At 44.1% G+C, this 144,179-nt stretch overlaps 1 protein-coding gene across 4 annotated transcripts; it reads left to right on the top strand.

Moving 5' to 3' along the window:
- Positions 1 to 9,491: 9,491 nt before the first annotated feature.
- Positions 9,492 to 106,008, top strand: Ankrd55 (ankyrin repeat domain 55). 4 transcript variants are annotated; one of them, XM_036207184.1, is made up of 12 exons: positions 9,506 to 9,754; positions 9,975 to 10,140; positions 35,129 to 35,251; positions 40,086 to 40,216; positions 44,379 to 44,488; positions 56,043 to 56,103; positions 67,433 to 67,561; positions 77,942 to 78,126; positions 85,733 to 85,900; positions 92,482 to 93,149; positions 103,294 to 103,386; positions 105,549 to 106,008. In XM_036207184.1, the coding sequence occupies exons 2-12, from the start codon at positions 10,086 to 10,088 to the stop codon at positions 105,668 to 105,670; spliced, it is 1,845 nt and encodes a 614-aa protein (XP_036063077.1). In that variant the 5' UTR covers positions 9,506 to 9,754; positions 9,975 to 10,085; the 3' UTR covers positions 105,671 to 106,008. The 4 variants fall into 4 exon arrangements, with proteins under 4 accessions (XP_036063078.1, XP_036063079.1, XP_036063080.1 ...); XM_036207185.1 differs by lacking the exons at positions 92,482 to 93,149; positions 103,294 to 103,386; positions 105,549 to 106,008 and adding an exon at positions 87,063 to 89,032 and having other exon boundaries at positions 9,492 to 9,754; XM_036207186.1 differs by lacking the exons at positions 92,482 to 93,149; positions 103,294 to 103,386; positions 105,549 to 106,008 and adding an exon at positions 86,883 to 87,130 and having other exon boundaries at positions 9,495 to 9,754.
- The last annotated feature ends 38,171 nt before the right edge of the window (positions 106,009 to 144,179 follow it).

The following is a 144,179-nucleotide window of genomic DNA, read 5'->3' on the forward strand; positions in this document are numbered from 1 at the left end:
AGGCCCACCCCTGCTAGCCATAACCAATTAGAAATGTACTAATGTGATTGCCACTTGGGTAAGCCAATCCTAGGTAGAATGATCTCACTGCTTTCAGAATTCCTTTAGATGTGTATAAAAGAGCCTGCAAGAGTCTCTTGGGATCGCCATTCTTGCCTTTGTGTTACATGCACGGCCCCAGCATGCTGGTACCTTCTCGAGACAGTAAATGCTCTTGCTGATTGCATCATGTCAGAAAGTCTTTTGTGGGCTTCTCCAGGACCCTAACACTGCCAAGAAGGGACAGAGTCAGGGAGTGCCATTGCTGGAACCCTCCCTCCACACAATGCTAACTTAATTCATACCACAAGACTTCATTTGAACTTGATCAATCAATACCAAGCTAAACGTAGAAGAATGTGTGTCCAAGTTAGAACTTCTTACAAACACTTCGGGGGTTGTTCAGCAAATTCACTGTCCACATAGGTCTCCAAATGTGCTGTGGGTTGGTTTTGTTTTGTTTTTTTCTCACATTTGCTTCCTGTGTTCCCCTCAAATCTGTTGGCTTGCTGAGGAAGTGCCTACAATCCAGACATAACTGGATGCAAGTCCCCAAGGCTTCCATGGGAATCTAATGAAACAAATGCACTTCAGAGAATGAAAAAAAATGAAAACCATCTATTTGAGATTTGAAAACCGATACTATGGTAACGGGAAAAGCCCTCCAGCCAGTGTGAGCCTAGTTACATCCAACTATTGTTTCCATATTTCATCCAGGCATGGTAAGCTAGCCAAAAAAAAAAAAAAAAAAAAAAAAAATGTGTGTGTGTGTGGGGCAGTCATACATGGAAGAGTTAGTTACCAGCTTGTGTCCTGCTGGAAGGTAGTGGGATCTTTTAGGATGTGAGGCCTGTTGGTTAGAAGTCACATCACTGGGATTCAGCTTTTTCCTTTCTCTTTGTTTCCTGGTCCCCATGAGATGAGCAGTATTCTCTCACACTTTTTCCTGCCTCACCCTAGGCCCCCAAACCAAGGAACCAACTGACCATGTGTAGTGCCCTGGAACGCCCAAGTTGGGTACCTGCGGCCCTGCTTGCCAACCTTGACCTTGATGTCCTCCCTATGCTGATTCCCTGCCTGTCTCCACCCTCCTGAATGCTCACTGGAGGTTATTTGTCTGTGTATCCTGCATTTGGGCGTTAATAGCTTAGATGTAAGATTGTAAACATCAATATCGAACTTCTGCCCTCCAGGGGTTCTTCCATTGTGCTGTAAGCCTGTATTTAAGGTTTCCTCCCTTCTTCAATAAACGGCATTTGGCATTCTGCTAGCACAAATGACCCGCTGTCTCTTGTCTCTGTTTTTCCATCCACAGCCCCTCGCTCGGACATGGTGATCGGGTAGTGTAGCGCGGGTGCTACCTCAACAACCATGGATTGAAACCTCTGAAACTATGAGACAGAATGGACCTTTCCTCTTCATTGGTGTCTATCTCTGGCATTTTGTCAGCATCAGAGAGCCAAGGAACACAGCCAACATTCACTAGAAATGTAATTAAAATTATGCTTCATAAACCTCAATGATATAAATAAAGATTTAAATTAAAAAAATTTAAATAAAGACATGTTGACCAAAGGATTGACCAAATGTTTCCCAAATTGCCAGGTAGCCATTAGCTTTTGTTTACATAAAATTTAAAAGTTTAGCAAAAAAAAAAAAAAAAAAAAAAAACCAAAAAACCAATATTTGCCTGTTACCATAGAATTTAATGTATTCTTATTTGTTACCCACGCCTTATAAAGTTGTGTGTACTTATTAAAGAAGGAACAAGAGGTATCATGCTGAAATGTCTGCATTAATGGCTTCAAAGTCTTTGCATTCATTCTCAGAATTTATAGATTTAGAAAAGTTTCCAGAAGAGAACTCCATTTGTTCATTTAAGACATAGCTTCATCTATTAGAAGAAATGAATCTTTCTTGGTAGTGTTGTAAATCATTACCCTACCCAATGAGTTCATTTGAGTCTGCTTTTCATAAACAAGGACAGATGGGTAGATAATTGCCATATCTTTCTAAAACCAGTAACAAATGCCTAGCCTTTTTCTTTCGTTTTTAGTTGAATAGATAGTCACAAGGTTTCTTTAAGACCAATGCAAACTCGGCTTTTGTGGTAACACTTCATATACATTGTAACAGCCCCAATGGAATGACTGTTTCACTATTTATACTATTTTGTGACTCATTTGTAGTTAAAGTAATTGGATCAGGAAACAGGCTGTAGTGAGACTTCAGCTCTCAGTTGCCTGGCTCTCTTAGACTTAGGCACTATATAGACTCATCCCACACAGCTCACACATCCTCTGTGTGAGTGCATCGCTTGTGCTCTGGTTTAATCTGGGTAAAACGTGGGACCTCCAAAAACTTGTGTCAGTTCACCTGTGGTGGCCACACAGTTAGAACACAGTTCACACACCCAGCACGTCCAAACCCCTCAATTCTCATCCTCTTGTTCACATCGCGAGATTGCAAGGATGACGTCAGAAAGTCCTTTCTGTGGGTTCTTCCAGTGGCCAGTAGTTAGTGGGTTTTCATGTCACTTTGTCAATGAACAAGACCTCAGCTTAGGTGCAGAAAGTCCTTCAGAGACATTCCGTCACTCACTGAATCTTCCCCGGTTCCCTCTCTGTATGTGCTCCAGAAATATGGAGTAGGATGCAGATGGAAAGGCCTGTGTGGAGTTTACCCCCTAGTGGAGAAGTGCCATTTGGGTTTTTGTTTGCTTTATTTTTAGAGTCTCAAGACAGTGAACACTAGAACAGCCTTGAGCTCCTGATCCTCCTGCGTCCATCTCCCTAGTGATCAGGTTACCTTCAGAGTACCATTTGCTTATCCTCAGAAGCGGGCCCTAAGACCAGGATGCCAGTTAGACACAGTTACAGCAATAAAACATCGGAGCAAACCCTAAATCTGAAACGACAGGTTTATCTCACCATGTATAAAATCAACTTGAACAAGGGCAGAGGAGATTGGGCACATTCAGGGTGGTATGGCCTTAGACTCAAGCAAGGTCAAACTGGTGTAAAAAGCCATAGACAGGACAGTGGTAGCTATTTTAAAGTTAGTTTGCCAACTATAAACATGCCCTATAAATTATAAGCATCTGAGTAAAGTGATCATGTGTTCATTTTTAAAAACCTGATCATTTCAATCATTTCTACTTTTAACAAACTTGCTTTGAAACTTGGATTGACATTGTGAGATAAGTTACAGATTATAGTGTTTATTTCTTCAGGTCTTTAAAGTGTGATGTTTGTACATTCACCTTTTGAAGTGCCAGGTCCTGTGAGCTTGTGAATACGAGGTGTGTGCCCCTCGCCACCGTCAAGACAACCATTGACGACCATTTCTAGCAGCACAAACCCTCATGCCCATTGTGCTCATCCCACTTTCTAGAAAGCACTCATGAGGTCTCTGTCTGCATGTTTTGTTTTGTTGCCAAGAGTGCTTTATAGAGGGGATCTCAGTATGTGGTCCTTTCTGTCTGGTCTCTTTGACTCAGCATCATGCACTAACATCCACCCATTACCAAAGATGCTCTGCTCAATGAAATAAACCAGACTGGGAAAGACAAACAACATGTCTCCTCCTCTCATCTACAGGATGTATGTGCACTATGTGTGTGTAAATGTATGTGTGTGTGCATATGTGTGTATACGTGTGTGCACATGTGCGTATATGTGTATGCATGTGTGTGAATGTGTTTGTATATCTGTGTGTATCTATGTGTTTGTGCACTATGTGTGTGAGTGTGTATGTATGCATATGTGCATGTGTGTGTCCTTGCATGTGTATGTCGTATATGTGTGTGCACATGTGTATGTATGTGTATGTGCAGGTGTGAACATGTGTGTTTTACGTGTATGTGCATGTGTGAATGTGTGTGCGTATGTGTGTGTGTGTGTGACAGGAAAGGAGAAGGACACTATCTTTGGAAAGTGGAAAGGCATCAAGGGAGGGAAAGAAGACAAGAGAGAAACAGATGTGACTATGATCAAAGTCCACAATTACATGAATTAAAGTATCACTGCAAAATACATGTTATGATGAAGGTATGATTAAAAAACAGTACAAAGCAAAATAAACTAACTCTTTGTCCTTTAGAACCTGGGTTGTTCCCTACCATGAAGCTCTGAGTTGCTTGGTTGTCCACTGGCTCTATTCCTCTCTGAGGCTTACCTCCTAACACTTCCCCACCTCTCACAGAGCAATTGGTTTTAACTATGACACTGTCGAATCATAGTTGTTACTGTGGCTGAGGAACTGAGTTTTTAAATTTAATTTTAACTTAAACAGCCATATGTGGCTAGAGGATACTGTATATTGTAGCATGAATCTTAAAGGTACTTACTAATAAAAACAAACCAGGGTCCAGATATTGGGGTGAATGCTGGAAGATCAGAGAGACAGAACAGGCCACAGCTACCTCACCTTGCCAATTCCTCAGCTGATCCTGTTTCCTCAGACTGGATGCCTCTCAGCTGAACTGTGCTGCTCCAAAGCCTAAAAGCTTAAGCAGCCAAATGCTTCTAGTTTCCGGTCTTCACACCTTATATATCTTTCTGCTTTCTGCCATCACTCCCTGGGATTAAAGGCGTGTGTCACCATGCCTGGCTGTTTTCAATGTGGCCTTGAACTCACAGAGATCCAGACAGATTTCTTCCTCTGGAATGCTAGGATTAAAGGTGTGAGTGCCACCATTTTCTAGCCTCTGTATCTAGTGGCAGTTCTGTTCTTTGACCCCAGATAAGTTTATTAGGGTGCAAAATATTTTGGGGAACACAATACCATCACAGTACATGAACACACACTATAGTAACACCCAAACACACTTTGAACAATGGATACACGTTATTCAGTTACATTTTAAGAACATGTTGGTCCCCAATGGTTTGGGGATTTGTAAACCTGGTCCTTCACCCTGGATAGTCTGAGACACTCTGAACGAGACAGATATCAATCACAGTGCGGGCAAAAGCTCTGTCTTCCTGGCAGCGTGTTTTCCATTCTAAATTCATAAAGCAGCGTTCTGAAGAAGGAAGGGACTGGTTCAGAAGTAGAGGACCCTTCGAGGCTGGGTGGTTGTGGTCAGGAAAGCCTGTTGGAAACAGTGACCTCTGAGCTGGGGTAGAGGAGACCGAGTGAGGCACAGAATAACCAGGGATGTTCAGTACAGAAAAGGGTATGGCATTCCGGAAACAGGAAGGAGACCAGCATGCCCAGTTGCTGGGCACTGAGTGGAAGGGTGGTAAGGAACGAACTGGAGACAAAGGGCAGGACTTCATGGCCACACAGACCCTGTGTTAGTTATTTAGCGGCGCTCTTACCCTGCGAGGAAATATCCCGAAACATGACAAACCCACTAACAAGAGTTTTATTAGGATAAGAAAGAAAGGGACAGACGTGAACAGGCCTGTGGAAAACACACGTGGTCAAGAGAGAAAAGAGAGAGTGGGGGACATGGCACCTGCATACACGGACTTATGTGGTTACTCCACGCATGTGTGTAGATCACATGGTTGCACTTCAAGCTTTATGCAACCACGCAAAGCCATGGGGCCCTGGTCACACGAGACGTTTTGACCTGGAAATGGCTATTTTGAACCGGAAATAGCTAGGCGGAAGTGTCTAGGTCCGCCAGGCATGCCCAACTGTGCGGGCATGTTGTGCATTCATATCACCGTGCGTCCTCTTTTCCTCTGCCATGTTATGGGCAAGAGTTGGTGCACCACCACAGGCCATGGGTGGCTGCCATGGTTTGAGTCTGAAGTGTGAGCCACCCGTTTATAGGGTTGAACCCCAGGTGGTAGACTATCACAGGGGGTCATGTGTCCTGGCTGGCTGGAAGGGGTGGGTCATTCAGGAGCGGACATGAAAGCTTATAGCCTGGTCTTGTTTCCGGTCCTGTTCTCTCTGCTCCCTGATCTGCTACAGTGGAATAAGCTACTTTCACACTTCCTCCACCAGGGGCTCTGGGTAGCATGCCTGACTCTCTATCTTTCTCATCATGATGGCCTGAAATGGTGAGCCAAAATAAATCCTTCCTCCCTTAAGTTTCCAACTGCCAGATACTTTGTTACAGTAACAGGAAAAGTAGCCAATGGACTGTGAGTATCTACTTGCCAGGGGAGGGGCTAGCCTGCCAGGAATGCCAGAGAACTTTCAGAGTCACAGAAATATTTTTGTGGGTTGCAGTGGGACATTATGCCCTCACTCAAAATGCATCGTAAAATACAATTTTTTAAAAATACCCAACATTTTTGAAACCTAGAAGGGTGAAAGAATAATAATCACCATGAATTCTCATGGGATATTGGTGGGTGGGGTTCCCATGCTACAGATTATAATGCAGAGCTCCAAAAAGTTGTGCAGTCTGCCCAGGCCACACCTATGTAACAGACTCAAGATATGTCCCTCCCAATCTACCTGCCTGCCTTTCTTCAGAATGAGCCCACAGCAGCTGCCTTACAACATGAAAATGTCTATACCTAATACTTTGGTTTGTGTAACGATAAATACTCACATAGAAATGTATTAATTTGGGGAGATTTTATTTTGAGAGTCCTTCTCTGTGTTGATTTCTTGAAGCTGCTATAAGAAAATTATCACAAGCATAGTGGCTTCCAACAACAACAAAAACTTATTATTTCATAGTCTAGAAACCAAACGTTTGAGGTCAAGGTGCTGGCAGAGCCTGACTCCTTTCGTAGGTTCAGGAGACAGTGAGTTCCTAACATCTTCCTCCTCTTCCCTCAGAGTGTCCCTTTGAACAATACAAACCACTAAAGTTGGTTTCAAATTGAGCCCCTTGACTTCATTATAGCTGCTAAGGCTCCTTCTCAACAAGGTCATGTTCATGGGTTCAGTAGAACATGAGTATCTTTTCATGCACTACTCTACAGACCACTGAGCCCACCAGCCACACCATACAATGGTCTGGATCTTCCAGGCCATGGGCTGGAGAGTCAGCAGGAGGATGTCAGCTGCTGATCTTCTCCCGGGATCACCACCCTGCATGACCTAGCTCATCTGTCAATGTGTTTCAGCAACGTTGCTGCAGCGTCCTAGTGGTTCAAGGCAGGAGGCACATTCAATCCTTGTGGCTCCAGCATGGCCAAGAGCAGAAATTGCTCCCACAGGTGGAACTCATTGGAACACTGCACCTTTCCTGTCTTGCTCACATGTGTGTGATCAGTGTCTGTAGAAATGGCTGAAGCTCAGTGCTCTTGCTGTAGTGGTGAATGAATGCATGCCCAAGTCAATGCAAAGGAGAGTCATCTAAACCCTTCATTGTTCTCTTCCTAGGGGTTGAGTTGTGGCAATGCCTGCCAGTTCAGTAGACTTAAGCTGCCCCTCCTTGAGTATCTGCTACTATAATTAGCAGTTTTCCTTCATGTACTGATTTGTCAACTTGATGGGATCTAGAGCCTAGACACCTAGGATGCAGCAGCTGGCCATATCTATAAGGGAGTTTCTACATTGGGTTAATTAAGGTCCGAAGACCCACCAATTGTGAGTGGCACCATCCGATGGTCTGGGATAACAGGCTGAAAAAAGAATCATTCTCTGCTCCCTACAGATGCAATGTGGCATATTGCCTCAAACCCTGGCCAACGTGACTTCCCTGCCATGGTGGACTGTACTCTCAAACTATGAGCCAGATAAGCACTCCCTCCTTAAGTTGCTTTTTTTTCAAGAATTTTGTCACAGTAACAAGAAAAATAATAAACAGGATCGCCAAGGTTGTGCCACATCATTAATATAAGAGATTGGTGTTGGGAAACTTAAGAGATAGGAAATATATTTGAGTGCTGGGTTATTAAGTGTATGTATGGATGTATTTTTAATTTTTAATTGTATTTCTCTCTCTCTCTCTCTCTCTCTGTGTGTGTGTGTGTGTGTGTGTGTGTGTTTGTGGGGGGTTACATGTATGTGTGGGTGAACATGTTTGCACATAGATGTGGGAGTCAGAGTTGAAATGGGGTGTCTTCCTTGCTTGCTCGTCCCTTTATGCATTGAGGCATAGTCTCTCACTTAAAATCAGAGCTCTCTGATAGTCTAGCCACTCAGCTTGCTCCCAAAATCCTGACTCTGCCTTCCCAGCACTGAGATTACAGCCAGACTGCCACATCCACCCACCATTTATATAGATGCTAGGGATCCGAACTCTAAAATGCTAGAGCAAGAACTTGACCCACTAAGCTCTCTCTCCAGCCTCTGCTGGTATTTTTAAATAAAATGATGCAGAATATTTTGAAGGGAGGAATCCATGTCGGAAAGGAGAGTGATTAATAACATTGTTGAGTACTTAATAGCACTACTGAGTAATAGTACTATGAAGTGAATAATCGTGCTAGTGACTGAGTGCTGGTTTTATTAAGTGACTGTGATATCATTCATAGATGGCATTGTCACTGGGACGTGTGAGGCCCTTCAAGTTTTTTTTTTTTTTTTATGGAAAATAAATAATAGGTACCTAGAAAATATGAGGCAAAAGATAAGAAAGGGGTCTGCCTACAGAAGAACACAGATAATAGGTTAGATCATTCTGTGTCAAAACAATTGTAAGGGCTAAGAATGCAGTTCAGTGGTAGAGAGAGCACTTATTTAGTATATGATTTAGTATATGAAGCCTGGGTTCAGTCCCCCGTACCACATACACACACACACACACACACACACACACACACACACACACACACACACTGATTAATATAGCCATCCTCAGAGAAAAATGATTTATTTCCTGCATTTATTTCCAAATTCAAATATTTGTTAGTTAAAAAGAAAAAAAAAAAGGCTTGTCATTATCAGTGACACATAAAACGCCAGGTGATATCACAATCCCATCACTGCAGAGGGGTTGGGGGTTGGGGGACAGGAGAATCCTGGGGCTTGCTGCCTGCTAGCCTAGTCAAGTGGACAAGGCACGGGTTTTAGGGAGAGTATCTGGAAAAACAAAGGTGGCCCAAAAGTGAGATCCCTGAGATTATCCTCTGGTCTATACACACACATATGCGCGCATGAACATGTACCCACACCCATGTGTTTACACACAGATACAAAGCCCAAAACACAAGTGAAATGTACTCATTTTATAAGAACACAAACAAATGAGCTGTAGAGATGCTTTCACTTAGCAGTAAAGAGTGCCATCGAATGCAAAAGAGAGCAAGACTTCCCCACCTCGGGATTTTGAGCCTAGCGGATAAATTTGCCATTTTCTCAGCTGCTTCTCAAAGGTGTCCATTTGGTGACCCTTCCGGTTTCGTGCACAGTGCAGTAACACCCACCCTTGTGACTGCAGACTGTTTTTAGTTGGCGGCACAGAATCCTGAGCCTTGACCTACAACCTTTCAAACTCCCCTCCCCTCCCACAAGTCTCCCCTGTCAGGAGGAGACCACCGCAGGGAGCCTGGAGAAAAGCAGCGCCAGCGCATAATTGCTCAGCAAGGCACGTGGCCTGCAGCCTCCCGCTACAATATTTACGTCCTATTCCATTGAGAGGGCCCCTCTCTGCTCACGTGACCCAAATGCAGTTCTCACTGCGCCAAGAACAAACAGCCCGAACGGAACGCAGTCTGCGCCGGCGGCTCCGCACATGCTCCGTCTGGCCCCGAGAATCCTCACTCACTCATTGAGGTTTCCATTGGTTTAAAACAACCTTCCAGCCTCGGAGGCTCGGAGACCTGCAGCGCCTTCCTGGCCCAGATCCAAGGTAGGCACCCCAACGAGGACGGTTTTATTCTAGGATTTGGACTGTTCTATCTGTTTGGGGGGGGAGGGGTGTGTAATACTCACACATGGGTGTAGATGATGAATGGGAGAGTAACTCTTCCTCCCCGCGGTTTTTAGAAGAAGAGTCTTTTTACCTCTTTACAACGTCGGCCTTGAAGGCAACCTGCAGATCTAATAATGCACACTTAATTCTCCAACAGGAGCCTCGGCCAGCCATGCTGAAGCTGACTGACGTGTTGGCTGCAGCGGATGAGACGGTGTTTTCTCCTCTCCAGAGCCCTGGATGTTTTTTGCCATTCTTATGGTAAACGATGAGACAGGCTACCATGGATTTCAGCACCTCACCTGTGTTTGATCAGCAGAAAGGTAGAATGATGCTTTACTACGTCTTTCGGTGCTGAGTACCACAGACGGGATTTCCAGTTGTAAGGAAAGATGTGAGCGTGTGTGTGTGTGTGTGTGTGTGTGTGTGTGTGTGTGTGTGTGTGTGTGTGTGTGTACCTGTTAAGAATGTTTTCCTCTAGCTTGATAAGCTTTTAGGAAGAGAAAAAACAAACCTATAGGCTTTCTGATTGCTGACGTATTCCTAGCCCCATTTTAAAGCTTGGGTTTAAGGCATACCAGCTAATTTAGATAGTGTCATCTTTATGCCATGTCTTAAAGCATATTAGAGAAAGTGATATCCGAATACATCCCATGCCTCTTTCAGCCTGTAAATCTCATATTTTGTCACTACCACCTTCCCAAGCGACTGTGGATTCCTCTCCAGGACAGACAGGACCCACAGATGATGCCGACACAATAGCTCATTGAAGGCTGTGCAGTGACTTAATGCTATGTTATTTAATTGCGATGACAGAGTATTTTTTCTTACCCTTCATTTGCATAAAGGAGGTCATCTTCCACAGGAGAAGTAGGCTGTGAAATTAATTCATCCTAACCATCCTCGCAGCCATTTAGCCTGTGTGTGTGATTTTGCATATGCTGTGTGTCTCCACGGATCTGTTGGTCATCTGTGTGATTACACAGTTCTTCTGTGCATACTGGTGGGGGTGGGGGGTGGCTTCCACTTTTTAAATCTAACAGACATTTCTACAACCTTGTTATGAAATAGCTGGCGTCTAACCCCCTCTTTACACTGAGATTTTTTCAGCACCTCAAGATCCTTTGATGGTGTCTTGCTTTCAACTTCAGCATGAAATGGAGGCTTGGGGAAGCCTCATTAGGAAAATCCATTTCTTCTTTCTTTTTTTCCAAATGCCGCTGCTTCAGGCCAGTGTTGCCTCCCTGGATCTACATCGGGCTTCATGAGCGAATGATGTTTGCTCAGTGGGGTTCTCAAATAATAGCTTAGATTTCAGAGGCAGTTGATAGATAGAGTCTTCTCCAAGTGGAGAGAGAGAGAGAGAGAGAGAGAGAGAGAGAGAGAGAGAGATCGAGCCTTGATAACATTTTGATTCACTTTGAGTCTGGAGACAGGCACTGTAGGGCAGAGCTTAGTCTAGTTCCCCTGACCACCCTCTTTTCCTCCCTGTACATTTTGTTCTATTGATGTCGATCAGTAGATGAGGACTCTGCTTAGAACCAAACTGTTCGTGCTGGCCAGAGAACAGTGCTGCTGAGCCATGGAACCACAGAGAAACACAATGGGCTTATTTGGGGGACTATTTTGAGGGAGCAGGGACTGATTACAGAACAAGTCCTTCAAAATGAAGCCATCTGTTCCAGCGTGGTGCTTTCTGTCTGGAGTGAGCTCAGGGCGTACCTAAGTGCTGATTTAGAGTTTTCTTCTTGCAGCATCATTTATGGGGGCAGTTCACAGCAGCTCCTCTACCTGATTCACCCCATAATATTAACCCTTTCCTTGCTATCTCTGCCCATCTCACTCCTTTCTCTCTGAAATTAGTACTCAGTAGAAACAGAGGCTCCTACAGTTGCAGCTCTGAATGGCAATTCAGTTTAGCTTTGAACCTTAGCCTGTTACCTAACCTCTCTTGGCTTTCATTTCCTTAGCGGGACAATGATGGGGATGATGTTTACATAGCAGGATCATTACAAACATCCAAAATGATACTTACGGAGCGGTGGCCAGATTGCTGAGGTGCCGCGTTTCCAAATCATGACTGCTGCTGCTGCTGCTCTTGCTGGGTTTAGTGCCACCTGACCTCCTCTTGGCCTCCAGTTTAAATGTTCCCATCCTCAGTCAGGATGCTCAGTCGCTGCTGGGTGACCAGGTTGCACTCCATTTACCGTTCAGACCTGCAGAGGGTCACTCAGAGTTAAGTTCTGAGAGACAATGAACAGAAGCAATGCCCGTTGGTTCTGCTACTCTACTAACCCCTCCTCTACCTTAAAAGCATGGGAGAGCCTAATAGGCTTTCAGACCTGCATAGATCTCAATATCATGTCATTTAGCAAATGGTGCTAAAAGGACTAGAAAGCTGAGTGTGATCACGTCAGTTTGATATCTGATATTAAAGTGGGAGCTTGCTTCATTCACCCTGTGCATCGGCCTGGTGTTGCAGTATCTCCAGGAGTGGTGCGCCTCTTCAGGGGATCTTAAAGAGTAAATAAATAAAAACAGGCTGAGTGTGGAACTTTAGGGAAGGATTTTACTATGGACCCTAACAAACAGAGAACAGAGACAAGCAGCACCAGATTTACGGGCATATGTGGACAAAGACATTTCTTCTGGTAGAAGCTTACGTATGTTCTGGAAACTTTCTCTAGGGACATGTGGACAAATGTCTACCTCCTCCTTATAGACCACCATGGGCTGGGAGAACCAATGCATTTCTTGGATTTGTTTACAGAGCAAAGATGAGTTACAGGATCATGAGTGACCCCCCCCACCAAGCTACCACACCACCAAAAAATATCTCACGCCAACATGGATGAGTTGCATAGATGGAGTCCTCCTTTACTGAACCATCCATAGCCTGTATGTTCTAATACCTCCCAGGACCCCAAGACCACATAGGGTAGAATTACGTACAAATGTCTGGACGTGTAGGAGGGAGTGGACAGCATCTAAGGCAAGACTCCAATGATCCCCCCAATCCCTCCTTCCTGTGAAAGAGTGTTCACAGTCAACAGACTGCATCTTGAGGGTCTCCTGCAAGTAACCACGGCTGCTCTGATGAAAATGGCAGCTATTATGCTCAGGGGATAATGTTCTACGGTGGATATCACACAGCCCACTGGCTCTTGAACTTGACTGGACAAGAAATAGGCTGAAGGTTGGGGAGGCATTGAAAATGGTGGTGCCTGCCTCCCACCTGTGGAGTTTTCAATCAGATGGGTATGGATATGGCTTGGTCCCCACCCCCGGGGTGTTCCAATATGAAGCAAAGATTGCAAACTGCTCAGTTCATCCCCCTAACATTTCGGGGGGTGGGGAGGATGATAAGTGAGGCAAGAGCAGCTCGAGGTAGCTCTTGCAATAATCACAATAATCTTCCTGTTACTAACAGAGAGGACCCAGACCCGGGTGCTCTCTATGCAGACTACAGAGCCCTTGTAAGCTTCCAATGCATGGAGCTCTCTGGCCTGGCATCTGCTGGAGGGAAGCACAGACCAGAACTCAGCTCATGGCTGTGAGGAGAATGGGGGAGCCGCATGCAGGGCTCTAAGGAGGTAAATCTCTACGACTACATTTTTTTTCTATAAAGTCTTGTCTCAAGTGTCTATGCCCTCCTGAGCCGACAGCTCTCTTTGCCTTCAGTCTCCTCTCTCGTGTGCTGTAGATGGTTTTGCAGATCTGCGAGGTCTCTGTGCGAGGTCTCTGTGGGCTTCGGGACCAGGTTGTCTGACTGGGCCCAGATTCTGGCTTGCTTTGGGAACTTCAGAGGGAGAAAGGCTGAGTCTGCCAGGCTCCCTGCTCCTGTGTCTTGTGCTTTTTGCTCTCACCATAGCAACAGCTCTGGTCCCACCTGTTCCTCCTGGCTGGCTTCCCTCTCAAAGCCCACATGCAAGAAAGAAGTGTAGTAAAATGACTTACTACAGAACCACAGAGGTTCCTGCCCCACTCGACATGCTCCCAAACTGAGGGGAATCTGCATTTCCACCTCTGCCACAACTTGTAGAAAGAAAAGCTTTGCTGTGCCTGATGGGATCCCGGGCCTCAGAGAGAAAACAGGAGACACAGCACAGCCACTCTCCATGGCCTCCTTTGTCCTGGTTAGTCAGCCCCGGTGTCGGCCACAGTGAGGAGGCCAGGTCCTATTGCAGTTCTGTGGGGAAACGGATCTGATGAGGCTGAGTGGGTTGTGTGCAGTCATCTCGGGACTGCAGGCTCCTCACAGCCTGGGTCTCTTGTAGAAGCATTGTGGTCAGGATGAGAGGGAAGGCCTGGTCTACTGCTCAGGGTAGTACAGTTAACAAGTATCCTTAAGCTACTGCAATGAAGCACCGTCCATGGGGCACTTATGACAATGGAATCTTCTCTCCCACAGTTCTGGAAGACCCGTGTGAAATCAAAAGGTCAGCAGGAGCATATACTCCTTCTAGAACTTTCAAGGCAGCATCATTCTTGCCTCGTCCACTTTCAGGCTGTCATTACTTCCACCTTTGCCTCTTCTCTGTCAGACTGTGTGTACGCATCTCCTCTGTGTATGTAGTCCATGGTGCAAGGTCTCAAACTCCTGCTCTAGACAGTGCAGGGGAAATGCCTCATAATCTGTGACTTAACCCCAGTGTTTCATATCTAAGGTGCGTGTGTGTGTGTGTGTGTGTGTGTGTGTGTGTGTGTGGTGTGTCTATGCACGTGCACGCGTGCATGCACCACATAGAGCAATAATCAGAGGTTCCAGGAGTTAGGACATGAACACATCTCTAGAGCTACATCAAATGAGACCTCTCGGAAAGCAGATGTGCTGGGTAGTGTTTTGTCAGCCTGACTCAAGCTGGGGTCGTCAGGTAAGAGGGAACCTCAGCTAAGAAAATGACACTCTGTCATATAGGCTTATAGCAAGTCTGTGGAGGCATTTTCTTAATTGTTGATGTGGGAAGGCCCAGCCCTCTGTGGGCAGAGCCATGCCTTAGGCAGGTGGTCCTGGGTTGTGTAAGAAAGCAGGTGGAGAGCCATAGAGAGCAAGCCACTAAGTGGCCTTTCTCCATGGTCTCTGCTTCAGTTCCTACCTCGAGGTTGCTTTGAGCTCCTGCTCTGAATTCCTTTCAGGATGGACTCCAAGCTACAAAGATGACATAAACCCTTCCTACCTCAAGTTGCTCTTGGTTATGGTGTTCAGCCCAATGCTAGAAAACCAAACTAAGACCTAAGGCAAAGTCATAACATAACATGGTTTTGGGTAAAAATCCATTCTTATTTATGGTATTTGGAAAGTTGGTGTGTAAGAGAGAACATCTCTTTGGTGCCTACTTTGAACAGGCATTGTGTGTGGATAACACAGTGGGAGAGCTGATGTCTACTGAGCACTTAGCCTCCTGTGCTAAGAACTACACCTAGGCCAAGTCATAGAATTCTACTCTCTGCTTCTTTCTTTTATTCCCCTTTATCAGCAGAATTCAGAAGCTTGTGACCTAACCCAACACGACCACAGAGTAGAACAGCAAAGCTGGGATTCTAGCTAAGTCTGTTTCTCTTCAAATCCCTGCCCTTTTTTTGCCACAGAATGTTGTTTTATTAGGCAGCCATAAAACCTAACAGGAAAGTTAAGGCATCAACAACAACAAAAAATTACATGATGAACCACTTTGTTTTACAATCAAGCTGTTAATCCCGTGGTATTTTAGATCAACACACAAATGTGCTGACTTTAGCACTCAACTTCTCATGTAAAATGGTAAGGGCAAACAAAGAAGCTTGTATTTTGCTGAAAAAGCAAAAGTTAAAACTGCAGGGCCACAGTCAGAAGCCTCCAGAGGAGGAATAAGCAAATTTGAAAGGCTCTGAGGGCGAGAGAAGGGAGGGCAGGCGGAGGAGGCAGTGAAGAGGAGTACTCATTTGGGTACGGTTGGTGGTTTCAGGCTGAAAGACTGAATTGGAGGTTGGTGTTCTGATCCATGACGGTTCAGGTGAAAGGGAGTGAGTACATTGCAAATCGCTACCCACAGGATTAGAATCGGAGTCTCTGCTGCCTCTGAGTTGATGCTCAGCCTTGTCCCTCTCTGGCTTAAGAAAGAAGAACAGAGGGAAAGAGGGATGGAAGAAGAATCACTTTGCCCAAGTGTACTAGGAATCTTAAAAGTCTTATTAATAAAAACAAACCTGAGGCCAGTTATTGGGGTGAATGCTGGAAGATCAGAGACACAGAACAAGCCACAGCTACCTCACCTCGCCAGTTCCTCAGTTGGTCTTATTTCCTCAGACTGGAAGCTTCTGAGTCCTCATCCACATGAATCTCAGCTAAACTGTGCTGCTCCAAAGCCTGAATGCTTAACCAGCCAAATGTTGCTAGTTTCTGGTCTTCACGCCTTATATAATCTTTCTCTTTCTGCCCCCACTCCCTGGGATTAAAGGCTCGCTTTCTGGGATTAAAGATGTGTGTCACCATGCCTGGCTGTTTCCAATGTGGAACTTGAACTTGAACTCACAGAGATCCGGCTGGCTCTGCCTCCCAAGTGCTGGGATTAAAGGCGTGCACTACCACCACCCAGCTTCTGCTATGGCTTGCTCTGACCCATTTTCTAGCCACCATTTTTGGCTCTATATCTAGTGGCTGTCTGTTCTCTGACCCCAGACAAATTTATTAGGGTGCACAATATTTTGGGGAACACAATACCACCATACCCAAGTTCTGGGCCACTCAAGACCAAGGCTGCTTCTGCTTCCTTCTCTGTTCTGCCCACTTCTTCCTATCAGCCAGCTCTGGAGACAGGTTATGAGAGACTGTCCATCCCGGAGACGGCCAAGGCTTGTATCCGTTAGGATGCCAGGAGATCCCAGCTCCAGCAACCTGAGCATCCCCTTCCTTCACCCTTCCCAGCACCTTTAATGGGGGTGAACAGAAGGGAGCGTGTGGCAGATATTTGCCCAACAACTACCGGTCACCCCTTAACAAGGCATGACTGAGTGCTGGACACAAGGAGAGTGAAGATAGAGGTTGCATTCTTCACCCCAGGACAGATCTGTTGCTAGGGGTTGGAGTCTGGGAATGGTATCCAGGGACTGAAGAACCCCAGCTTGGGGAGCCACGTCTCTGGTATCGACTCTGTTGTTTCTCATGACATTCCCAGATCCATTTCAGATGCCTAAGCCTCAACGCAGGCAGAACTGAACTGGATTGCCACACTGTGAGTTCTCCATCTTCTCTTCATCAATTCCACTGTGTTGCAGCACAGAGCGTCTCTGTAGGTCCCTTCTTGCCTATGGAGTTCCCCTCTGTGGGGACACCGTTTTGCCACCTAAAAGAAAAGAAAACCACTACACTTCTAGCTGTTATTTTGGTGAAACCAACATCTTACCCACCCACAAAATAAGGGCCAAGGTGAGAAGGCAAAGATCTGAGGCAGGGAGGCTAGAGTTTCTGTGAAAAGGGGCATGTGGCTGGGCTAGCCGCCATCTCACAGAAAGACTGCTTCCAGCGGTTGTCACATGCTGAGTGTGCTCGGAATTCTCTGAAAGCCTGTGGAGCATTTAGTGCTGTGTCTGCTGATTCTATTGAGTCATGAACGATCTGTGTTTCAGATGTTCTGATTTGCCTTTTAAAGTCATGAGAGTTTCACCCCACGATTAACTCTAACAGAGGGGTGTGTGTGTGTGTGTGTGTGTGTGTGTGTGCGCGCGCGCGCTATTAAGTATCCTTCATTTGTTTTTGTTTGTGAAAATTGAGGCTAGCACTTGGTCATTAGAAAAGACTGTTCTGTGCCATTGGTTATATTGCGGAAGGAGAAGTCATTCTGCACAGGAAGCATTTCCATTTCTAATGTGCCCTCAGGACATAAAATATATACACATAGCAGGCAAGGGCTCCAATCAGTTTTTAGCTTTTTATTTGAAAATAATCTCTTGTGTAGAGGTGATATATGCACGCTTGGGGATGTACACTGGGAGGTCAGAAAAAGATATAGGTGTCCTGCTCTATCTCTGCTGCCGAATTCCCTTGAAAAGAAACCCAAAGCAATACAAGAGTAATCACAGGCCAACAATGTAGTTATTACCTTATCTAGTGAAGAAATTTGTTCTTCATAGCCTTACCCCAGCCTGTTCCCAGCTCCTCAGTAGCAAGATGGTTGGTTCTACAGCACTCATGGGTATCAGCTTCCAGAGAGAACCAATCCAGCCAAGGCTGTTAACCTCTATTAACATTTACAGTAAGAGCTAGAGCTCCATTTCCTGTCTCAGGCATTGTGGCAAAAATCTTCATTCCGACCATCTCGTTTAATCCTTGCCACAGACCCTGAGATAGACTCTGTGTTTGCTCTACCCAGGGTTGTATGACTGCCTGAGCCAACAAGACAAGGACCGAGCAGCCTTGCTAACTCAGGCTACATGTCCCGGCCCCTTCTCTATGCTACCAGTCCACCCCACCAATCTTTTGCTGATAGGTAGCACTAGGAGGCTAAGAAAGTTGGAGATCTTAGCAGAGCTCGCTTCTTCCTCCTCTCATTTGCTGCCCCTGGGCTGGGCTCTGCAGAGAGATGGTCCAAGAAACCTCAGCTCATAGCGGCAGCCCAGGCTCTTCCAGGATGGGGTGAAACATTCTCCGTGGAGGCTGGTCTGTGGAGCAAAGAACGGGGAGAGGAGGAGGGGCTCAAAGAGTGAGAAAGCACTGGAAGGGGAACATCGGAAGCCTGTGGTGGCTGGAAGATTTGCTTCTGCACCCCCTCAGCTTCCTAGCCCCCTTCAGCTTCCGAGCCCCCCTTCAGCTTCCGAGCCCCCCTTCAGCTTCCCAGCCCCCCTTCAGATTCTGAGCCCCCCCTCTCAAATTGTTCTGTGTAGCAACAAGTTAACATTTCTCCAGAAGACAGTTCAGAGACCCGGGGTGCTATAAACAAAAGCACATGACACAGCCCCCTGACAAAGAAGAATCTTTTCAACCTGGCCCTTCCCTGGTTTGTAGCTGGAGTTTTCTCCATTCCCTCCCAGTCTCCAGCCGCTCAGACCCAAATCAACACACAGAGACTTATATTACTTATAAACTGTATGGCCGTGGCAGGCTTCTTGCTATCTGGTTCTTATATCTTAAATTAATCCGTTTCTATTAATCTGTAAGTTGCCACGTGGCTTGTGGCTTACCGGTACTTTACATCTCACTTCTCATGGTGGCGGCGGCTGGCAGCATTTCCTGACTCAGCCTTCCACTTCCCAGAATTCTCTTCTCGGCTTATCCTGCCTATTCTATACTTCCTGCCTGGCTACTGGCCAGTCGGCATTTTATTTATCAATCAATCAGAGCATCACATTCACAGCATACAGAACGACATCCCCAGCACTGGTGGGATGCGGTCCTGTCAGTTTTGTCACTGAGACCACACCTTGAATCAGAACTCACAGCTGTTTTTTAAGATCTTGGTTTTCAAATCGGTGAGAGGGGCATCTAAATCCACCTGAGATTGTGCTCTTAGTCTTTGCTTATGTAATGTTATGTGAAAACATTGTCCCAGGCTTTGGACATAAGCAGGCCGATGGGTAGGGACCATTGAACATAGCGAGGAACTGAGACAGATGCAAAGGGATCTACTTTCTGATGGTCCTAGAACAATTTAAAGATGGATCCTAAAACTGCTGTTACAACACTTGGGTACCATCCAAATTTCTCAGCTTTATATTGCCTTAGTAATTACTGTAGTTTTGAGGCAGACCCTTATTATTCTAATAATTATAGTTTTATAATATTTGGGTATTTCATAGAAGAAATCTCCTTCAATATTGATTTGTTTTAGTTAAATGAGATATCCTTGCCCACTCTTTTGTTTCTTCTTTGTGTTTGTTTATGTGTGGGGTATGGTAGCACAGTCATGCACTCTCTGTAAGTAATAATGACACTTTTGGAGTTGGAAGTTAACTTAATGAGCATATAACCCCACACTCTCCCTCTTTAATGTGAGGACTGAAACACGGAAGGATGGTCACTGAAGCCACACCGACTACTCCGATTATAAGGGCGCCTCATACAGTTTAATGTCTGGGCCCCCAGCTCTTCTCACCTTGTAAGTCAAGATGCTGCTGCTAAAAAGGTGTGATATAAAGGTCGAATTGGTTAATACAATCAGCGTACCTGGAGCTGTGTCTGGCCCATGGTAATTGCTTAGTAAGTGCTACTGTGGGCTGTGGGGACTTAGCAAGATAGTTACAACAATCCCCTTAAGATTTTTTATCAAGATTTAATGAAGTAGCTCATGCAAAGCCCTTGGAGCACCGCAGCCCATAACGATGACTTGGAAAGATGACTATTACAAATGACTCATCTGAGGTCTTTGGACAAGCCATCTCCCCAAGTTCAAGCTGTCTTCTCCTCTGTCACAGATTCATGACAGCGCACCTGTTTTCAATTGGTTGGTGCTGAAAACCATAGCAGAAGAAAACAAACCTCCTCAGGCCACTGGTAGATCTCAGAATGTTGCTACTGGTCTTACCTCATTACCCTTTGTCTACAGTGGGAGGATACATATCCACAAACCAAAGTGTCTTTATGTCCTGTCTTTTAATAGCAACGAATTCGTTTATTACTGGATTTATCCAGTAGAATGTAATTTTCAATTTTGTGTTTACAAATTCAAATGGTCCATTAATGCTTCTCTCTCTCTCTCTCTCTCTCTCTCTCTCTCTCTCTCTGTGTGTGTGTGTGTGTGTGTGTGTGTGTGTGTGTGTGTGTATTCACCAGTTTAGAGTAAGCTTAGAAAATACAATTTTTTTTAAAGAGTATCACTCTCTTTCTGCATGAATTGTTCATTTCTTGATCATTTTGGCATCCATCTTCACATTTTAAGAAAATCCTCTCTCACACACACTGTTGTGTTCCTGACACAAGCTTCACCACCTTCCCTGGCTGTGTGATCAATATCACTGCTGTGCTTCCAACTTTGGGCTGACTGTGAGATGTATTTTTGCTACAGTGAGTCTAAACTCTAACGCGATGATGCTTCTGGGCCAGTCACACAGCTTGTACAAAGGTGCAGAATGGGAATAGGCTGATGTAAGACAGAATGGAATGTGGGCATGTGGAGAGTCTATCCTGAATCACAGTAAGGTCAAAGTTCAGTGGATTGCATGGGGTCTTTGCATGCTGGTAAGAGGGCGATTAGAGACCACAGTGCCAGGGCAGTTACAGGTCAGAGGGTAGAATCTGGGCCTACCAGCCTTCAGTTGAGTTTCACCCATGCAATGTTGACTACGTCACCTACTCACTCTGAATCTGGGTTCCTTCACCCACAAAATGAAAGTAATTGCAGTCCCCACTTCCTAAAGTGAGCATTAAATGATTAGATGTATAGAGTGCTTATCACAGTGCCTGGCCTAGACCAAGCATTATGTGAGGGTTTTTCATAATTGCAGATATTACTAAGACAGTGACAGGGTCCTCAAAAGATGCTGTGAGCCCCGCAGTAGCAGTGGGGCAGTGGGTGCCCTGCTGTGATTGGGAGGTGGTCTGCGGGAATACTTGTGAGGTAGTTTTCACTGACATTGGCTTTGCATTCTGATGTCTTCAAAAGTGCTCCCAAAAGTTAGAATCTCAAAACTGTACAAGAAACAGCAACAACAAAAGGCTAAGAACCTTTACCGTGAAACACCCGTGAGAGCCTGAAATGTGGGTGGGGCGGGCACCGACTGCATCGCCAAACTCATGCATGAATCACTGCAGAGAGGATAGTCCTAAGGGGTCCCTGCTTCCCACACCATAGTTCCGCAGCAAGGGCTTATGAGGACCCTCCTTGAAACTGCTGATGATTTAGTATCTGACCAGGTAGTCATTATAAATTAGTGGGGAAAGATGAATTACCCAATAATTGACGAGTTGGCTCAAGTCCATTATGCAAAAATACATTTTAAAACATCATGTTAAGCAGAGTGAAACATTTACAAATAAGTCAGTATAAAGTTCAACAAGGAAGACCTTTGTAATCACAAATGCAATGATAAAAGTTTTTAAATGCAGTATGCATTGATTTTGACGATATAAATGCTGAAAAGCCTGTTCCTAAACCCAAAGGGAAACTTAGCAAAGCCAGACTGAGAACCTGAGTGTCCAATGAATGGCTAACAATGGCTGCAGCATTGCTAAGGGGGAGGGGGAGGGTCCCTACCACACATGAAGCTCTTCCCGCAGACCGATGCCTGGAAGTAGTAAGAGGTCAAGTTCAACAGTAGATAGCTAATTCATAAATGTCCACAAAGATGAAAAACCTCTTAGGAACAATAAAAGAAATGACTGTTAAAAACGATATACTAGACTCCTTTCTCTGTAGTATGAGTTTATGAAGAGTATTATTAATATATGCAGTATCCTTGAGGCTGAGGCGAAAAACAGTATTTAAATGTCTAATAATAAGTAAATTATCAAATTAGCTGTTTTTGAGTTCAGTCATTCACATTTCAGCCATATTTTTACAAGCAATATTTTGAAATATTTTGACGTGGTAACTTGTTTATAATCTGGTATTATATTATCTTGTTTATATGGAAAACAGAAAAACTCCACAAACTATTTTTATTAACACGGTTATACTTTTATAAATAACATATGCTCCAAACTGTTAGCTGTTGTTTATTTCAACATCAAAATAGTTGCAGTGAAGATTGCCCAGTGGGTAAACCCTTGCTGAAAAACCCTGACAGCCTGAGTTTGATCTGAGAAATCCACAATGAAAGGACAGAAACCAATCCCAAAAGCTGTTCTCTGACCGTCACACCCATACCCCCTTACTCACATATGCACATCTTACACACACACACACGCACACGCACACGCACACATGCATGCACACATGCGCACGCGCGCGCACACACACTAATAAAAATAATCTAAACACCTTTTAAAGTATGGCCTCAGTGTTAGTCAAACCCACACAGGAGCTCAGAGAATTTCAGTCAGTTTCTCAAATCCTCTAGAGGTGATATCACGCAAGAGAAATGTGGGATCTATGTTTCCAATCTAGTCAATTGGCCCTGCCCTTGTGGCTGACAGAAGTTCTGGCTTCAACTTCAGACAGGTCACTGTCCTAACCTCTGAGGGTCACACTGATTTCAGGAAGTAGCACTTCCCCAGATTTTCTTTCTCATGTCCCTTGCCTTGTGGCCTCCCATCTGTTAGGACCTATGAACCCCTTGCTTGCTCCTTAGGACAATCCCTTAACTTTTCTGTTCCCATTTAAAATGCCTGACATAGGACTTCAGTCTTGTTTATTTGGAGTTGAAGATGGAGAACCAAAGAGAGTTCAGAGTCTCAGTGGCAGAGGAAGATGGACCTAATAGATGCTTGTGACTACACACTCTGATCCAGCAAGATCCCCGCCTCCAAGCCCACCTCCTGCTAACACCCTCCTTCCTCTCCTGCAACATCATGTAATAGGTAGAAGTAAGGGTTCCTAGGAAGGAGTGGGGATGTAAGAAGAATCTGTAAGACACCAAATTTTTAAAAATTGTATTTATTTATATGCGTATGGACATTTTGTTCGCATGTATGTCTGCACCCCACCTGTGTGTCTGTTTGTCCTTGGAGGCCAGAAGAGGGCATCAGATCCCCAAGACTGGAGTTAGAGACAGTTGTGAGCTGCCCTATGGGTGCTGGGAATCGAACCTGGGTCCTTTGTAAGAGCAGCCAGTGCTCTTAATCACTGATCCGTCTGTCCAGACACCATCACCAACATTTTAATGCTGATTACCTTTGTGTATATAGTTTCTTTTATCGGGAATTTGAAAATTTTTAAATGAAAAAGTAAACTAATGTAAAACGACAGGTCAATAAAATCAAAATGTCCAGGAACAGGACTCAGACATTGGTTGTTTTCTTTGTTTCTTTTTTGTTTTGTTTTTGTTGCAAACCTCCAAGGCAATCCTAATGTGCAGTCCAGGTTGAAGTCTAGGGATGTCTTTAACTTGCTTGGTTTTGTTTTTTTCTTAAAGATTTATTTATTTATTTTATTATGTATACAATATTCTGCCTACATGTATGCCTGCAGGTCAGAAGAAGGCACCAGATTTCAATATAGATGGTTGTGAGCCACCATGTAGTTGCTGGGAATTGAACTCAGGACCTTTGGAAGAGCAGCCAGTGCTCTTAACCTCTGAGCCATATAACTTGCTTGTTTTACCAGTAGAATTCTGGACTCACAATGATACACAATAACTTGCTTAGTTTTCAGAAAGAAATTCAGATTAAGAAAGGGTTTCTGCTGTCCCTTTTTCAGTATCTTGAAATTGTATGCTTAGAGCTCTGATGTGATGGTTTAAGCCAGCTTTGCTTAAGCTACATGCCCACAGTACGTGAGAGTTGAGAGTGGATTCAACTCTTACAGTGCCAAGGACATGCCTTCTAAAACTGCTTAAAGAAGCTGCCATCTTCCACCTTGGCCAACTCTAGCCCAAAGGTTATAAACCATAATCCTTCACTTCTTATGTCTGCTCCTCTTCAGATTGCCAATTTGGAGAGAATATGCTATAAAATCAGCAAATATATAATCAATGTATCAAACACCACTCTCACGCATAGTTTTTAAAATTTAGGAATTTTTTCTTTAATAAATGAAAAGTCCTATAACCCAAACAACTGTGTATTCTAATAAGGTCCTATGGAGGATGATTATACACCAAGTAAGGTTTTATTCATTGGTTTTATGAAGCAAGTAAGTAACCTAATAATTATCCCAATGATGAAAAGCTATTGTATGTCAATCCCTTGTAGACATCTTCAATGGTGAATCTTCATTGTCAACTTGATTTGATTTGTTCATGTAATGATAGGTGACCCAATATTGTCTTTCTACAGATGTTAGGTAGATACATAGAATATCAATCAGAAAAGGAAATGGCGAGGCGAGCCGTCTGCTCAAGGGCATCACCAGGATGTGCTTGATCAGAACCTACTGAGATACCGGCTGAGGTGGGAAAGCACTAGTCCACAACATGACCCTTCTATGTCTCTGGTTCTTCAAAAATCTCTCTTGTGGTTTGTGCCCACCAGATTCATTCTGGGCCTACAGGAAACGATGCCGAACTCTCTTCCCCGGCATTTCAGAGCAGCTGTGTGTTTAACCGATTCTGCTCCTTCCCAGTCGATTCAAATCCTGCTTCTTTTACCACTTCTCACCCCTCCCAGAGCTCCCAAGATATGGTAAAAAGCCAGACTCTATCACCTACAACTTTGAGAAAATGAAAATGATAAAAACAGTCACATAGTTGTTTCAGAAAAACAATAGGAGAATCAACATAATGCTAACCTATTTTTTAGTTTCTGAAGCTAGCCAGGCTAACACCACCCTTTATAAAAATGAATGTAAAATCAATATATGTCTAATTAACAAAGGATTAATGTAATATATTACCATTAAGAGGTCCACAAGAATTCAACAGGTGATAAACCCATCCGCATTTGGAAAAATGAACCCTAAATTGATCAATAAATACAATTATCCCACTTTAAAGGTTCTATAATTTAAAAAAAAAAACACATCTTTTTAAGAATTAGACAAGGCATGCTATGAATTTTTTCTAAGTTGGGAATGGCAGTGTATTCACATAATCTCAACACGAGGTAGACTGAGGCAGGAGAATCACCAGCAGTTCAAAGCCAGTGAGTTCAAGGCAAACCTGGACAATTTATCGAGATCCAGTCTCAAAACAGAAACCACGACGTCCAACCCCTAGGCATGGTGGAGCATGCCTGTAATCCCAGCACTCATTAGAAAGAGGGGAGAGGACTGCTGGACATCTGAAGCCAGTCTTCAGCAGGAGTTCCCGACCAGTCAAGGATGCACAACAAGCAAGGCTCTCTTTTAAAAATTAAGTAATCATTTAATTAGCCAATAAATAAATACCCAAAAATAAGAAAAGAAGTATCTTCTAGAGAGGCATCTTGACTTGTTCCTGTATTGCAGAGCACTTTAAACTGGCTCTGAATTGTATTCAACAGCATCGGCGTTCCCCTGGCCCAGAGCCCAGTCAGGGACCATAAAGATTCTTCCTCACCAGCGGGTGGCAATGTTGTCACATGGAGCCATTATGGTGCTGCGAAAGCCTGGTACCTCCTGAAAGGTGCAAAGGCCTTTCTTCTTTATGAATAGTTAGGTCCTTCTAGGTTGCCCCAAAATGTAATTTCTCTGCTGTTCCGTAGCACCCAGGATAACTGTGGAAAGAGAGAGTAATCTATATCAGGAGACCGTCCTGTGAAACATCCCTTTAAATGATGTTACTGCCCTGTCATAATAGCCCAAGGCTGTCTCAATCACCACTGTCTTCCCACTGGATTATGTCATTTTAAAGGATGGAGACTCTGCCCTTTTGCGACCAGGCTGTTGCTATCTATAGGAGATGCAGAGTCCATGAGTATACATCAGTTCTCCAGAGGAAATCAATCCTATTTGAAAGAATAATCTGAGATCTGCAGATCCCTCCGTAAATGCTCAGAATGAATTCCAACATTCCACCACCCAGGGATCCTCAGAATAGAATAAACTGAAGGCCGTGTGACTCTGAAAACTAAAACGACCTTCACACTGGCCTGGCCCTTCAACAGGTGTTAGTCTAACCTCGAAGCAATGTCAACAAACTGAACTCAGGAACAAGTGCAAGCCATGGCTTTCCTAAGAGCCCCACAGTGACCCAAAGGCACAGCCATCATTGAAACCCTAAAAATAGAATCTGCACCTATGTAAGATCTGGGAAGCTCAGAGCACCCAAAACTTTGCTAAGAGTGAGTGAGCGAGCTGTATACCTGAAGTCCTAGGGTCAGCACTATGCCCTGAGGATCAAATAAACAATTTCTAATAAGACATGCACGCCTTTAATCCCAGCTCTTGAGAGGCAGAGGCAGACAGATCTCTGTGAGTTCAAGGCCAGCCTGCGCTACAGAGTGAGTTCCAGGACAACCAGGGCTGTTACACAGAGAAACCCTGTCTCAAAAAAGAAAAGAAAACAAAACAAAAAGAAAGAAGAAAGGAAAGAAAGAAAGAAATTAAGAGAGAGGGAGGGAGGGAAGGAGGGAGAGAGAGAGGGAGAAAGAAAGAAAGAAAGAAAAAAGGAAGGAAGGAAGGAAGAAAGAAAGAAAGAAAGAAAGAAAGAAAGAAAGAAAGAGAAAGAAAGGGAAAAAGAAAAAGATCAAAACTATCTGCCAATCCTTACATTTTTTTAGGTAAAGATTAATCATTTAAAATAGTTATCTGTTTTATTTTGTTTTACCTACCAGAGTATTTATAAAGGTCAGATTTTCTGTAAGTTCACAATTTACTGGATTCCACAGAAGTTACAGTTTCTGAGCACCCGATGTCTGAGGCATTCATTCTTACTGCCGGCTGGAGACAGTTCACATAGCCGAAAAGTACTGCTTCCGCACACTTTTGTTTTCCTTGAGCATTACAATTTTTACCTTTATTTTCTTTTCACAGTAACTGCTTTGGCATTAGTCACCCCCTGAGTAAACCCAAAGTTCCCTTTGAACAAACCCCAGAAATCAATCATGACCTCAGAAGTAACCTCTTAGATGGCTTTACCCTTTGCCAACCTTTCCTGTCTGTGTATAAATCAAGAAATATTTTCTTTATGTTCTCTATAGCATACATTTAATATTAGAAGGTCAGAATTTTAGAAACACAGTTCTTTGGTTTTCAGAGAATTTTCCAGGGACTGTTTCCTTATGCGTTGTATTGTCAAGGCATTTACTTGGCTATATCCTTCCCTTAAATGTTGAATGACTGAAACATTTACATAGCTATAACCTTACTTTACTTGTTGAATGACTGAAACATTTACATAGCTATAACCTTCCTTACTTGTTGAATGACTGAAATATTTACATAGCTATAACCTTCCCTTACTTGTATTATTGAAGCATTTGCATAGCTATAACCTTCCCTTACTTATTGAATGATTGAAGCTTGCATAGCTCTGACCAAGTACTCAAAGGCACCTTGAAGGAGGAAAGATTCCCTTTGACTCTGTAGCAGAGGGTTGAGTCCTTTGTGCAGGCAAAGCATGGTGAAGCAGGACAATTCCCATCACCACAGTAAGGAAGCATCATGAAGAATCCCAGAGGGGCCTGGAACAAGAGACCCCCCAAGGATCCCCCCAGCATGACATCCTCTAGCTAGACCCTCCTAATGCTCTCAGAACCTCCCAAAATGGTACCACCCACTGATTATCAGTCCCCTAATACAAGAACCTTTCAGGGAGGCACTTCTATTCAAACTATTAACATGATCACCATACGAAGCTGTCTGTCCTTTTAGTAGTAAAATACTAATGTAAAGTAGCAAGCCCCATCTCTCACCAACACTTAAGAGGGAAAAAAGCTTGGTTAACTTTGATGAGCATAAACAAAGTAAATTCACTATAGAGAGTCTGGAAAATATAAAATTAGGTTCAGAACATGTCCAAGACACTCAACTTTTTTATTGTGCTCTTCTGGTCCGTTCTGTATTTCATGTATATACACACCTGAAATGTTTTAGAACATACAGCCAACAGTCAACATTTCTTCACATGGTGCTTCCTAGTCCTTCAAGCCATGTCTCTCTCATTTCCTCTACTGTTGGTCTCTCCCTCTGTGTGAATTCTAGACTCGATCTATATGCAGCTGTGTGTAAGTCTCTCTGTTTAGGCTTCATGCGGAGAGGAAAGAAGCATTAAAAACTTGCTGCCTGGGAAGAACAATAGTCATATGATGAATTCATGGAGCTAAATAGGTAGATGATTAAAGATAGATACATACATACATAGGAAGATACAGAAAGAAAAGACAGGGATGGGTATTGTCTAATTGTGTAGAGTTACTGGAAGATGTTAAGTGGGTTTGTGACCTTTTGTGAAAAAAACAAAAACCAAAAACACTTCGGCCCCCATTTTAGATTCCAAAGGACTATCTATCATTCTTTCCTTCGTACTTGTTATTTCTGCAACATCTTTTCTCATCTCTGCAGAAATTCTTCTTACCAACTGCAAGGTTCAGCCTGGGGTCTCCACTCACCATGGTTTGGACTGGGCATTTCTACACAGCCTCTAGGGAAGTGCCTTCCAGTTCCTAATCACTAGTTTCATAACATAGCCTAAGCTGAACAAACACTGAGGCTCATTTTAATCAGCCTTGTGGGTCTTCCCTTGCCCTGTGTCTGTGCTTCATTCACTCCGATGTCCTTTTAAGCATACTTTCTAAATGGCCTTCTAGCCAAGGCTACCCATCTTCAATAACAAGATGCTTGTTACCTCTGGATGTGGCCTAGAATAGCTCTGTCAAGCTCTAATAGCCCAGATAATTTTTCCTGTCACTGATGCACTGTTTCTTCTAACTGCTTAGAGTCACAGAACAAGTTCATTGTAGAAGTGTTTGCATAAAAGCCCTTTGAACGCAATGCTATTCACAATAGTAACAAAAGAATAAAGTACTTAGGGATAAACTTAACCCAGAAGGCAAAAGATTTGCATACCCCAAACCACAATGAGTTATTGAAGTAAATTAAAGCAGTTGCCAATAAGTGAAAAGATATCCTGTGCTTCCTAAGTTAGAAAATCATATTAAGATGTCACTGCTTTCCAGAGAAGTTTGTAGATTGGGTACAACCTCTGTCAAAACTCAATGACATTTTTACAGAAATGGGAGAGTTCATTCTAAAACTTCACATGGAATCTCAATGAACTCCCAGACATTTCAGACAGTTTTAGAGAAGAAAAACAAAATTAGAGGGAGGCCTTACTTTTCCTGATTTTAGAAGTTATTATAAAGCTGCAATAATGAAGGTAGTCATATGGATCAATGGAATAAAACTGAGAGTTCAGAAATGATCCCATACATCTACAGTCAGCTAATTTTTAAGAAGGGTGCTAAGATCACTCAGTAATGGTCTCCAAAATATAACGCTTGAGAAACTAGATAATCACAGGAGAGAAAGAGCTGAGATTCCCACCTTATAGCATATCAAAGACCCAATCATAATGCCGAGAACCATAAAACTCTTAGAAAAAAGCCCAAAGAAGAAGCATCTCGCAATGGATTTGGCAATGCTTTCCTGGATATGATATCAAATGCACTGCCAACAAAAAAGAAACAGACAAATTGGATTGTGAGGTACTATTAACAGTGCAAACAGGAAAGCCATAGAGTATGAGAAGATGTTAGTGCATCAGATATCTGATACGGGAGTTTCTGTCAATAATAGAGTTCTTCATATATCCCTACAAGCCAACACCACAAAACAACAAGTCTTCCAAAGTGAACAAAGGATTCTGAAAAGCATTCCTCTACAATTCCTCCAAAAATAGAGGGAAACATGAAAAAGATGTTCAACATTGCCCATCATTAGGGAAAAGTAATTCAAAACCACAACTAAAGACCGCTTCCTACTTGAAAGGATGGCTGTTAAGTATTGCACTGTCACACACAGTAAATAAGTGCAAACAGATGTGAGAAATTAGAACCCGTAGCAGATATGGTGATATAAAATGATAAAGCTGCCTTGAAAAAAATAGTGTCTCAGTAGTGGGTCTCTTCTGCTCTGATAAAACACCACAACCAAAAGCAACTTGAAGAAAGTATTTATTTTATAATTCTCAGGTCACAACCCATCACGGAGGGAAGTCAGGGCAGGAACCTGGAGGCAGGAACTGGAAGAGAGACCATAGAGGAGCGTGGCTTACTGCTTGCTCCCATGGCTTGCTTAATCTGCTTTCTTATATAATGAAGGACCACATGCACAGGGGTGACACCACCCACAGTGGGCTGGGTACTTCCTCATCAATCATCAATCAAGAAAATGCCCCATAGATTTGCCTATAAGCCAGTCTTACGGAGGCATTTTCTCAATTAAAAGTCCCTCTTCCCAAATGACTCTAGCTTGGGTCAAGTTGACGTAAAACTAACCAACACAAATGATATGGCGGCGGATTGTTAAAAACTGAACTTAAGCCAAGCCTTTAATCCCAGTTCTCCAGAGGCAGAGGCAGGTGAATCTCTGTGAGTTCCAGGCCAGCCTGGTCTACAGAGTGAGTTCTAGGACTACTCAAAGAAATACTGTCTCGGAAAAAAAAAAAAAAAAAAAAAGAAAGAACATGAAAACAGTATAATCACATGATCTAGCAGTTCTACTTTTGAAGGTATACCCCAAAAAAGGTGAAAGCAGAATATCAAGGCAATTTGTGCACACCTGTTCACTGCAGCGTAACTCACAATAGCCTAGAGAAAGACAAAGAAAAACCACGTGTCCATCGAGAGATAAATACAGTATGGTTGGTTCATATATAGGAAAAAATATCACTCAACATTCAAAAGGTAGGAAAATTGGACACATACGCCTTCATGAATGAGCCTCACAAACATTCTGCTAAGTGAAACAATCTAGTCACAAAGAGACAAATACTATTGATTCGACACATATGAAAAAACACTAAGAGTCAGATTTACAGACACTGAAAGTAGAGTAGTGCTTTCTGGGGCCTAGAAAGGAAAACATGGGGGTTACTGTTTAATGGGTACAGAGTTTTGGAAAAACGAAAAGGGCTTGGAGAGGGTGGTGGTAGTGGTTGTGTGATGCTTTGAATGCCTTGAGGCCATGGAACTGGACAGTTAGAAGTGTTTAAAAATTGTAAATTGTATATTGTGTGTGCAAACTATCTAGACCATGATCTTGACCTCATGGAATTATCTCCAGAACAAACCCACTTACTTTCCTGAACTATTCACGAGGCACAAGTGAAATCCACTGCATTTCATTCTGGCCCCCCTCCTCTATTTCCAGTCTCCTCCAGTCATACTTAACCCACAGGCTAGAGATCTCAGTACGACACTGATCTGTGAAGAACAGAAGGGCCCTGACACCTCTCTCAATGTGGTTATAATCAGTTATCAGCTGAGTTCCTCCTCGTCATTAAACATTAATTCCTGTGGAGCTAATATCCATCTAATACCTCCTGTTCTGTGCTTAGAACTCTCTCACAGACTGAAAAGAAAACTAAAGCGTATAAAACACAAGATAATACAAAATGACAAGCCCAAGAACAAACAAATAAAAGGAATGTATTAGCACACGTAAATGTTCTAGAGATGCTGTTGTCCTGAGGTGTGATGACTCGGGTGTGTAAGTGATGTCGAGAGGCCTCCACTCTTTCCTTCACCCAGCAGTTCTCGGCTGGTTTTTCTTCATTCTTCTTAGACAGGCTTTCTTTCCATTCAGAAGCTGACCACAAGCTTCCCAATCCATAGGTGGGGAAATGGAAAGAGAGCAGGGCTCTCAACCATCCCAGCTAGATTATGTTTGCTTTTCACAAACTGATCGGGTCACAGCCCTCTCAATATGTCACCTTGGCCACGATGATGTAAATTCTTAATAGCTTTGTTCCAGGTCACGTGCTGTGTCTGTAGATCAGGACACAGTCAAAGCACTGAAATAGCTGTTTGGCTGAAATGGGGGGGAGGGGGTGCGTTGGGGACCATCCGAGAGTATTCAGAGTAAAGCTAGCATCAGGGTGAGAGGAGGTAGAGCAATGGGAAAGGCAGCCACCTTCCGATGAGTCCCCGTAGGCATTTTACAGATTCACATATGTCACACATTAGATGTGATATTCAAATCCCTCTGACCAATTATTTTGGGGAATCCTAATTCTAGGAGGCTCTGTGGTTCCACATCGTGATGAAGGTGCTGTCTGTCTCTTATCGCGCTCCATCATGAACGGCGTGTAAACATGTAATCATACAGCACACAGTCTATAAAAACCCACAGTTGAATCTGGTGTGATGCCATTCACCCGTAATCTCAGCACAGGGGAGACAGAGGTAGGAGGATCACCCATACGTTTGAGACCAGTCTGGTCTATGTAATGAGTTGTAGGCCAGCAGGGGCTACACAGTGATACCATATCTCAAAACAAAAACAACCAGCCAGCTCCACGGTTCTGCTGTCACCTTTAGTAGCTCCTTGACTCAGTCAGGCTCCTCCTTCCGAGGTACCATATCAGCATCTTTGAATGTATAGCTGAAAGTAGGTTCATCTTTTAAGTTGGGGCCCTAGTTCTTATGCCCAGAGACACTGGAAATCATCATAACAAAATTCCAGACTTATGTGAGGATTTGTAATGGATTCTAAGCAATAGATGGCTTCTTTTTTTTTTTTTTGAACTGAGGATCGAACCCAGGGCCTTGCGCTTGCTAGGCAAGCACTCTACCACTGAGCTAAATCCCCACCCTGTAGATGGCTTCTTAATAGCTATCATCAACAAGGGCCCCTTTTAAACATGTCTCAGATATCTAATGCTGTCTAAATAAGCTAAATTTTTTAAGTGGAGCAAAAATTATAAAATGTTTACTAAATGCCAGGCTGTTCCTAGGCACACAGGATTAATATTAACACAGTGTCATCCTCTACAACTTTCTAAAGGAAGTGATTGTCAATGTCATCAAGATCACTTCCATTTTACAGATAAGGAAACTAAGCAAGGTGAGGGTGACTGGCCCACATTTGCATGCAGCCGGTTAGCACAAGCATGGCTTGTGCCAATGGCATCTGGCTCCAAAGTCATCAAACTGACCATACACAAGTGGTATTTGTCCCAGACACCCTTCACCTGGCATGCAAATGAGCAGAGGAGCCTGCTTCAAAATACAAAACACAAAACCAAACACGGACCAGTTAGAAAGCAGTCGCTCCCTTTACAAAACAATGCTGTCATAAGCAAGGTTCTCAGTAACAAGCTTGCCCTAGAACTGGTTAACTGGTGAAAAATCATTAATGGTTTCTCAGAAATACTGGGACAGAGAAACTAAACCAAAACTTTAGTCTCATGCCAGCTAAAGGTCAAAGAACTGAAAAGCCAAACTGGAGACTTGAGTCCACATTAGAAGAAAACACAACTTTAAAACTGGTGGATATTTTTTCTCTGAACATCAGTTACACTTGGAGAACTGTAATAGAGGGGCTTGGTACAGCTTCCCTCCAGGGGTCTCCACAGGAGAACTTACTTCCTAGCCTTCTCTGTGCATCCTGGACCAACCTGACCCACAGTCTGTTGCCACCCTCGGCAGTAAAATCTGTTGAATCAATTCTTCACAAAGGTGCAGAGGTAAACAGGTGGCTACCTCATTTAAAGCAGTTTCATACAACCTTAGTTCTTCTCGAAATAGCATCTATGCAAACCCAGGTGGTTGAAAATGAACAGACTTAGCTGAGCTGTTATAACACACGTCTTTAATCCCAACACTTGGGAGGCAGAGGCAGAGAGGCAGGTGGATCTCTGAGTTCCAGGCCAGCCCGGTCTACGGAGCGAGATCCAGGACAGCCAGGGCTACACAGAGAAATCTTGTTATGAAAGTAAGAGAAAGAAAGAAAAGAAAAGGAACAGGCTTTTAGGAAAGGACCAAAATGCAAGATGAGGCAAAAGGTCCAAATACAAATGCACTAGATGGAGACCAGCGAAGAGCAATCACCCAATTTAACAGCGGAAAGACAAGGGTGGTGGACAGGTTAAGTGAGAGCCAGCTCCACATGAGGAAAGCTGGTTGAGGAAAGGGTAACCCCATCATCCCCTTTCCCAGGCTTCCAGTGCCTCCCACATGCAGCAAGAGGGTAAGGGCATCTGGAGATAGAGTCAGCAAAGATCAGGGCAGGTAAAGGTGTGGAGCATCTCTGGAAGATAAAGAAGGAGCATAATGCTTCCCCAAAGACCAGTGAACTGAGCCCCTATGGGCCTGTGGATGTAGCTCAGTTAGTAGAAGGCTTACCTAGCAAGCACGTGCTTTCAATCCCCAACAAGTGCATAAAACCAGGCATGGTAGCCACATCTGCAATGCCAGCACTCAAGAGGTGGGTGTAAGAGGATCAGAAATCCAAGGTCAACCTCAGCTATATAGAAAATTCAAGGCCAACCTGGACAACACGAGACCCTGCCTCTAAACAAGAAACAAAAGAGAGACCACGTAGCATGTTTCAGATCTTGAAGAGTAGACTGGAAGCAAGAGGAGGGCCTTTTTCCCTCTTGGCTCTAATTTTGGGAAATCCGAATGCCTGAAGAGTCAGAACACAAGGGCGTCTAACCTCAAGGCTCCTTGTCAACACACAGTGATGTTGCAAATGGCCCACAGTGGCCCACTTTTCCTCAGAAGTGTCCAGGGAGTATGTGGCCAGGCTGACTCAGCCTCTGCCTGGATGCACTGGGGTGGGAGGGTTAGTGAATCACTTGTGTGGGTGACAATTTGGACTGTGTTATTCTTTGAGTGAATTCACTCCACACACTAACAGAGTGTCTGTTTGATTTGCGAAGGTGACTCATCTGAGGAAGTCGACTTGACCATGGTGTATCAGGCAGCATCTAATGGAGATGTCAACGCACTGACTGCTGTGATTCGAGAGGACCCTTCTATCCTAGAATGCTGTGACAGTGAAGGTGAGCTGTTTGTGCATCTTTAAATCCAGGCTACAATGCTTTATCTTCTCAGAGATGGTCTTTTGAGATGAACAACACTATTGAAATTCTTTTGGACTGGCCATGTAATACTGGAGGTATCTTGTCTGTGGCCCATGTAGTATCCCTTACATTTCTCTATACATAGGTGTTGGACACAGACCTTCAGCATCTTACTTCACTTCTTATTATGGGTGGTTCGTTTCCAGTATTTTTGTCGGAATGGCCAAGTAGTTATATGTGTGTGCACATGCTTGTAGAAGCCAGAAGTCAACCTCAGGTGTAATTCCTAAAGTCCTATCCATTTTATTTTTTAGACAGGGCTTCTCACTGGAATTTTTAACTTACCCAGTAGGCTAACCTGACTGACCAGTGAGCCCCAAGTACCTGCCTGTCTCCATCTTCCCAGGGCTAAGATTACAAGCAGAAAATATCACATCTGATTTTCTTAAGCATGTTTCAGGTACCCTACTCAGATCCTCATGACTGCACAACAATGTCTTTGGAGACTGCATCCTCTCTCTCTGGCCACCTGTAGTTACAACAAGTGTCTAGAAAGAGATAGTTACTTTAGCAGAAATGGATGTCGGGGAAATATAACTATCATAGTCCTTCAGACCAGAAAATTTGGCTCTTGAGAGGACAGCATGGTTGTATTTCCCCCTATATTATTTCTAAATACAGCTACAAACTCTGGATATGATGAAAAATAACTCTGGAAAACAAAAAGAAAATGACAGATTGGCTAAGTCCTGGGATCTGAGGATTGGCATGGTGGAGAGTTCTCTGAATTGTCTTTTTGCCTTGTATATCCCAGGACTGGGGCTGAAGGAGATGTTCAACACAGGATGCCAACAGACATAGACAAAAGAACCCCCCTGAAAATTTGTGTTCTCTAGGCAGAACACCAGGATTAACAATATGAAAGCACTGCTAAGAAGAAACTATATATACTAATGGATAGCCCCACAAAGAGGGAATACCTCCATCACTGGTCCTAACAGGAATAAACCAAGGATATGAATATGCTACAGTGAACATCAGGCATATGTACAATTAATAGCTGTTAATAAACAATTTTAATGTAAGCTACCATAAATTCTTCTAGTAGGAAACAGACAATTTTAATATTACTATAACTATTTAGGAAATTAAACTCATAATTTAAAATTTTCTAAAGAGGCGTACATTCAGCCCTAGATGGTCTTACTAATTTCTACAATTAATTTATTTGTCGGTTATTTGAATTTATTTTATGTGTATGAGTGTTTTTACTGAATGTGCATCATGCGCATGCTTGGTGCCCCAGGTTAGAAGAGGGTGTCAGATCTTCTGAAACTGGAGTTACAGAGAGGATTGTGGGCTACCATTTGGATCCTGAGAGCCAAACTCAGGGTCTTTGGAAGAGCAACAAGTGTTCTTAATCACTTAGCTATCTCTCTAGCCCCTCTACTCATGTTTAAGGAATAATTAGCACTAATTTTATATGATTTATTTTAAAAAGAAAAAAGAAGGAAATACTTCTTAGCTGTTGTATTTATTAACTAGAATTACATTAACATCAGTACCAGATAAAGATAATATTTTAAATCCCTGCATATATCAACTGTCCTCATGAATATAAATGCAAAAGAAGATATATATATATCATAATCAAGTTGGGTTTCTTCTAGAAATATAAGTCTAGGTCAATACTTACAAACCAATAGAGTCTCCCAAACTAGCTTGTTAAAGAAGAAAAATCATATAATCATATTAATTGGTACAGAAGCATTTGATGAAATTCAATACACATCCATAATTTTAAATATTAGAAAACAGAAATGGAGAGGCGCTGTCTCGATGTGGCAGAGAAGGAAGCCAGGCATAGTGGTGTAAGCCTGCAATCCTATGTCTTGGAAGGCTGAAGTACAGGCCTTGAGGGCAACTTAGCAAACTTCCATCTCTGATTTCCTTTCCTAAGATTGTCTTCAAACAGTCTTGAGTAGTGGCTAAGTCTCTTAGCCAGATCCCACAGCTAATAAAAGAACGAGAGCTGGAACCCAAGCGTTCTAGTGCCTAGATAGGTGCTCAGTCCTGAGGCAGAAGCCATAAAGCTCCACATGGGAGGCCGAGGTGGTAAGGCTGTACTTGCTGGCGGGGAGGAGAGGGGAAGAAATCTCATACTATTTGTATCAACTTGGGTAATAAAATTGGCAACATTTAACAAATGTCAAGATGTTTGTACCTGTGACCAAGTAATTCTGCTTCTGGGCATGTTTTATAGGGGAACTTTCATACTGAAGAACAAAGATGAGTAATGAAAATTGATCTACTTGGGACTGGCGTAAGTGAACAGCAGAATGGAAGGCTAGCCTGGGCTTCCTGAGCTGTGTAGTCAGGCCCTTATTAACGATGATGCGGAGGAGGAAAAGGATGATGATGGTCACAAAAATGATGATGCATTTATTCCTTTAGTCATTATCACTAACTTAATGCGCAGCAAGTAGCTTCCAGTGTCACATAAACGTGCATCTGACTAACTGTGAAATCATCTTTCGCGTGTTTGTTTAGTTTGTGTTTGCTCTCTTGGGATTTGCTTATATACTTATATTTCCTTTTCCTTCTTACATTGTTGTGTCTCGCTGGTTGATTTGTTATTTAGTTAACCTATTATTGATCTTTCACTTTGACAAATTAAAATAACTGTTCCTGCTAGGTACGGCAGAACAGACATGTAATCCACACAGTCAGGAGGTTGAGGCAAGCAGATCACTAGTTCAAGGCCAGCCTAGGTTATATGTTAAGATCATGTCTCAAAAAAAAAAAATAGTTAATTAACTAAAAATTAAAAACAAAAAAACTCTGCCAGTGTACACCTAGTCTTTGAATTTTGATTGATAATATGTACTATGGAAATTTTTAATTTATATAATTGAATTTAATAAGATATTTCCTCCACAGTTTCTAGCTTTTCCTTCTTCCACAAGTCCTGAAGATTATAAGAACATGAGTGAATATTTTCTTTTCAGACTGTTACATTTTGCTTGTTACATCTCATCTCTAATCCATCTGGATTGTGTTTATGGGTGGTAGGGAGTCTGGCTGCATTTGAATTTGGCCACTGTATGCAGCCAATTTGTCAATATATATTTATTAAATACCTCTGTCCTCTCCACCAATGTACACTGTCACCTAAATTATACAGTAAGCCCATGCAAGTCTGAGTGTTTCCTAGACTCTCCTTTCTAAACTGTTGAGCTATTTCTTGTTTTACTTATCATAATTTTATAATAAATCTTATTTGTTAATAACATCATTTTCTGTTCTTTGTTCTCTGAAGAAATTTATATAGAAAGTACAATCAAGCCGGGCGGTTGTGGCGCATGCCTGTAATCCCAGCACTCGGGAAGCAGAGCCAGGCAGATCTCTGTGAGTTCGAGGCCAGCCTGGGCTACCAAGTGAGTTCCAGGAAAGGTGCAAAGCTACACAGAGAAACCCTGTCTCAAGAAACCAAAAAAAAAAAAAAAAAAAAAAAAAAGACAGTACAAAATCAGGATCAATCTAAAGTAACCAGACCAGACAGAGCATGTAATTTTATGAAAATAGTATGCAAAAATTAATTTGCTTGGATACCTCAGATTCACAAATTGTTTCATTTTCTTGTTCATTAGTCTTTTCTTTCCCCTCTAATGGTCATAGCCACCACTTGGATGTTTTTCTAATTACACGGTTTCTCTGTGTAGCCCTGGCTGTCCTGGAACTTGCTTTGTAGACCAGGCTGGCATCGAACTCAGTGAACTGCCTGCCTCTGCCTCCCACACTGGCTTGTAACTATTTGATAGGAAGGAAAGGAAGGATGAAGGGAGAAGAGAAGTGGGGAGGGAGGAAGAGATGAGGGAGGGGTAAGGAGGAAAGGAAAAAGGAAGAAGAGAGGAACATCTTGCCACTCACTGTTCTAGGAATCACTTTATTGCTGCTTTGCCCAGAATGAATGTCTGAAAAGGATCTCAGGAAGGAGGGCAGCTGGGTTGCCAGCTGCCATGTTCCGTGAGAATGGCAGTCTGGAGATTCATCCGTTCTCCGAGATCTCTGTGGACCACAGCTGGGTTCATCCCAGGGAGAATCTTAATCTCAACATGGATCTCCAGCTCAACAGAATCTAAGCACATGCCAGTTCTGCGAGGGGCTGGATCTAAGCTTGGTCTCTTGGACGGAGGAATGTGGAATTCCTTGCTTGTTCCAACAGCCCCACAAAGTTAGACAAAATGCGTCCATTCATCTCTATTTTTATTCAGAAAGAAAACACGCTGGAAAACAAAATGCCTTTGGCTGCATTGATATAGAAAGAGAGGAATTCAGTGAGGTGGGTGCTACTGAGAATTTGTGTAGCCCAAGGCTACCACCTAGCTTTACCACCCACTACCTCCCAAAGTGTGTTGAACCTGTTTGCCAGGGTAGACCAAAAGCCATTCCGGATTCTGCACTACTTCAGTTCAGTTGGGATAAACCTACCTGGTAGATCTGGAGTTATTCACATCCCTGAGGCAACAACAGGCAGTTCTGGTCATCTGCCCAAAAGTGTTTTAACCCACCGACTATTACAGACACCTGGGCAGGAGGAGGGGGGGGATAACAGAGAACTGAGGGGAGGGAGGTCAGAAAGAAACTCAACACTTACGCAAACAGAAGCCATCATTGTCATCTCTTCAGGCCCTCAGAATCCAGCAGCTGGATTTATGCTGCAGGGAAGCAAAATAAACGGACAGACAGATGGTCTGCTCGTAAATCTCAGAAGTTAAACATTCATAAAGGCTGTTGAAATGTCTCATTCCAGGATGCACGCCCTTGATGCATGCGGTTTCTGGCCGTCAAGTGGACACGGTGAAACTGCTCTTGAAGATGGGTGCCAACATTAATACCCAGGATGCCTATGGCCGCACCAGTTTATGCCTGGCAACGTACCTGGTATGAAGTTATGTTTGTTAATGGGGCTACAGAGCAAGGGACCTAAAGATGTCATGGGGATTCAACTCACAAAATGGTGCCCATGGGCTGATGCAGTAGGCCATTGAGAGTAAGTAGGACTTTGGACTTTACTCATTATCCTCAAGGCTCTCATGGATCCTTCACAATCCAAGGTAGAGGTGGTGTGACCACCAGGGAAATATTCTTGTCTATTTCAGCATTAGAATTTCACTTGGGACATTTCTGGCTCTTCTGGGTGTTTCTAAGAAGGCTGCCATAAATCACCCTCAGAGGGTGGTACTGATTTGAAGATCCAGTTAACGTCCGTGGGGTGCGATTAGGTGGAGATTAGCTGAGTGGAAGTTCCAGGCTGAAGAATGTGAGAAATGATGGGAACTGGGAAGAGTGGGAGGACCTGGGTGTAGGGGGCATGCCAGGATTGATCATAGGGCAACACCAAGTGAAGGGCAACACCAAGTGAAGGACTCGGTTCAGCGCCGGTGCTCACAGTAGAAACTGTAACGTCACTCCTCATAGTTGGGATTTCAGTTCAGCATTGCCCAACACTGAAGCAAGGCTTGGTTAAGACTCACTGAAAATCCTCTAGTCCTCTCCTCTCAGATGCTCTTTGCGATTCTTCTGGACTCTCCCTGGGCTGGCTTAAGTCTATGTGAAACAAGCCCTACCCACCACATGGGGGACACATTATTGCTTTTCTTCTTTTCCAGCACCATGGCCACTCTTCTCTGCTGCCTCCTCGGTTCACTGCAGCTACCAGTTGGTAGTGGTGGATTCACCCGGAGCAGGTCCCCTAGGGTGCCCCACTGAAATCAAATACTTCCCTTCCCCAAACACACCACCCCTTCCTGCCACAATTCACAGAGCTTGCAATGATGCATTGCTCAATTCCCACAGAGATTTTCTCCAGAAGACACGTTTTATTTTTTTTTTTTCTTTGCATACTCTTTTTCTAGGACTCACAAACAAATCTAGGCATAATATGTTGAAGTGCGGTCCGCAGGCCTCTTGGATCAAGACCATTGGAGGTCTTGTTTGAAAGGCAGGTTCTGAGGTAGATACTCCTTGGATAGCATCAGGGGAGGGGAGGAAGGGAGTCTGCTGGTTAAACTAACCTCCCTGGAAACTTCTGTGCCCACCTAAGTTTGAAGAGCACTGCTCTGCATGGGCTAGCTGAGCGAGGCCCCAAATCTCAGACGGATGTATGACCACCCTCTCAGTCACCTCCCTTGTAGCACCTGCCATCGTAACTGCCCTTGCTACAAACTCTTTCAAGTCTGAGCTGAAGAAAAGTGAACATCTAGATTAAGGAGCAGGGGAAAGGGGTGGAAATGGCTTCTGAAGCTGACTTTCATTAGATTGAACAAAAGCTGACTGTCATTAGTCAACAAATTGTATGACTCTCGAAACTCTACAATTCAAAATTTGAAAGGACAGGAAAGAGTGCGCCTCCAAACATCGATTATGAGGGGCAACTTGGATCATAGAGAGGCGAGACACTTTGCAGGCAGCTCTTCCCAGTCTAAAGGGCTGTATGAGGGAAGTAGTAACATGACACCAGATAGGATGGATGGCCTTCTTAACTGGGCCTGGCCTCTGTGTGAGTCCCCTAGTCTGGAAGCATCCCCTGGATGCTGAGACTCTGGGAAGAGGAGCATTCCGAGGGTCACTGTGAAATCCAGCAATGTCTAGATTTGATCATTAAGAGAAGTTTGGCAATAGAGGCTTCGAACAGAGTCTCGACTCAGGGTACAAATAAGTTTGGAGACATGTGACCTTGGGCAGATCGCTTCACCCTTTTGTGCCTCTGTCCTTTCTTTAAGTAAAGTAGTAGAACAGTAACCTGGGCTTATCACACCTGGAGGAAAAGCTGAGGTCAGCTAGCACCTAGTAGGTATGAGGCTCGTTCGTTGCTTCCAAATGATGTCAAGGGTTTCAAATATCTTCACTGATTTTTAAATTTCTTTTCTGAAGAAGAAGGGGGGAAAAAAGAATGAAGAAAACCACACACACACACACACACACACACACACACACACACACATTGAGTTCCAGGAAGCATTGCAAAATATTTTGGATGTTTCAAAGCTTACCCCACCAAAAGATCTGCTTTTTCCAAAAACCATATGTAAATCTTGGGCAATTCTGAAGTTTGCACAGCATGCCTTGCTTTTGGGTTCCCTGATCAATTTTGTTTTCCTTTTAAGTAGAGAACTCAATGACTTGGACATTAGAAACTAGAAACAGGTTTACTACATTAGTAAACTATGAGTCAATACTGACAAGGTCTTCCTCAAATATTTGTTTCTACTTAAGACAGATAATTGCTGGCCAATTCTATAGAACCCTACTTGATACCCAAGCCCATGAAGTTTTTTAGTTTTGATTTTTATGACAGGGTCTCATGTAGTTCAGGCTAGCCCCAAAGTCACTAAAATAGCAGAGGATGACCCTTACCTCCTGATCCTCTTGCTGATAGCCTCCCAAATTCATGCAAATGTGTTTCTTGTTTGATGGACAAAACTAGACTGTCAACTATTGTGTAGACTTTTCAAAACCACAAGGTTCTGTTCATATTATTATTTTCTTTCTTCAATAAGTTTATTAACTGTTGGTTAAATCGGCGCAGTGGCGCCGTCCATGGCTGGCCGCCGCCCAAGGCAGCCATGCCGACGGAGGAGTGCTGGTTGGCGGAAGAAGCACGAGCCATGGTTACCTTTCTAGAGCTTTATTGGGAGGGAGGAGGAGAGGGAGAGGGAGGGAAAGAGAGAGGGTGGGGGAGAGAGGGAGAGAGAGAAACAGAAACAGAGAGACCGTGCAGAGGGAAGAGAGTGGGAAGAGAAAAAGGGGGACACACAGAGGGCCCGCCCACTTTTTAGGCTAAGCCGTCCCAGGCTGATGATGTATTTAAGGACAGAACCTGTACATTAACTCCTTAGGTGTTGCTGCTTCCAATATTGTCGTCCTAAGGGAGAGAGTCTTCAGTCTTTTCACTGGGACATCTTGAGGCTGGACTATGTACACACACGGAGGAAGGCTAAAAATTGCTTTTGAATAGAAGGTTATCACACCAACGTGCTCACTAAGAGTTTTATCTATTTGTCTGTTTATAAGTATCTGAGTAGCCCAAGAATTGTAGAAAAAAATGTAGGAGATCTTCTGCTTAGCAATGGGAACCAAGCTTGGTTATCAACTAGGTTGGGTCAGCTACAGAAGTGTAAATTAAGAAAGCAGTGTAAACCTGGGCAGGGCTAGCCTCAGGCTACTAATGTCCTTTAACATAAGATAGAAAACATGGTCCAGCTGGACCGACGCTAGCAAGCAAGGTGATAATATCAAATTTCAATGGGTACAATTAGGGTGCAGGGAATTCACACAGCCTCCTAAGAAATATGTAGGTGTGTAAAGCCTTACAATGTGTATCCCTTGGAGAATGTTAGTTTGCCTTCACCTTAGAGATACAGGGTGTCATCATTAGAGCCACAGGGTATCAGCATTAGAGTCACAGCTATTGGCAGGGTGTGTGGATTTTGTATCTAAGTACTTTGATGAGACTGACTCAAGTTAAGCAAGATGTTATCCTTGGGGTGATTAGAAACAGAATATGAGCTAATGAAGAACCAAGACCTCCACTTTAGACATGGGAAACAGGCTGAGCACGCAGGCTGGGGCTCAGAAGTGGGCTAGGAAGGTAGCTTTTAGAAGTGGGTGTTACCATCCAAGTCAGACAGGTGCTATGTATTATTTGGAGCTAAGCCACATGCCAGAGCAGGTGACCACTCCCTGTCACATGCTATCTTTGGGGCAGCCTAACTGTAGCAGTTGAATCCCAGTGGATCTCCTCAGTCTGTGTGGGAGAGGACAACGATCATAGAGAAAACCTGCGACGTTGAAGCTCGGACTTCAGCTCTCTGCTGAGGTGCTGGAGATGGAACCACATGTGGTCTTTAAATGGTTTCAACTTAAACAAGCTTTTAGCCAAGCCAAAGCAGCAAAGAAGTGGCCAAAACAACAATAACACCACCACACACACACACACACACACACACACACACACACGCACGCACGCACACCATAGAAAGCTTCTTAACCTGTGTTACATGAGGCTGTGTTGTATAATGGTGTGATGGCTCTTGCCTTTCAGGGCTGGCTTGAAGGCTGTGTGAGCCTGCTCAGAAACGGTGCCAAGCACAACATCCCGGATAAAAATGGCCGCCTGCCACTGCATGCTGCCACTGCGGAGCCCGACGTGAGGTAAGCAAGGTACAATACGCCAGATGGGAAAGGCCCAGCTTGCATGAGAAAGGCATGGAATCCACCCCCCCCCCCCCACCCCCCCACCCCGTGACTGATAAGATTGAAACTTACCCATTTTCGCAGTTAGGACCTCAACACAATGCTCTCCAATCTTACTCCCCTCTTATTTCAAAGAATTGCTTTCCTCATAGTGTTTTATTTTAGGAGAAAGGCTACATCATTTTAATCATTGGAATCCATAAATTCATCCATTTATTCTAATAGTCAGTTATTAACTGAGTAATGATTATTGGGACTTTATTACGAACCAGGCAGAGTTTTAGTCCCTAACAATGCCACAGTGAACAAGACAGTCTCTGATGCCCCAGAGCTGACACTGTCATGAAGGAATCAAGTGGCTCACTAGCAAACAAAGGAACAAGATACTTTCCAATAATGACAAGTGCTTTGCAGGAAATCATACAAGGTAAAATAGTCGTGACATGTCAGTAGGGTTAATGTCCAAATGGCATACAGCTAGAGTCTAGGAATTGAAGGGTACAGGAGCCCAAGGCAGAAGTCCAGGGCAGTAGCTGGAAAAACAGGGGGGTACACACATGGAGCCCATGTGAAGAGATTAACTCAAAGAAAGTCAATGATTGAAGAGGTCACAATTTGGTAAGACAATTGAGAAACCAAGTGGAAACATTGGCCCAGTCCACTGAGTTCCTCATTCCTCAATGTCGGATTGGCCTCTGTCTCCATCATTTTGAAAGCCCCTGCAGCAAAACTGATGGTAACATTTCCTACTACAAGCCACCAGTGTTGTGGCTTGGCTCTTCATGCTCTGTTGCATACAACAGACCTTTAATAGTAATTGAGCCCTGAGCAGCAGCACGGGGGTGGGGGGTGGGGGTGGGGTGGGGGGGAGTGAGGGTGAGGAGGATATGCTATCTGCCACACCCTCAGCACACCGGGGCAAGAATGGAGACCTGAAGCTCTGTGGGTCTGAAGAGGTGAAAGCTTTCTCCAGGCAGGGGGTAACAGGGTTTCCTCATCTCAGACACTTTTATAGAAAGTAAAGGGCTTGGGAAACCCCAGAACTATCCCTGAGGCTTGCTGACTTGCTATCTTGGACTATATCCAGAAGTAACAGAATTTACCCCAAGCCTGATACAACAAGGAAAGTTAAAAATGAAAGAGCAAACCCAGGGGCTGGGGATTTAGCTCAGTGGTAGAGCGCTTGCCTAGCAAGCGCAAGGCCCTGGGTTCGATCCTCAGCTAAAAAAAAAAAAAAAAAGAAAGAGCAAACCCAGACCATTAACTATCAGTAAACATCCTAGGTAAGGAGACAGTCTGTTTTCAGGAAAGGAAAAGGGAGGGGAGGGGAGGGGAGGGGAGGGAAAGACTGGTTTTTGTTTTTGTTTTTGTTTTTGTTTTTGTTTGACAATTGGCGCAAATATTTAGTTACAAAAGTAAAATGTTTCTGCAAGAGTCATCCTGAGAAAATACGTTTGAAAAGCATGCCTTATAGGAATTATTCTGCCTGGATTACTGAACTTAACTGACTTTTATCTGCTTCTCTTGAGTAATTTTAAAAGCTACTTATTCTGAAAGATAAATGCCTACTTGAGTTATGGTAATTATGGTTATTGCAGTAAATGAAACCCAAAGCTTGAGTGCTTCACGTTCAGTTTTACTTCTCAGACATATCAAAGTCCCAGGGTGATGGCTGGCTCCCCTCCACATGGCGATTCAGAGACCCAGGCATCTCCCTTCTTGTCACTAGCATCCTGAATGATCACAGAATGTCCCTCACTTGGCCTGGTAATGGGCACAGAGATGCCTTGTTCAGTCTTACTAAACCTTAGGCAAACATCACGGTTCACATCTGTTCTCTTTCCACTAATAAGAACTAGTCATTTGCATACACTCGAATAGAACAAACCTCAGGAAACACAGTCCTGGGTGGAGGATCTACCTACCTTTCATGATTCCAAGCCATAAATGGGGAAGCTAGGTTTGGATGACATTTGTAGAGACATCTGAGGTATGAATTAAGTCTTTTCAATCAAAATTACACAGGTCAGCTAGGTTCAACTGCTGTGGATAGCGCTCTATATAAATAAAACCCTGATTGGTCAGTAGCCAGGCAGGAAGCATAGGCGGGACTAAAAGAGAGGAGAATTGGGAGAACAGGAAGGCAGGAGGGAGACACTACCAGCCGCCTCCATGACAAATGAGATGTAAGGTACCGGTAAGCCACAAGCCATGTGGCAAAGTATAGATTAATAGAAATGGGCTAAATATAAGAGTAAGAGCTAGACAATGGTAGGCCTGAGCTAATGGCCAAGCAGTTTAAATAATATAAGCATCTGTGTGTTTATTTTATAAGTGGGTTGTTGGACTAACAGGGCTTGGCAGGGGCTGGAGAGAAGGTCTCCAGCAACATTCAACCTCTGAAATGATTAGTTCAAAATCAATCTAAGCGTATGTCCTCTTCCGTGGACTTTTTTTCTCCTTTGTGTGTGTGTGTGTGTGTGTGTGTGTGTGTGTGTGTGTGTGTGTTGTTGTTGTTATTGTTGTTGTTTTGGGGTTTTGTTTTTTTTTTCAAGATGAGGTTTCTCTGTGTATCTCTGACTGTCCTGGAAATTACTCTCTAGACCAGGCTGGCCTTGAACTCAGAGATTCACCAGTCTCTACCCCACCTGCACCCCAAGTGCTGGGATGAAAGGTGTGAGCCGCCACCACCCACTCTGTGGACTTACTTTATATAGCAATGTCTCTGGACACTCTAGGATCTATCCCCCATAGCTGGAACTTTGAAAGCAAAGAGCTGAGGCTTCCTCTTTTCTGGATGTTATACCTAAGGACCTAGCTGACATCCTCTGGTAAGTTGAACCCAGAAAAGTAAACATTCTTCTGTGTGTCAAAGATAATAGTTTCCTTCTTGTAAATGGGTAGATGATTCTGAATGTTAAAATCCTGCTTTAGTTAAATGCTACTCAATTAATGAAAACCAAAGCTGTGATTAACTATTTTGAAAGCAATATTTTGTGTTAGTGAATCTTCTTCAAAATGGATTGGGTCAAACCCTTAACAACCATAGATAACAAATTAGTTAGTTGAATTATCTGCAGAGTCTCTGGAAAGCAGTTTGTCCTAAGGGCTTCCTTCTGGGAGTAAATTGATTTTTTTTTTTAAATAAAGGTATTTTGTGGTTATTATACAAGAAAATTTATGGCAGAGTTCCATCTGCATTAGGTGTTTGAAGAAGCTAAGGGAGCCATGCTTTGTCACAGCGTTGGGATGAACCGTATTTGAGCATCAACAGACACTTGGCGTTGCTTTCCGAGAAAACAGACTGTCTTAGTTAGGGTTTCTATTGCTGTGAAGAGACACCCTGACCACAGCAACTATTATAAGGAAAACATTTAATTGAGGTGGTGGCTTACAGTTTCGGAGGTTCGGTCCATTATCATCGTGACAGGGAGCATGGCAGCATGCAGGCAGACGTGGTGCTGGCTACATCTTGATCAGAAAGCAACAAGAAGTGGACTGTGACACTGAGTGAAGCTTAAGCAGAAGAGACGTCAAAGTCCCCCCCCACACACACACACACAGTGCCACACTTCCTCCAACAAGGCCACACCTACTTCAACAAGGCCACACTTCCCAATAGTGCCACTCTCTATGAGCCCTTGGGGGTTAATTACATTCAAACTACCACACAGACTTTGTCTGGTTTTGTAGACATCTTCCAACATTGCAACTGCACTGAGAAGCAGAGAGTCTCTTCCATTAGGCACGTGAACCTGGTTTCTTAAATGGACACAACCTTTTAAAAAATTCATTTATTTACTTTGTGTGTGTACGAATGCGTGAGTGTACACCATGGCATACATGTGAAGTCAGAGGGTAACTTACAGAAGTTAGTTCTCTTCTTCACCCTCGTGAGTTCCAGAAATCATACTTAGGTCCTCAGACTTGGAAGGAAGCATGTTTACCCACTGAGCCACCTCACCGGCTCATACATAGGTATAACTTTAGACTGGCTTAGCAAATGTTTAGGTCTGAATTAAACTAATAGCAAATATTGACATGAGGAAGAAGAGGAAGATGATGTTGATGATAAGGAGGATGGTATTTTGTTTGTTTGTTTTTAATTTTAGTTTTTTGAGACAGGGATTCTCTGTGTAGTCCTAGTTGTCCTGGAACTTACTCTGTATAGCAGGCTGGCCTTGAACTCAGAGATCCCCTGCCTCTGCCTCCTGAGTGCAGGGATTAAGGTGTGTGCCACCACTGCCCAGTGGATATCGGTTATTATAAGTAGTGCTCTGAACAAAATTCTTAGTTCTTTGTAGGTCCTGTCCCATTTAACATACCGCTCTTCTATGCAATATATTTTATCCTCACCTCACAGAAGAGAAACTGAGGCAAATGGAAACCAATTGATGCACCCATGAAGAAAACCTGCCTGAGGGGTCTGCTGCCTTCCTGAGAGCCACTGGTGTGGGCTTTGCACAGTTTACTGCCATGATCATATTTTATCAATAAGCCCTTGGCCTATGTCGCCAGGCCTTATGAGAAACAGCCTTACAAAATCTGCTGGCTCGTGATCAGGTCATATTTTATTCATGACAACATCTTTTTAAAATCCTATATAAGAAACCACAGAGAAAAGATTCACTAAGGGAGGGATTGCTCTGCTTCTCCAGAGAAAATAGTTGGAATTGGTATTATAGCAACACTGTAGTTTATTACCCCGTGCCTCGCTTTCTGTGCTTAGAAAATTCAAGACTCAGTTTGAAACCCACCTCTGGCACTCACACAGGACTGTACATCATGTCCTCCATCTTCTGCCCTTGTTTTCTCTGGCTAATTTCTTCACTCACCTTGTAACCAAAACCCACTTAAAACCCTTGTTGGGTTGAATGAGGTCAAGAGTGGCTGGGAGTCGGACCAAACTTGAATCTGGCCTTATCTGACCAACCGCTTTGTCTTGGACAAGTTCCTATGTGAAGGCCCAGATAAGTGTCTTTTCTAGAAAGTAAAGAGAATGCAGTTCTCCCCTTAATAAGAAGATAGGCAGAAATAGAGGGACACATATTAAAGCTACTGAATATGGTGCCTAGGTGTGTTTGTCTACTTAGACAAACGTGAATACCACATGCTGGCATTAAAGAATAGGACCCACCGATTGCCACCCTGCCATTTGCCACTTGGCACACACCAGTCTGCAAAGGGTGTGTACAAGCACACAACTATTTGTGCACACAGCCCTGTGGCAGCATGCAATACCCATTTATTGCAAAGGATGCTGGGATAGGAACACTCATTTCCCTTTGTGTAGACTCAAGGGAACTGATGAATCTCAAGCCATTCAGCTCCCCAGAGACTGTATTTGCAACTTTCGTGAGCACGGGTCCATCTGTGTTTTCTTCATATTAGTAAGCAGAAGGAACAGCCACCTGGAGGCCTTGTGAAAAGATGTTTACGCTGGCTTAGAAATCTGCTGACCCTCAGGTTTCCAAACAGTGAGCTTCTCCCACATGACACTCCCTGGAGGTTATTGAGAGGGAAGCCTCAGACTGAAGTTGCTTTTAAATAATCCAGAGGGATGCTCGCATTTTGCCCTTAGCCTACACAAAGATTCAGGCACTCTGAGCAGATCAGATCCACATCCTCAGCTAAGGCCCAGGGCAGTGGGGATTGGAGCAGACACAGGGATAAGTGATTTGTACACTAGAATGCAAAGGAGCCCAGGCTACCTCCTACAAGTCCCGTGCCTGCCCCGAGCTCTCACTTCTCAGCAGGTCCAGGTTTTCTCCCTTGCAGCGCCCCAAGCTTTTCCTGAGCCCTTGTCCGGGACATTCAGAGGGTGTCAGAGTGAAAAAAAAGGACAGATCACTAGGACAAAGTCCCAAAGAGACAGAGTTATGTTTGTACAGCCCTCTACACACTATTCCTGAAAGGCAAGCGGCAATTTCCTCTGAAAGAAAGAAGTCACTGAGCTCTCTGAAGGACTTCTTCATGGTCTCCATGGTAACAGATGGATTTTTTCCCCCTTTCTTTCTTTCTTTCTTTCTTTCTTTCTTTCTTCCTTCCTTCCTTCCTTCCTTCCTTCCTTCCTTCCTTCCTTTCTTTCTTTCTTTTTTTTTCCCTTTTCCCCTGCCACAGGACCAGCAGTTCTTCATCTTTGCATCTCTCCTGACTACAGCCAGAGGGTTTCCTGGTTCACTACCCTGGGGTTTTATAAGTTACTAATGCTCTAACCTGATGTGAATATTTCCTTACAGTCTTGCATCCAGATAGCATTAGTGAACAGGAAGGGGAGATGGTTAGCTTGGGGGACTGTGGTGAAACTATATTTGTAAAATGTGATTTTATTTGTATATTAATAAAGTTGCCTCGGGGTCAGAGCAAGTCATAGCAGAAGCTGGGCGGTGGTGGTGCACGCCTTTAATCCCAGCACTTGGGAGGCAGAGCTAGGCAGGATCTCTGTGTGTTCAAGGACACAGCCAGCATGGCGACACACACCTTTAATCTCAGTACCCACCATAGAAGACCTGGAGGTCTGTACAGACAGGCAGTGATGAGGAGGTCATGTGGCTGGGTTTACAACCAATGAGAAAGCAGAACAGAAAGTCTATAAAAAGAAAAGACACACAAAAGTAGCTCTCTGGCAGAGAGGAAAGACAGCAGAAGCAGTGAAGGGTAAGGTTTTCAGCTCTTGCTCTGACCTCCTGGCTTTTAACTCTGTAATTGGCTGTGTTTCTTATTTAACAAGACGGTTACATCTACAGGGGACCATCCCCATCACTGAGCTGTGGGGTTGGCAGCCTGCAGAGTCAACAAAACAGAACAGGTTACAAAAGTAAGCTGCTCCTGTGATGTCTCTTGCTGATCCCTGCTGCTACCTGAATCACCCGAGGGTGATCAGGGACAACCCAGAAAAGATAAGACCCGGCAAGGTTTTTAAAAAATGAATCATTATAGAGAAGTTGGGAGTGGGCACGTGAAAGCTATCCTAAATGCCTGGTAAGTGTTGACTCAGCTAAAAATTGTAGCAAATCTGTAGGAATGAGACGGTATGCTCTCCATTACACAGATAAGAAAATAAGGTCCTGAGAGTGTTATAACTCGTCCAAGGTTCCTGGCTAATTGGTAAGAAGCAGGGATTCTAATAGCAAGCTTCTGTACTCCTATTATGCAATCATGGCAGCGCCCCCCCCCACCTCCCCCACCCCACCCCCAGGCCCTCCTGGTGAACGAAGTACCTGCTGGGGATCCTTGTGTGCTGTCCTGAAACCTGGTAGGTAGTGATCTGGAGCTGCTGCCAATTTGAACAGGATCCAGGGGAGAGGGTGGAAGAAATGTTTCTGGCCACCATAGTGTCACACTGGAGCTCTAAGAGAACAAGACTGAGGCCAGCAAGAGGTCCAGAGATGAGCCAGATGGGGACTGAGCCAGATTAACTCCATACCACAGAACAGTGAGGGTCACCAAGCTGCATAGGGGACATCTAGTTTCGAGTTCAGGCTGAATCCCAGAAAGACTGTGGTGGGCCAGCGGGGGCAGGGGAAATGTTCTTCATCTGGATATCTGTGTCCAACATTGAAAACCAATGAGTTTTGAAGCCTTCAAAATCAAACAGTTAGATAGCACAGATTGGTCCATCAGGCAGAGAAGACAGGGGATTCCAAAAGGTAGCAACTGAGGAAAATCCAGTGAAACAAGCAGAAGATGGTGCTCTCCACTCACCCAGCACAATGGCACATGTCTGTTATCCTAAGCTAAGGGAGGATGGAGAATCATAGGTTTGATGCCAGCCTATGCTACCTAAGAGTTCAAAGCCAGACTGGGTTACACCTCAAGATACTAAAACAAAAACAAAATCAAACAAAACAAAAACCTCCTGTTCTTCAAAATATCAGAAAGACGTTACCACCCCTGAACCTAAAAAGGGGCAAGAAATCATTTCCCGAAGCCAGTCTGACTTTGTCCCTCGTCTCTGAGATGTTCCTGAGAGGATGACAGAGTTGCAGTCATCTTAGAGAAGGGTCAGACAGGGGGCAGCGGACCCTGGGAAACCCACTGGAGGATGTGCTGCCCCTCCACCCCTAGACCCAGACAATTAGGAGCTGTACAGAAACAAGTTCCAGACATTTTCTGCCATAACCTAAAGGGTATGATATAACATAACTGGCATACTAAACAAAGTACCAGATATGTCCTGTGGAGTGTTTACTGCTGTTGTAGATTGTATACCATAGCTGTCAGAGGGAATGAGTTTCCTGAAAATAAAAATGGGATGTCCGACTATCAGAGGAAATGGGTCTGCTAGTGATACAGTTACAATAACATAGATTGCTAGAGGAGATGGCAATTCCCGTGCAGCTGCAACTTTCCAATAAGTTCAAACCAAGCGTCTCTCACCTGAAGTGAGCACCAATCCTGAGCTTTGTAACTATATAGAGTTGGAATTCCTCTAGACCCCTGGCCCTAACCACTATAAAAATCCCATCCTGTTATTGCATGGAGTACCTCTCAGTCCACTGCTGTGATGGACAGATGAGGGGCCCAAGTTTAAAGACTCTTTGCTTTTGCATTCAGATCAGTCTCTCGGTGGTCTTTGGGGTGCAACACTCCCACTAACTAAACAACAAAGTCATAGGTGTGGAGTCTTGGTTGATGTCATCCTCAAAGATCAAGCCTGAAAGCCAGGGACTGCAGAGACAAAGAATTTGAGAAACCCATTAGAGAAATGGGTTCATCCCACAGCCTTGGAGGTCCACCCAGGTCATGGCATGGGATCTTTCTCTGTTTACTCTGTTTACCCCTATTGAAATCTTCCCTGGGCCTCGTTTTCCTGGGAACATCTCTCTCTACTGGATCCACAGGAGAAAGAAAACCTGTCTGAGTACATAGAAACCCATTCAGTTGGGGCTAGCTGAGAGAGAAATACCGTCCTTAGCTCAATGGTATTCAACCTGTGGGTCTCAATCCTTTAGAGAATCCAATGACCCTTTTCACAGGAATTGCATATAACCCCAGATATCCTCTATACCAGATATTTACATTACAATTCCTAACAGTAACAACATTACAGTTATGAAGTACCCATGAAATAATTTTATGGCTGGGGGCCAGCACAACCTGAGGAACTGTATTAAAGGGTCACAGCATTAGAAGGTTGAAAGCCACTGCCTTAGTTCATCTCTAAGTGATGCCCCTCCCATTTCTGCACCCACTGGAAACCAAAGGGGCTCTGGAGATTAAACATGGCTGCTGGAGAGAGACACAGGGAAGAAACAGATACCCGTTCAGCTCCACTTCTGCCCATACCGCAACCAGAAAGGAAAATCTACCCAGAGGCGAGACGATTAGAAACAAGAAGTATTACCCTAGTTCAATTATGTATTTGTTTGTTTGTTGTTTTGAGTTTTCGAGACAGGTTTTCTCTGTGTAGCCCTAGCTGTCCTGGAACTTGTTTTGTAAACCAGGCTGGCCTCAAACTCAGAGATCCACCTACCTTTGTCTCCTACAAATCTCTGTGCCAGGAACTCTCAGCCTGCTATAGCCACTGGGTCCTTCTCTCCACTGCTGTAGGAAGGTCACTCAGCAGTGAGGCAAATATTAAGTCCTAAGCAGCAGCTTAGCTCCTCCAGAAGACAGTGGAAAAACTAGATTCAAACCCAGGCTTCAAAAGCCATTTCCCATCTGTAGCAAATGAGGACAATCTCATCCCCATTCATGCTCTTCTTGCGTGGTGTCTATTACAAAGGCAACAGGATTGGTCCCTCACCCCCCTCCTCTCTTGTTGGTGGTAATTTAACACATAGGGTTTAAGATGTCCTCTAAGCGGAAACACAGTGACAACTGGATTGAGAGACTGGGATGATGGCTCCATCACTGAAGGGCTTACCAGGCAAGCACAAAGACCTGAGTGTGGATCCAAGGAAAATCATGGCCATTCAAATCTATAGCCCAGCTTTGGGGGTGAGGAAGATAGAATCAAGAAAAACTAGGGATTGCTGACAGGCTAGCCTGGACCATCAGTGAGCTTGATGCTCAGGGAGAGACCCTGTTTCCACAAGGAGATGGAGAGCAGCTAAGGGAGACACTTGATGTCCACTCCTGTCCTACACACAGACACACACACAAAGGCATGAATGTGTACATACATAGAAACACATGAACACATAGGACACACACAGGGATAGAGAAACTAGATTGGGAAATAGAACTAAACAATTTTATTTTGCAAATGATTCTTATAAAAATCATTTTGAGCCTTTTAGCCTGCGCTGTCCTCAGCCCTCTCGTGGTGGGAGTGACCAGTGACCAGCACTTTCTTGATGGTTTCCAAACATGGCTATTTACCAGATTGGCCAGTAAAGGTACTATCAGCTGTAATGACTAGGTGCCTCCAAGACCCATTGAGTACAATCCAGCTGTTTGTGGTTTAAAATAAAAATCCCCCTGGTGGTTCAGAGCTGGGGCCAAGGCTCCAAAATCTAGGATTAATGATTCTAGAAATAACACTTCATGTTTCAGCCATAGTCTACATGCTTTATGCATATTACCTAACTCAATCTTCACACTGAGCTGTGAGACCAGGACTTATTACCCCCAAAGACAAGAAGCTCAGGCAGAGAGAAGGGAAGTAACTTGCCTCAGAGAACAGAGTTTGGCGGGTCTGACATGCGAACCCAGACATTCCGGCTCCAGAGCCTGGCCCTGGAAACCGTGCAGCTCCCTCCCTCTCCCTCACAGAAGGAATGTTGACCTCAGCCAACCAAGGACAGGCTGGTGAACTTGGACTTGAGAATCACTGACCTGTTTCTTACTGAATCCTGCCATCTCCTGCTCAGGTGTCCCCATTTTACCAGTATGTGAAAGTGTAAATGCAAGCACTGTAAAGGCTTATGCAAAGGGAATAAAAGTCAAACATGCACATTGTAACAGGCTTTTTCTTTGGACCACCAGCTCACAAAAAAATGACATGGAGACATTATTAATTATGAAAGCTCCACCTATAACTATCTCTTATAACTTAAACTAACCCACTTCTATTCACCTATGTGCTGTCACATGGCTCATGCTTCTACCTCTCCTCCTGTCTTCCTCCCTCTCCATCCGGCTCTCTTTCTTCTTCCCAGAGATCTCTTTGTTTGGAAGTCCCACCGATATCTCCTCCTGCCTAGCTATTGGCCATTCACCTCTTTATTAAACCAATCACAGTGACACATCTTCACACAGTGGAAAGGAGTATTCCACAACAGCACATGAAGTACCATGTAGGTGAACAGAGGGTGAGGCTGAAGGGTCACTGTCCTGCCTCCCCTCAGTCCCCAGCAGCACCAAGATGGCAAGAAGCTGGAGAAGACAGACGTGCTTCTCTGTTTTCTATGCTCACATCTTCACATAGGTCTCTCTCTTGGACGGGTGGGAAGAGCCTCCTTTCATCCGGAGGCCTTCAACTGCATTCCAAGCACTGTGCCTTGATGCCCTTTCCAAGCACCCATGGCGGTCAGTGCTATTGAACCACTCTTGTTCTTCCCCACAGGCTCCTCATAGTCCTGCTGCAGCAGTCCAGCCCCAGTGAAATCAACCATCAGGACACGGAGGTGAGTCGGCTGTCCCCAGCCACAGTCTGCATGTGAAGGCAGAAGGTGTCCTTTGTACATCCCGCTCACCAAGCAAGCTTCTCTGCCCCTACCTTCAGGCAGAACTCTATCATTTTGGGTGTGGGCAGCTTCTACCAGGGAGGCGCTTTCTTGCATTAAGTACTTAGGTATTAATCATGTGACTGAAATTTCGTAATTTCCCTCTGGGCATTCCCCTCCTGTCTTCTCGAGTCCCCCAAACATAAATAACAAGCCCTGGCTCCGGATGTCTGCTTTCTGTGTTAGGAGGACATACAGACTAGTCAGGCAGCGTTATTAGTCCCTGTTAATCATAATCGCTGTTCCCTTCACAATGCTACATGAGCCTTGTGCAAGGAAGGCTTCCAAATCATCAGTCCCCGTCCTTGAGCAGAGTTCTAGGTCAGACTCTGTAGCGCTGCTCCAGAGCAGCTTTGGGCTTTGGTATAGTCATGCCAAGTTGTTCAAGGACAAATACTGATTTTTGTCAGCCAATGGATTATTTCTATTACAATCAACCCAAATCTAATTGGAATACCTGGGCTCTTTGTGGGCTTTCTATATAAACATATACTTTGTTAGTTAATCTTCAGTAAGAAAGGCTGGTGATATTGAGAAAGTCTAATCACATAAACACATACACACACACACACACACACACACACACACACACACACACACACACGATGACTACACTGGTTTAATAAATCCAGCTGGTCCCAGACACTGAGATAGGAGTCAACCCCTCACAGCTTCCTCCTGGTCTGCACCTCAGTCCCCCATCTGTCTCGAGCCTTTCACCAAAGGCCTCCCCCTGACCATCATGATGACCACAGCAAAAAGCTCCTGTTTGCAGCTTGGTTTTGAGACTGGATGTCTCCCTGATTTGTGGTCACATGCTGTGTCCACACATCTTGAGTGGCCAAAGCCAGACCTCAGAGGACAGAGCAGTGCACCTTCTGAGACTTCTGCTTTGAAAAGGAGAACCGGGGACAAGATGGGAGATGTGTGCACTGATCACTCTGTGCCCACATGGGAAGCAGAGTGCTTGGCAGGTGGCACTTACGTCAGTCAGCACCCTGGGGTTTGTCTAGACCCTAAGCATGCTACCAACTGCTTCCTCTACCTCAGCTCCACCCACCCCCCAAAGTGGGTCTGATTTAGGTAACTGGTGATTCAGTCAGCCATACCCTAAAGCCAAATTCCACATGCAGACCTGCAACTCTGTTGTTGTTGTTGTTGTTGTGTTGTTTTCCAGACAGGGTCTCTCTGGGTATTTAGATTTGCACCTTCCCTGGAACTCACTCTGTAGCCCAGGCTGGCCTTGAACTCACAGAGATCCTCCTGCCTCTGCCTCCCGAGTGCTGGGATTAAAGGCTCCCACCACCACCCGGCAGACCTGCAACTCTGGTTACTGTAAAGCTGATCTAGTGTCCCCAGCAAAGTCATAGCTCCCCATCACCCTGCTCCTCCCAGGGAGGCCGAGGTCAAAACAGATCTTTCAGAGATCTCTGGTTCTTCCTCATGCAAAGTGACCTCTGTTTAAAAAAAAAAAAATTAAATTAAAAAAACAAAAATCCGAGGGGTGTAGTGGCCCATGCCTTTAATCCCAGTACAACTCAGGAAGCAGAAGGAGGTGGATCTCTGTGAGTTTGAGACCAGACTGATCTGTATATCAAGCTCCAGCAGGACTACATAGAGAGACCCTGTCTCCAAACAACAACAAAAATTCCTCTTGTTATCACACCACTATTTAAAGCCACTGAATTCTAACCTCAGAGAGTGGCAGCCTTGATGATGATGTGTCCTACCCAAGGCCACACTTTCCTCTTCAGCCTGTGTCTCAGCAGGTCTGCATCCATTCGAAGCCACTCTCTAATTAGCTCGCCTGTTGCACAAAGCATGACCCGCAGGTTGTCAGTTGCTCTGTGATTAGGGTGTCCACACAAAATTTGGCTTCCAAATATGCTTGGTTTAGTCACACAAATATCCCTTATAATACCATGCTATCAGCAAGCGGGGAACAGCTGGTTGAGCAGAAAATACAGCTGCAGGATTCAATTGGGGACTTTTCTATAGTGAGGATGCTTCAGGAGCTTTGCGGGCTCCTTCACAGTGGAGTCCTTCAGTTGTGGCAGGCCAGGAGAACAGCCCTGGTGGAGATTTAGAAGGTCCTGGCCAGCGGCTAGTGCTAACAGGTGGGCAGCCATGTGTGAGCCCAGCAACAGTGCCAGAAGTTCAAAGACCACTGAAGCCAGGGCCACACACAGGACAATCTCAGGTCCTCCGGTAGGTAATGAATATCAACACAAGAGGCCAGAGAAACCCTATCTGGGGAACATGGCAGTAAGATCTTAGAGACCACTTTTGTATCATTTCACTGGGTGGTGGCTTTGGGCTATCTGGGCTCACTCACTCACAGCGAGTGTGGGGCTAGTTCACTAACATAACAGTGCCAACTTGGGGTTGCACAGCTGGTCCATTAACACATCAGAGCTTGTTCTGAGGCCACTCTCTTATCAGAGCTGCTTGGTGGCAAGCTTCCAGGCCTATTCTAAGTCACACAAAATGGTTTTGAAGTTACACAAAATGGTTCCACTCATGTTCCTAACACCATGTTTTTCATACTGCGTGCATCTGTATTAAACAGGTGGGTTTATAGATTCAAGCGCTCTGTATTTATAGGGAACTTGTCCAGAGTTCTCTCCAGGATACCAAAAATCTGAAGTTCAAGTGCCTGTAACCCTTGTGCATCTTCTCTCGGGCCTCAAATCTTTTCTAGATTACTTACAATACCTAATGCAAAGTAAACAATATGTTAATAGTTGTTATACTACATTGTTTAATGACAAGAAAAAACTCTGCGCATGATTAAGACAAGTATGATTTTTACATTTTTTAAAAAAATCTTCATTTGGTTGAATACATGGATGTGAAACCCACAGATGGAAGAGTCATGAAAAGAGGAAAGGAAAAGAAATCAATTTCTGAATTCATTCTAAAACTGGAATGTGACCCTCCTAGGTTGAGGAAATGGGTATCATTTTAGAGAATGTCTTAGGTGAGTTCAGTGACATGAAACAATTCTTCTGCGGTCCACTTCTTATGTAATCATATTTTCTTTCTGTTCAGTAACTTCAGTGCCACAAGTAACATTAGAAAGACCCTCACCAATTCCACCCCAGGTAATCATTTCGCCTTCCCAATCTTCCCATACATTCATAGAAAGCACAGGATATCACACAGAAGGTACCACAGTCTATATGTTGTTCTTCAAGTTTACCTTTTCAGTTCTCCGTGTTCATGGATAGAAGTCTGGTTCATTGCTTTTAACGGCTCCGTAGTATTCCACACGATGGAAATGCTTTGGTCCATTTAACAACTCCCCCGTGAATTCAGACTGTCTCTCAGTTTTCTTACCAGCATCACACTAATCTAAAATGCAGTCTTATCCGAGTCTCCTTGAGTCCCTTATACAAGAATTTCTCTAGGAAAATAATTTCTGGGTAATAGCGTGTTTGGTTTTTTTTGTTTGTTTGTTTTTGTTTTTGTTTTGTTTTTCAAGACAGGTTTTCTCTGTAGCTTTGGAGCCTGTCCTGGACTAGCTCTGTAGACCAGGCTGGTCTTGAACTCACAGAGATCCACCTTCCTCTGCCTCCTGAGTGCTGGGATTACAGGCGTGCGCCACCACCGCCCAGCTGCGTGTTTGTTTTTAGTGTGATGCATACTGCCTACTTGTTTCCTGAAACACCCATGTATAGCTCCACCAGTAGCCTAAGCGGCCTTCTTCTCTGTATTGCATAGTAATCTCCTCCTTTAATTGCATCCCTCGCCTGAGACTGCCTTCCATGCCTTTGACACTCTCTCTGCCTCTACTTTCACAATTCACCTCTTTACATTTCTTTTCCATTACAGGGGTGCCCCTCCCTTTCTTCTTGTTTCCTATATTCTGAAGGCCGGTCCTTTGTCTCTGCTGGCTTCAAAACATATTTTCGGGCTGGAGAGATGGCTCAGAGGTTAAGAGCACTGTCTGTTCTTCCAGAGGTCCTGAGTTCAATTCCCAGCAACCCCATAGTGGCTCACAACCATCTCTAATGAGATCTGGCACTGTGTTCAGAAACTTGTGAATACAAGTTATTCAAAATGATTGTTCTTTCCCGGTACTGATTTTGCTTTGGGCACCTTTTTTTTTTTTTTTAAAGAAAGCCTATGTACCCTCTGAAACTTAATGACAGTATGCTAAATTTTCTCTTAGTTTGTCTGTGGTTTCATTTCTGAACTCTTTGTTCTAGTCCAGTGATCGGCTTGCTTTTCCTGTTTCGTTCTCACTGTGCTGCTTGATTGCAGAGTGACTTCTGTAGAAGCTATCCACACTGAAGGGTTTCACATGGTGGGAAAGGCAAGATGGATCTCAGATTGCAGAGTTAATCTAAAAGGAGCTCAGAAAAGTCGTTGGTTTAGAGAGAGGCTTGTCTTTCTCAGAGAGGGAACTATCGAGTTGCTGAGCATGTGGAATCTAGCCTCTCCTGCTCTCCCCCAAGCGTTCACAGGAAGAGCCCCGAATCAGGAGGGGCCATGGGCTGTCGGCATCTGCGTTAGTGGTCTTTAGGATGTCCATCCAAAGAAGCACCATTATGCACGGTAGTTAGGATGCAGTGTGGATCTTATGCACCATTTTATTGTAGTAGACTTTTTAGGAGAAGCCTCATAATCTAAATACCAGTTATAACAATACTCCGAGAAAACAAATTCAACTTGCAAAACCAGATGTGAAGTTTTGGACGTGATTCACAGCTCTAGCTCCACTCTCTGCATTCCTGATGTGTAACCCTAGCCACTGTGCACTCAAAAGCAAAATCAGAAGACGTCGTCCCTGACTCTAGACATCGCACTCAACACCTAAAAGAAGGCAAAACGTTAAAGCACTTCTAAATACCCCCAAAACTTTATACAAAAACCGACCATATTTCAAGGTGGAGTTAGGTCATTACTACTTAAGAGCCCAGAACTCCCTCTGTCTCTGATCCTCGAACTCAGTAAGTTTCTGAGAACAATGTCTCTTCCATCTTTGTACTCCTTGACTCCACCTCAGTAACTTACATATAGTGGATATCAAAAAGTGTGTGTGTGTGTGTGTGTGTGTGTGTGTGTGTGTGTGTGTGTGTGTCTTACTGGAGAGATAGCTGAGTGGTTAGCAGCATGAACTAACTACTCTTGAAGGAGTCCCAAATTTAGTTCCCAGCACCCATGTCAGGGTGACTCACAATCACCTAGAAATCCAGCTCCTGGGGAGTCAATTCCCCTGGCCTTAATGAACACTGGCATGCAGGTTACACACACACACACACACACACACACACACACACACACACACCTTAAAATAATAAATATTTTAAATACTGTACATATATAAAATAATTTATCTTAATTCATATGATATAGACCTTATATATACACACATTACATGTCAATACACATTATATAAAGAAGCCAAAAATTTTAATTCAAGAAAAAGTCACACAATTCATATTTTTTTTTACATTAGTGACTCTTCTCTATCTGTTACCTAACTCAATCAGACAATTCACAAGTCAGACAGTTCTAGGTGACGTGAGTTATTTCCGGCATCTGCTATCAAAAATAAGATTTTCTATCACTTATCTCACTTATCATCTCCCAAAAATGTCCCGCAGACTCAAGAGCAGGGATTCTCACCCATGTTTTACAGCATAAACACCTTTCACTTGTTGGTGAGGCCTGTGGACCTTTACTCAGAAGAATATCTGGTTTCACAAAACAAAATACATAGGATTGCAAAAACAATCAGTTTTGTTATAGTTATGAGGATGTTTTAAAGAGCAAAGTGATAATAGCAATACCCAAATGAGTGCGGTGCCTGCTGATATATCAAAGCTAATGCGGGTCCGCGCTCCCATCATCACTCAGGGCCTGTGGCTCCTCTCAACACTGCACACTCTATGCCACACTTCTCCCTCCCAGGGGCTGGGTCCCCCTCCCTTCCCCCAGCTTCTCTTTCCTGTGTAAACTCAGCCATTTTGGACACCCGGTCTCTTGGCCTTTTGGTCTCCCAGCATGCCCCTGACCTCTTACCCACCCTCTCTCACTCTCTCCTCCATCTCTGCTCTCATGGCCCAGGTCATCTGCTGGCCATGTTCAGTCTGGACTTTTCCAGAGGCCTCTAGCTGACTTCTCCCTCCTGTGTACAATAAACGTTCTCAACCCATATCTAGGAAGAGTCGTCTTTTTTTTTTTTAATTATTATTATGTCAATTTTTAAATGTCAACCAAGGAGAGACTGAGCTTCTTGGCACTTCTAGACCCTTCCAGATGTGGAGCTGCTTTGCCGATCTCTCAGGCCCTGCTGTATTGTTCTGTCCTCTGCATATGTAGACAAGCCAGGCCCTTCATGTGGCCACATCAGCATTGTTCTCTGTGTCCTTCATTGTTAAATAGCAGTGGTAAAATTGCTTCATATGAATCAGGTTTCTGGTTCAGAAAACAAAAACACCCCCCCTCCCCTGAAAAAAAAAAATTAGCAATGGCTGTCACAGAAGGAGATCTGAGATTCTTTTAGAACCTGTCAGCTAAGCAGAAATTGAAATGGCACGTCACAGGCTCAAGGCACAGGACTCATGTGCACAGGAGTATCATTTCACAACAACCATCCTGTGCACCTCCCAGCTACAGAGTCCCGCAGGAACCTCAAGACACATCCCATGTCCCCAACTTAATGTGAATTATTCTCCAGTCTTTGAACAGATGTTTATTTTTCATTTTAAAAAATGGAGTCCTGTTGTCACCAAGGCCATCTGGGTACTTATTGGCGCCATATCTGTGATTCCTAGATTATTCACCTCCTGAATGTTTCCATAGCCTAATTAAATCCTCAGGGAAGCTGAGAAGACAGATGATGGGAAAAGCAGATGAAGGAGGCTTTCTCACACCCAACAGATTCCGTACTTCCCACGTCCAAGAGCTCCTCGATTCCCTGGGATTCACTACTTCTAGAAAGCATGTCTCGAACACATGTCTGTGTGTTTGGTACAGCAGACAGTATCTTCATTTACCTGTGACACATTTCCACTGTAACGCCTACCATCACTTGGTGCATACAGCTTCCAAGCCTGAAGCCTGCCTGTGTATGGTCCCCAGAGACTTCACCACACGCAACCTGACTGTCTGCAGGACCCACAAAGCGGGGAGAAAGGAGGAAGCAGTTGTAGGAGAATGTTCCTCAATGATGAGTTGCACAATACCAGTGGTTACTCGCCTGCCTGAATGGCTATCCCTGAGCTTTTGAAAGCTTTGGTTTTCAGATTACTAATGCTACAAGGATTTATTTTTATTTCTCATTAGTTCATCAGGGGGAGGAAAAAAAGAACAGCAACAGGAAATTTCTCTTGACTGAAAGTTTACAAATTGTTTACGGTGTAATAGTATTCAGGGAAGTTAAGTCAAGTCATTGTTGATAGTCATAAAGAGTCATTTCTTGGCAGGCATGGTGGCACAGGCCTTTGATCCCAACACTCAAGAGTCAGAGGCACTCTGAGTTTGAGGCTAGCCTGATCTACACAGACAGTTTCAGGACAGCCAGGGCTACACAGAGAAACCCTACACAGAAAACAGCAACAAAAAGGAGTCATTTCTAAGTACTAGTAGTTATACTTTTAGGAGGAACCTAGAGACAAATAACAGAGCTAATGACAACCTGTACCTAGTGATAACCACCATTGCATAAAGTCACAAGACTTGAATCAGCTATGATGACACACACAGAAACAGAATTTCCCAGCACCGCTTCCTTCCAAACATAGTCGTTTACCAACAGGACAAAGATCTTTTATTCTCCAGAACCACAGAAATGTGCGTTTGAGTTCCAGCCTTACCATTACTTGTACTTATGGTTACCTTACCATAACTGCACTCGGCCATTGGCCTTAGGCAAGTTGCTTACACCCGTCTGCTTCAACTTCCTCTCATCCAAAGTGATTCCAAAACTCATCCCCTTGGGATCACTGTAAAATTCAATGAGGTAATACATACGGACTTCTTGGTACCAAATACGCGCACGAAGGTAGCATTTGGGCTGGCAGATAGCTAAGCAGGAAGAGACGGTTTGCCAACAAGCCCAGCGACGTGAGTTCTATCCAGGCAAGAGAGAACCCAAAGCTACAAGCTGACCTCTGACCTCCACATGTGCTCCCCCCTCACCCACCACTAAACAAACAAACAAACAAATAAATAAGTGCTTTTAAACTTTGGTAACATTCTTCTTGTGTGGAACATGATAATTAGCCTTACATAACCAGTTTAATTTACAATCATGTTTTCACTATAAATTCTTACATACATAAATCACCAGTTCTATGTAATCACTGCCATCTATTGCATGCTTCCTTGTGTGTGTGTGTGTGTGTGTGTGTTGTGTCCGTTCATGCTTTTGTGTGCGTGTGCATGTGGAAGCCAAAGGACAATGTTAGATATCTTTCTCAGCTGCTGCCGACCTTATTTTTTGAGATAGCTTCTCTCTCTGAACCTGGGGCTCCAAGCCCCTATGATCCCCCCACCTCCATGTCTCCAGCATGGGGTTACCGATGCCTGCTGCCAGGCCTGGCCTTTTAACATGGTGGCTAAGGATTCGAACTCAGGTTCTCATGCTTTGGAGCCAAGCACTTCACAAACTGACCCAATGCCTCAGTTGATAGCACTATGAAGAATGAGATCTTTTGGAACACTCCTCCCAAAATTCTGAAGTGTGGATTGATAAATTGGTAACAGCAATCATTAAACAAGTTCACTTTGTATGGAGAATTCATTTTACATCTTCTCTTTTATGTGCATATAAAACTGGGTCTGGGAAAGTGGTTCAGTCAACAAAAATCCTTCTGCTCAATCACAAGGACCTAAGTTTGAACCATCATAAAAAGCCAGGCACAGTGTGTACCTATAATTCTAGCACTTGGGAAGTAGGGACAAGTGGGTCCCCAGCATTCACCTATCAGTCTGCCTAGCCAATTCAGTGAACTCCAACTTCAGTTATTTCAAAAATTAGATAGAGGACAACCAAGGAAGACCCCGCACATCAACCTCTGGCTTCTACATATACATATACTCTGCCCACATGCACACAGGAGCACGTGCATGAACATATACACATATATACCACACATCAAAAAATTAAAAATTGATAAAAAGCAAGGCCAAATTTTACAAAACCCAGAAATGCAGTCAGGAAGAGTGGGAAGTCATTCATTCGCTTAATAAGCTCTTGGTGTTGAGACTGGCAGAGGAGAGCGCAACTATCATGAAACCAGTGGGTTGAAACAGAGCCTCAAACTAGAAAAGGAGTAATCAATGTGAAATAAAGGAAAAAGAATCTGGTTCCTCTGTGTTTGCATTTCCAACCCTAAGCAAAAAGGAAGAAAATATATAGAAACTCACAAAGTGACGGTATTCCAAGAGAAAATGCAGCGGCTGTACCAAATAGACAAACCCACTGTCTTCAGGCCAGTCTTTTGCCATATGGAATCAATTTGTTAAACAGCCACAGAACAGGTCTAGAGGCTCAGTATAGAGGACACGGGAAACCTGAAACCCCCATGCAGGCCATAAATTACAGATTCAAGCCCAGCAACTGCTTGAGAGGATTTAGCATACTGAGCCCAGTGCTCCACAGACCTCAAACCCTGGACTCAGTTCCGTTCTCCCTGTGATGTGAACACTTCTCTGAGGCCGTTTCTTCTTCTAGGAAATAAAAAGACGATACAGATCAGGGTTAGCTAGCTTCTGTGGTAACTCGAAAATCTTAGTCTCCTGGCACAAGTAAACAGACTTTTGCTCCCATCATGGTCCAATGTTGGTTGGCGAGATGGATTGTTCTCCTTCCTCGGTTAGGGACTCGGGCAGTGGTGGATGAGGAGAAAAAAATGTGTGGAGAAAGGTATGCTTTCTAGACTAGGCCTCGAGGGAGTCCTTTTTGTCCTTTTTCCAATGGTTAGAACCCAGTCGCATGGCTGAACTTGGTGTAGAAAGTTTAGGATGTGGTCTGACTGTGTGTCCTGGGAGAAGAAGTAGCTTGGGAACATGGGAGAGATTTCACCACAGCCCTTATTCCAGAAGGTGGTTTGGAGGATGAAGTGAGATAATAGCTGTAAGAACTCAAATGAAATCCTGGATCAATAAACACTCTGGGGTTTGGAGGTTGAGGCCTGTCTTCTCCTCCCAGCTCATCCTCTGCAGCAGAGTAGACCCCTTACCCACCTTCATGCTCTCTGTAGGAATAAATGCTAAGGAGAAGCTACAAAGCCGCTCCAGCCCTTTGCAGTCTCTGTGGGTATCCCCATCTCAAGTCATTCCAGATGTTTTCATGTGGATGAGAGGAGTGATCAGGAGAGGCCATCTTTCATGGCATGCTCCCAAATCCTACTCTTTCTCTGGGGCTACCATTGCCCAGCACAAAATCACCTGCCCTTAAGGCATTCCTTAACTGTATACCTTCAGTTCTCAGAGAAGCTCAGATTAATCAGCTAGACCTATCTAGCTCCATCCTCCCAGCTGCCAAGAAAGGATTTCCTCTGAGCAGTGTAAGATCATTCTAACACCTACTTGAAACCCTCGACCATGTTTCCATTGATGGGGAATAAAATCCAAATGGTTTATGCAGGGTTAGTATTCTTACCAGCCTTCCAGGATCAGCCTGTCTTCAATTTCATTTCTCCTGTCCATCCATGTTCATCCATCCATCTATCCATCATCCATCCATTCATCCCACAACTGTGCATACAGTTTCTGGGACTCCAGCATTCACACAATGCTCAGGACTTGGTGGGGGCTGTGTTCTCGCATGACTGCTGTCATGGATGCTGTCCTTGAGCAGACCCTCAGCTACGTGGCTTGGTGCTGGCATTCTTTTTCCTTCAATCCTTCTCACAGAAGCCTGTATAAAACAGGCCTTGCTCCCCCAGTAATGCTGTGTGCACACTGGCAATCAGGAAAAGCCCCTGGATCCTCCATGAGCGTTCCTTGTCTTCCTTTAGTCTACCAAGGCCCAACTCCCATAAAGGCAGGGATTTTGTTTCACATGCTCATTTTTGCAATCTCAATACCTATTAACTCGGCAAAAAGTTAATCATCAGCCATCTCTTGAACAAATGGTTTAATAAATGAATGAATGGACAGGCAGCATCAGTCGGTGCATGGGTGATGGCCTGCTGGCATGGAGAAGAGTGTGATCTTGTGTCCCCTTGGGAGCCTGTATTCACTTCTGTCCCCTCTGATCATCATGTTGCAGGGGATGACACCGCTCCATTGGGCAGCTTTCCACAACCGGCCTCAACACACCCAGATGCTGTTGAAGAAAGGGGCAGATCCCACCCTCTTGGACAAGGACTTTAAAACAGCTCTCCACTGGGCAGCCCAGGTGAGAAAGCAGGCTCAAGTGTAAATGATGGGAAGCTGTGTTAACGATTTCCTGAGCAGGTCAACCAACGAAATGGGAACTGCCACACGTGCCAGTTCTGATATTTATTTGAAATGTGTCTGATAGAGCAAGGAGGGTGGTCTCTGCTCCTCTGCCCTCCTCCCATACTCAGAAAGGCACTAGCAAGTCAGACAGACAGATGGACGGACGGAAGGACGGACGCACACACACACACACACACACACACACACACACACACACTTGATGCTCTCTTCGCACCCAATGCTTCCTATTGACTTACAGAAACCCTCGGAGGATTATTGGGCAATTCCCTTCAAAACCATTGGACCAGAGCTCACTGACTTTCCTCTGTCCCAGTCCTCCACAGCCACGCCACTGTAGATGATCCTGACTTTTGTACAGAACAGTGAAAACAAGGACTCGCACTCCTACATCCCTGTCACGGGAGTTGAGCCACATAAGTCCACACAGCCAAAGATAGCAGAGTAGGCCTGTGAATTCTAGGGCACAAGGAGAGTCAAGCAGACTGAGGAAACAGTGGAGTCAGCTAACAGCTCTGAAGTCCGTCCTCTTGCCAAGGACTAACGAAGTAATGGAGTTGCCTGGTCCCTCCTCCAAGGAGAGCAGGTGTGCGCTGCTCTTCAACAGGTTGGCTTTCTATGCCGATGCCCAGGTCCCCACTCTTCCCTGCCATTGGCCAGCCAGGGTAGCCTTTCAGAACCGCTGCCAACCTCGTTGTAAAAGTCATCTCCGCTACCCAGCTGTGGTTTCACTCAGTGTTTTCGTGTGGCAGAGGTAGCACCTGGGACTTTCAGGACTCACAGATGTGCCTGAGGTAAGGGGAAAACAGAGCAACTTGGAAACTGCTCTGTTTGTGTGTCTCTCAACTCGGCTTCAGTTAGAGGGCACCGGAGCGAGCCCTGGGCAAAATCACAAAGTGAACCCCACTTGTTTTTGTCGTCCTCACCTGCTGTGGCATCCTCCTACACACTTTCATTATCTAATCATAGGCCTCCCCCTCCCTGCAGGCTCTGTGTGGGGCACTTGGTGATTGCTTCTGGCTAGTTAGGGACTACAGTAGCAACGACTCCAAAGAATCCAGTTCAGCACCAAAGCAACGCCCTGGATATGTCGGTTCTGAGCTTAGATGAAAATGGTATCTGAATTAAGCTTTTCCTGCATATCCCCCCTCAATACCCTCACACTCTGATTCCTGCTTCTGGGCTGTGTGTCCTCTGGAACCCCCCACATGTATCATGTGTCCCCCCCTTCCTCCATCCCAGCCACAGTTTAGTCCCTAAATTAGCTCTTTCAATGAAATGAATCCCCAGCAGGCCTGGCCCAATGGCAGACTCCTGAACTCCATCCCAGACCCTCTGGACGTGAAATCTCTGTCTCTATCCTGGAGGTGGCAGTTTGGCCAAGCCAGAGCAACAACACACTCTGAATTTGCATGACGACCCTGGATTTGATCTAAGGAGAGACACCCACATCTGTGAAGCTTAACTCCAAATATATTGGGAGAGGGAGGCTATGGATGAAATTGTGCATATGACAGCTATGGGATGTGATGGAACTGGAAGAGACAGTCACTTTGTTATGTTCTCTGACTTTCACAGAGTCTTGATTGACGAACTGAGTATTCCACTCTCTAAAATTTAGAGTCTAAATGACTGTGCTATAAACGATATTGCTCCCAGCCTGCCATACTATGAGATTCATCCAAAGAGCTTTTAAGTGTAGTAGAATATTTTAAGGTGTCTTACCTTTGTTTATGTTACATTTGTTTAACTCTGTGAAGCTGTGTTACTGTGCCTGTCTAAAACACCTGGTGGTCTAATAAAGAACTGGCCAATAGCAAAGCAAGAGAAAGGGTAGGTGGGGCTGGCAGGCAGAGAGAATACATAGAGGGAGAAATCTGGAAAGGGAGATCTAGGAATGAGAGAAGGGAAGGACATCAGGGGCCAGTCACCCAGCTACACAACCAGCAAGCCATGGGGTAAGAGTAAGATTTACAGAAGTAAGAGAACGGGGAAAGCCCAGAAAAGATAGGCTGGATAAGTTAAGGAAAGCTGGCGAGAAACAAGCCAAGCTAAGGCTGGGCATTCATAATTAAGAATAAGCCTCAGTGAGTGAATTAATTTGGGAACTGGGTGGTAGACCCCCCTCCCCAAAACAGTAAAAAACAAAACAAAAACCCAACAACATTTAAGTAATAGAGATGCTTAGGCCTAACTCCTAGATTGTTCTCCTTCAAATGTCCTAAGGTGGAGCCTGGGCATGAATATTTATAAGACGACTTCCTTCTCCCAGAAAAGTAAAACGTGCTGCGCCGATTAAGAGCAGCTGTCGTAGAACTCGTGTTAATGGATACCAATATCTCTTCTACCCTTACCTTCCATTTTTGCCTTTTCACCACATTTGTACACATGAATGAAATGCCCCATATATTTGCCCCAGCATGACTCAATAAACTTTCTGGAACATCTACTCTATATCTCGCTCTGGCACTGAAAGTAAAATGAAGAACATAAAGGTTCCTTTTAACCTCCTACAGTGCTATCCAATATCCTATGGGCAGGTGGTATGCACTTGCTTTCATATTTCTAAGGAAAGAGTCCACAGCTTTCTTCAATTACTCGATGACAGATCAACATGTAAAGAATCCTGGCTCAGGGCTGGAGAGATGGCTCAGAGGATAAGAGCACTGATTGCTCTTCCAGAGGTCCTGAGTTCAATTCCCAGCAACCACATGGTGGCTCACAACCATCTGTAATGAGATCTGGTGCCCTCTTCTGGCCTGCAGTCACACAGGCTGTATACATAATAAATAAACCTTTTAAAAATAAATAAATAAAATAAAAAAAGAATCCTGGCTCTGGAGGGCCTGTGTTCCCTCTCCCTCCCATGTGGTTAGTATTGATAGTCAAATTCCTAGGCTCCGCATTCCGCCCCTTACTCTGCAAACACCAGGAGTAACTGTGGAAATCATCCTGGCTGGTCTGTAGTCACTCCTTGCTGCACAGGTTCAGCACTGCACTCCCTTTCAAGTGTTTCCGCATGAATGAGCCTACTTCCCATTGTCATGTATTCCTTTGCTCAACTTCCTGCTTTTCTCTTGACCTGTATAGTGAGATCACATTTAAAGCTACAGCGCTTAGAAATAATTAAGCCTTTGTATTCGACCCAAACAACCAAAGCAGTAAAGATTTGAAACATCGGGCCCAGAAACTAGCTTCAAAGTCTGCTCCTATTTTATAGGTCCCTTATTAACTAGGGATGCACCACAATGGCCATCACCCTCTTTCCTATTCTCCTGTCTGTCTAGAAGATACCACTGTGTGGCTATAGCTAACAGAAGCTTGTTACTTGCTGTCTGTGATAATCTTACTAAGTGTCACTCCGGACCCACAGGGCCATGCTCTCACCTCCCTGTGATGATACTAGCTTATCAGGCATCTCTGCCTCATATCCCTCTACAGTCAAGCACAGAGTGACACCCCCTTGATCTAATTACCTCTTAAATGGCCCATTGGTCAGTACCCTTACATTGGCAGTGGAAGGCTAGGGGATGGTATCAGTTGGTAAAATGGTTGCTGTGGAAGCCTGAGGACCAGAGTTGGAATCCCCAGCATCACACCGAGTGGAGTGAGATGGAGTAAAACCTCTGAAAATGTGAGCCCAAATAGCCCCTTCCTCCAGGTTGTTTTTCTTATGTATTTGTCACAAGGACAGACTTGACTCACACAACGCATAGGAGTCTATTTCCAGGGTATCTGCTCTTTTCTGGAGATCTGTTTCTTCTCTTCCCTTGTCAGTACCAGACTGCCTTGACAATTGTAGATAACAGTAAGTCTTTAAGTGGGCTATCAGTCCTCCAACTTTACTCTTATTCCTCAGTGTTCTGTTGTCTTTTCTGGGTGTTTTGCTTCTTCGTGTAAACCTCAGAGTCAATTGATCAGTATTTATACATTGAATCTGAAGAACATTTTGTACACCAATCAATGATTCCCCCTTTCCTCCTCCTGCCACCCCCAGCCTCCCCCTCCCAACCCCCCCACTCCCCCCAACAAGAAGGCAAGACCTCCCATGAGGAGGCACATCCAGTAGAGGCAAGTCCAAGACCCTCCCCGTGCCTCAAGGCTGCATAAGTAGTGGGCTCCAAAAAGTCCGCTCATGCACCAGGGATGGAGTCTGTCTGATTCTACCACCAGGGGTCCCCCAAGCAGATCAAGCTACACAACTATCTCACCATACAGAGGGCCTAGTCCAGTCCCATGCAGGCTCCATAGCCATTGATCCAAATTTCATGAGTTCCCACTAGTTTGGTTTGGTCATCTCTGCAGGTTTTCCCATCATGAACCTGATGCACTTGCTCACAGAATCCCTCCTCTCTCCTGACTGGACTCCTGGAGCTTTGCCTGGTGTCTGGATGTGGTTCTCTGCATCTGCTTCTATCAGTCACTGGAGAAAAGCTCTGTGATGACAGTTAGGGTATTCACCAATCTGATCTCTGGGGCAAGCCAGTTCAGTTCAGGTGCCCTCTCTACTATTTCTAATAGTCCAAGCTGGGGTCAACCCTGGGGATTCCTGGGAATTTACCGAGCACCAGGATTCTCCCTATCCCCATGATGTCTCCCTCTATCATGGTATCTCTTTCACTGCTTTCCCATTCCATCCCTGTTCTAGCTCAACTGTCCTGTTCCCTTATGGTCTCATCCTCCATCCCCTATCCTCCCTTACCCACCCCTCATCCCCAGTTTACTCAGGGGATCTCATCTATTTCCCCTTCAGGGCGATCCATGAGTCCCACTTTGGGTCTTCCTTGTTAGGTAGCTTCTCTGGAGTTGTGGGTTGTAGTCTGGTTGTCCTTTGCTTTATATCTAGTGTCCACTTATGAGTGAGTACATACCATGTTTGTCCTTCTAAGTCTGGGTTACCTCACTCAAGATGATATTTTCTAGTTCCATCCATTTGCCTGCAAATTTTATGATGTCATTGTTTTTCCTCTGCTGAGTAATACTCCCTTGTGTATAAGTACCACATTTCCTTAATGGAAAAGAGGTCTTGACAACACTTAGTCTTTCCCAACCATGATCATGGAATAACGTTCTATTTGTTTAGTTTAAGTATTTTGTGCTGAGGGTTCTAACATACATGGCATTTTTTTTTACGTGTATGGGTGTTTTGCCTGCGTGTATACCTGTGCACCATGCTCATGCCTGTTGTGTGTGGAGGCCTGTAGTCCTAGTGCTGGGGAGGCAGAGACAGGAAGACACCTGGTGCTCACTGGCCAACTAACTAATCTTGCTGAGTGAGTGAGCTCCATGTTCAATGACAGGCCCTGTCTCAGAAAACAAGGTAGAGAATGACAGAGAAAGACACTCAACCTCCGGCCCCCCATATGCACACATACGAGTGTGCACCAGTACACATATACAGGCATACACTATCCATTCCGTATCCATCTATCCATCCATTCATCCATCATCACTATCTCTCCCTCTCCCTCCCTCCTTCTCTCTCACACATACAAACACAAACAAATGACATTAGATTGGAAATTAAATTTCAGAATGAGTTTTATCAGAGACAAACCACATCAAAAACAATAGTTTCTAATTTCACATTCTATTTGTTCATTGCCAATATATAGAAAAACAACTTTGTCTTTTGTATAATATGTGTCTTATATTCTGAAAACATGTTACATTTGTTTCTTAGTTTCAGGGCTTTGAGTTCCTGTCTGTCTTTTCAAACATTCTACCTGGACAACCACAATTAGACACAAGAAGTCGTTACAGCTCTTCCTTCCTAGTCATCCCCCTTTTCCTCCATTCTCCTGTCTTATTGCAGTACTGAGGACTCTGGCCCCCAGAGGACTATCTGAGAACAGTCCGATTCTAATAGTTCAGTGGTACTGCATGCATTCCTTCCTCCCTCTGGTTAGCCTGGAGCCCATTCTCCAGTGCTTACTCTGCAGCCTCACTATCTCCATTCCTGTCTTGTTTGTCTGGCTACAGCACAACATAAAAATACTCGAGACTTTAAGGGGACGTGACTAAGGCACAGACACTACCACAGCACAGCGGCCTCTGCTTTTTATACTCACTAGCACATGATGAGTGATGTTGATATCCCCTCATACAAGGTAGGACGAATAACAGACTTTCCGGTAAAAGGAAGGTGCCATAAAACTTATGTTGCATTAGTAACCATCCTTGTTGCTATGACAAGGCAACTTGAGGATAAAAGAGTTAGTTTTGGCTTGACGTTTAAGGGGATGCAGTGCTTGGTAAAAGGAAGAATGTGGGCAGGAGCTGGAGGCAGTTGGTCACATGGCATCCGCAGTCAGGAAGTAGAGAGAGATGAATGCTGGTGCTCAGCTCCCTTTCTCCTTTTTATTCAGTTCTGGGACTCCACCCATGGCATAGTGCTGCTCACATTCAGGGTGAGTCTACCTGTTGGTTAAGCGGCGACGGACGCTATGGCTGGCCGCTGCCCGCGGCGGCCATGGCGACAGAAGAGAGCGCTGGATGCTGGGGTGGTGGAAGAATCACGAGCCAAGGTTACCTTTTTAGAGCTTTATTAGGAGAGGGAGAGAGAGAGAGAGAGAGAGAGAGAACGTGGAAGACAGAGGGAATACGAGGGAGAGGAAGAGACCGGAGGAAGGGCACGCCTACTTTTTAGGCTGGGACACTGTCGCAGGTTGATGACATAATAAGGACATAATCCTTACACTACCACCCTCTTAAACTTCTATGGAAGCATCATCACAGACACACCCGGAGATGTGTTTCCATGCCAATGTGATGGTTTTTAGTCCAGTCAAGTTGATAACGAAGAGTAGACTTTATAGTGCCCCAGACATATGCTGATAATGAACTAACTGGTCACACAGCCTCCCAGTGAACATCTTTCGAAGGACACTGCCTTAGTCACTGTTCTATAGCTGTGATGAAACCCCATGGCCAAGGCAGTTTTTACAAAAGAAAGCATTGAATTGGGGGCTGGCTTACAGTTTCAGAGGGTCACTGTGGAGGGGTGCATGACAGCAGGCAGGTGGACATGGTACTGGAGCAACAGCTAGGAACTTACATCCTAATTCACAGGCATGAGGTAGAGAGACAGAGACAGAGAGAGAGAACACAAGACTGAACCTGGTTTGGGCTTTGGAAACCTCAAAGCCTACTCCAAGTGGCTTACCTCCTCCAGCAAGTCCTCATCTTCTTACCCTTCCAAAACAGTTCCACCAACTGGGGACCAAGCATTCAAATATATGAGCCTATGGAGGCCCTCCTCATTCAAACTGCTATGGGCATCTGAAATAAAAGGAGTCCACAGTCAGGATATTCGAATTTTGGTTTTGTTTTTTACATGTAGCAAATTCAGCTTTGTCTTTGGCAAGCCTTCTTCTGAGTCCAGCCCTTCTCCAGTGCTCTCTGCTCATAAGGGATAAAGAGAAAACAACTAGAACACAACAGTTCTTAGAGCACGTGAAGGCAACATGACGATGGTTACCCACCAAAGCAAATAAATACAAGACAATCCATAACACCGATCTAGCCTCCCAGTGCAGAATCCAAGCGCTCAAGAACAGGCTATGTGTGATCTTGTTGCCCCCTGGTGTGAGAGCATCCCCACTGGATGTGGACTCAATCTCTGTTGCTCTTATGGTCCCATGCAGGCATTTATACTTCTGCTCTCCTACTTCAGGGTCCCTGTGACCTCCCCACTGTCTGAACCTGCCTTTGCCTGACACCATCCAGAGTGCTGGCAGGGAATGCTGTGTGTCAACCAAAAGATCATCGTCCCTGGTCTTGGCTGGTAACTCAGTGCCTCTGGGGTTCCTCAGATTCTCAGGGGGATATGCCATGGCAACCTTCCTAGGAGAGGCGTTTAAATGCCTCCTGAGTAACTCAGTCCCCAGTTGGCAAGGCTCATCATGATTGCTTCTATGATAGGTCCGAACAGCTGTTCTCATTTTGGCTTCCTCCGTGTGACTATGCGGGGTCCTTTTCTCAAAGATCCAAGGATACAAACTCTCCAGATTCAGTCCTGGCTCAGTTAATTCTGAGCTGTGACCTGGAGCAAATTCCTTAGTCCCTCTTACCTCTGTTCTCTGACCTCTCGACCCACCTCCCAGGGCTTGTTGTTTTGAGTGGTTTAGGAAGGAACTAAGCAGTAAGCTTTCGCTTCAGGCACACAGCTATCGCCATTATTTCTGAGGAAAGCTCACAAAGAAAATGAAGCTGCAAGTGCTAATGTTGTATGTGAGATCCAGGAGCAGGCAGAGAAAGGAATCATCTGGAAAAAAAACGCACAACAAGAGGCAGGTTGGGAGAAAAGTGTAAAGTGAGGTGAGATGTCTTGCCTGTCCTCGCTCAGAGGGGTGGCCTATGGTATTCCAGCTTCCGAGACACATGGGACAAGTTGGGCAGATTTCAGAAGGGGCAGACGCAGGCGTCCTAGGCTGCAGCCACTGCTGATTCCTCCTAAAGGTCAGGCGAGGAAGAGAGAGAGGTGAGGTGTGTCCTTTTGTTTTTCCATCTGTCCTTAATGCCCCTCTCCTACAAAGAGGGGAGACTGTTCTGCCCTTTGAATCACCTTGGCAACCTGAAGGCCTTTTCTCTTCCAGGAAATTGTAAACAAAACAAATTCCCCAAGCTGGCACGGCTTCTCTGTTTTCCTTCTCCGGGAGCTGGTACTTTCCAAGAAAAATGTCTCTTGACTGTTTTCAACTGTATTCCAGATCCCTTCAAAATGCATTGAGTAATATATGAATGACTCTAGAAAAAAAATTATAAAAAAGCCCCATATCTATGTGTTCAGGTTAGCAGGCTTCTTGTGACAAGCAGGCACAGCATACAAATAGGGGATGGAGTTATAGCCAAGTCATGTATAATAGAGGCTAGATGGAAAGAGGAAAGGGATGTAAGAAGTCAAGTGAGAGAAAGAGAAAGATCTGCTTTCCAGTTACGTGACCAAGGCCCTTGAGGGAGCCCTTTGCCTGAGACACCCAAGACACAGTGTTCTGTGGTCAGCACCTTGAATTTATCAGTTTGTTTTACAAGTCAAGTCAGATTAGGCAATGGAGCCTGCATACACAAAATTCTACCCCTCAAACTCCTGTGTCAGGAGCCCAACTCTTGCCCAGCCTCTGCCACTGCCCTCTGCTCTGGTGGTGGGGATAACGGGTGGGGGTGGGGCTTTCCCTGGAGGTAGTGGGGTGGGGTGGGGCGCTTTCTCTGTTCTGTGGGAGGGAAAAGCTCAGCAAGTTACAGGATGGATCCTGGGCACCTGGAAGGATCTGGAGGTGTGGTAGAAATCTCCAACCCAAGGAGCAACTCCAAGTCACCATGCCAGACTGAGGAACAAGCTTTTCCTCTGCAGCCTTGTGTAATGACACAAGGCTCCTCCTCCTCATTGTGTTAATGTTGAATTTAAGTGTACAAGCGTCCTTGTCCAGTGACACGAGGAAGTCAAAGGAGCAGATCCAGTGAGCAATTTGTTGTCTAGGTGACCCATCTGTCAGGCCACCTCTGACGTCAGTTGACGTTGGTCATCAAGTCCACCATCAGTCCACCAGGTGTGGAACACACAAGCCCCGACTGAAACAAAACTCCTGGCAGAGAACTGAGATAAATGGAAATTTGTTGAAGAAATTAAACACAAATTATAGGTAGCCTTGTTTGGGATTCGGTTTCTGCACTGGCCCCAACAGAGCAGACCAAAAGTCAAAATGAGTGACCACACTTAAGTTCCATGTCACGAAAGCCAAGCTGTAGTTGTCTGAACTTCTGAGAAGCCAGGAGACACACACACACACACACACACACACACACACACACACACACACACACACACAGAGAGAGAGAGAGAGAGAGAGAGAGGTCATAGCAAAGTTCTCCACATGTGGTTTGCCACCTGATCAGGAAGTTCACTTCTTTTTAACTTTGTATCCTTCCAAGCCTGCCTCACCCATCACAAAACTATAAACTTACTTAAAACATTGTGAGAATTTCTTTTTTTTTTTTTGCAAATTTTTTGGGGGATAATTTATGTCGTTCAAGAATGAAAACTTATGATACCGTAGTCATGCTGGAATGTCAAAGGACTGGACATGCCTACAAGTACTCGGCAAGCTGGTATAAACTAAGGGTCTCTGGGTCCTCATCTTCTAGGGAAATGATCACTCCTTTCTTCTTCTTTGTTTCTGGTTTTTGTTTGTTTGTTTGTTTGTTTGTTTTTGTCTTTAACCATCCTCTATCTTTCAAAGCATCCCCCCCCCTCCCATCTCTCTCTCACCACGCATGCACAGGGTTGTTCTTGATAGGCTTTCTCTGGCTCTTTTTTCAGAGTGGAAATAGAGTTCTGTGCTCCATCATTCTGAGTCACCATCAGGGACCGTCCATTATCAACTGTGACGACGAGAGTGGAAAGACCTGTGTCCATATCGCAGCAGCTTCGGGTTTCGGCGACATTATTACCGATCTGGCAAAAGTCCCTGAGTGTAACCTGCAGGCTCTGGATATGGATGACAGGTATCCATGGCAACTCAGAGAGTGTTGGGAACCACCAGTCATCTTCCCCTAATGTCAATCTTAAAATAAAGACATCGAAGGCGCCATCCTTTCCGCCTATAATCTCACTGCTGGTAACACAGGTGTCTGTGACACGCCTCGGTCTATTTTAGTAAGAGGAGGAAAAATCATTGTTGGGAACAGAAGTCATGACTATGTACTGTCAGATTTTCCACTTTTCACTGAATATCAGCAGTGTTCTCAGAAGGCTTTCTATTGAACTGACTAATGGAGTTTGTATTTCCTTCTTCTCTCCTGAGTTATATCATATGCCCATAATTTCCTATCCAGAGTGTGAGATAAGGGACGAGGGGCCTTGTAATTAAAAAACATGGGCCTTACTAATGAGGCTTTTTTTTTTCAGTCATTGATGATATATTTGCTGGAAAAGGAAACTGGGTCCAGAAAGGGAAAATGATTTGTCTCAGGGGTCATTAGTAATGGAGTAAAGGACTGTACCTGCGTCTTATAAATGTAGCGCTCATCACCTCCGATGACGTGCTTACTAACCTTTGTTTAGTTTAGGCATTGAGTCTCGGGAAATGCAGGAAAAAAAATAACAATTAGCAAAACTGTTGAAAATAAGTGTAAGAATTACAAACTATCTTAGTGTGTGTATTCACCATTTTCTGTTAAAGTGAGAACTGAGGGCATGAAAATCTTAGAAGTCCCATAAGAGTATCCCCTCCCATATCTGAAATTGTTTCAGCGCGCGCGTGCGTGCGTGCGTGCGTGCGTGCGTGTGTGTGTGTGTGTGTGTGTGTGGTGTCTTGCCTTCTACATGGGTCTTGGGAGCTGGAGGTGGCTAACCTGATGATTTTAATTAAAATTGAAAGATGCTTTTTCCTAAGAGCAGGCATTGACCCTGAGAAGGTAAGAAAGGGGATGTTAGTAACACTGGGCGAGAATTCTTGTAAAAGAGCCATAAAGAGAACGGAATCCATTGTAGCATTAAGAGATGAAAGGAAGTTTGTCTAATTCAAAAGGCAGCTTCTACAAAAGCAGCTCCCTCTCCATTTTGCAGGACCAACATTTAACAAAGAAAACCCATTTTCCTGAGCTTCCGGGAAGGAAACAAACCCAGAGAGGAGAATCAGTACAGAACATTAGGCTGGATGAGAAGGGAAGTGTAGTTTCTAGGAGCCCCCTCCCGCAAACACCCCCCCCTCACCTCCAAACCACTGAGTAAGCCATACACGCACCTCTATCTATTCTCACGTTGAACATAAAACTCTGGCTTTTCCGTGAAACTGTGAGTTTCTGTTAATAATTGAACTGTTCAAAAGCATCACAGGCTTAAAGGCATCTCCATCTCTGTGACTTCTGTCCTTTCTTTTCCTTTTTCCAAAGGAAGATTTTGTGGGAAGAGAAGAAAAATAAGATCGTGATGAAGAGGTGTGCAGATGGGGGAGGGGTTTGGAGAACTAGCCTGTCTATTAGTTAGTGTACAGAAAACAGGCAAGGTGATGGACCCTGGAACCCTAGCCCCCAGGAGGCTGAGGAAGGAGATTTACAAGTTAGAGGCTAACATGGGCTACATCATGGGCTATGGAATAAGACTGTCTCAAAAACACCCCATTTTTTTTTAATGGCCAGCAGCAGGATGGCTCAGGAGATAAAGGCACTCGTCACCATGTCAGTAAACTGAGATATATATATATATGAAGGGGAAACTAACTCCCACAAAGTTATCCTCTGGTCTCCATACAAGTGCCATGGTACACAAGAATGCACAGACACATCCACACACAATAAATAAATGTAGGGAAAAAACTAAGTCACGTAATACATGTACGGTATTTTAAATACCATGGTACTCACCTAAGACTAAGGACAAATCACAAATAACACAGAAGCAGCCTCCATGTTTTAAATGTCCCGAATTTCATCAGTCTATGAGATCATAATTCACTCCCATAAACAACCCATTTCTCTCCAGGGAGGACAGTCTATTATTGGATTCTGCATATTTCTGGCAACTCTCCTGAGATGTTTACAGGTTTCACAAATCAACCCTGAGGTTCTGACAGCTGGAGCAGCCCTGCACCCTTCCACCCATCATCCCTCACCACGCAGGGATCCCCTCATCACCCAGTGTTGGTCTTTGCTCAGTCACAGAGGTCCTGACCGTCCACTCCTCATTGCAATGGCTGAGGCCAGCTTGTAGGACATCCCGCAGCCTTGAGATAGGAAAGAAAATGCAGCTCAGTCAACACAGCATCTGTGTCACAAATGTGCCTCAGTGTGTAAGTCAGAGGTTGTCAATGTGCGCCCTTGTCTCTCTGTACCCTTCCCACAATGGCTAGAGGAATTAAAACAGCTGGTCTTAGCAAGTGTGAGGCCAGGTTTATTTCACAAACTTTCAAAGTGAATTGTTGCATGTTGGTAAGCCTCCATCAACTGAATTCACTGGCAATTTCCCTCTAAATGGAGAGAATTATCTGCTGTTGCCTCATCTTGTAAAATATTGTCTAGAGAGCTCTTTTATGAAAATGAAACAAATCTTACCTGTAACATCTGATAGGTCACTGTACATTCATACACACAGTATGAGGTCACTGTACATTCAGATACACAGTGTGATAGGTCACTGCACATTCAGACAGTGTGATAGGTCACTGCACATTCAGACAGTGTGATAAGTCATTGCATATTTAGATACACAGTGTGATAGATGACTGCATATTCAGATACATGTGTGATAGGTCACTGAGCATTCAGACACACAGTGTAATAGTTCACTGCGCATTTAGATACACAGTGTGATAGGGCACTGCACATTCAGATACACAGTGTGATAGATAGGTCACTGCACATTCAGACACACAGTGTGATAGTCACTGCACATTCATATACACAGTGTGATAGGTCACTGCACATTCAGACACACAGTGTGATAGATAGGTCACTGCATATTCAGATACATAGTATGATAGATCACTGCACACTCAGACACACAGTATGATAGGTCACTGCGCATTCAGACACACAGTGTGATAGGTCACTGCGCATTCAGTCACACAGTGTGATAGGTCACTGTATTGATGATAAATTGCCCTCTATGGTGTCATAATGTGGAAATGGGAGTTAACACACAGAGAACACAATCTGAGTATGGGGACCAAGTGGCCACACAATGTACGTAGACACTCTCTACATACTTGGGTCCAAGGCCCTTCTCTGCCCACCTCCAGGTGCTCCCATGCTTGAGGATCATTTGGCTCTCTCCTTCATGCCCTTCTGCCAAGAGCCTAGGTCCTAGAACAAGGCCCAGGAGAGGCCTGCCATCCTGTGCCCTTCCTTGCTGGCCCAGGACTGCTTCCTTTCCTGGCTGAGAAACAGGAAGCTTGGTAATTTTCTGCAAGGGAGACCTCATTCGTAGAAATGACACTACGTTGCCTTCCTAATCCCAGTTCTTAAGGGAGTCGGGGGAGAAACCAGAACCTGATAGTGTGGCAGTTCATCATCCAAAAATATGGCCTATCCAATCTCAACTAAAACTATAGTAGATTCAGGTGTCTGGTCCCTTTACACGGTATTTTCCAGAAGCCTAATGTCCATGGCTACTCATCACCTCTGCCTAAAGGCCACGGCTACTCATCACCTCTGATCTGATTGACATTTCCAAGCAATTACAAGTCTACAATCTCCAAGCCCACATGAGCACAGGACAACATGTAGCTACAGCTAAGGGAGAAGTTATTTATTTACAGTGAATATACTCTGCAGTGTATACAGAGATACGACGCTCTCACTCCACGCCCACCCAAGGGGAACTCTATATACACATTAGCTAAGCTAGAGACTCCAACTTCTGCTTTAGACAAGAAGTTCTGATGCACACTGGAGCACTTAAAGACCTCCTAGAACAGGGTATCAAAATGAACTATCCAAATTCTTGCTTCTCATGGAGCTTTGAAAAAAAAAAAATCACAGTACACTGTTACCTGGAACTGTTTTGTCCATGATATAATAAAGAGCGTGATGTTGTCCAAGTATCTTTCCAGTGATCATTGGATTGCGACCCTGAAGGAGCTTAGGAGTTACAGTGTGTGCTGTAGGTACAACACAGTGAGTGAAATGCTCTCGTTTTTTCTTAAATGTATGTAAAGCGGATCCAAGGGAAAGAGTGGAATATTCACTATGTCAAGTAATAATGCCTTGACACAACCAAGGCTTCTAGACATTATAAGAATTTTTATTTTCTATAATTTAATTGTTTTTTCCAAGTATGGAAATCTAGAATTGAACCTAGGCCCTCAGTATGCTAGGCAAGCATACTACCATGGAGCTATCACACTAGCCCTATGCTTTCTCAATTCTATCATCTATTTAGACTTGTGGAAAATGTAACCTCCATCTCTTTTGACTGATTATAGAATTTTCACAATACCAAACTATTTAAGAACAGAGGTTGGAGATGGCCCTCTTGATGCTGGTCTGTGTCCTCTCAGGTCTGATGAGCCTCTGCTTTCTCTGAGCTGTACTTGGGAGCATGGCGAGCTTAGGCTACAGGTGATCTTGGCTTGTCACGTGACTCAGACATTACAGGCTCCACCCTCCCAGTAGTTCTACCAAAGAAGCTGAGCTCTGGTGCCTATTGTTGTAAAGCCTGGTAGTCCCTTGTGTTCTTTTGTTTGTTTGTTTTTTGAGACAGGGTTTCTCTGTGTAGCTTTGCACTTTTCCTGGAACTCACTTGGTAGATCAGGCTGGCCTTGAACTCACAGAGATCCACCTGGCTCTGCCTCCTGAGTGCTGGGATTAAAGGCATGCACCACTACCACCCAGCATCCCTTGTATTCTTAACAACCTCTTTTAATGGTAGTGGGGTTCAAATCCAGTGCCTGGCACATGCTAGGCAATTCTCTACTTCTCTACTACTGAGTGACATTCTCAGGCCTTTAGCACCCTGTGTCACATCTGCCTTGACAACTGAGGGAGAATTCTCTGTCCAGGGTTGGGGAGGCCAACTCCCTTTCTATCAGCAGTTAAATATGTTGCCTTTGCGTCAGATCTGTTCCCAGTTCTGAGCCTGGCTTTTGGACACAGGAAAACATGATTTATCATATTTACCCTGCCACACCTCTCCTCTAAGATTAAGTATTAAGTCAACCATGCCTTTAAAGAGAGGGCAGAGGAAAGCAGAAAAGAATATGCAGTCACATTAATAAATGGTGTTGAGAAAAGTGTGCCATGTATTAGAAAAACATATACCCAGAGATTAACACTTACTCTATAACCTAGGCTGGCCTCAAATTTGCAAGCCTCCTGCCTCAGCTTCCTGGATGCTGAAATTATAAATGTGAGCACCATGCCAAACCACATTTCTTATTTTTAATCCAAATATTGACTTTCTTCTTAGTCTATATCCACTAAAAATTTCCTTTTGTGTGCGTGCATATGTGCACATCTATACGTTTTAACGTGGATAGATTATATGTCAACATAAAAAAAAATTCCTAACAATGCCATTGACTCCAACATCAACTCATGTTGCCTTGTTAGAGTGGTACACACTCCCATGCTAAGCCCTGGCAGCCACAGATTAGCTCTCTCTTTAGTTTCTTCTTTTCAGAATGTCACAGAGATGTGACTGTGGGTTGCACGTTCCTTAGCTACCATGCTATGATGGGAAGTGTTTCAGACTTCTGAATTGTTGTAACAAGGCATCTTGAAATGAAGCCAAATCTAAGCATGCAGTGTGTTTAAACACGCAGCCTGGGAGTAATTCTATAAAACATTTTGAGTGCCCTTACACTTTGGCCCTGACTTGTCATACAGGGTCAGACATAGAATTTTCCATTTGTAACATTCAACGTGTCAGTGCTCGGAGAACTTCAGGTTCCAGATTTCTAGGAGAGGGAAGGTCACAGTGGGACCCTTTGAGCCTGGCTGGTATCACTTGGCAGAATACACTTGAGGTTCAGCTCTGCTTTTGCACTCTGGTGGCCTGTTGCTTACGTCATTGAGGCATAGTCCACAGTGTGGAGGAACCACGGTTTATCCATTGACCCCAGGGAGGATGGTGGTTTGCTTCCTTTTGGGGAAGTTATGATCAGTTGCTATAAACATTTGAGAGCAGGATTTCATGTTAATGTAAGTTCTCATTTCTCTACCTAGATATCCAGAAGTGGGATTCCTGGGTCACATAGTACAGGATATTTAATCCCGTAAAACATCCACTAAGATTGCAGGCAAACTCCAGGTCCTCTACATTTTTTTGCTAGCATCGACTATTTATTTTCATAATTTTTACAGGTACGTGGCATCCCCTTGCCATTTTAATTTGCATTTCCCCAGTGACGATTTTGTTATTGTTGATCCAGACTGGCCTGGAATTCACGATGTAGCCCAGGCTGGACTCAGACTCACAGAGATCCTTGTCCTTAACCTCCTGGGTACTAGGACTTCAGGTGTGTGCCATCATGCTGGTTGACAGGTAGTTTTGAGCCTGTGGCACCTCATCCTGAGTGTCTCGCCACCCACACATCTTTTTTTTATGAAATGGCTACTTGATCCTTTGCTGTTTTCCAAGTGAGTTTGTCATCTTATTGTTCAGTTATGTATTGTATGTATGTATTATGGTATGTATTCTACTTATAAGCCTTTTGTGGAACATGTGGTTTGTAAACATTTCTTCCTGTGTTCTGGTTCCTCTGTATTTTATTCAGAAAACACTGGTTTTACAATTTAACAAATGGTTAAGTATTGGTGAATATCTGTCTTCTGGTTATGAAAGGACTTTCTGAACATGAAAGAGATAAAATGCAACGTAATTGAATGTGAATGCTTTCCATTTTTTAATAGAAAATCACTAAAAATTTAAAGATTGGATAAAAAAATTATTGAGGTTTGTATAGATGACCTATAAATGGTCAGTGTCTTTAGTCCGCAAAGAGTTCATTCAAATTAGCAAGAAAAACAGTAATATTGTAATAGAAAAATAGACAATAGAAATTGGTATAGTGGCACATGCCTATAATCCCTGCACTTGGGAAGCTGAGGCAGAAAGAGTATATATTGAAGGTTAGTCCTTGTTATACAGTGAGAACCTACCTTAAAAAAAAAAATAGAAAAAAAAAGGCATTAAGAGTGATTTCAATGAAGAAATTCAAATGGCAAATTTAACCTTACTAGTAAGCAAAGAAATGCAAAGGAAAACATCGAAGTATCATTTTGCCAACTAAATTAACAACGATTTAAAAGATGGTGATATACTCATTGTGCAAGAAGGAGTATGGACTCAGCTGTTAGAGGGTAAACTGAGTCAGCGATCCTGGAAAGCAGGTGGCACTGTGTACAAAGAGCCTTAAAAACCACTCATACTTCCTTCCTCTTCTAGGAAATTCTCAGAAAGGGCAGAGATGGGAGAGCAGACAGAATGCACAGAGGTGGCGGGAAGCATCTTACACACCCTAGCCTCCTAAGCCAGGTTCACACACACCATTTCATACTGTGGATAGCAGTGTCCTCATTCAGCCTGACTCTGGGTGGAAGCCAACCAGGGCTAAGCTGCCTGTAAGGTTCTCATTGAGCTCCTTGTGTTTCTCCTGTGGTATTCCCCCAGGACACCCCTGCACTGGGCTGCAGCTGCAGGAAAAGCGGAGTGCGTCCAGTCACTGCTGGACTTGGGCATGGACAGCAACCTGAGGGACATTAACGAGAGCACGCCCCTAGCCTACGCTCTCTACTGCGGCCACACAGCCTGCGTCAGGCTCCTCTCCCAAGGAGGCCGGTGAGTTTATCTGGTGTCTTCCTCTCAAAGATCTGTGACATTAACGTTTCTCCAAACCACCATCATGCAAACCCGGCAATAACAACACTACCTCTGTGTGTGTGTGTGTGTGTGTGTGTGTGTGTGTGTGTGTGTGTGTGTGTGTGAGTGAACATGTAGAGGTCAGGGAAGAGTTTTCAGAAGTTTCTCTCCTTCCATCATGTAAGGTCCAGGGCCGGAACACAGGTCATCAGGCTTGGTGACAGGCATTTTTATCCGCTGGTCCATCAAGTGGTCACAGTGATTTAATAATATCAGAATGACGTGATATAAGTAACATTTTTAATGATCTAATTAAGTGTGTGTGTCAGCTGTCATCTAACATAGAGTGAGATGGTCTCCATTATGTGCAACAGGATGAGTCCCAGCTTGAAGTCATCAGGTATGGCACACAGGTGGTGAACCTCCTCTTTCCAGTCCTTATGCCTAGGTCACGTTTTTTGAGACACTTACAAAACTTTCTGAAGATGCCAAAAAAGCTTTTTAAAATCTGAGTTACAGCCGTCATATTATGGTGTTAAAATATTTAGAAAAATTTCATAATATATTTTCTCTGTTATTTAAGTAGTAAGCTTGTGTTTGCTGCATGTTAGAATAAAAAAACATATTTTAATCAGAACACTAGTGTAACTGTAATCCTGGGATTCTGGAAGCAAAAGCAGGAGGGTCGTGAGTTTGAGGCTAGCCTGGGCTGTCTGAGGCTAGCCTGGGCTCTCTGTGTAAGGAGACACCGTTGATAAATGAATAAATAACTATTAACTTCGTTTAATGTAGCTATTTTCCAAAACAAGAGAAATAATAAGAGCAGCACTTTTTTCCATTCTTGGTAAATCTCACTCTCTCTCTCTCTCTCTCTCTCTCTCTCTCTCTCTCTCTCTCTCCCCTCCCCCCCTCTAATTAGACAATTAAGCCAACATTGATTGAATTTTTTTCTGTGCTATAGAAATTTCATCTGGTCAAAGCCCAACACCAATGAAGAGAGAAATTAATGGCACCAGGATTTTCCCTTCTCTGCTAACACTCGGACTGATTACCAATCAGTCGTCAGGTTTCATGTCCCTCTAGGCTCTGTTCCGTGCAAATCCATGCAAGCTTTCCACATCAGAATTCTTAATTCTCCTAGGGGGGTTGGTGAATCAAACCTCAAGGCAACAAAAGGTCATCAGATCTACTGGGTTGCTGTCCAAGAACAAATTCAGTTTCGGCACTGTTCCTCCAAACAGAGCGCGTCAGTCATCAGGTGCTGCGCCCACTGCAGAACAAGACTGATAGACCTGACTGACAGCTGCCTTTAAATCAGCGTGCTTTAAAGTCAAGAAACTGTCCCACCCACTGGATTTCAAACCAAGAAAACGAGGGAGTATGCTTATATGCACTAAAAAGTCATTTATAAACCCATAAGCAACAAAATACCACTGCACCAGTCCAGAAACTATTATGAAAAAAAAAATGTGAAGGCAATAAATACAAAATTTAGTCAGCTTTTCTCTTCTCTTGGTTGCTTATATAATACCACAGATATGATGCAAACTCTTGAAAGCCTTGATTTCTTGTCCAGGCTCATCAAGTATCTCTAGACTCTCCTGTATTATTTCATCATTCATACATTCTGCTACACAGCTACCTGAGTAACGTGGGGAGTCTCCATTCTGGGTAGTCATTCACTGATCATGGGATTGCCATGGTGAAAGGGAGATAGATAAAAATGTATTAACAATTTAAAAGTATAAACGGATATATAGTCATATAAATATGCATGTGTGTACGTATGAACAGAGAAAAGATAGTGGTGAAACTGTTTTCATAGTGAGAAAGCATCCATTGTCTGCATCCAAATGTAGTGCTGGTGGTTGTCAAACAGACTACAGTATCTTATTCTGAAGAGTAATTTTGCAGTCCCTCCTTGGCAGCCTGCACATGGGTCCAGTTTCGAGGTTGATCCCTAACGCAGAAAGCATGGACTTGACCGTGGCCTCAAAAGAGAATAGCATAGACTTTCCAAAGAACTGGAACAGAACAACGCCTCGGGGAAACTCAGCTTGAGCAAGCCCGCCAAACAGCTGCCGCTAACCTTTTTTCGGTTGAGTTTGCTTGTGAGTGGAGTATTGCTCACATCTGCCACACCCGACCGCTGGCACACATGACTTCCTCTTCCTCTGGAACTCAAACTCAAACTAATTCGTCTCTGCCTGTTTCCTTTAGTAGAGTGTTTTTCGTAACTGTATTTGGGGTTTTTTATGATGTGAAAGAATAACAAAGAGCAAACTATGAAATGTGCAAGATGCTGGATGCATATGACATTGCTGCCGGACCCCCTGGGATCTCTCACTTGGAGCAGAGAGCCAGTTACCTCTGCAGCTCCTATCCTCCTCCTGCCCAGTGAGGCAGAATGCACACCTTATTCTTCATCTCTAATGCCTCTGTCACTGAGATGAGAGAGCGGGAACACTTTAAGCTATTTTCAGCTTGACCAATTGATAACTGAAAACAGATTGCCATGAGGTCATTGAAAGGCTAACCTCTGGAGGCTCAGGGCATGGTTCAGCCAGTAAATACTTGCACAACAAGCCTGAGGACCTGAGTTTGATCCCCAGCACCCATGTAAAAGGCAGGCATAGTAGCCCACAGCTGTAATCCCAGCGCTGGGGAAATGGAGACGGGAAGTGTTTGTGGCTTGCTATTGAGCCAACCTAGCTGAATAAGCAAGCTCCAGATTCAGTGAGGCTGTGTCTCAAATAATAATCATCATAATAATGTTGGTCCAGAGACATGGTTCTGCACACAAAGGAGCTTGCTACGCAAGCTTATGTCTGAGCTCTATCCTTGGAGCCCACAGAAAGGTCAAAGGAGAGAACCAGATTCACAGAGTTACCCTCTGACCTGCACAGATATGCCCTGGTATGTAAGCACCAGCACTTAGGCAAACCATACAACGTCAACACAAAAACACAAATCTCTCCTCAAAAGGGATCAGAGATGGTTTATTCTTGAGCCAAATGTGGGTGGTCAAGGGCCTGGCAACATAGATTTGAGTTACTTAAAAGTTCACGTTCCAAGATGAAGTTTTTTTGTTTTGTTTTGTTTGTTTTTCGAGACAGGGTTTCTCTGTGTAGCTTTGCGCCTTCCTGGAACTTACTTTGAAGACCATGCTGGCCTCGAACTCAAAGAAATCTGCCTGCCTCTTCCTCTGCCTCCCAAGTGATGGGATTAAAGGCGTGTGCCACCACCGCCTGGCATTAATTTTTTTTTAATTTTATAATTTAATTTTACATATCAGTCACGGATTCCCCTGTCCTCCCTCCTCCCGCCCCCCCAACCCACCCCCCATTCCCATCGCCTCCAGGGCAAGGACTCCCCTGGGGATTCAGCTCAACCTGGTAGATTTGGTCCAGGCAGGTCCAGTCCCCTCCTTCCAGGCTAAGCAAAGTGTCCCTGCATAGGTCCCGGGTTCCAAACAGCCAGCTCATGCACTAAGGACAGGTCTGGGTCCCACTGCCTGGGTGCCTCCCAAACAGTTCAAGCTAATCAACTATCTCACTTATACAGAGGGCCTGATCCAGTTGGGGGCTCCTCAGCTATTGATTCATAGTTCATGTGTTTCCACTGGTTTGGCTATTTGTCCCTGTGCTTTTTCCAATCTTGGTCTCAACAATTCTCACTTTTACAATCCCTCCTCTTTCTTGCCAATTGGACTCCCAGAGCTCCACCTGGGGCATGGCCATGGATCTCCGAATCTGCTTCCATCAGTCATTGGATGAGATTTCTACGACGACAGTTAGGGTATTTGGCCATCCGATCACCAGAGTAGGTCAGTTCGGGCTTTCTCTCAACCATTGCCAGTAGTCTATTGTGGAGGTATCTTTGTGGATTTCTGGGGACCTCTCCTGCACTTTGCTTCTTCCTATTCCCATGGCGTCTTCATTTATCATGGTCTCTTTTTCCTTGTTCTCCCTCTCTATTCTTGATCCAGCTAGTATCTCCAGCTCCCCTAAGCTCTCTTTCCCTCAATCCTTGCCCTTCATTTACCCCCCATCCAGTTTGCTCATGTAGATCTTCACAACCCCACATCTGACAGAGGGCTGATATCCATAATATATAAAGAACTCAAGAAATTAGACATCGCCAGGCGGTGGTGGCGCATGCCTTTAATCCCAGCACTCTAGAGGCAGAGGCAGGCGGATCTTTGTGAGTTCGAGACCAGCCTGGTCCACCAAGCGAGATCCAGAAAAGGTGCAAAGCTACACAAAGAAACCCTGTCTCAAAAAACCAAAAAAAAAAAGAAAGAAAGAAAGAAAGAAAGAAAGAAAAGAAAAGAAAAGAAAAGAAAAGAAATTAGACATAAAAATGCCCAACAGTCCAATTAAGAAATGGGCTATAGAGCTAACCAGAGAATTCTCAATAGAGGAAGCACAAATGGCTGAAAGACACTTAAGGAATTGTTCAACATCCCTAATCATCAAGGAAATTCAAATCAAAACGACTCTGAGATACCACCTTACACCTGTAAAAATGGCTAAGATAAAAAACACTGAAGACAGTTTATGCTGGAGAGGATGTGGAACAAGAGGAACTCTCCTCCACTGTTAGTGGGAATGCAAGCTTGTACAGCCACTTTGGAAATCAATATGGTACTTCCTTAGAAAATTGGGAATCAATCTCCCCTAAGACCCAGCTGTAGTACTCTTGGGCATATATCCAAGGAATGCTCAATCATACCACAAGAGCATTTGCTCAGCTATGTTCATAGCAGCATTGTTTGTAATAGCCAGAACCTGGAAACAACCTAGATGCCCCTCAACTGAAGAATGGATTAATAAAATGTGGTACATATACACAATGGAGTACTACTCAGCATAGAAAAACAATGACATCATGAGGTTTGCAGGCAAATGGATGGATCTAGAAAAAACCATCCTGAGTGAGGTAACCCAGACTCAGAAAGACAAACATGGTATGTACTCACTCATAGGAGGATACTAGATGTAAAAGAAAGGATGACTAGACTGCTACTCACAACTCCAGGGGCTTCCTAGAAAACAGGACCCTAAGAAAGACACAGGGATCCCCCAACGACAGAGAAATGGATGAGATCTACATGACCAAGATGAAGTTTTTATAGAAACAGAAGACAGACAGTTGTGAATCCAGAAATCTTGCGGATATGTTGATGGAAACAATTGGTAGGCAGGTTAGAACAGAGCGGGGGAATTTCTGCTCTGGGTCTCTGGTACTATCTGACATTCTTAGTCTCTTGGTTGATGGGAGCTAGGTATCAGCTTGTTTACTCCAAAGGACTTACCTGATGGTCACCAACAGAGGAGGGCCATCCATGGCTATTAAGAAGACTGAAAGTGACCTGAGATAAGTTGACTCTGGATTTGTAACATCCCAAACACTCCTGAAGTTTTAATCTAATTAATTGCAGAAGCATCAGTAGGAGATGCAGCCTCTTTCAGAGAACCGTCATTCACAACAACAATAAATAATTGTTAAAGATTAAATAAATAAAGTTGACAGATACAGAGGAAGGCACGCACATCAACCTCTGGCTTCCACATGTAGGGAGAAGAGGAAGGTGGCGGGAGGAGGAGAGGGAAAGGGAGGGGAGAGGGGGAGGGAGAAAAGAGAAAATAGCCTCTATGGAACTTAATTCGGAACTTAATGCAGAAACCCATCAAGCAGCCAAAGAGCCAAAAGTAAGCAAAAGTGGAGTGCAGAGTCCTGAGTAGGATGGCTGTGCCACACCCACCAAGGCTCAGGGACCATCACAAAGAGCCAGGAGCCGGGAAGATGCGCAGCCAAAAGATGTCTTCTGGATCTCATGCTGCACTCAGGGACTCACTGCTGCTGCGGTTATCTGCATAAGACCTGTGCAGGACTGGACCTGTCAACAAATGTCAGCATGAGTGGGGAGGGATCCTCCCTAGGGAATTCTCTGCTCAGGGGATAGGATGTCATTTTCTCCAGCAGTGTAACCGTGATACGTTGCTTATGTCCCAGGAAAAACTTCCCTCCCACACTCATGCAAGAAACCCTAGCTAACCTCAGTGGGAGTGCTGGAAAGGAAACTGGTCTCAGCAGGAGAGGGAAGGGGATGAGAGAGAGGGGAGCTAGGATGAAATGACCAAAATGTACTACATGCATGTATAGCATTACATTACATACACGTACAATACCGTCAAAGGGCAACAAAATGGGGAAGGAGACAAGACTCTGACCCGAGGAATGGAGAGACGTGGGTAGCACATGCCCATAAGCACAGCACTCAGGAGGTTGAAGCAAAGAGATGATGGGGTTGACGCTACGTTACGTAGAGAGTCCCCATCTCAGAGAGAGGAGAGGTGTTGAGGTACCACCTGTGCAAGGAGTTAACAGAAGGTGGGGTCCTTGAGCAGAACCTTGGCTTGAAGACTGCAGGCATCTGGGGATGAGCCCAGATGAGCTGATGAAGCAGATGGAATGGGGGTTGGGGTGTCAGTATCTTCTTCTTTCCCCTGTTTCCTGTCCTCGCATGGCACTCTCGTTCTTTTCTGTTCCTCTAGAGCAGAACCTACTCGGCCTCTTCCTTCCCAGAACAGTCGACCCCAAAAGAAGGAAGGACGGTTCAGCATGCTCAACCAAATCTTCTGCAAACACAAGAAAGAAGAGCAGAAAGCCACTCACAAGGGCCACAGCAGGGACAGACATAAGGAGGAGGGCACCTCGGAAGTCAATGACATCATCACCACCTTTGACAGCGTCGTCGTGGATACCAACTGCCAAGATCAGCCTGGGGACCAGGTGGCTATGGTTGTCTTTAAGAAGAAGACCTCAGAGAATTCAAAGTATCTCTTGCCAGAAAGGAAACCTCTGGCCCGGAAGGGGCTGCCACCAATCAGAACACAGAGTCTCCCACCCATCACCCTGGGCCAAAGCCTCCTGACAGCCTCCCATGGAGCCACTTCCCACACTGGCATGAGCTCTGGTCCTCAGCATCCTGCCCAACGTTCTCAGAAAAGTCGGAGTGAACAGGACTTACTAAATAATAGGACTGGCTGCCAGATGTCACTAGACAATCCCTTGAAGGGGGACACTAATCAAGCATTCTCTTCCAAGACTTGGACTGTGTCTTCTTCCGATAAGTTACTAGACAGGCTATTTGCTGGCCAGCCTGGTCACCAAGAGCCCTCTGGGCCACCTCATCTTCCTCATCTACATAATCCCTCACCAGGTAATGGCCTTCCTTCCTTCTTCTCTTTCCAAAGGCCTCCCTCATGCATGGAGTGTCTCTTGTAGAGTTAAGCTAGTAACTGCCAGATGAGTAGCCTGCAGGCAAGGGCAATCACATAGTAACTACGGTCGCTTTTATTTTTTTCCTGGACAAAAGAAACGTTTGAAGATTTCTGGGAAGTAAAAACTTTCAGCCTTTCCACCCTGAGTGTGCTGAGGTAAAAGTGTGCTGTTCTTGAAAAACAGCAACAGAAGCACAAAGAGTATTGCTGTTTCCTCGAAAAGTGATTGTTTACTGGAGTTCTGTGGCACTCTCATTCCCAAGATGCTAATTTTCTTGTGCACTTAGTTGAGTGTTTTAAACCGTCATTCAGTCTCCACCCGAGATCTATCCCACCAACACCTGTGGTGAGGGAAAAAAAAATGGTAATACCTTGTTTGGACCTGTGTAGAAAAAATGTGACATATTTGCACATTTGGTTTATACCTCCCCACACACCAAAGGCTTGCATGGTTCTTCTCCCTTTCTCCTCACACAAAGCTACCAATGTCATTCAGTTTTTTAGCTTATGCTTCCAGACACATTTTACACATTTGGTATAGGCCTATACTTACAAACATGAGATCTTTCTTTCCTCTTCTCCATATTCCTGCTCCTGACAGCTTCGAGAAGTGTCAGCTTTTCTGTCCCGCTGTTTTGCTCTCAAACTCAAATAACCTTGTCCCGAGCTTTAAAAATAATTTCTGCAAATAAACAGGAACTCTTTACATATCCCCTTGTAATAATTATCATAGTGAAGAACTTAAATTTTGGGGAGGATGTTGGCTTGCACCTTGAATCAGGAGGCAGAAGTGGGTGGATCTCTGTGAGTACATCAAGCCCAGCCACACTTACATAGTAAGACCCCTTCTCAAAAAAAAAAATAATAATAATTTAAAACCTTACAGTTTATATACATATAAATATTACATATTAAAAGATATTGCCTGGCAGTGGTGGCGCACGCCTTTAATCCCAGCACTAGGGAGACAGAGGCAGGCGGATCTCTGTGAGTTCGAGGCCAGCCTGGTCTACAGAGCGAGATCCAGGAAAGGCTCAAAGCTACACAGAGAAACCCTATCTTGAAAAACAAAACAAAACAAAAAAACAAACAAACAAAAACATATTAATATTCCATCATTATAAATAAAGCATCACACTAAGCACTTTATTTTGCTGTTTGCTTTTTTAGAGGGTTAGCATTGAACTTACTATGTAGCCAAAGATAACCTTGACTCCTAGTCTTCTGCTTTACCCTCCACGTGCTGGATTATAAGTTTATGTCTTCTTGCCCAGCTCTTATTTTTACTTAAAAAAAAAAATTCATAAGGGATTCTGAGCCCCTCTTAGGCTGTAAAACGACTCCCCAATTCTGCTCGCTCACATAGTGCCTTGGTTTGCTTTTAAATAAATCAATTGCCAATACTTAAATCCTGACATTTTATATAAAAATCTACAGAAAGAGTCTAACTTTCTCTTGAGAAACTGAAGCCAACATTCTCATGTGACAATAATTATAATTGTAAATATATAAATATAATTATAATATATAATTATAACAATAATAATCTGATTAACTCTGAGCCATCATGGTCCTCTTGAGTGCTGCTGTTCCCAGTACAATTCAGAATTATTTATATCACTTACTCCTTATCAATATACTTTAGTTATTTTTTTTCTGGTAGTAGGTTAAGGGAGAAAATTATATATTTACTAAAACCGTATATCTGTCTAGGTTCAAAAAAGGAAAAACCAATATTTTATTTTATTTTATTTTATTTTATTTTATTTTTTTAGTATGGAAAGGTCAAGTTTCTGTTTGAATGTGGAATTTTTCTTACTAATTATTTTTTAACTCCTGGTGGTCAAGGGACAGTTTTGAATGTCATCCTCAAGAATGCCATCTACCTATTTGAGACAGGTTCTCTCTCATTGGACCCAAGGTTTACCAATTAAGTTATACTGGCTGACCAGTGAGCCCCAGGGTTTCTCCTGACTCCACCTGCCTAGTGCTGGGATCACAAGATTAAGGCAGCACACTCAGCAGTTCTGCATGGGTTCTGGGAAACACAGATCCTTGTGTTTGAAAGACACTTTACCAACTGAGCCACCCTTGTGGTGGTTTGAATAGGAATGGCCCCACAGGCTCATGTGTTTGAGCGCCTGGTCACCAGACAATAGGAGGTGTATGGCCTTGTTGGAGGAAGTGTGTCACTAAGGCATGGGCTTTGAGGTTTCAGATGCTCAAGCCAGGCCCAGTATAACTCTCTCTTGTTGCCTTTGGATCCACATGTAGAACTCTCAGCTCCTTCTCCAGCACCATATCTGCCTGTGTGCTGCCACACTTCCAGCCACGACGACAATGGGCTAACCCTCTGAACTGTAAGCCAGCCACAATTAAATGTCTTCTTTTATAAGAGCTCCTGTGGTCATGGTGTCTCTTTGCAGCAATCAAACCCTAACTAAAACACCCCTCCAGCCCCAACCAGCCTATTTTATATGCAGCATACTGGACACTCCTCCATCATTGACATATGCTTGATGCACAAAGTTTTTAAAGAAGAATGTGGATCTTCTCATATACTTAAATGTGCATATATGTGTTTCAACACAGGATAATTATGGATGTTCACATGAAAGCTGTTTGCTGATATCTGAGCCACTTAAGATTTGGCTTACTCCACAGAGCACTGAAATCTTTGGCTGGTGGCATAGATGATGTTTTTATACTGTTGCTGCCAAAGAGTAAAGAGAGAACCCACGGTTCTACCACCTTTGACAATTTAGTGGCCGCTGGAGCTACAGGCGAGCCTTCCTTTTTGGAATTAGTTCTAACCTGGCCAAGCTAATAATGCTTCCTTTAGAGAACCCTTTGAAAACTTGGAAGTCTTGTTCTTTTTTCTGTCTAATATAAGTGAAGGTTGGGTTCAGCTACCTATAACAGAAAGCCAAAGTCATGGTTCAACAACATAGGGGGCTGATGCAATTCTTCACAGTTGCACAGTCCTGTAATGGCAGCACTCAAGAGGCTGAGGCAGGGGTAGTCTAAGTTCAAGGTCTAGTGATACCCTGTCTCAAAAAGAGGGAGAGGATATTTCACTTGCTATCAAAACAGGTATGCTACCCTCTTCAAAGTTTACCAAATTGCTGAAATCAGTGTTTGCAAAAGAGAAAAAGTTGATTGGCAGCAGAGCCAAGCAAGCAGGGGTGGAGGGGTGGGGGGGACACGACACCCAAATCCCAGAGCTCCATCCCAAGGCCAGCGTTTGAGAGTATTTAGAGGCTATAGATGTTGGTGGTGTAGGGCAGGGGGAAAGATAATCAGAGGTGAGGTGACCCATGTGTGTATCATCCAACTTTGCAGCTCTTCAAAGATGCAAGTTCAGGATGGCATTGTGAGCACGATCTGAGGGTAGAATTCTGCCTTCTTACCTCAAAAGGGTCCCTCACCAGATATCTGCACCAGCCCAAGTGGATAGCTGGTGATTCCTATAAAATCACCTCAAGTCTGTGAAACATGATCTATAGCAGAGATGTTATCTAAGTCATGCTAGGGGAGACTAATAGCACACTGCTCATCTGCATGACCACATAGATAGATAGATAGATAGATAGATAGATAGATAGATAGATAGACAGATAGATAGACAGATAGATAGACAGATAGATAGACAGATAGATATAGAAAGAAAGAAAGATAGATAGAAAGATAGATAGATAGATGTAGATAGACAGAAAGATAGATAGATAGATAGATAGATAGATAGGTAGGTAGATAGATATAGAAAGAAAGAAAGATAGATAAATAGATATAGATAGACAGAAAGATAGATAGATTAATAGATAGATAGATATAGACAGACAGACAGAAAGATAGATAGATAGATAGACCGACAGACACATACATACATACATACTTACATACATACATACATACACAGATAAATAGGTAGGTAGGTAGGTAGATGATAGGTAGATAGATGATAGGTAGACAGATAGACAGGTACATAGATACATAGATAGAAAAACAGATAGACAAATGCATACATATATACACAAATGTAATAAAATTTTGCTTAAAAATCAAAAGGGTTCACTGAAGTAGTTGAAGTTGCTTATTTTGGGCTGGTTGAAATTTCGCGAAACTTCCAGGTTTTTACAGCAAACCTCAGTTTAGTGAACCACTTGGCTAGCTCTGTGGCACTGGCTTTCGGTGCATGGTCCCTTTGGCTTTGGATCTCTCTTCTCTCCTGCCTGGGTTCAGCACCACCAACAGGAGCTCATGGTGCAGCTGTCTGAGTTCCTGACAGCTGCTGTGCGTCCTGCGCTTGCTCAGCAACCCCAAACATTCAGCTGCACCCGGGACTGACTGCGCAGTGTTTATTGAGAGCCGTCAGCGGGCCGCATGAGCCATGAGGAAGAGCTCTCAGCGGAATGAGTTGGGATTTTGGAGAGCCTCAGTGTAATTCATTCCAGCCGCGCGCAGAGAAAATGGAACGGAAAGGTCTGGGGTGTTTTCTGCTAGCCTGGTTATTTACAGGCCGTCACTAGAAAAGAAAGCTCACTTCCTTATTTCCCTTGAGAAAGAGCTTTCTCCAGAACTTTCGAGATTATCCCAGCAACAATGCACTCTTCAGGCTAGGTTGTTCAGCACCAGTGACCCCTGCTTTGAAACCCACCGGGAGCTTTTCCAGGACCAAAGGCCACTTCCTAACCTGGACAAACAAACACAGCCCTCGCAGCGGGGGCTAGCCTGTGCCTCACTCTCAGCTGCGTGCCTCCCATCTCAAAGCCCCACCACACACACACCCTTAGCAGTTCCTGACTAACCTCTCAGTTCCTTGAAAACCTGCCACCTTTCCACTGTGTGACATCTTTGCCTGTATGATTTTAGCTTCTGTCTACGACATGTGACAAATTCCTACGATATTTTAAGAGCCAGCTCAAGCTGGGCACAGTGGTACGCACCTATAATTCCAGCACTGAGTCGGAGGCCAGCCTGGGCTACATAGGTCAATAAGCATCTTCTGTTTGAAGGTCACAGTGACACCTATAAATAGTGGCCCCTCCTTACGGAGCACTTTTCACTACTTACACTGAGAGAGAGAGATTTTTATTCTCACTTCCCGCTTTCTAGACAAAGCGCTTGAGACTCTCAGAGGTTAGCTCACCTGCCTGAGGCCTCAGAGCTAGACAGTGTTGTGCCCGCGTCTCGAGACCACCACAGAGCCAATGTCCGATGTAAGCACACAGGGGTTTATTAATAACAAAACAAGCCCAGGGCTTTGTTTGTGTCCAACACTTGACTCAGCAGGTGGAGGAGGACGGCCCCCGAGCACTCACTTCAAGGGGTGTATGTAGGAAAGGTTTACATGCAGAGGGTTACATATCTCGGGATTGGATGAGGGGGTTGGGGGTGAGGTAGTTCTTTGAAGTTACTGGCTGAACTATAAGCATGAAATTATTAATGGCTGACAGAATGCAGGGTATCTACAGAGACGTAAGTTTTTGTTGCTGTTTTAAACTCTGTGTCCTGTTTTACCAAGTCTAGGATATGTTGATTTATTGTTCCAGCCTTCTCTTCCCATGAGTTCAACTTCTGGTCAATTCTAAAACTGCTGGTCGGCAAATATCTTTAGAGGAAGGGTCAGGGAGGCAGCGTCTCTCAAGAGGGCTAGTGATTTCTCCCTTCCAACAGGAAGAGACAGACTTATAAGCGAGGTCTACAGGATTCAAGGACATCTCTTCTGTAGGGCTTAGGTCTTAAAGGTCCTCCAAAACACTGTGCAGACACACACAAAGTAGCTAATGCGAACCCCCTTTCTACCGAGGTGACCTGATACAGCGTGTCACAGCATGTTCCTGAGGGACATCAGGATCCTGTGTAAACTGTTAGCCCTGTGTAAACATAGACTAGATCTAGAATAAGAGAGCTCTAAACAGGTAATTACTGACTTGATTATTTTACTGTCCCCCACAGGGTGTGTTCTCTGAAGGTTCCTGATAAGAAAATAAATCCCTGTTAGGGATGCAATAAGCCAGTTGAGCTTAATAAACAGAGAGAAGCAACTCCTGGGTGACCCCAGGAAGGCAGGAGAGAGAACACATGGCAGGTCTGGTGACCAGGTCTTAAATACCCTGTAGGCATGGTCTTGAGGAGCCCCAGGGGAGGGGCTGACCTGTGGCGGACTTTCTGAAGGGCGGGGTCCGGAATGGGAGGCATGGGCCCTGAGCAAAGGTTCCCGACAGTTCCTGAGATAGTACTAAAAGAGCTTTGGGCTATGTACAGATCCGTCCTGTCCCTCAGAACAGAGCAGAAGGCCAGCATGGAACCTTCCAAATGACTATCCATTCTCCCATGCAAACAAGGTTTCTTCTATGCCTAGGGAGATCGGAAAATGTGAGTTTTAAGGTAGAGATACAACTAGTCTGGAGCCTAGGTTCTGTCCTTTCCCAGAAAATGACCTTAAACATACTTAAAATGTCTCCAAACCTCAAGGTCCTCATTTGGCAAATGAGGAAGATAATAGTTAACCAATACAGAATGAGACCATGCCTACAGCAGTTGCCCAGTCCTGACAATAGAGGGTACTTAATAAACAGCATCCATGCTAGGTGGTGGTGGCACACACCTTTAATCTCAGCTCTCCCAGAGGCAGAGACAGGCAGATCTCTGAGTTTGAGGCCAGCCTGGTCTACATAGTGAGTTCCAGGATAGGCTCCAAAGCTACAGAGAAACTTTGTCTCCAAAAACAAAATTAAATAAACAAACCAATAGCATCTATTGGTCGCAGTATTAAGGCAACTCCAATGTAGTTAAAAGGGGGGGGGTGTTTTATGGGGTAACTTACAAGTGAAGGGATAGGTTACAGGGTCTGGGAAAGGTGTAGTGCAGTCCAGCAGTGTTCTCTGGAAAACTCTACTTGATCTACCTCCCGAGTCCAGGATCCTGGAACCAAGAGAGCCAGCACATCCAGATATCAGGTTTAAGGGCTCCTGTCTCGGCCCTGGCTTGTAGGCATGACAGTTACTGAAGACTCAATGGGGGTAGTACTACCAGGTCAAAGCTTGAACAGCTACCCAAAACAAGCATCCATAATTAGCTGTATCTAGTTACAAATTTCTTCTCAAGTGTAACCCCACTGGGGATTTAAAATAATTCTACTCAAGAATGTTACCTCTTTAAATAATGGACCCTGGATTATTTTACTTTCAAGGTTAAAGGAATGAAATATAATAGCAAAGTTATGAACCACAGAAACCAATCTTTGCTGTCTCCGCCATGTGGCACTGCTTAGGTGACTGCCATGCATAGCATGCCCTTGGAGCCCGCCAAGTAGATGGAGTCTTTGCTCATGCACCCCAGCTTCTTCTCCTAAGGATTAGCTTTGTCCAAACAGAAGTCTTGAACTCAGTGAGCTCCACTGCAATTGGGTTCCTTATCAGGCTACTAGGCAAAAGCTAAAATTGGGTGTGTTGTGTGCATTTAGGGGGGGTTGATTTTGTTGTTAATTTGTTTTGTTTTTGCTAAGGCTGGTTGAGTACTTTATCCTATAAGCCAGTGGTTTTCAGCCTTCCTAATGCTGTGACCCTTTAATATAATTCCTCATGTCATAGTAACCCCCCAGCCATAAAATTATTTCAATGCTACTTCATAACTGTAATTTTGCTACTGTTATGAATCATAATGTAAATATCTTATATGCAGGATATTGGTCCCCATAAAGGGTCATTTGACCCCCGGGTTGAGAATCACTGCTATAAGCTAAAAGCTGACCATGTATTCTCCAATTCAGTCTCAAGACATTTGGAAAGACATAAAATTAGTTTCATCACTTTATAAATTAGGAAGTTGGGGCTTAGAGAGGTTATGTCACTTGAGCAAGATCACCCAGGGAGAGCATGGTGAAGCAGGAAAACAAACTGCCTCAAAGATGGAATTCTTGTTCACTATTTTACTCCATCAATGTTTAAAAGGACTTCAATACCTTTTTTTATGGACATAGTTTTATTTTATTTTTTTATTTTTATGCATATGATTGTTTTGCCTGCATATATGTCTGTGTACCACGTGTGTGCCCGATGTCCAAGGAGGCCAGAAGAGGGTATTGAATCCCTTGGAATTGGAGATACAGCCAGTTGTGAGCCACACACATCAGGTGGTGCTGGGAATTGAACCTGGGTCCTCTAGAAGAACAGCCAGTGCTCTTAACTGCTGAGCCATCTCTCCAGCCCCTAACTCTTTCTCTGTATATGAGTGATTGCCTGCATGTATGTATATCACACATGTACAGTGGCCAGAATGGCCCAAAGAAGGGGCTGGACCTGGAGTTACAAGCAGTTATGAGCTGTCATATGGAAGAGGAACCCTCTTCCTCAGCAAGAGCCACAAACACTCTTAATGGCAAAGCCTTCTCTCCAGCCACCCCACACCCACCCCTTTAAAAGTAACTTTTACATTTTCTTTTGCTCTCAGATATCTGGAAAATCCATCTCTTGAGATCAATAACGTGCTGAATTTTTAACAACTGGCCTTCAAAAGTCAGTGCTTGTTAATTTCTGTGGTGGAAATATTGCCATTTGATGGCCACAGACAAAGCACCGGAGTGTCCTTAAAAGCTTGCTAAAGTGCCAACGGTGTAACCATCTGCTCCAAAAAATAGGTTCTCATGCACACATTGCTCCAGCACAGCAAAGCCCAGCCAGCCAGCCTCAAAGTTAAAGATAAGCCATTTCTTGGCCAAGCATGGTGGCATATGCTTTTAATCCCAGCACTTGGGAAGGCAGAGGCAGGCAGATCTCTGATGAGTTTAAGGTTAGCCTGGTTTATATATTGAGTTCCAGGACAGCCAGGGCTACATAATAGAGACCCTGTCTCCAAAAAATAAAATACAAAAAAAGACAAGCCATTTCCCAAGTGCATCATCCTTTGTAGGTCAGTCATTTTTAGTTCTGACTTCACATTTGAGTCACTGGTGCAAACCTGATGCTCCACCTGCAAAGATTCTGACTTAATCCAGTTGGGGTGTTGTTTTTAAACTAAATCTCAATCTTACCATATTACCAATAAAGACTCAGGAGTCAGATGCTGGGGTGAAAACCTGCTAGCTCAGAGAGGCTGAGGAGCAGCCAGATGACCTTCCTCCTTAGCCAACTCCCATGGGGAAAAAAACAAAAAAAGAAAAGAAAAGAGCTTCTCAAAGTCCCTCCCTACTACTTCCTGTTTGTTTCTTCGTTTCTCCATCTGTTTTCCTGACACCCTCTGATCCTATATGGCTACTTCCTGTTATCTAGTTACTGGCCCCACCTCTTGACTCATGGTTGATCTTCTTTAATTAATGAAATCTCAGGGTTCACAGAGTGATCAAATATCCCACAACAGGGTGTGGCCAAGACAGCAGTAACTATAACCTAAACTCACCCCCATGGACTATGCAGCAGGGGCTGAGAAACACTGTTCTAGAAAAATGATACCTAGCCATCACTCACACTCAGCAGAGATGCCGAGACAGGAGGTGACACCGCTAATCCACATGACTGGCATCTTCCCAACTTTATAATTTTATAAGTTTAACTCTTTAGAGCAACTCATTGTGCTTGTGGATGACATTTTATTTAGATTAGTTCAATTGAAAAATGACTTCTAGATGTGGCCAGATGACTGGGTGGGTAAGGGTGCTTTGCCACCAAGTCTCCTGACCTGAGTTCTAGACCCAGGATGGCGGTGGGAAGATTTCTACTTAGGTAACACCTAGCACAACAGAGAGCAATGGCAGAGGCCAATTGTAATGGCTCACGCCTGTGACGCCAGTGCTCAAAAGGCAGAACTCCACACACACCCCAAAATTTTTTTAAAGTAAAACAAAAAACCCACCTCCCCCTCGGGCACATCCCCCCATGGGTGTGTAAATTTAACAAAACATTTTTTTAATGCCTTCTCCTTTAAGCTGTGAGTGGCTTATAATAGCGTATGGCCATTATTATTTTCATTGTGTCGGTTACTTTACAGGATCTTCAACAACTTTTGTGACTATCTTGTCCATGGACTTTGTAATTTGCTTCTGGTTGAGTCTCAAGTGATTGATATGCATGTGTTTGTTCCCAGGACAAGCTCTTCAGCATCTCTCCCCAAACAGACCTAAGTTCAGGGATCTCCCTTTCCCTCGGAACAGCCTCGCACCTCTGCCCGACCAAAAATGTAAGTACTGGAACCCCCTCCCACCCTCCTCCCCAGCTCCTTCCACAAGCATTACCACATCTAGACAAACTCAGCAGCATTTCCCTTTCTTTTTGTTTTTCAAAAGAACGTCAGGTGCCAATACTTGTGCACAATCCCTAAAAGGTCCTTGAAATTAGTAATGTCTACTTTAAAAAAAAAAATCTTTTCTCCCCTCAGGGAATTTTGTTTGAAATACAAACAAAAGAGTAGAAGTTTATTTAGCTATGTATTATTTAATGTCTTTAAGAATGTACTTTAAGCTGGATGTGTTGGGACATGGCTTTAATTCCAGCACTCAGGAGGATCAGAAGTTCAAGTCTAGTCCTGGATGTGTAACGGTGGAATTTGAGGCCAGCTTGTACTACGTGAGATGAGTCTCAGAAGTCTGAACATGATTGATTTCTTTTCTGTGTGGGACCCAGCAATTATTTACTTGCAGAGCAAACATTCCTAAGCAGAAAGGAAGTACTTGATGTGTTTGGTTTGGTTCTGTTTTGTTTGAGACACAATCTCACTGTAGAGCCCCATCTGGCCTTAAAAATCTCAATTCTCCTGCTTCACCCTCCCAAATGTTGGATTGCCAGTCCATCTCAGCATGCCTAGTTTCTTTTGCTTTCTTCAGTTAGCTTTATTTATTTATAGTCACAATATTTTATGTAAAACACTCATAATGTAAAACATACTCTTCTTAGACTAGAAACCTTCAAACTGAATAAGCCCAAATATCACCGTGCATGCTATTACAGGGGTCCCAACACCTAGAAATTATGAGTTGATATATCCTTACACCCATACTAGGAGGCAGGTTTTCTCCCAGTGCCCATTAGACAGGCAGGGGAACTAAGTTCAGAAAAGACTTTTCCAGCAACACGTAGGTAGCACCTAGCACAACCAGGAACAAAGCCAGAGGCCAAGAATGTTGCCTCCTGCCTTTCGTGGTAGTGCTCAAAAGGCTGAAGCAAGGAGACAGCATGTGAGGGCAGCCTATGCCACATAGCTAGTTCAAGTACAGCCTGAGCGGTGTAGATACTCTGTTTAAAAAAAAAAAAAATCAAAAAACAACAAAAGAAACAAATGTAAAAGCTAATCAGCTGCCTCATGAAACAAGCCAGTTTAGTTTCTTCTTTGTATGCAATCCTACCCTGTTTAACACACACACACACACACACACACACACACACACACACACACACACACAACCCCGTCTGCATTCAACTGTGAGTTAGCTCATTTTGGAACTGGCCTAGCAATTCCAGACAGGCTCCTAACCCTTTCTCTTCTGTTGCTGCAACAAGGCCAGCATGATGAGACTGTCATCATTAAATGAGACTGTCAAGATTACAGGAGACAACATGCGTACATGCCTGAGACCCTTAGCACATTTATTGACACAGAGTAAGCTGGCAAGATGCCCTTTCTCCCCCAGGCTAGAGTTTAAATGAGGCCAACCAAGAGTTCTAGGACTCCAAGTAAAAGCAGTGACTATGGGGTCATGGTACAATGTCATCTTTCATAGTGATGTCAACTCAGAGCTGGAGCCATTTGTCCAGAGTTAGAAGAGAAAGCCAGGATTCCTCCTTGACAGACTGGTCCTCTACCTGTACTGACTTGTGCAAAGTGAGGTCTCCAGCCTGCACTCACCTTTATCAGCTCCCTTGGCCTTGAATGTGGCCTAGTAAAGCCAGAGAGAGGCTTTCACAATTTAATTCCAGGAGACAAGACAAAGATCTCTAATCAATTTTGCTGAATGCAAAGAAATCGGACAAAGCCGAACTCTTCCTGAAAGAAACCTGAGAGCCTTTGGAGGTTTGCACAAAATGTCTCCAGGCTTGTTCAGAGCTGTGTGCTCAGCTGCTGCAGCCCAGAGAACTTCTCTGCCAGGCACGCACAGCCAGGTCACGTGGGATCAGAGCTGTTGCAATCCTGTATTTGTGCATCTTTCAAATCCCTGACATGTAGGAAGCCTGATTAGATGTGAGCACACAGCTTTTCTCCTTAGTCCAGCTCCCACCAACAAGGGCTTCTCAGAACAAGCTCCCTCCCCCTCCTTGAGACATGGCAGGATCCCCCTGTACCATCCCAGGGTAGCCTCTGGGAGAAGCAAATCTCCAAGGTCTCTCATTCTATCCTCTCCAATCCAGTTCTATCTGGAGAGCCCCTGAGAACAAACCGAGTCCTTCCAGCAATCCCAAGCCAACGAGGACATGGCCCACCAGCTGAAGAGGGAGAGCGGTCCGCCAATCCCACCCAAGATGAAAACTAACTGCAGATGCTCTCTGCGGAAATCTAGAAGATATATATTTTTCAGCTCTCCAGGGGTGAGATTACTCTAGTTTCTATGAACAAAGTCTTAACTTAGTAAGCTGTGTTCTACAAGCCATTCACAGTTTTATAATTCAAGATTCCTTATTTCAAACAAATATACTAGCTAAACATGCACTTAGAATCTTCGAGTGTGCAAGCATTACCAAGTCAATGAGTTTCTGTGAGCCCTTCTACACACTGTAATTTAGAAACAAAACATATTAACTGTCAGGAAGATTTAGGATGTTTCATTCATGTTTGTGGCATGTTTGCTGTTTTGTCTCCGTTGGTTTTTTTGTGGGTTTTTCTTTTTTCTTTTTCTTTCTTTCTTTTTTTTTTTTTTTTTTTTTTTTGCTTCTTAGATGATTTTCTGTATTTTTTAAGTATATGCTTTGCTGAATAAAAAAAAAATATATATATATATAAGAAAAGTAAAACTAGGCTTGTTCTTCACATTTATTTCCATCCTTCCTTGGCCTGACAAAACTTAATTAAAATTCAGTACTAAATTCCTATTGTGGTCACAGTGTATGGCTTTGAAACACAATCTTCTGCAAAATATTTTGCTATTGTCAGCTCTTGGCTTAAACCCAAGCCACTTGATGGCGTTTATGTCTCCTCCCTGTTATTTAATTATTTCCAACTTCTTTTGTGTTCAGCTATAGCTGATGGCCCTGTAATAAGAAGGGTCACAGGAGCCAGCAGCGTGTGCTTCCTGGCCTGAGAGAATGTCAGGCTGGAGGCCTTGCCTAAAGTCACGTAAGGTGACAGTCACTCCATGGTATCCAGGTTTTGGAAATACAGCAAGTGTATCATTTCCTACTATTTATTAGGTTTATTCTCTAGTGAGACCAGACTCTCTGCTGTTATGATCTAGAGCCTTCTTCTTGTGGCATATTACAGGACACAATGTACACCCTCAAACACTGACACCCCCCCCACTCTCCCCACCCCCAAGAGGGAGTAGAGATGTAGAGAGGGAGTTGTCAAGGGCAGGGGTGGTAAGAAGTGATAAGAGGTGGAATCCATCCAGTGATGATTGTACTTGAGGTTGTGAAAGCAAAAGCAGATGGATGGTTCAGCCTCCTACACTGAGCAGAAGCTGAAGAAGAGCAATCCCCTCTCACAGAGGAACTTTTTCTTTTAAGTTATTTATTTATTTATTTATTTATTTAACATCCCAAGTACAGTTTCCCCTCCGTCCTCTCTTCCTGTTCTCCCCCCCACCCCCACCCTACCTCCCTTCTGCCCCACATCCATTCCTCCTCTGGTTCTGTTCAGAAAGAGGCAGGCCTGGGGTGCGGTGGGGTGGGGTGGGGGACACATGGAGCTCCCTGGGAAAGTGAAATAGGAGAGATCTCATGGGTGGGCTGGGGGTAGGTGGGGTTGAGAACATGAATGGATAGAGGAGAAGAGGACTGAAAGAGATGACTGGAAACGGGGAGCATGTCCAGATGAGGTAGAAACCAAGCGCTAGGGAAACTCCCAGGAATCTACAGGGATGACCCCAGCTAAGACTCCTAGCGATAGTGGATACACAGCCTGAACTGGCCTTCTCCTGTGACCAGGCAAGGCTTCCAGTGGAGGGATTGGGACACCAACCAGCCACACAACCTTGAACAACAGTCTGTCCTACCTATGGGATGTGATGGTGATGCAGAGGTTGGGTGATGCTGGGAGTGGCCAACTAATGACTGATCTAGCCTGAGACCCATGTCACAAGAGTGAACCCACCTCTGACACTCCCTGGAGTGCCAGGACCCAGGGGCTGGATGGCCCAGAGATCTAGGATGGAACCAAACACAACTGGAGAAAAAAAAATGTCAATGACATGATGCCTGTAATATTCTGCTGTACTCATAGATTGAAGACTAATCCAATTGTCATCAGAGAGCCTTCATCCAGTAACTGATGGAAACAGGTGTAGACCCACAACCCAACATTGGGCCTAGCTCAGGGAATCCTGCTCAATAGAGGGAGGAGGGATTGTATGAACCAGAGGGGTCAAGGCACCTTTAAGATCTAGCTTTTGGGATTTTCTTTCTTTCTTTCTTTCTTTCTTTCTTTCTTTCTTTCTTCCTTTCTTTCTTTCTTTCTTCCTTTTTTTGTTTTGTTTGTTTGTGGGGCACTTTTGTCTTTGAAGCCTACCTGTTTGCAAGCATCAGACTGTTAACTTGTTCAGTGTCTCAGTAGGCTACTTTATAATATTTTCACCCACTAGTAAATGCCTTTCCCTGTACTGCCTAGACTAGCCAGGATAGGCCAGCTTCTGCTCCAATAATAAACATCCCCAACATCTCATTGGTCAAGGCATTTCGTTCCTCAGCCACAGTCCGTGTCCCATACCAGTTGACAGAGTTAGCTAGTATAGATTCCATCTCGACATGGTTTCCGTGGTGATCAAGGCAGAGGAAATGAGCTGTGAGTCATCATTTCCTCTCACGTTTCTTTTGACAAATCAAACTGTGTGGATGTGTGACTAATCTCAAATGGGGGAGGAGTACAGACACTCAGTCTCTTTGCATGTGTAGAAAAGAGGGAATTAAAAATATTTATAAATAAATGATCATAACAATGACCACAACTAACCAAAACAGAGAGGACCCCTGGTTGAGTAGATAGATCAAAACAAAATTTTAAACGTATTAAGCTGTGGATATAAAGCCACCATCACCTAATATCTGGGGTGGCTTAGGTGCACATACAAAGAACTTTGCAGTGTTGGGCCTTTTTGTTCCACTTGGCATGGGAATTTTGTTAGCTATAAAGATGTGCTATGCTGCTGCCCTTCTGCCATGAGGTGAAGTGGCTTAGGGCCCAAGTTGATCATCGGCTACCCTTTAACTGACAAAACCAGTGTTTAAAGACTTCATCTCTGGTTGGGCGCTATTAGGGAACAGCAGAATCTAAAAGGGATGGGGCTTACTAGAAACTCTTCTGCCCATTGAGAACCTCAAAGGGAACACTGGGACCCTGGCTGTGACCACCTATTTGTATTCCTCATCCTGGACATGCATCATGCACTTGCAAGCATGGTGTGCTGGCTCCTATGGACCAGAAAGCAACATGGACAATTGACTAGGAAGCCAGACCTCCAAAACCACGAGTCAAAATAAGACTTTCCTCTTGGAGCTGAGTACTCAGGAATGTCAATACAGTAACAGAAAGCTCACGAACACACTTAGGATTCACCAGGGTTGGCGTTTCAATTCAGGGGTTGAGGCCATGGATTCAATCTCCAGCACTACAGGGGGGAACATCACCAATTAGTCTTTTTCAAAAGTTTCAGGCAGTCGTTTCTTCTAAAATGAATATTTGTCGTTTTATCGCTTACACTTCCCTTCATTACTAGGCACGTTGCTGTGGGATGTCTTTCTGTAGGCTGTGAATATGTGAGGCTACCATTGGCTAATAAATAAAGCTGCATTGGCCCATGGCAGGGCAGGATAAGGTTAGGTGGGACATTCAAACTGAAGATGAAATGAAGAAGGATGGAGTCAGGAGAGTCACCAGCCTGCCACCCAAGGAGCAACAAGATGCCAGCAGACCCATAATGCCACGGCCACACAGCAGCAGATAGATGAATAAGAACGGGTTGAATTTAGTGAAAGATCTAGCTAATATAAGCTGAAGCCATAGGCCGTACAGTCTGTAATTAATATAAGCCTCTGAGTGATTATTTTATATGTGCCTGTGGGACTGCGGGTGGGAGAGATTCATCCCGACTGCAGGGCCAGATGGGACACAGAACAACTTCCCTCTACAGCATGTGTCGTTTGTAAACGAACTCCTTCATTTGACTTACTCTGTAACATATAAGATTGGTCCAGCCATTTCCCCTCTCCCTCTTACAAGACAAATAATTTGAGGCAGAAAGAGAAGTTAAGACACTTGCCCCAAATTCTATGGCTAATAAGTGGCAGAGCCAGGCTTAGTAAGCAGGTTTCTTTTGTCCCACAGCCCGCGTACAGAATGCCCAGACTATCATTTTCCTGGCCCAGAAGTTCATTCTCATTTCATAGTGCAGTGAGTCCTTCTTGACTTTTATGCCGTCTGTCCAACTGCACAGGCAAAGTAAAGCTGCTGTCACTATTTGCAGGAAGTACACAGAAACTGAGTACTTTGTGTTAAATCCTCAGGGCTGTGGCAAGTCACGGTTCTTTATTTCTTAGTTCCCTGTGGAAATCACCTGCCTTAAAGCTGGGGTCACTTCTCCTCATAAATACGTAACTCCATTGTTCTCACCTACTTGGAATTAAGCCAGTATAAATAGATTTCTGCAACCCCAGACTATTTATTTTAACTCTACCAAAACACAGCTTGACACTCAGTGCGATTTTAGAAAAGCCCACTAAGTAACAGGTTAGAAAGAAGACAAACATAATCGTTAATTTTGCTTTGGCCTCTATTCTTTTAAATTAACCCATGCTTGTCTTCCAGCAAATGCTTCCTGGCACTTGGCAGGTGGCCTTGAAAACAACCCCTTGGAGACAGGGTCAGAATGAGGTAACCAAGAAAGCACCATATTTGACCTTCGCATAAAATATAATACCCAAGTGAACAAAATTTAAAAAGGGGGCATGATAGCAACTCTTGCATATGGAGAGCTAGTCTCTTTGCATATCCCAGGGGAAATAACATTTAAAACCAAGTAATTAAATTAGAATTGCATGTTTCTTGGACATTGACATGGAAATATTAGGACTGGTAGATGAAGGCTGACAACCACTGTGTTTGTAGCTTTAGTGGCAGAAGGTTTGTCTGATGAATGAAATAAGGACACGCTGGCTCCAAGGTGTAGTTGAGGAGACGCTTTTAACTGTCAATATGAAGGAGAGAACAGCCAGAGGCTCTGGAAGCGTCCAGAGCAAGAAAGCAGTAGTCTGAAGACCACGGTGGACTGAACTGGGTCATGAGAGGAGATGGGGGTGGGAGAAGAGAGCCAGGAGGAGAGAGAGGGTAAAGGTTGGGGGGGGGGCGAGAGAGGAAGGGAGAGGGCGCAAAAGAGACAGACAGGACAAAGGGAGAGAGAACCAGTGGACCAAGAGGGTTTTATAGGAATCAGAGGCTGGGGGAAGGGAAGCTAAGCACTGGAGAGGGTTAGGTAGGGGCAGATGAGAAAAGCTGAGAGGGTGCTGAGGTGAAGTGAGCCTAGGCCTGTGTGCATTACAGTTCGCCATTTGTCCTGGGTTACTCTTGGACCTGACACCTAGCATGTACGCGGCTGTGGGTTAGACACACACACACACACACACACACACACACACACACACACACACACAGCCTCTCAAAGCAAATGCCCTCTGTTGTAAGTTCCATTCAAGTCTAATTTCGGTTTCCTTGGGGGATTGACCAGGTTCCAGACTATCTTCAGAAGTCAAATCTGGGAAATCAGTTGAGTAAATTGTATCAAAAACTAGAGCGTTTCCAGTCAGCAGGTTATACACATGCAGCTGTGACTAGTAGGATAAAAGTCGTTTTCACACAGATGTATGAAAAACAGGAAATGAGTTGCTGATCATTAAATTCCTACTGTAAATTCTTTATTAATGGTGAAACGCCTTGCAGTTGGTTAGCAAACTACGGGCTACAAGAAAGCCATTCCAGTCAGCTCAGGAAGATGAGGTAGAATGAACAAGGGGGAGCGCATCTGTAAGATAGGAAGGCAGGGGCAGGGCAGAGTATTTGACCGAGCATGTGTAGTGGATGCAGACAACCAACATCTCAGGTGCATGTACTGAGAGCCGACTGACTACCTGAGTCAGAAGAGTGGATGTGTGACCAGAGTTTTCATGGTAAAAGCCTGGCTTCCAGTGACAGCAAAAAGCAAGGTTTGGCTATTCATTCTGATCTGCCCATTAAAGACACGAGTAACAGTGATGAGCAAAAAAAAAAAAAAAAAAAGTCAATAGAGATGAAGGGGTCCAGAGAGCCCCAAGTCCATTTTCAGGGTATTCTCGGGAGCTTTGGGTTTTAATGGAGAAAGAAATGGGGGCGGGGCAGGAGGAATGAACAGTTAAGCAATCTGTTCAAGGTGTGGTCGCCTTGGTCCTTGTCTCAGTTCAAAGAAGGAAGGACTTACTGCTTGAAAGAGAAGGGGGAAGAAGTCCTTTTTGCCTGAGAGGACAAGTGTAAGCAGAGGCTGAGCTTTTCTGTCCCGATCACCCTGTCCCAAATAAACACACAGAAGCTTATATTAATTACAGAATGCTTGGCCATATAGCTTGGGCTTATTACTAACTAGCTCTTACATTTAAATTAACCCATTTTTATTAATCTGTGTATTGTGGTCCCATGTCTGGCTTCACCTGTCCTCTAGCATCTTGCTTCTTGGACAGTTTGCTCAGGTCTCTCTTCTTCATCCCAGTCCTCAGTTTGATTGTCCTGCCTAGCTTTATCCTGCCTTGCTATTGGCCAAACAGCTTTATTATCAACCAATGAGAGCAACACACATTCACAGGGTATAGAAGGATCACTCCACAGCAGACAAGAGTTCTCAGGAGATGATTATTTCTGCTCCAGGGAGTAGCCTTGCCCTCATGGATAACTGCCATCATCCGGCAGGTTGTCTATCCTCTGAAGTTTTAGTTTGCTTTAAAGTCAAGATAACAGGTTTATAACAGTGTATGAGACAGATAAGGCAGGCACTCCCTGAGTGAGTGACAGGCCAGCCTGCAGAGGTAAGGCATCCGATACGGGCTTCTCCTCTCCCTACATTTAGTTCCCCTGTGGGCCTGAGTCAATGTGGTTTTTGTTGTTGTTGTTTTGTTTTGTTTTTTTTTAGCAAAAGCAGCTTCAATCAGTAGGAAGAATGAAGGACATCATTTCTATTGCCTCTATCCATGTGATGCAAAACTGCCCCCAAAAGCTTTTAAGATAAGCCAAGTATAAACACCGAATACTTAAGACACTGACAATAGACAGACAGTTATGAGGAAGTGATCCAGAGATGTGTCCCCTGTAATGAGCAGGTCAAGGACTGGGCTCAGCCTCAGGAAGAGATCCATTTTCCTTGACTAATACCTCATGTCACCCAGAAGACCCTCCCCCCACTACAGCAATGGGTTCCCCCTTCCCAACAGAGCCAATATGACACTGGAGAACATTCAGACAGAGGAGCTAGTGTTGGTGGAGGTGGGGGAGGGGGATGTGGACGACTAAAGTCCATTCCCTGAAATAATGTGCCCTCCTCAATTCTAGCAAATAAAAGCAATAAGATATCCATGGACAGGAGGGGAGGGAAGAGTGGGTGGATGAATGAGGCTAAATATTCCTGAGTCTTCCAGGAAGTCCCCACTTTGTCTCCAAGTGTTCTGTTTTCCCATCCACCCACTCACATGAACACACACTCTCTGGCCATTCTTGGCCAGTCTAGGGGTTGTCATAGAAACTATAAACTGCCATGGTGCTAGTGGACCAGAAACTGACTATGGAGATGTGTCACAGTGACATGGAAATGAAGCTAGCTCGCCAAGGCTAGACACAATGGCTTACCAACTTGCTCAATTCAGTCTGGCTCTGGAGGGTCAGACACGCGGAACATCAATCACACAGACGTTCAGGGAAAGGAGAAACAAGATTGGCCTCAAATGTAGGCTCACAAGGACTGAGGAGATGGTTCGGTGGGAACTTGCAGTGAAATCAATAGAGGACCTGAGTTTAGGTCCCCAGAGTCCACATAAAAGCCAGGACTTTTATGTAGTGTGCATCTGTAATCCCAGTGCCCTCACAGCAACATGGAATGTGAAGATGTCTCTCAAGGCCAGATAGCCTCTATTCACAGCGGCAACCAACAGAGACAGAGACTCTCAAACCAGGTGGGAGCTGAATACTGACACCTGAGGTCATCCTCTGACTTTCCTATGCACTCCATGGGATATGCACAGCTGCGTGCACACACATGTACATGCACACATACTCCCACCCATAAAAGTAGCAAAGTGGTGGGGCTCACGGATCTAGGAGACACAAACACATCTCCTCCTTTGTCTTCCATCAGGGCTCAAGAGGTGGCAGGAATTTAAAGACACCCATGGGCTATGAGCATCAGGTTCCTTCTTCATTAGGTTCAGAAACTCATGGCTCACCGACCCACTCATAGAGATCCACCTGCCTCAGCCTCGCAAGTGCTGAGACTTAAAGTGCGCACCAACACACCTGGCTTTTAAATACAAAATGTACAGACTTTCCTCTGGTGACTCTGATGATAGACAATTGATCTTAAAGGTAATAATAACATGTCTGGGTTTTGTTGTATTAAATAACATTTCATGAGACATAACTTAATTCAGCGGTTAGTGGAACCTATGCAATATTTGCATGTGTGAGTCAGCATTGCACCCAGAATGGTACTCTTCCCCTGAATGTTCATCATGAGCCAAACACAACTTAATGAGTAGTCGTAGGGGACCACTGTCTCTCCCTGCTACCCTGCAAGCCTCAGAACAGCCACAGTTCAGTTTAGTTGGTTTTCTGTTCAAGGTAAGTAGCCTGGGCTTAACAGAGATGGCACTTCTATGGCTCATGCTGGACAGTATTACCACCCCTCACCCATTCACACTATTAACACCTAAGAAGCAAATCTGTGTGTCCCTCCTCAGCTCCCCTTCTATCTTCAGAAGTAAACAGCGAATCCGGAGACAAACACACAGTGCTTTCCTTAAAGCCTATTTTTCCAGAATAAAGAGAATTTCTGTGGTTTAGATTATGACTCAAGTGTGTCCATAGGATGAGGTAAGGAGAAGGAGGGAAGCTCTCTTTAGAGGTGGGGCTTTGGGAGCTGACTGGGCTAGATAAGGGCATCAGGGTAGTGGTCCCTGTGGATGAGTAATGGTAATGTTGTAAGAAGAGGAAGAGATGGGCACACAGGCCACACGCGTACACGTACACTCACACACATGCGTGCACACATGTACCCACACTCCTTGTCTCCTATGGGCTGCCCCAGGATTGCCAGCGAGAGGTCATCATGGGTTGTGGCTTCCCTACCTTGGACTTAGAACTGTGAACCAGAATAAACCTGTTCACCGGGTCTGCAGTTATGCTGTTGGTGACAGAGAATGGCCTGATTCACAGAAGCAAAGGTTCCACATATATCCAGGCAAGATATAAATTCTCCCCACAGAAGTGGATATGGACAGGTTTCAATTGCTTGGTCAGTAGCTGATATAGGAATATGGTGACTGTTGTTACTGTGAAGAAAAGTTAGTTTGCATGGCTCCAACACTCAGACATCACCCAATGGGTCAGGAAGGCTGCAGAGATCCCATCGCAGTGCCAAGATCTAGGAGGTTTGTTTCTTGAGTCTGTCTTGAGTCTGTAGCCCAGGTTGGCTATGAGCTTGCTTTCCTTAGTTTACCAAATGCAAGGTTTACAGCAAGTTCTACCGCACTAGGCAAGCTCCTGAATCTGTCTCTGTCTCTGTCTCTCTGTCTCCCTGTCTCTGTCTTCTCTCTCTCTCTCTCTCTCTCTCTCTCTCTCTCTCTCACACACACACACACACACACACACACACACACACACACACACCACCTGTTCTCTGGACTGTGTTCCTGCTAAAAATACAAATGACTGGTACATTTGTACATTTACTCATTCAACAAATATTTACTGACTGCTTGGCTCTGCAGCAAAAAGAAGACATGGACTAGAAAAAGAACAAATTGATAAGGGTACATCACAACGGCCTTTCCTAAACTTACTAGAGAAAAAAGTCTACATTTTTTTGGGGTGTGTGTGATTTGAGACCAATAAAATCACTTTTAATAAAACTAAATATTAAGTCTAAATTTGCTTCTCTCTTTTTTATTCTTCCGTAAGTCACAGCCACAGAATCTTTTTGTAAGACTATAGCTGGGCATGGTAGCATGTATCTGTAATTACAGCATTTGAGAGGTAGAGACAAAGGCTCAGGGGTTCATAGTAACCCTTGGCTACATAGAGAGATGGAGGCCAGCCTGTGCTACATGGGATCAGGTCCCAGAAAACAAAACAGATAATAATTTAGGATTGGTGGCACATATAGGTAATTCCAGAGCTCTGGAGACTGGGACAGAAGGATTAAGAGCTTGAGGCTAGTCTAGACTATATAACAAGTCTGAGCCGTCAGTCTGAGCTACACAGCGAGACTCTGTAAGAGAAAGCAAATACTGAGTATAAGCAACACTCAATGTAAATTCAAGAGTTGTTGACAGTGTGCCTCTTCAGGGTCCTGAAACTCTTTTTTGGTTGTTTTTACATGGTCAGAATGTAAGCAAATCTGGAATGTCCTTACAGATGTCATCTTACTGTCAGGAACAAAGAACCGGCAGTATATTACAAAGCTCTCCTACATTCAACAACATCACTTCTTTCTTTCTTTCTTTTTTTCTTTTTCTCAATGGTCCTTTGGGTCAGCACACCAGTTCTGAGTCAGTGGGCCTATGGGAAAGGAGACCTAAGTCCCAAGAACATGTGAGGGTGTAAGGGGTCCTGAGAACCTACCTCATCACCAGCCCCCTTCAATCTGGTCAGGGCCTGCTGTGGGGTGTTCTGTATGCCAAATGCATTCCTCTGATTGGTTAGTAAATACAACCCTGATTGGCCAGTAGCCAGGCAGGAAGTACAGGCGGGTCAAGAGAGAGGAGAATTGGGGGAAGTGGAAGGTGGAGGGGGAGAGACTGGCTAGCTGCCGCCATGACAATCGAGATGTAAGGTACTGGTAAGCCACGAGCCACGTGGCAAAGTATAGATTAATAGAAATGGGCTGAATATAAGAGTAAGAGCTAGTCAATGGTAGGCCTGAGCTAATGGCCAAGCAGTTTAAATAATATAAGTGTCTGTGTGTTTATTTTATAAGTGGGTTGTCGACCTGACAGGGCTTGGTGGGGGCTGGAGAGAAGGTCTCCAGCTACAAGGGCCCTCTGTTTTCAGCCCTTGTGGATTAGTTTGAAGGAGGGAGGCATCAGGATACAGCATCTTTGTAGTACTTATCCCAGGAGAAAAGCCCCAGGTTCCTCATGCTAATGGAGTAAGAGTTACTTTCTTTCTCCTCACTCAAACCTTGCTTTTATTTTTGAGACACAGTCTCTTTCTAGACCTCATCCTGTAGACCAGACTGGCCTGGAACTCACTGAGATCCACCTGCCCCTGCCTCCTGAGTGCTGAGATTAAAGATGTGTGTGCCACCACGCCCGGTTCTCACTCAAACTCACTGTTTTTAAAAAGCAAAACGGCCTGGTCTTTGAGTTCCTGTTCTTCCTAACCACTTGTTTATACTGGAGTTATCTCATGAACTCTGGACGGGGAAGCCTAGAAGATCCGTCACCTTTGTACACAGTTCTCTGGGAATGAGGAGTCAGCAGTGAGCATCACATATCCAAATGTATGTGAGCACAAAGCCGGGGAACGCAGAGTACAGACAATCTCTCCTACTATGATTTCAACACACAGCTAAGTTCTCATGACAGAAGCACAGGACAGCACATTCTAGAATCTTCCCAGGTGTGTCTCATTGTCAACGTTTGTACTTGAACTATAGAACACTTAAAATTAAAAATTAGTAAAATATAATATTTTGGCTTTCTATGACTTTAAAATTTTACCCACATGAATATAAGAGGAAAGGCCTGTTCCTCATTAAGTGTAATCTGGAAAATGTGTCTTGTTAATGTCTGAAAAGCATGAGAAGAGAAGAATGTCCATTCAGCTCCTAAAGCTATGCATGCTAGTCCCTTCCACCATTGCTAATATCCTCTTGGTTGCAAAGAAAAATACTCATCAACAATGACTTTACTCCTATACAGACACTTTGGAAATCAGTCAGTATGGCGGTTTCTCAGAAAAATGGGAATCAATCTACCTCAAGATCCAGCTATACCACTCCTGGGCATGTACCCAGAGGATGCTCAACCATACCACAAAGATACATGCTCAACTATGTTCATAGCAGCATTATTTGTAATAGCCAGAACCTGGAAACAACCTAGATGCCCCTCAACCAAAGAATGGATAAATAAAATGTGGTACATATACACAATGGAGTATTACCTAGATGTAAAAAAACAATGACTTCATAAAATTTGTAGGCAAATGGATGGAACTACAAAATATCATCCTAAGTGAGGTATCCCAGACTCGGAAAAACAAACATGGTCTGTACTCACTCCTTTAATTTTAAAATACCATCAAAAAGTAGGGTGGTGTAAAGAAGGGAAAACCACTGAGGCTCCCACAAATCGGATCCCTTCTCCTCGTGGGGCAGTTCCTATCTCTTACTTTAATTCTTTTTCCATAAATAAAGATTAATTACACACCAACAGTTCTGAATGGCGAGCGCTCACACTGCTCCAGGTGGGGAAGCCACTGTTGTGAATACAAGGGACCTGCTCTCCTAAAGCTGCCAGTCACAGGGTGTCAGCCCAAGCCCTCCAGGTGTTGTTCTACAGACAAGATAGTTATATAATCTCTTAACTACCTATTTCAGTGAAAGGGAGGGTGGTCAGCACAGGACACACCCAGACACCAAATTCTCAGCACAAAGGAGATTTATTACCCCAGGGGCAAGTGCAGGTGGGGCTGCAGCAGCAGACAGCAAGCAGGGAACAAGCGTGGTTTTTTTGTTTGTTTGTTTTTTGTTTTGTTTTGTTTTTTTACAGAGTTGGATTTTTTAAGGAGAGAAAAGGGAGACTCTGTGCTAGGCGGGTTTGGTAAATCCTGATTGGGCATGTTAGCCAAAAATAATGGATTTTGGTTGTTGGACTTCCATGTTTTGTCCCCGGAATGAGTTTGTTACCAAATAAAGGGATGGACCTTGGGGGCTAGCTTTAGGAATGTAACCTAATGGTTTTAGCAAGAGGGAGAAGGACCAAGCCCCTTCCCTCTGCACCAAGGCTGTGCAAGGTGTCACACCACAGGCACCGGGTTCCAGAAGCCTGCCCACAGACCAGGGACAGATCCCAATCCCCCTGCCTGGGTGCACCCCAAACAGTTCGAGCCAAACAACCATCTTCCATATCCAGAGGGCCTAGTCCAGTTCTGCCTAGTCTCAGTGTGCTGGACTCTGATGACTGCCCATGGAAGACCTCGATTTGGGGGATGTGGGGATGTGGGGTGGCTTGGGAAAGAGGGCTGGGGGTGGAAGCAGGGAGGAGGGGGGTTCTGTGGATAGTATGTGGAGTAGAAAATTTCTTAATAAAGAAAAATCAAAGAAAAAAGAATATGTAAAAAAATACTTAGTAACAGATCTGATTTAAAAATTCTTATTGTTTCCATTTACTGTTATTAAAAAAAATAAAATAAAAGAGGGAGATGGAAAGGTAAAAGGTAAAACCTGTGGGGACCATGTTTGACATGCTCGGGCCTGCTAGCACCCCGTCACTCAGGTTCTGTCTGACAATTATAAAATCTGTTGACTATTTCATCCTGTCTGGATCCCAGAGACTCCACAAAACCTGATTCCCAATTGAGGTTGCTACTGCTAATGGCCCTGACTCCCTTGGGTTGTATTTCCTTTGTGCATGTTACAATATGAGGAGAGAAATGGAAAGGCAGACGAGACAGAGCCACTTAATTTAGAAGAATTCTTGAACTGTGCTATAAAGACAGATGTCATTAAGAGGAAGTTTCCAGGAGGCATTTGAAGGAGAAGGAACTAGGTGCCACAGGGCGGGACAGAGACAAAGGGACTTTTTTCAGCCAAACTATGTGTGAAGGAAGAGAGAAACAAAAGTTGCGAACAGAAAGGGATAATTAAAACTCCAGCAAAGAAGGGAAGAGAGGAGAAGCAGATGGAGACAGGGGGAGAGTTCTGAACGTTAGAAAGCCAAGTGTTTGGCCAAAGTCGTCAATAAGGAACAGAGTAACTAACGATAATAAAACGGCTGGGCCATTAGTTTGGACGGACCTCCTTCTCTAAGCCCCACATGGAGTCGCTCCAGGTGAAGTTCTACACTCCCAAGAAAGGTGACAGCCAAATGACCCACAGGCCAGCTTCAGAGGGCAGAAGGCTGGTTCCACCCTTTGGGGAAAAGAAACTTTGAAACTATCAACTGTTTCTTTTCTGGTTCTGCTTTCTTGAGCCTTTAATTTTCTGCCAAGTCTCTTAGCTCAGCTCTTCAGAACCCTCACGTGGCTCTAGAATGAAGTGATGCACAATTCTAGAGCCACAAACTAAAGCCAGCTAAGATCTCTAAGTGTCTAGTAGTTTCGTCTGTAGACATAGTCCACTTGGTCTCTTACATCAGGCCCGGTCTCTACATGTTTCTTTCACATCCATTACAAATAGTTGATATTCCCAAGGTATTTCAAAGGTACAGCCACTGCTCTAAAATTAGTACACACACCACTCATCACGTTTAATCCTAGCAACAACCCGATCAACACCACCATAACCATTGTTGTACGAAGTTTATAAAGGTCTCGACGCTGGGAAGAGACGGGATGAGGATTCTAACCCTAGCAGTGTCTGGTTCTGAGGCTGGCTTCTAACCCCTGCACAACTGTTTCCTCAGAGTGTCTGACTGATGTCCACTGTGCCAGCACTCAAGTCCCTGGAGCTTCTTGGTGTGTGGGGGAAGGGCCACTCCTGGCCATTGGAGGGAGATAAGTATGGGGTTCGGCCTGCGTGTGACTCACTGTGATGTGCCCATCTCCCCTGGATCTGCTCATAAGGTCATTTACTCACTCTCTGTTCCCTCTCCAGAAGTCGAGGGCGGAGGCTAGTGAAGGGCTCTAAGGCCCTTGAAGATGGGGAAATACTAGACACAAGCCAGCTCAGTTCCCTTGCCAAACACTCAATTAACCTTTAGTGTTTTTCAAGAACTTACCCGTGGAGTATCCAACGACTCACACTCGAGCGTTATTTCCAGGGTTATGATTCACCCTCATTCCCTGATCAATATGATGGCTGAGGTCAACAGTCCTATCAGGTGATTTTCATCACTGTGCTTTTAAAACAAGATGTTATGAATAACAGTCAGGACTCGGTGTGACATTCAAGTGCAAAGGGAAATCTCAGTGGGGGTTGGGGAGGTGGCTCAGCAGAGCACATGCTGCTCTTCCAGAGGATCTACATTCAATTCCCAGCACCCAGGTCGGGAGCCTCACAAAGGACTGCAACCCCAGTCCCAGATTGGACATCTTCAGCCTCTGCTTGCATGTGCACTCAAGTACACACACACACACACACACACACACACACACACACACACACACACACTTAAAAATAAAAATAAATATTTATAAAGGAGACTCTCAACAAAAGGAGACAGGTCAGGTATGACTCCTTCAAGACAAGCTGCTTTTCTGGCTAATGAGGAAGCAGTACACTGTTGAAGGCCGAGGCTTTCTGCACAGAGCTGGTGCAAGAATCAGTCTGTTACTATGGTCATCCTGAAACTGGGCTGGGGGATCCCCAAGACCAAGGTGGATATCCTCATACTCTGGCTGTCTCTTGTCCTCAGGCTCCGAGTTACAGAAATGTCAGTGAGACTAGACCCCCGGGGTTACTACAATGAGGAGCTTTCTCAAGGCCAAGACTCATACATATGCACACTATGCTCAGAGTTTGTTTAACTAGCGCCCCGGGCCCACCCAGCTCCAGACAACTGAACTACTTAATCACTCCAGCTACTGAGGGCTATGACCACTAGGGGAGGAGGAACAGAGGTGTGGAAGGAATACTTGCCAGATTCCCTGAGGAGACAGACGTCCTGCTCTCCTCACCGCCCACCGTCCACCGTGATGCACACCGTCACTTGCTTGTGACAGGCAAGGCCGAGGCTATTGGATGATATTAAACAGGGAACTGGGAAGGAAAAAAGAGACATAAATGGAGTATGACTATTGTCTACTTCTCCGTTCTCCTGCCTTAAAGGTCCTAGAAAGAACGTTCTGGATTTACCTATGTCATATGAATAGGAAGAAAAAAATCCCCGGTGTGTAGAGTCTTGGCCCTACAGGAAGACTTAACATTTTAGAGGTCCGTAAACTAAATATCTGAGCAGACCAGGACCCAGGGGTTCTCTAAACGTGACTTGAAGTGATCTTGTCTAAAAGAAGGGCAATTTGAAAACTCTGCACGCTGAGTTTTCCCAGGCTTGGCTTTTGACCAAGTACTGCAGTCGTTTAGGCTGCCAGGACTCCAGTTTAATTTAAAAAAGTGACACAGTCCTCCTTGTAAGTTCTGCACAAAGCAATCAGCCACCTCGTGTCCTGCGGACTGCCCACAGCAGAGACGTACTGAGAGTTCTAAAACAGCCTGATGTATAATTTCACAAGATACAATTCCAGTCTATTCCACGAATAGCTATCAGAACCATGGACTCACAGAACTGAGGTGCTCGGAGGACCTGTGAAACGCCATTGTCTTATTTCTCCTTTGAACAATGAACATGTTAAATGAGAACATTTTAAAATCCACCAGCAACTGTGAAAGTCCCGGATTATGTGTACAGATACAATATATCTGTATACCCATGGCATAGCTACATAAAAGAAGTCCATAAAGAATCAGGCTGCACTTTTAAATAAATAAATAAACAAATAAGCATTCGTGGAGGTTTACATGACCCATTTTTCTCTTCCTTCCTTCCTTCCTTCCCTCCTTCCTTCCTTCCTTCCTTCCCTCCTTCCTTCCTTCCTTCCTTCCTTCCTTCCTTCCCTTTTTAAAGAAATCAGCTCAGCAGAATGTGAACATGAAAGCTGTCTTAGTTAGGGTTACTATTTCTGTGATGAAACATTATAACCAAAAGAAACTTGGGAAGGGTTTGTTTGGCTTACACTTCCTTATCACTGTTCATCATCCAAGTCAGGGCAGGAACTCAAGCAGGGCAGGAACCTGGAGGCAGGAGCTGATGCAGAGGTGGTGGAGGGGTGCTGCTTACTGGCTTGCTCCCCATGGCTTGCTCAGCCTGCTTTCTTATAGAACTCAGGACCAGCAGCCCAGGGATGGCACCATCTATAATGAATGAATGGGTTGTGGCCTCCTCCATCAGTCACTAATTAAGAAAATGCTCTACAGCCTGACCTTATGGAGGCATTTTCTTAATTGAGGGTCAGCCTCTCCTCTCGGATGACTTTAGCTTGTGTCAAGTTAACATAAACCATCCAGCACAAAAGCTATTTTAATGTTGCCCTCTCTTTATAGTAAGTTCACTGTATAGACTATTTTTTTTTTCAAGATTCAGATAAAATCTCAAGCAAATTCCATTGCCTTTTTAGGTCCCCAAACATTCTGTCACCGGAAAAGTTGGGGACTGTTTGGGACTGAGGCTTTGGCTCAGTGTCAGGGTCCTTACAGAGCATGTGCAAGGCCTTGGGTTCAATTTCTAGCAACAAACACAGAGTTCAAAGCAGCCAGGATTCTGAGCTCCGAACTCCATGCGCCCAAAGCCCTCGCTCCGGTGCTTGCAAACATCCAGGGGAGGCCTGAGTGTCTGTGGTTACTTTTCTCTTGAATCAGCTTCCTTTCTAATTTGTAAATGTTTCAGCCTTCTCAGGAGCACCTGGGGAGAACGATGAGGAAGACAGGACCCAAAGCATCAGCCTCTTTCTGTGGTGAGGCTTGTTAAAAATCATCACACTCGGCCTCCCTTGCTTGGAATGATGCCTCTTGATGGCGGCCTATGTCTTCAAGCAGCCTTCCACCCCAAACTCACCCTTCTGTGGAGCCCTTTCTCTTGGGCAAGATCGATTTCAAAGATGCCAATAGTTCCCACTGACATTTTATTTACTCATGAATGGTGTCACTTTGAAATCTTTCTCTCATGGCTGGAGGTTTGGGAAGCATCCTCCCGATGCATAAGCTTACAGGGGAGAGGCCTCCTCAGACTTACTCCTCTTCAATCTCTTGATTAGTAAGTTTTCTGTCCTCTCAGCCTCACACACAACTCACAGAGAGCTTAGATAAGATAATGGGCTAATTTTGTCAGAACCCGGTCCTGTTTTCAACACCTTCTAATAGGGGGCTCTAGCAAACCCAATTTTCTGTGAAGGGATGTTTGATATTACTCCTTTGTCCTTAAATCAAATTCGTAAACTGCTGAGCCTCTGAGCTTGGAGGAACTTAAATGTCTCAAGAGTCATTTGTGTCTTCAGTCAGAGCCAGGGTTTCACAAGAAACATCTCTTCCGTCCAGGTTCTATTTAAGGAGTGCCAGATTCAGCGGGTTTTGTTTTAATTCAAACATTGGTAGGGAAAAAAATGAGTTTTATGATCTTACTCTGAGTCTTACCGATTCCAGCAAATGAAGTCTTTTTGTTTTTTGTTTAGAAGAAAACCTAAGTAAATAAATAATAGTAAAATAAAATAAAATGAATACTTGGATTTGGCTCAGGCTTTCAGTTCATCCTTCTGGGTGGAGCCTGACCATAAACTGACTTTATTGTCACATACCTTCTTCAGGCTGCATGGTGGCTTAAGGGAGCACTTGATAGTATAATTTCCTCTCTATGAAGACAGAAACGGAATGACTTCACCCAGGACACTCGCTCTTTCTGTTAACGGATCTGTGTGTGACACACGAGCATTAGAATACCCAGCATGGGGGCTGCAACGGTCAGGCATGTAGGACACTGGTTATTTAGCGTCTCTATCAGAGAGGCTCCCAATACCAGGCATGTAAACATGCTTTCTCCAGAGAACCGTGGAGAACTCCACTAACTCACAAAGAATGACTTCAGTGTGTCCGACCATGACCTCCACTGACTCGAGACAACACATAACTAATTGCATTCCTAAAAGCAGCCCCAAAGTCAGCTTGTTCAGTTTATCCTTCGTGTAATTATTAGAGACAGGAAACAAGTGATGCCGCTCAACAAGTTCAAGAACAGTCCTTGAACAGCTCCATTGTTAAAGAACACTATTCTGTCACCAGCATTTCCAAGAATTTAACGAATGACTGGATGCTAGTGGCCAATATATATCAACTACAACCAGGAAATCGCTATTGCTCAAAGTGGATCGTTAGTCTCTGTGGCGTCTATGCACTAGTTCCTAGACCAGCTGTTCTCAACCTGTGAATCTCAACCCCCACAGGGGTTGCGTATCAGATATCCTGCATATTAGATAATCACATAGAGCCTAAACCGATGATCTCAGCTTTGACCCTGAACTGAAGGGGAAATTGTGAAGTTGACTTTATTTAAATGTTGTTTAAGTGAAAGAAATAAGGTGAGTTTAAACATTCCCCCTCCTTGGGAAATAGCACGACCCACGCACAGCAAAGGCTGTGGTCCTAGCTATAAAACAATCATGAGAACAAAGACCTATTGTTTCCAGGACAAGTCACGTCATTGAAGCATTAGATTCACAATCATTTCCCCTGTAACTCTTTGGAGCAGCACTGTACAAGCTACTGGAAATGGTACAGCCTACCACGCTGGTCCTGCCCTTGAGGGACAAGCCACTGTCACGGAAACAGACATGCTTCTCTTACTATGCTCTACTGCAGCTGGACTTTCTCTGGGCATTCTGATGGTTCCAGAAGTAGCTAAAAGTCAAGACATGCTTTAAGAAAAAAAAAAAACATTTTTAACCTGGGATCTCAGCTGTGTATGTGATTTAACTCAGAAGTGGAGAAGAGAACAGTTGAAGGACCATACATAGGAAATCTGGGAAATGAGACAGAATGTACTAATGCTTCAGATGGTTCAATAAGGCTGACAGAGAGAGGTGAGGGTTGGTGTTGGCAAACAAAGGACACGTGGAAATCCTTGAAGATGATTTTGTGAGATTTAGTCTTTGTAGGGACAATGACTCTCCATCAAAGGGTTTCTGTAAACAAGGAGCCAAGTGACAGACAAGGTATTTAGAAATATTGGTCACAGTATAGAGAACAGAAAGGAAATCAACAAACATGGGGTCAGCAAGCCTAGGAGGTTGTCACATTAGCTTAGAGGGAAAAATAATAAGCAGAAGTAGATGGAATGGAGGCATGTGAGAGGAAATGCAGTCGCTGGACACAAGGATGTGGTACAGGAAGGTGGCAAGGAGAGTGTTGGGATTCTGGCTTCAATCGCTGGGAACTCACGGGACCATTTCCTGAATAAAGGGTAGAAGCTAGAGGGCAGACTAAGGGATGGAAGCCAGAAACTCCACATAGGAAACGCCCATTCTGAAACGCCAGAAGGAGTTCTATGTGGAGAGAAGTCAGCTATGGAACTTTGACCTCCTTTTTGTCTTACAATTTCATTCTGTCCTCACTCTTGTTTTACATAGGGGCTCACTATGTAGCCCAATGCCTCAGCCTTTTAAGCGGGGGATAGCAGGCATATGCCACCACAGTCCCCCCAACTATTGAACTGTCCATGAACTCTACAACAAAAATATTAATAGAAGAAAAAAAACCCACAGTAAAAACCCTCTGTAAAATTGTGGTGACAAGATAGATGCCACAAAGCCAGATCAGTTTTTTATGGTCAGCGGTATCGTATGCTACTTAAAGCACAAGTTAGATAATGCTGGCCGCAAGGAGCCCTCACATAGCAAGGGGGTTGGTTATTCATGCTGGGGAGGTGGTTCAGGGGGAAAGAATGCATGCTACACAAGTACAAGGACTGGAGTCCAAAGCCCCAGAACTCACATAAAACCTGGAAATGGTCACCATTCATGTACGTATAACGCCAGCACCAGGGGGCCACAGTAAGAGAATCTCTGAGCTTTCCGACCAATAGTCTAGCCAAAAAGCCATGAGCTCTGTGTTAAGTGAGAGACCCTGTCTCAAGGAAATAATGTGGAGTATGATAGACACACCACACACACACACACACACACACACACACACACACACACACACACACTCCAGGAATGAACCAATAAATGACATTTAAAAGTAAGCATCAAGACAACACCTTCACAACTCTGATGATGGAGAAATCAAGCTGATACTTACCTAGAGTCTTCACTTTTACAGACTAGTACTCATGGAACTGCAAGGTACCCTTGCACAATAGGAAAAAGGTAAACACTCACTCAGCTGCAAACCCTTCAATCTACAATGAAGACCTGCCTGCAAGATACATTAGTGACATAAGGCTTGTGAGGTTAACTGACCAAAATCTGATTGAATTTAAGGCTCATTCTGTTAGATGGACCCTGTCCCTGAAGTTGCTCAAGTGGCCAAGACTCTGAGATGAGCTAGCCTAAGGACCTGGGGTGGGGGGTAGGGGGGGGAATACTACTGTTCTGATAAAAAGAAGGTAGCCACAAAATGATTCCTAATGACATTCTGCTGTAATCACAGTCCAGTGCCTTGCTCAGTCATCATGCTTCCTCTTGCAGTAGATGAGAACAATTACAGAGACCACCCACCAGATGATGTGCAGAGAGAGAGAGAGAGAGAGAGAGAGAGAGAGAGAGAGAGAGACCTTGGACCACTGGGTCCCAAATGGGCTGTCTCTATCAAATCCTGCCCCTTAGGGCTCAGGGAACCCTGTGGAAGAGGAGGCAGAAAACATGTAAGAAGCAGAGAGGATGGAGGACACAAAGAAACGAGGCCTTCTAAACACAGCAGCGTCGACAAACACATGAATCCAGAGACTGTGGCAGCGTGCACAGGTCCTACTCGGGTCTGTACCAAACAGGGTCCCAGGGCTGAGAGGAGAAGTGGACATCAGCCTCCATCCTCAGCCCAGCAGCTACCTCCAAGCTGATAACCGTTCTCAGATGAAAAATTAGTTTTCTCCCATGTAGATACAAACCATTCTTTAGAGCAGGCCCCATGCCCGGCAGTAGATGGACAACACAAAATGAACTCGGCGGTATCTTTGGAGTTTCTTGTGTCTCATAATGTTTTGTATTTTTAGCCTTATAGGTCCTTTGCATATCCTACGACTTCCGTTTTTATATTAGGGGATTCCTGTGGGTGTGAACATATGTGTCTCTGTGTCTCCGTGTGCTTCCTGTGCTTTTTCTTTGGGTCTTCTTCTTCTGTTTCTTTGCTTTGTCCTTCCCAGTTTGTCTGGTTTTTTATTTTATTTTATTTTATTTTACTTTATTTCATTATTATTCTCTAGATGTCTGTTTCCTAACCAGAAACAGGAAAGGTGTGAATTCAGGTAGGGAGGATCTCAGAGGAGTTGGGGGAGATGAAACTATAATCAGAGCATAGTATATGAAAAAAAAAATCTATTCTCCCTAAAAGAAAAATAGAAAGAAAACAATCAAAACAAACATTAAAAGGAAGTTTATTGATAATATTTAGCAGGGCTAGTGTTGGTGGAATGTTGGCAATATAAGTCAGAATTCCAGCAGAATGTTGAGGAATTTCAGGGTAGGGAAGTACTGATAGAGAGTATGGTTGCTTGTCTCAATAAACTTGATGAAACCAAAACAGGCAAAATAAGCCAGAGGATGTAAGAAAGGGAGGGCAGTGTGTGTGTGTGTGTGTGTGTGTGTGTGTGTGTGTGTGTATGTGTGTGCGCGCGCGTGCTCATGTGCACATGAGCATACAGGTGAACACGTGTGAACCTAGAGGTCAACCTCAGATGTCATTCCTCAGGAACTATCCACCAATTTTTTTGAGACAGGGTTTCTCACTAGCCTAGAGCTCTCCAATTAGGCTAAATTGACCATCCAGAGAGTCCCAAGCATCTCTCTGTCTCTGCTTCCCCAGGACTGGGATTACAGGCACACACTATGACCACAGATACCCACCTTTTTATATAAGAGTACTGGAGAGCCAAGGACTTTACCAACCCGGTTGGCTCTCCTGTTCAGGGGGGCTTTATTTTAAGGAGGTAGTGGGGAATACGTGGGTTGTTTAAATCAGTAGTAAGAGAAGCAGAAGGAGAGAGAAGGAATCTGAAACAGGAGTGTCTATAAGGCTGCAAGAAAAAATACAATGGCTTGATGCTGGCACTGAGAGGAAATCACTTCAGTTGTGATGGACTGGAAGGAGGAAATGATGATCACTTCTGTAGGTAAGTTTGTGGCAAGAATCAGAAGAAGTTCCTGTCTAGTGGTTTTATTTTCTCATCAAGTAGAAAAAAATTCCACAAACAGAAAACTGTTTTTTTTTCTTAAGTACGGGTACCAACATCATGATCATGAATTTTCTCAGACTGTGGTTTCATCTATGAGTAAAACAAAAACTTACCATTAAATAATTCCTTGTCTTCCTTTAACAAGGGGATCTTAATGCCCAGCCACTATCTGTGGTCCCAAGAGTTGCTCAAGCCAAGATTCAGTGAGTATCAGAGTACTGATGAATTCTGGATGGCTCCCTAGACTATAGGTTCAAGGAGCCTTTATTCACTGCCTTTATATAGGGAAGGGATGTCTAATCTCACAAAAGACCCGAAAGATTACAGGTACCTCTATGTGCACCAATGACCTAGACCCCATCCAAGAGTGCCCATCAGGACACCATCAATTGGAAGTAGTTACCATGAAGCAAGTTCTGGCTTTCCATTCTCAGCAGGTAGCCTTCCACTCCAGCCACAAACAACATGGCAGCCTACTTGTTTGCCAGAAGGACCAAGACTCCACCCAGATCTGGAGAAGGAAGGAGGCAATCCTCTCCTCCCTGGTTTTTGTCCTCACTCTGGGGATCCATTTTGGTTCATCACTAGGGAGGATCCTTGAGAAGTCTCCCGATTGGTCAGCAGCAGCCCTCCCGCTCCCGTAAACACACCCACATCCACACCCACACACCCTTCCTGCACTGTTTGAAAAAGCCAAGATTCAGATCCCTCCTTCAGTAAAACTTCTGAAGAACATTATTTCATAACCTTCCATAGTGACTATTTCAAAAATGAAGTAACAATTCTGAATTTGTCGGTCAGCGAAATTACAGTAGAGAAAGAAAGAGGTGGAAGGCATCATGGCAGAAATAATAAGCAGTAGACAGAGAAAGAGCCAGACCACCACAGAAGGGTTGTACTGACCCATCAATTGAAAAGTCAGTTAGAGGTATAATGCACCCCCTTCCTCAATTGTCTAGCAAGCATTTTACCATATTCCAGAAGAATAAAATATGATCTACTCTACCACTAGAAATGTAGCTATTAGAGAGAGTTTCTTGTAAAGAAGTAAATATCAAGTACAAGCTACACGCTGCGAGCCAAAATCAACAGACATTCATTTCCAGCTGGAAAAAAAAAAAAAAAAAAACAAACGAAAAACAACTATCTTTTTAGGGTTTCCAGCCACACCCCTCACTGGCATTGGCCTACTTCTCTTTATGCCTAGAATTTTCACATTTTCTGGCCTGACCTTGGCTCAGGGTCTCTGACCCAAGCATAGCTGTAGAGAGGCTCCCCACTCCTCCCGCTTTTCTTACCCAGCATGCAATGCTGCCACTGCCTACGGAATACAAAGTGGACCCTGCTCTTCTTCCTGGCCAGTTGGCTCAGGCATCTCAGCCAACACAATTCCCTATTGACACTGTGGCAGACTGTGGCTCCAATCACTCATTTCCCCGTAAAAGCAATGGAAAAGCTTTTTATATGGCCCCAACCATCACCACTCTGGCATAAGCAACCACAAGTGTTATTTGTCTGCCTCGAGACAGGGCCAGGGCCAGAGTGAGTTGGGGCGACCGGACCTTATGTCACTTGGAAAGCAGGTTGTTTTTCTGGGGTGAATTTAGGTTTATTGGGTTTATAAAAAGAAGTTTCGTTTTGGAAAAAAAATAGTGGCTACTATCCATAATAAAGCCTGATAGCCCGGAGTTCAGAGGCTTCCTACCTGATCAAGAATGTGTTAAGGATATCAGGACTTTACATGGTTGAGGCCATCAGCTATAGGGCACACTGTGTAGGTCCTTCTACATTAGAAGGCTCACTTTGGATCACTGTACAAGCAGAAAAGAGGAACCCGGGGAGATGGTGGTGGAAGAGAGGGTAGGTAAGCCATTTGTCTTCAGTGAGCGCCCCTGGGAATTTGCATTTCAGGGGGAGACAAAGAGGAAATTCAAAGTGGAACTTTCCTGAAAGTGGAGGGGGCTTCCCACTGTGACTCTCTCTCTTCAGTCAGCTCCAGCTGAGAAGGGTGAGGCCCTTAAGCAGAGCTCTGAAACACACTTGGCCTGACTCCTTCAGCAAACCCATCACGGGGAAGGAAGGAAGGGAAGCTGGGGGTACAACAGCTAAACGCAGTGTGTGGTCCATGTGGTGGCTCTGGTTTGAATAAACCAATCACAAAAGACCCTCTGGGAGCAATCGGTAGTATCTGGGAGTAACTTATTTTGTTAAGTGTGATCAATGATATTAATTTATGAAAACATGGTTTTATTTTCAGAGATGGGTATATATATGAGTATTTAGGGTTGAAATATCGCTGCTTCTGGAGTTTACTTTGAAATATCTGGGTTAAAAAGAATAAAGCAAATACTTTAATAAGTTAGCAATTAGCTTAGATATTTGAGATACTTTGAGTATTGATTATGCTCTATGCTTTTTGTTTCTTGAAAATACATAATTGGAAAAGTTAAAAAAATAAATAAAACAAGCAAAAAGTGAAAGACAGTCTAAAAAGATTAGAAAACATCTACAGGTCAATTACTCCCCCCACATCCCTTGTGCAACTAAGGGCCAGGTGCAGGATCAAGAACATACAGGCAACAAAATCCAGGTCATTCTTCAGGAGGCAGCAGTTTACAAGCAGACAAGTATTTAGACCAATGGAGCAATGGACCAGGCCCTGTGAAAGCAGGGAGGAGATGGAGGGGAACGGAATAGATACTGATAGAGGGCCAGGGAGGGCTCTGTGGGGGAGGAACAGACTTGAGCTGAGGCTTGCCCAGTGGGAAGGCCTGTTGGGTAGACAAGTCCTTCTCTTCCAGCCAGGGGCTGAGGAAACAGAGAAGGAACATCATCAGAGACCAGGGCGTTTCAAAGCCCATTTGTAGTGACTTTGGTCAACATGCCCCTGAAGTGACATGAAATCTGAAAAGGGAAGAGAACACTTCTGATGATTACTGATAGAAGGTCACTGGTCAAGCAAGCTGTTTCTTGGTGTGGTGGTTTGAATAAGAATGGTCCTGTATTTGAATGCTTAGTCCCAGGGAGTGTAAATGTTGGAAAGGATTATAAGGATTTGGAGGTGTAGCCTTGTTGGAGTAGATGTGGCCTTGTTAAGGCAATTGTTTCACTGGGGGAGTGCCTCCGATATTTTTAAAGAACACTTAATTCTCCCCAAACTTAACTAACCCACTTCCTACAGAGGTACTGACCCTGTTACAAAGCAGGCCCATATCAAGGTACACAGCAGATCTGCACAGGTCTAAGATGGCTGACAGGGTATACACCATGTTCCCGCTTCCTTTCTTCTGTTTCAGGACATGGGTGTTTGATTTTTCAAAATTTAATGTTGAGAATTCTGGACATCTGCTTAGAGCTCGATTTCCTGAGTTGTCTGTGAGACAGGCAGGACCTTTGAGATCTCTGGCCTCCAACTCCTGATCCTCTGCCTCAGCCCCCTGAACAAAGCAGCTGGCTTTCCTTAGTCCATTTTCTCATTCCATTTTGTAAAGTCTCACTGACTCATATGAGTGTATTATGACTGGGCATTACATGCTCTATTTTCTAGGAATCAGAGCAAAGAAAAAGAACCTAGAATGCCAAACCGACAGAGGACAAATGGACAGTTCACAAGCAGACAGATACTCCTTGGTTCGGGAAACTATTAAAGCAGCTGGTAGAAAATGGTGGCTCACTCCTGTAATCCCAGTACTCGGGAAGCTGAGGCAGTGGAGTATGGGAATTTTGAGGCTGGACTGGGACACAGCATGTGTTTCAGGCTAGGCTGTACTACAGAGTGAGACCCTCTCTCAAAGCAAACAAACGTGTGCCCATCCCTGCGGAAGTGAAACCACCACCACAAGGTCATGGACTGAGGAAGGCCTTGTAGCATGTGTAGCCTCCACAGCAGACCAGCAGGACTGTCTTGCCTGGCACTTAATGGTCTCACAGCCTCACTTCCGTTAGGTGTGGATAATAATAGCTCAGATTTCCAAATGCCGTTATTAGGATTAAGTAAGATAATGTATGGAAGTCATGAGTGCCTAGCATACAATAAGCGTTTAATGAGAACTATTAATAATAATAATAACCAGCAGGGCTAGAAAGGATCAGAAGAATTGAGATGAGCAGGAGAAAAACCATTGTGAGCGGGGCACAAGTGCTCTGTGAACAGGTTCCTCATTCACTCAGTTATGACCTCATAGGATTATGATAACATGGAGATCATAGGAAGCTGGGCACAGTGTCTTACCAGGTAAGGCACACAAATTTACTTTGTGTGTATCTCACACTATGCCTTTGGCTTGTTCTCAGTGTCTTATTGCTTAGAGATTATAAATAAAAAACATTAATCTCAAAAGACACATGCAAGGTCAGCCTGTAGCCTCGTTTGTAGTAAATGTAAGTGGGAACAGCTGTTAAGTTACAAGCTCACATTCTTTCTCTCTTCGCTGAACAGGATATAGAGTAAATTCAGCAACAGACTGAAAGGGACCAGTGCCCTATTTTGAAAAATAAGATCTTTAAAGCAAATACCAAAGTCATGCTTCAACTTCTTAAAGAACCAAACTGGAGGCTTACATGATAGCTCAGTGGGCAGAAGGGATCTGCCTCCAAGTCTGATGACCTGAGTTCAGTTCCTGGGGTCCACATGGTCCTAGAGGAAAGCTTTCCTCTGAACTCCACATGTACATTATGATAGCCTTCCCTCCACAAAATAAATAACTGTGCAATAAATTTCTTGGTTTTTTTTTAAAGCATGCTTTCAAGCACTTAATTTTTAGCAGTATAAATTTACATAAGAATGATTGATTGACTCCACTGATTTTTTTTTCTCCTTTTGGGGATTTAAAGCAATCTCAGAGGGATTACTTATTTCTACAGCTATATAACTGTAAAGGAATATGCTTCAAACTAATACACTTATATTTGCTCTTAAAGCTAATGCATAATTTAAGTTTTTAATCAAACCCAGAACTCTTTGAGACTATTCTTAGTAGTTACAGTTATATGCCTTAATCTCAATTATTGATTAGTTCACATTCAGAAACTGTGAATAAAAGAATTTCATTTCAGGGTCTTCAAAACCATAAGGCAGGGGTTGGAGAGCTAGCTCAGTGGTCAAGAGTACAGTACAGCTCTTGCAGAGAAACAGTGCTCAGTTTCCAACACCCATGATGGGCAGTTTACAACCTCCTATAACTCCAGCTCCAGGAGCTCTGATGCCCTCTTCTGGCCTCTTTAGGTACTTGCACTCATGTGCACATACCCACACACACATACACAGATACACATGATTTTAAAATTTACAAAAAAAAATTACAGCTCAGAACTCTGATCTGTGTCCCAAAGAAAGCAGGTGAAATGGGAGCTTGCTGGGGGCCAGCAGAGCTGATTTCTTACAAAAGGAACAGGTTCCTTCCTAAGAAACTTCTTTTATGACATAGAGTGAGAACAGGGACTAGGGACCAATGGGAGATAAATAGACTATCTAAACAGAATAAAAATAGTCATTTAAAAAAAAGTCCAATAAATTCCAGTGTATATCACCATATACAATGGCCATGACTGGAGTTCCCATTCCAGGCAGTAACTATAGACTTGTGTAAGTTCTGGTCCCTTTAGTGGCCTCCCAACTCTGTTTTGAAAAGTTCTGCCAAGGTCATGTTCTTCATAATTTTCCTATTACTTTGACACAAGTGTTTCTTCCCCCTATATAGGACCTTAATTGTTTTTTTAACCCCCCTCTTTCTCTCCCCGCTTCTCCCCGCCTCCCCCCTCTCTTCTTATGTGACATTCTCCATTCCTTCCCCACATAGTTTCCTACATCCTTACTGGAAGTTCTGCGCCCACCCCACAAGCAAGGATGACAATTATAGAACACTTCCCGGGGTTCTCCAGAGGCCATGGGTCAGAGGTGAAATAACCCGCCCTAATGGGCCCAGGTTTGCTTTCCAGCCTTGAGGCGGGGCCCAGTTTCCCATGTTCACACCAGGCTGGGCTCCTGGGCACACACCAGCTTCCAGTCACCACCATGGCTGTGAGGAGCAGGGTTACTAGGAGGCACAATGGCTTGCATGGGGAATCTTCCTGCACTAAACTGATTTCTAAAAATCCAACAACTCTACATTCATTATCAAAAAAGAAAAAAACAAGGGATTTGCCTTTCTAGAGATAAACTTAGCCCTACGGTTTCCTTTCATTCCAGGAAGCCTATTGTTCGACAAATGTGCTAACACTGCTTAAATTCCAGAGTGAAATTACAAGAAACAAGGAGGAAAGGCTAAGCAAGGCCCACAGGATTGAGATTTCACTTTTAAATGGGCTTATCCTAGCCTATTCCCCCCCACACACCCCCAAGGCATACACAAGATTGTTCTAGAAGTACATTTTTACATTTTACTCATCAGAGATGATCTCCCGTCTGGATATTTCTCCTTTCAAGAAATTAAAATTTCTCACAGTCTATCAACACGAAAGTGAGCATCGCCCTTCGTGGGAGTAATTTAGAAGTTGTGCAGAAAACGCACCCGAGACAGCAGACCTCCTCACAGAAAAGAGCAAGTCTCACATTCCTCTTGTTTGGCCCCAAAACACTTTTCTGGAAATTCTCTTGCATGACAGCCAAGGACACCCATATTTGGAGGCCTGTGGGCACATCATCGCTTCACAATTAAGAAGGAAGCCCAGAGCTATTATTTCTCCCAGATGGACATGAGGTCCTTTCCAAAGAAATAAGGTCCTGGGTTTATTTGGGATCTTGTCAATGTTGATTCAGTACTTACATTATCAGAGAGAGAAAACTTGGTCTTTTAGGAAAAAGATGGGCTGAGTGACTTGAGAAGCCCCACTGACATACACTGAATTGGTAAAGCTTCCTCTCTCACTCACAATGACCCCTGTTAGTGCTGGAGGTTAGCTGCTGGTGGGAAACAGAGGCAGGCCACATTCAGGAATTGATTGGATATAAGCATTTCTAGTAAATGGATCGCCGTGGCAGGGGAGCATATCTAGGGCCTGGAACACATTAGGCCAACCTGTCAGCTGCCCCTCCCTCCTTCCAGCCCTGCTAATCGATTTGTTGATTTTGTTTTTTCTTTCTGTATACTTATTTTCAGACTAAATTTTGTATGCATAGATTTTACAATCTTTCTCTTAGAGGGTGCTCAAAATTGTATCAGCTTCAGGACTCACACATGATCTAGCCCTGTCACTGTGTAACAACAAATAATATTGAATTCTGGTTTACTGTGTAGCCTCTCAATTAGCATGCTCTTGATTAGGGTTCCTTTTTCATTTGAAAACAAATGTTATATAACTGTTCCCTTCATTTGGCCAACATTTTCTAAAAGAAAACTCCGAAAAAATGTGAGTATGTATAAGTGCTTGTATGTGTGTGTGTGTGTGTGTGTGTGTGTGTGTGTGTGTTAAGGTAAGGAAGTAAGGAACAGTGTTGTTAAGGCTTTGGGATCAAGACTCTCCCTCCTGTAGAACAGACTGAACGACTGCAATGTCTTAAACCAGTAATATGTTGTGGCTCTTCAAAACTGTGGATACATACTGAGACTTCAAAGAAACCACTACTGCTACCATCTAGCCTCCTCAGAGTAGAATTTTCTGAGCTGAAGGATGCTGCCAGAGAGAGCTTGTCACTAAGTCTCCTCAGAGGGCACAACGGAGTACATTGTTTAACATTTTCGTGCTGTCTCTTTTTGGAAGATTCTCCAATAATTTTCCTGAACTTAGTTCCAGGAATGGTCGTGGGTCCCTGGTCACTGCTTTTTTAAATCTTATCAACTGTAGACATAAACAGCCACAGTTCAAATTTGGAGCTGGCCGTGGGCAAACCCAAGGTCAGATCTGCAGCCAAGCCATGCCCAGCAATTATGGTAAAGCCACATTCCAGGCTCCATTTTTTTTGTTGTTGTTGTCTTATTTCTATTTATTACTTGTGATGTGTTGTTGTATTTTATATATGTTTTCTTGAGAGAGAATTGGGAACAGGAATTAATAAAACATTCTTTCTCTTGATTTATAGAGACAAGTTCTCTCAACACAGCCCTGGCCAACCAACCTTGAACTGTGTCGCCCAAACTAGCCTCAAACTCAGAGTGACACCCGCCCCCCACCTCTCCTTCCTGAATGCTGTGATCACAGACACGCACCGTTATGCTTGGTGGAACTAAGATATTCTTTCGAAAAAATTCTGGCCATAGATTTAGCACCAACATAGATTTAACATAGCCGTGTGGCTATGCAGAAAAGAAAAAGAAACTATTTGCCATACCCAAATCAAAACATTTCGAATGAAGCTATGTGAGGCAAAGCACACTTCTCAGACCCTTCCTGCTCCCCTACCTCACACTCACAAGGCAGCCGCTTCACCCTCAGTGTGCCTCGGACAACATCCTAGCACTTCTGCTAACCACAGAGGAAACCATCTTTGCCGAGCTCAGAATCCACGACACCCCGTCTCTTCTTGCCCTCGTTCCCCGTGGGGCACCAATGCGCGCTCCTAGCCTCCATCCAAGCTGTACACAGGAGCAGGCGCACCAAGACGGAGTTTTCTAGAAGAAGGTTCTCACATATCTGGGAAATCAGCTTCATGGACATTGTAGACAGCATGTGAGCTGCCTAGGGGATAGGGAGCTCCAACCTTCCTGGACCATCCCCAAGCCTTATGTTATCCTCAGGGGCACACTAATCTCACAGAGGATGCAGGCAGGACCGGTGTGCCAGGAAACTCCATGGAGAAAATCCTAGCAGGACAGGGATTTGACTCCCGCCAGGCCAGGCTTACTGGAACAGATCTGACTGTAGAGCCCTGTCTCAGACTTATCACTATTCAAAAATGCCAATTCAAATTTAAAAAAAAAAAAGAATTCAATATTACCATCACACCAGCATGTCTAATGTTCCAACATGATTATGGGAATGTGCAGCCCTGAGACGTCCCTCCCAGGGCACCTTCCCCTAGCTTCACACTGCTAGAGATCCTCGCTGACATCACCAACCCCTTTTCTCTCTTTCAGTCAGGTTATGTCTTCCTCTGACTCTTTCTCCTATTCCTAAAAGGAGGGAGTAGGTTGACTGTGGGGAAATTTGAGATTCCTCATGCACAATTTAATCTGCGCCTATTATTTCCACCCACAAATTAAGATGACTACTACAGAGTTATGTCACCTAAGAAAAATAAGTCAGCATTCAAAAACCTATGCTAAGGGCTGTGGGGATAGTGCCGTCCACAGAGGGTACCTGCCCCACAAGCATGGAAGTTTGGAACCCAAGAACCATTGTAGCAAAAATGGGGTGGGCATAGTTTAGCAGGTAAAGGCGCTTGCTGCCAAGCTTAACAACCGAGTTCAGTCCCTGGAACCTACATGGTGAAAGGAGAGACTTAGCTCCTGAAAGTTGTCTTCTGACCTCAGACGCACTCAGTAGCATTCACTACTCACACACATTCACGTGTACACACACACACACACACACACACACACACACACGCACACACACAAGCTGCTGTCACACACCTTAGAGAAAATGGGAATTCCTGGGGTGGAAGTAGCAAACATCTAACTATGAACCTGGCAGGCACTATGGCAGACAATATTCATCGCCTCTCTTTACTCATTGATTTTCTTTTGCTAATAAAAACCTCTTTGCGCATCTATTGGATAACTGTGTTTCGGAATCACTGGGCCCTTGTCCATCTAGAAATAAACTGACTCATCTAGACTGATGATAGTACCCAATGCCCCTTGCCGAAGCAAGAAGAGGCATGTGGAATAACCCAGAGATGGACGTAGACGACGATATGGAGCATCACCCTCACGTGATATCGATGGAACATGGGGCTGAGATGGGCCTCTTCAGCTCTTCTAGCCATGAAACACAATGAACCGCCATTGTTGTGCTGAGGACACGAAGAACAAGAGTCTTCAATCACGGCTTTAGGTCACTGAGTTGATCAACTCCAGAAGCCCCACCCCTCTAAAACCATTAAGGAGAAATAATGTAGATTTCTAAACTTAAACTGTGCTCAGTTTTGCTGCTTACACTAAATGGATATTGCATTGCCACAATGACCAGAGATAGGAGAGACAAAGCACGATGCTTCAGCTCTCAGCCTGGTGAGCGGAGCTAAGGACGCACACCTTGGAATCATTAAGGTCCCCAAGGAGCCCGAGAAGAGTCAACTACACTTTCTCGAGTTTCCTTTTTATTATGATTCACTTGGCCAAAGTCACATCCCATCCAGTCATTTCCCCTAAGTTATTTTATTCTCATGGCCTTTTGTTTTTGGCAACTGGTTGTAAGTCAGCAGACTTTTCCTGTGAAGATTCAGATAAGTATTTTGATCTGGAGGCCAGGCTGTCTCTATCACATCTGTTGCGCTAAGACATGCGAACACAAGAGTAGCCATAGGCGATACTTAAATGAATGAGTGTGGCTGTGTTCCCATTGAACTTACCTATGGATACTGAAATTGGAGTTTTAGGACATTGTAATGTGTCAGAAATATTACTTCTATCATTTTCCATCAGTTACAAATGTAAAAACCTTTAATTCTAGCACTCAGGAGACAGAGGCAGGAGGATTTCTGTGAGTTCAAGGCCAGCCTTGTTTACAAAGTGAGTTCTGGGACAACCAGGGCTATACAGAGAAACCCTGTCTCAAAACACCAAAAAAAAAATAAAAAAAAGTAAAAACCCCACAAATAGCTGCATGTAAAACCGGGTAAATGTGAATAAAGTTTGATGACTGTCACTGTATCAGTGTAGTTTGTAAGATGTTACCACTTGGGGAAACAGTGAATAATATAAGGGCGCACTCTGTATTACTCCCTTTTTTTCTTTAATGACAGTAAATATTTCACACAAACTATCATTTTAAAGTTTATAAACCATTAACACTAAGTACATTCATATTTTTGCACAATCACAACCACCACTCATCTCCAGAACGTTTTTATTCTCCCCAAATAAAACCCTACTTCTCTCAGTTAAAAAGAAACAAACAAAAACACCTTCCCATTACTCCCCACCACAAGCCCCTCAAGCCCCTTTCTGTCCCTAAGAATTCGATTGTTCTAAGGATGTCATGTACAGAATCATATCATATTTGTCATTTTGTGTAGTTTATGTCACTTAGTATATTCAAAGTCGGTCCAAGGTGGAATATTTATGAGAATTCCACTCCTTCCTAAGGCAGGGTGATACCCCAGTGTGTTCATGTATCACATTTTATTTAACCTATTTTCATCTAATAATGGATATTTCTATTTCCATAGTTTGGCTGCTGTGAATGATGGTACAGTGAACATTGATGTACAAGTATCAATTCAACTGCCTGCTCTTTGAGATGTATACTGAGAAGCAGAATTACTGGAATATCTGATAATTTAATATCATATAATCTGTGCTAAAGAGATGGTTCAGCAGTTAAGAGCACTGTCTGCTCTTCCAAAGGACTTTGATTTGATTTCCAGCACCCACATGGAGATTAACCAACCATCTATAACTCAAGTTTTAGGGGATCTAATACCCACTTCTGTCTTCCATGAGCCCTGAGTGTTTGTGGTATACTGACATACATGCAGGCCAGACACTCATACACATAAAATAAAAATAAATCTTGAAATGTGTATATATGAGAGAGAACACAGCAATACTTTCCCACAGCAGCTGATCATTTTACATTTCCACTCACAGTGCACAAGGTTTCCGATTTCCCTCCATCCTTGCCAATTTATTTTCTGACTTCTTGGGAATATCCATCCCAGTGGGTGTGAAATGGTCTCCCTATGGTTTTGATCTGCATGTCTCCTAACAATTATTTATGTTGAGCATTTGTCCATGTGAGTACCGGCCATTTGTGTTTCTTTAAAGAAATGTCTGTCCACCTCCTTCACCCATGTTTTAATAGAGTTGTGTTATTGATCCATAGGACATTTAAAAAAAAACATTTTGGATATTAATTCCTTGCCAGAAATATCTTGCAATGTTTTTTTTTCCTTTTCTGTGAAGTGTGTTTTCATTTTTGGTGGTACCTTTCTGAGAGACAATATTTTGTTTCGATGAAGTTCATTTTACCTATTATTTTTCTCTTCTTCTTACTGTCAATACACAGAAACATAGTTACCTAAAATTTAGAAGGTTTCTCATCTTCTTGTTTCTGTTTTGCAGTGTTGGGGATTGAACCCAAGTCCTTGTGTCTGCTAGGCAAAGGCTACCTCTGAGCAGCGTGCTCACTCCTCAAATCGAAAGGTTTAATTAAACAAAACGCAAAGATAATTTACAGTTCACAGGTTTATTTCACAATTCAGTCTGCAAACTCCTGCTACAGAGTAGAAAATGGAGCTGTTGAAATCACTGTCTTGCATTAAAAATATTTAACTAAGCCAGGCATAGTGGCATATCCCTGCAATTCCAGCACTCAGGAGGCTGAGGCAGGATGGTAGGAAGTTTGAGCCCAGCTTGGACTATACAGTGAGTCTGTCTCAAACATACACACACACACACACACACACACACACACAAGACTAACCTGCACATGGTTTCATTTTTATTTATTCCAAAAGTCAACCTAGGAAACTAAAAGAAGCTATGGTGCCATATTTGATTGTAAAAAACCGACACCCCAGGCTGTTAATGCACTTGAGGACTCTGCTCCTAACATAGTTTTATGCTCTCTGTTGCTTTGTGGCAGAGGATTTCCGAATTTGACACCTCGGCCAGTGCCATCTAACCAGCTTCCCCTCCTGGGACTCCTTCCTCCCTCCCTCCCTTACACACATTGTCTGCATCGTGGCCACCCACAGCCCCCAGGGGCAGCCACTTCTAATGCCTGAGAGTGCCATTAGAAAGTCCTGCCATAGCCTTCCTGCATTACAAGGACAGTTTGCGATCTATTTACCTCTTGTTGAGTGCCACAGCATCCCTGCCACCGTGCTGCCCCCAAAGGTCCCCTAATTCAGCTAGCAATGTCAGTTTGTACCCAGGCCTGTGGGAAGTAATTAAGATTGAATAAGATTGTGAAGATGTGGCCTCCCAGGAGACATTAGTGGTTTTATCAAAAGAAAAGGAGAAACCAGAGCTGGTATTCTTGTTTGGTTCCCACCAGGCACAGGTCCTATGCCCTTCCATTTCCCAGGCTCGAGATCCATGCACTAAAAAAAAAAAAAAACCCTCTATTCTTTATAAATCATAATCTGGGCCTGGCAAGATGCATCAGTAGGTAAAGGCATTCGTCACCAAGCCTGACAACCTAAGTCCAACCCTGGGGACCTACATGGCAGAAGGAGAGAACTTCCAGCAAGTTGTTCTGACCCTAATATATATGCCATGGAATGCATGCACTCAAATACTCCTGTGTGTGCAAACATGCACATGCACTTGTGCATGTATGTGCATACGTGTACACACACACACACACACACACACACACACACACACGCATGTGTGCACAATATGCACAAATAAATAAATGTATTTTTTAAATTGCTACATATTTATTTATTTTATGTATTTTTGTGTACCATGTGCATGCCTGGTGCCCTCAGAGGCAGAAAAAGGCATTGGACGCCCTGGAGCTGGAGTTATAGATGGAGTTATAGATGGTTTCCATATGAACATTGGAAAGCTAACTCAAGTCCTTGGAAGAGTAGCCATGCTCATAACCACAGAGCCATCTGTCCAGCCCCAAACATACATTTTTAATTAGATATGTGATCATTAATTAAAAATGATTAGTCACAACGAAACAGACCAAAGATCTTTTTTAAATAATAATGTCCTAGTTCTGAACTGAGGGGATGGTTTTGCATATTTTTATTGTTTAGAATTTATTTTTATGGGTCAAGCATTATATATTAAATACACTTAGAAAGATGTAACCAGCCCTTCTCGTTTCAATCAAAAATATTTTCACTCCTCAGTGGAAACCTTCTCAGGCATCTTCAAGGTAGAGTCCTAACCCAAGCCCCACAGTGAAGTCTCCCAGACAGTTCAACAGCCTCTTCACACTTACACAGGCCTCCTTCTCCTCCACTTCCAAACTGCAGATAGATTGGTCTGTTTAAAAGTCACATATGATGAGGTCACCTTTTTGCCTATAATATTTCAGTGCTCTCCCTTTGTTCTCAGAATAGAAGCCAAAATCCCTTCAGCAGTCAACAGAGCCTAATGCTGGCACCGCCTCACCTTGTCTCCCTGGGATGCTCCATGTGACAGTCCCTTAGATTTGCCATGCCCCTGCCGGTGCTGGTCCTTCTGTCTAGACGCTCCTTATTCACCACACAAAGCATTCCCTGACCAGATGTATGGATTTTTGAAAGATTTATTTTATTTTTAATTTGTGTGTGTGTGTGTGTGTGTGTGCGCGTGCGCGCGTGCACACACACTAAACTGCGCAGGTACTGGATGGGTCCAGAAGAGGGTGTTGGATCCTCTCGAGCTGGAGTTACAGGTGCCTGTGAGTCCCTCAACATGTGTCCTGGGAACCAAAACTTTGGCTGCTCTGTGAAAGCTGCTTCTCTTAACCACTGGGTGATCTTTCCATCCCCTAGTTATGTAACTTCATTTCCCCTGATTAAACAGGTAAGAGTGAAATTGTTATGCCATATACTACTTGTACATCTGACTGATGGGAAATGTCCAAATTGTTTTCCAAACCATCTTTATCACTTTACATTCCCGTCATCAGTGTACAAAAGTTCCAGACACTTGGACCCCTCGTTAGCAGTGGGTATTGGTAGCTTTGTTCCATGTACATGTTTAACAAAGCATAGAGTAAAATCTGACGAGGAGGCTCTGCCAGGTGCTGAGGAGATGAGAAACTCCTTTGAAGCCTTTTCAGAGAGAGTACTCCAGCCTGTTCCCTCCCACACACCCCCCAACCTCCACAAAAAGAACCTATAGCCAAACTGCTCTGAAAGCACAGGGGATTTAACATGCTTAACCGCAGAGGTTGTTTTTCAGACTGCGCTGATCAAACTACAGCTTCAAAGTCTTGCCCTTGAGCAGGTCGCCAACCACGACTTCTCTGCTGGAATCAAAGGGGTGAGTGTCAGCGTCGGGTGTGTGGAAATGTCACAGAGGCCAAAGTCACCGGCAGTTCAAAGACTTGCAAGAGTGGGAAGACTTCTGAAGAGGAGTTGGTTAGCATGTTTTCCAGATCGACTGCTAAGTTAACTCTGCAGAAAGCTGCCAGCAAACGATTTTTCTCCATCTGTTTTCTTTAGCAAAGGGCCTTCATGTGTTTGGTTTTTTGTTTTGTTTTTTTGTTTTTGTTTTGTTTTGTTTTTGAGACAGAGTCTCACTATGTAGCTCTGGCTGTCCTGTAACTCACTATGTAGACTCGGAAAAAAAGCCTGCATGTGCATAGGAGCCACAGATGTTCTTGACAGTTACACTTTACAGTGTTGAGTATAAGGGTTATCACATTAGGCCCAAGGAAAAGACAGACAGATGTGCAAACTGCTAGGATTTCACAGCTTGCTTTTGATTGCATCAGAACAGTCTAGCGAGA

Source organism: Onychomys torridus, chromosome 15, assembly GCF_903995425.1.
Source record: "Onychomys torridus chromosome 15, mOncTor1.1, whole genome shotgun sequence".
Taxonomy (NCBI): Eukaryota; Metazoa; Chordata; class Mammalia; order Rodentia; family Cricetidae; genus Onychomys; species Onychomys torridus.

Excerpts from the sequence above, each read along its gene's own strand:
- Ankrd55 (XM_036207184.1), top strand. The coding sequence starts at position 10,086 with ATGAGACAGGCTACCATGGATTTCAGCACCTCACCTGTGTTTGATCAG. Across the intron at positions 56,104-67,432 it reads TCAACCATCAGGACACGGAG|GGGATGACACCGCTCCATTG; the intron begins GTGAGTCGGCTG and ends ATCATGTTGCAG. Across the intron at positions 67,562-77,941 it reads CTCTCCACTGGGCAGCCCAG|AGTGGAAATAGAGTTCTGTG; the intron begins GTGAGAAAGCAG and ends CTCTTTTTTCAG.